The sequence below is a fragment of the Hevea brasiliensis genome, unplaced genomic scaffold (assembly GCF_030052815.1).
Source record: "Hevea brasiliensis isolate MT/VB/25A 57/8 unplaced genomic scaffold, ASM3005281v1 Scaf5, whole genome shotgun sequence".
NCBI lineage: Eukaryota > Viridiplantae > Streptophyta > Magnoliopsida > Malpighiales > Euphorbiaceae > Hevea > Hevea brasiliensis.
In genome coordinates, this window is record NW_026615028.1 from 2,309,526 (window position 1) to 2,441,049 (window position 131,524).

Genomic DNA, 131,524 nt, shown 5'->3' on the forward strand with positions numbered 1-131,524 from the left:
GTAGGAATGAAAGTCACACTAGTAAAATTCAAAATCAAAATTGAAATTATTTTTTACTTTTTTTATAATGATTTTATTTGAAATAAATTATTTAATAAAAAATTTAAAAAAAAATTCTTACATAATTATATATGAACTTTATTTTTTTTTAAATAAATTATTTTTTAAAATTAAAATAATTAAATTTTTTCATTTTAAATGTTAAAATTAATAAAAAAAATTAATTAAATTAAATTTTTATAAAATTATAATTTTCTAACAAGTAGATAAGAAGTTTATGATGTAAGTCCAAGGCTTGATCAATATTTACATCGGACCCAAATCGAAATCGATTTGAGAAGAACTAATTTCGACCCCTCTCCCTTGAATTAGACTGGATTTGAGCAAGCAATTTATTTCGATTAGAATTTTCTTTTTTAAATATATTTTTAGTTTTTTAGTTTGTTAGCTGTTGATATTTTAACTCTACTAAATATACTGACCTAATTAAAAACTATGAGCTAGTCTCCATCAACTCAGTGTTAATTTCAATTGTTAGTCACAATGGCTAATTGCAATTACAATATTAATAATAGACAATTAGCAATTAATTAAAATGTGATTAAAGGTCCAAACACTTAAAACTAGAAACACCAAATAGTAAAATTTTTATATTACACAATGCAGTCAAAGAAACCAAAGCAAACCACAGTTTTATAACGTCATCTTCTTCAAAATCCCTCCCCATTTCAAGCACACACTAGCTTCACTCTTAAATGACATTAAAAGAAGTACAACATTCACAGAGGGAGAGAGAGACAGTAGCATATGCTTGATGACATCTTCATGTTAAGAAACGATCGCAGCTTAAGAAGTTGTCCCATATCAATCTTAAGCTCTCTTTGAGCATGGTGGAGACTGAATCACTTTCTGCTCCTTGTTCCTGAAAATTGGAAAGAAATAAAGCTGTAAATAAAGAAAGGTCTTTATACCAAAATGAAGAAAAGCGAGATTAACTGCAGAGAGAGAGATGTAGCTGTTAACTCCTCAAGGTTCATTGAGAAAATAATAGCATAGGCAACAACATGACATAGACACGTAGAGAATCCTGAAAACCACTGAAGTACATTTCCATTCAATTCGTGAATTAACCGTGTTTTTCTACAGCAAGCAGAACATGGAATTTCCATTCTTTTATCCTTTAATGTATAAATTTCATATCAGCGGCAAGTTCAAGTTTATGTCAAAAAATTTTGTACTGATATTGGCATAATGATCTGTGTGAGACTGTGACTATAGTCTATGGATGCTTATTGTAGAGGAAAGTACAAGTCATGTTGAGACAATTTTCCAATGGAAAATATCTATTACAAACTCTGCCACCAAAGAAGGGGAAAACATATGAATATAGAGTGGTAAAAAAGATGATGTAGAAAGAATATAAAGGATACAGACATGCACACACATAAATTCAAGGAGGTAAAAAAAAAAAGGTGCTTCAGCTAATATCACTGACTAGTTAGGATGTTAGCAGAAAAATTCAACCTTTATGAAGTCAGAGATAAGAATCAAATTATAATTAGATAAAACTATGGAAAAAGCCAAAACCAATAACACTTCGGACACTCTAAAATTATGGGCAATAAATATAAGACTACAAGGTTAGGTAAGCTTCAGAGAACTGTCAAAATGAATGAAAAGAACTCACCTGCAATTCTGAAACTATTCCTTTCAACTTCAGATAAATTTCCCTTGTAACTTCTCCATTTCCAGTCCTCAAATCAAATCGATCGGCATGTCTTACTTTGAGCCTGAGTGATTGACTTCTGAAGGCTTTAGTTACAGTATGCCAAGCCCCAATCACACTGTATCTATTTCCAAAAGATGTCTTCCCAAGAGGCCATCTCAACCCACCCTTCGCATCTGAATCCAAAACTGCAGAAGAAACTAGATCCCTTATGCTTTTCATCTCATCATCCTGCAACAATACATAAAATAAGTCCGATTTATGACAATAAAGGTTGTCCTGTATGAGAGAAGCACAATTAGGAATACGTTTTTAAACTTCTCATCCTACTTGCCAAATTTTTATCCAATGTTGCAATTTCAAGCCCATTTATAGCTAACTTCTCTCCCAGAAAATCATTGTTATTTCACAAAACATAACCCCCAAACAAGTTAATGAGTGTCTACCACCCAGATGGTGCAATAATATTGCCCTTTCAAGTGAGTGATGGAACATTAACTTACAGTAGGAGTACTTAAGATCCTCTTGGTGAATAGCATTAGCCTCAGGTCAAGATTCTTTTCAAGGCACAATACATCTGTGACCATCTGGCGCACTGGGTTTAGTTCAACCTACAAGGACAGTGCTTATATTTTAAGTTTTTAAGGTAAATGTAAACATATTTTGTAATAGCCATATAGGGACAAGACTCTTGTTGCGCTGCAGAAAAACCTGCCTTGTAGAGTAGAAGTTTTTTATCTGCCTTTACACTGCATTTGCATGAAACAGTCGAATCTGGTCGTGTATTATCAGACAACTACGTAGGCAACGAAAAAACAAGACATTCATTGGGGAAAAAAACCATTATCAAGCTGAATCAGAATTATAATAAGAGTGGTGCAAAGAAGAGGCATGTAGTAAAGGAATACCTTTATATGGTAGATGTCCTTTTCCTCTTCAAAATCAACTCCAACTTTTGGGACAACTCCATCTATAATGTTTTCCATATATGAAGAAGGAATATTTGTGTAAATTGATCTTTTAAACTGTCTCAAAATGGTTTCATCAACCTGATTTCTTTCAACACTTCCTAGCCTTACTGAGGGGCTCCTGCATCACAAAAGCAAATATAATGAATATTGCTTATTCATCCGTTAGTATAACCGAGGATGAGACTCACTTTCATGGATAGATTCACTTCATTTTTACCTAGAAAATGTCATCTGAACTGTAATATTCAGGCAAGTCAATGAAATAAAGTAGATTAGCAATAAAGGGAAATCATATTGCTTACCCATGAAAAAGAATTTTACCAAATCTAGCAACCAATGTTGGCTTTACTTTTTCCAACCCTTGGGAGTCCATTTCATTCTTCAAATTCTTGAAAGAGGAGAGTAGATCTGGCTGTACATTTTCTGCTATTGTTACCCATGGACTTCTCACATAATTCTCTTTCAGCTCATTATTCTCTACAACATAAAAATTTTGAGGGGAAAATGAAAAAGGTGAGAGAGAGAGAGAGGGGGGGACTGTGTGCATGGGCATTAATCCCATTAAGTTGCCTGTTCATGATTCAAGCAACAAAACTAGAACATAAAAGATAACAATTCTAAAATGCATAGATTACCAACCTCCAGTCACAAGACTGTTCACGAAGGTAAGGGGTTTTTCCCCTAATCTGCGCTCAAAAGATTCCAAGGAAACTGGCTCAAGACGAATGTAAGAAGGAAACTGATCATTTTGACTCAAACCAACCACAAACCATCTAGATATGGCACGATCTGCATACACAATCTTTCCACTCATGTCTATCTTAGAATCCTGTGATCTCAAACCAACATTTCTCTTGAAGAGAGGAACAAACAACTCTGGAGTTGGTGATGGCCTTCCTTTGTCCTTTGAATGCCGCTTATGTGGAGGAATGTAAGCCATTGAATTCACGGTAATCCTCTGTGAGCAGAATGCCTAAGAAGAGTAATTATTGCTAAAGGAATTCAGCAAGAGAGAATAAAAAATAAATTAAAAATCAAACTTGTAAACACCAGCCTCCACTGAGAGCTTTAAACAACATATAATTTGACATTGATTGTAAAGGATAGGAACAAAAGAATACCGATGAATGATCTTTTCTTTTTCTTTATATAACATGCAATAATCACCTCAAGATTACTGAAAATTAGTTCACGTTTATCGACTTCTATTTCCTATTCACAAATTTCTTTATCCTTTTCATTAACTTCAAAAACTGAATTTTCTTTTACGGCGAAAGAAAATGCAATCCACAGGAATTGCAAAACAAAAATCACTTTCTGTTCGTTAGCGAGAATATGTAATAAAAGAAATTCAGCTAATTCGACAACCCAATATATAGGAAAACAAAAATCACTTTCTTGCTGTGAATAAACACTCCGATTCCAAGAAAATGAAAAACCCAGATAAAAGCATGTCATCTTGTTCCATACTAGCTTGCTTTTCTACAATTGTAACCAATAACCCAGAAATTATAAAGCTTAAATTAGTGAAAGAAAAGCATCATTACCTGAGAATTCAAAATCAGTGTTGGTTATCGGTGGCTTGTCTCTGCACTCTGCACATATAGAAACAGACCAAAGAGGGAGCACATATATATACAAGAAAATCGCAGAACGCCTAAATAAGCTACTTCAATAAGAAGGGGATTCGGTTTCTGCTTCATCAACTTCTTGAAGAATGTTTTGCTAAGAATCTGCACGCGCTCATTTTATGCGACGGGTTGAATATTAAAATTATTTTATAAAAAGGATTGTGAATATTTTTATTAGAATCCCGAATTTAAGCTTTAATTAAAATTAATATAAACTCATAATTTTTAATATAATTGAACTTCATCCGCATATCCTTACACTGTATTTATTCAATTCAATTTCACAAATTAAAATAACTAACCTTTAATAAAGCAGCTTAGCGGGCAAGCTGCAAGCAGCCCTCCCATTACGTTCCATCTTACAAATTTCTGATTTAATTTTTTTTATGAGTAATTTACTATAGTAGTAGGTTTTTTAAACGGGCATTACACGTTTTATGCTTATTATATAAACTCATAATTTAATATTTGTATATATTATTTTTTATTAATTTTTATATGACAATATTGTTATAATATATTATTATTATTATATAATAATTTTTTATTTTCGTAATATATATGTTATATTTGTATTTATTATTTCTAAATTAAGTTAATGAAAATAAAAGTACATCAATGAAAATAAAAAATTTTAGAGGTAAAATTTATAATGAAAAATTTATAATATATTTTTATAATTATAAGTGTTTTATAAATATATAAATTTAACTATTTTTTATTTAATATAACATTCTAAATTTTTAAATAATCATTTTATATTGATACTGATGAATTTATTAATATAATTATTTAGGTGATTAGAATCAGTCTTATTCTTTCGCTTAGCTATCGCAGTGATATCTAGTGGATCTATGAGTAAATATTGATTTTATTTATGATTTCAATATTATTATATATTTAAGGCATACCCATGCATCACTTATAAGTATATGTATAGAGCTATTAATAGGCAAACTTTGTGTTGCATTATTATTTGATGAAATTGTTATGGGTGTCGACATGTTGTCTTAGGGTAATTTGGTGCTGTGTGCATGTGTCGGCGTGCGTGAGGTGTGATACTTGATATGGGTAGGACGGGCAGATCGACTTGAGCTAGCCTCGCTTGGAGTCCGGTTCTTTTTGTGATAAGTCGAGATTAGTATGGTTTTGAGTTAATCTCGCTGACCCCCGCATTTAGATTATTAAGAGAAAGTCTGACTCAAGTTGATTTCGCCAGAAGATGTTGGAATTAAGAGAGCTCTATAGAGGATCAACTCCCATATATATATATGTTTGATTGATGTGACATACGGGTGTGTGAGTGCTCCAAAATATTCTTTGTATGAATATTGTTTGAAATTTGTTGAATGTGTTGGTATATATTGCATTTCATCCTTAATGATGTATTAGTCCTAAATAGTTATAGAAATTATATTTAAAATCAATATTTTACTCTATGAGTCGAACGATCATTCCTGTTTAACTATTTTTTCTCAAGTAACAGAAGAGTTCTTTGAGTTTAACCTGTTTTCTTACTCGCTAGTTTACCAAAAGTAGATTTATTACGTTCTTCTTTCCTTGTTTATATTCTAAAAACTCCGCACATACTATTAGTGTATTAAACTTTCTGAGACAGTGATAACTTATTCCGTTGGATATTGTAAAGGTTATTATATGGTTGTGCTTGGAAGAGGGTGTTGAACTCCCATTGGATTATATGTATTTATTTGAGGATTGTGAAGGTGTGCTAAGCTCTCCAAACTGAGATATTGAGATTACAGTGCGGATGAGCTATTGCTCCCTGTTAGGTAGCCCAATTTATGGCCAAACTCTGTCCATTTATTTTCTTGAAATTAGACTATAATTATGGGCCTTATAGTTGGTTTATAAATAGTTAGATTTATTACGGGCTTTAAAAGCCTTATGCTGAACTTAATTATAGTGCTGGTCTAGCCCTGAATCTGAGTCGTTACATTGTTAGTTCAGAAGCGTTGAATTTATCAAAACTAATTAATTTTTACCATTTTATAATTTTATAAAATATATATAATTAACGTAAAAAAATCTAAATTTTTTCCAACACTATTTAAGAGTAACAGTGAAACAAATTCAATTTGGTATTATTTTATATAATATATTTTTTTTAATTTCTAGTTATTTTCAATTTGATTTTCTAATTTTGTTTAACAAAATTAATTTTGCACACCTATATAAATAAGTATTAATATTATTAATTTTTATTTTATATATAATATTTTACATAATTTTATATTTTTTATAATATAGAGAAAAACTTTAAAAATAATATTGAAAAATATATTAATACTAATAAATTATTTATAAATAATAAATTAATAACTAAAATGTTCTTTTTGGATAAAAAATAAAATATCGATGCCAATAGAATAAAAAAGCACAGATGTTGATATAATAATAATATTATTATTATTAATTGAAATGATTACAGTAAAAAACATATAGACAAATATTTAGTTTACAATAAAATATTTTGTCAAATTAATAACTCTATTGGTCACTTTGAAGATATCTAACTTATTCCTCAAAACAGTCTCTAGATTATTATCTCTAAGCCTAAGTACTACTATTTATCATTGTTTTCTCTCATCAAGCCTATTTAAACTATTACGTTGATCTCTAAGCAACTTACTACTTGTTAATCTCACTTTTCAGTCAAACAAGATAGTTTAGGACACCATTGTACACCTTTTTTTTTTTTCCCCCTCATATTGTCAACAGGCTAAAGAAATTTTACCCCATTACTACCTACTTAGTGCCTGTTTGATATTATGTTTGAAGGTCCAAAACTACTTTTCTAAATAAAATTACCATTTTAGATGTTATTAAAAAAATAAATTAAAAAAAGCTATTTTGTTATTTTAATGTTCTTATGACTAAAACTTCTCAAATTTAATTTTAAATTACTTTTTAATACTCTCTAATTAATATATCTAAAAAAGTGATTTTCTCAATAACAGTTCCAACAGTAATATCAAATAGCCCTTAAATTTAAGAACAAAAAGCAAACAGAGTTTGATCCAATCCTTTAACTCCAAGCTCCACATTTTGTCCCCTTACACTACCTTAGTCACAACTTTTTTCTGAATCCTGTACTTCTGGGTTCTATATGTTGACAATTGTCTTCACTAATGTGGTCATGTACTAGGCTCTTTAGTCTTGCTTTTTTGTCCATCACCCCTTCATCTCACCCAGAATAAAACTTTAACTACTCTATCCCTAGCTCTGCACTTCTTCTTGACCTGTTAGCTATGTTGGATAGTTGTACCCTTCAGTGTTTTTGCCAAGTTATTTACTTGCTTTATTTGATTTAGAATTTGTATTCTAACCACTATGGCTATCATTTTCATTAGCATTTGGGCTATCTCTCCTATTGCATTAGAACCAACTGTCCTAACTTTCATTTTCAGTACTTTCTGTATCAATTAGTATTATGCAATCTATCTTTATTAAGTTACTGCCTCTATCATTTTCTTTGCTTATAGTATACTCTTGTTTTAGGCAGTTTGAAGTTGAGAAGAAACTCAAGAAACAACAACCATGCATTCACTGCATGTTCTATGTTCCTGTTTGTTAGACTACAAATTACCCTCTACCATTTCAATGAGAGGATTTGCATGAATTTTCTTTTCCCATTTCCACTCAATTTGCTAAAACTTAAGGTATTGGGTACCCAAACCTATCATTAACTCAAAACCTTTACATTCACTTATGATTCTTGGAGTGGAACTTATACTTTCTCTCTGAGTATTAGTTTTATAGAGATAGAGATTGGTTAAAAAAATTATTTTTTGCTCTCTCGAGTCGTCAGCTCACTGCTCAAAAAAATTTTTACAGGCCACGGAGAGATTTATTTGGTAAAAGAACTAAATTATTATTTTGGGACACGAACTTAATATGCTATATGCATGTTTGATGGATTGGATGAGGAGCGAGCTTCCATTTATTTTTCATTAACTCAAAAGCTTTACATAGTCTTATCACTTATGATTTCTAGAGTGGAACTTATACTTTCTCTATAATACTTGAGCCAACAACTTTCTATTGCACCCTAGTCCTACATAGGAAGTCATTTCATAGGTCAATATTCAAATTATGATTTCTAATTTTTTTAATATGTATTTACTATTTCCGAAGTTAGAATAACATTATAGTATTAAAAAAGTAAAAAAAAATTATATTTTTTTTATATGTACAGATATTAACCTTTTTAAACTTCTAATAATGTATCATTTTAAAATAAAAAAGTATTATAAATTATAATAATCATATTAATTATATTAATTTTATTATTAAATTAAAATTTAACATAATTTATTAATTATTAATTTTTTAAATTATTTAAATATTTTTTCTCATATATATAATTTATTTTTTTTTATGTTTTATAAGTAATTATATGTATTATTTAAAAATTTTAAATTCATATAATTTTAATATATATTACATATCAATTAAATATTTTTTTATAAATCATTAAATATTTTTTTTGGTGTTGTTGCACGCACGCGTACACACACACATATATATATATATACTTAACAATTAGTAGTATTTACATAAGATTTATAAATTTAATTTTAATTAGAACTAATTTATATATTAATGTAATAATTAAGAATTTTAGAAATATGTCTATAATTAAGAAAAATATAAATTTATTTTATATGAAATATTTTTTTAATGAATTTATAAGAAATTAAATTAAAAAAGTTCAAAAAATATTAATAAAAAATTCACATATTTAACTGATAAAAGTTAATTTTTTTCTTATTTTTCTACTCAAATTCAAGTATAATTGTATTAAAATAATTTTATATAAATAATTATAAGATAGATATAAAAATTTATTAGAATTTATTAAAAAAGTGATTCATATAAATAAAATATTTTTCTATTTTTGTGAATAATATAAATCATAAAATTATTTTTATAAAATTTTTTTAAAATTAAATTATAATAAAAATTTAATTAGGTAAACTTTAAAATTTAATCCCTGATATATTTTTATTTAACAATTTAATTTTCAAAATTTAATTTTATTAACAAACTAGTCACCTCGGCGTAGTCTAAATTACACTGTTTGTCTCTTTTGATAATATATATATATATATGGACTATCTATGGGAACGCCATAACTAAAGCCCAAAATCTAAGTTACAATGACAGCCCAAAAGAGAGAATACACTCTAGAGTGTAGAGCCGACTCTTAGCTTGAAGGGCCCAGAAGTGAACATTGTCGGTGGTCCACGCCCAAGTTGCTAGAGAATAATACTTATCATAATGGATGTTTTTCCACTAAAAATCATGCTATTGAACACACTCCCAAGGCCAAGAGTAATTTTGACTAAAGTTCACATGTCCTTAGTATTTTAATTCTTCTGCCATTGAGCTAGTAGATTAATTATCAAATTCTATATAATGTAGAAATAAAGAATTGCATTAAAGAATTTATATTTGATTGGGTTGAAATTAATACACTTATTAATTAGTTCCCCAATTTCAAGGTGGCAACATGATCACGTGAACAAATCTTCTCCATCCTCATATTTATAAAAAAAATCTACCCTTTTCTGTCTGGTTCGGCTTGGCAAGACAACAGAGACAAGTCCACAGCACCCCTTGACTTCCCTTGGTGTTGCTTCTCTACTGATCAAAGTCCCAATTTGTTTTCTTCCTTCCCTGTTATTTTATTACGAGCCGCGGAGTCGGAGATGGCAACGGGCTCTTGAGGGATTTTGCACACACCCCCCAAAGTCCAAAGAGGTTAATTTTGTATTCTAGGTCAAATTTGTATCGGCACATATCACTCTACGAGGCAAACTACCCACTTCAGTTCTGAATATCCCCAAATGGGAACCCATTTTTAGACCCTTTTCTTGTTTATTCTTTGTGCGCCTTAAGTCTTTTTGTTTTCTCTGGATTTCTTTAAAGAATATGTTGATTATGACCTCATCCTTAGAAAATGTTTGTTTATGTTATTACTACTACTACTTTAATATGATATGGGCCTTTTCTTCTATTTTCTTTTCAACCAATAGAAATTATTCCATTTCATAATTATAAACCCTGAATTAAAACTAAATTCAGGTTGATTCAGATCAAATTCGATATCAAATTGAGTCAATTGTTTTAATTTCTATCATTTTTTCTTAAAATTAAATCGAATTAGTCTGATTTAAATTTTTTTTTCTTTTTTTTCTCAAAATTTGTATTGAATCCCTTTAACATTTTTATATTTAAAATTGAGATTGAATTGAAACAGGAATAAAATTATATCAAATTTGAATAATTTCAACTAGAAGTTAGTCTAAATCAATAATTTCAACTTATTGTTGAGTCTAAAAATAGGCCTAGGAAAGAGATTATTTAAATCAAATACATTAGATCTTGTTTGATTAGAGTAAGTGAATTACGAATTTTTAAATTTTCTAAAATTACACTTTCTAAAAAGTAAAATTCTCAAAAAATAATCGATTTAAATCAAATAAACTCATAAAATATATGCATCATATGCATTTACTAATACTACTTTAATCTGGAAATAATGTTTAATGCTTTATAAACATCAACTTTCCTGTAAGTATATAAATTAAACCCCAACATCATTATTCCTGCTCATCACAAACGTCTCTATTAAGGGTTCATTATGATTTCAACTTTCAAGTTCAAAGTCTTTGCCATTTTTTTTTTCTTGCTTATGACACTCACAATTTACAATCAAATTCTGTTTCCAGTTGGATGCAAAAATCAAATTCCACACAATTTTTCTACATTTTTTAATTTTCAAAACATAAAAAAAAAAAAACTATTCAATTGATTGTTTAATATTATTAAATTAAAGTTTATTAATAATAATTAATAAATTTTTATATAATAAAAATATTTAGAATTACGAAATTATAAAATTAAATTTTAATCAAATTAACTCGGTTAAAAGTACTTGTGCCTTTTCTGACTAACGTAATGGGAGGTTGGAATTATTAAATGAATCAGTGAAGACAGAGAACAGTAGCCATTTGTCTAAAATTCTAAATCCCAGTTGGGTACGGCAGAGCCATTGTTAAGCAATTTCGAGCTTTTTCTTTATTGTTTATTACTTTTTCAGTGGCTTTCACTTTCACTTTTTGTAACAGTTAAAACTCCCATTTCTAGGTAAAAAACCCAGAAATCATGGGACCCTATCTTGAATTTAGCCCAAGAAAGCTAAAAAAAAAAAAAAAAAGGCAAATTACAAATTAATTCTCAAATTTATTAAAAATCACATGGCCGTCTTATTATTATTTATTCATCTAATTTTACTTTTCAATAAAATGATTTATCTGTACAAAATTAAAATAACTTTAATTTTATTTTGAAAATTTAAAATAACTAAGTTTCTCACATTTTCTGTCAACAACAATGATATTCCATTAAAATAAAAATATAAAAATTAATATATAATTTTAGACTAACTTATAATTTACTAAAATATAATGACTTCTCCATAGCTCATGCTATACGTGGGAAATGGGATTAGGGAATTCAACAGAGGACTCTATTTTATAATCTGCAAAAGTTGACAAACTCTACCAGCCTCCTAGAAACAAAACCAAACCCATCTTTCTCTCTACTTTTTGGTACTGTACTACCACTGTGTGCTATAAAGAACTGAAATGTATCTTTCTTTCTAGATTCTCTCTGCAAACCCTGAGCTCTTATATCCCTCCCTATCATGTGAAGGTGTTTTTGAGAATCCCCAAATCTTCTTTTTAAACCCCCTTTGCTGTCTTCCTTTTCAGATAAGAACCTCTTCAATCTCTTTTTTCTTGTTGCCTTTATAATCACTTTTTTTTTGTTCTTTTATTTTTTTTGTGCTCTTCTTGGCTTGCCAAAATCTGCCTCACAACATGGATGTAAGCTTTCTTTTCCCTTTACAAGGCTTCTTTTATCATTTGCTTGGTTTTTCAATCGAATTTCAGGAAACAATTCTTGGCTCTTCTTCAACGGCAGTAACTCTTGAAGAAGCCTTTTTTTTTAATGGAAATTTTGTTGTCTTTCTGTGTGAGCTAAAAATGAATGTTTGTGGTTTAAGGGTGGACAAATTCCAGCATTTGGAGACTGGGAGCACGCAAATGAGTTGCCAATAACTCAATATTTCGAAAGTGCAAGACAAGCAGGCTTGATTCGATACAGTTCTTCTGGAGAATGTGATCAGTACATGCGTGGTGATTTGTATGCTACTGATTTCAAGAAACCTTCTCGTGATCTTGGTCCTCCAAGAAAGGTACGTTGCTGCTCACCATTAGAATTAGATCTATGTTTGATGCTTTCACATTGAGAGGTGATAATTTCATGTGGGTATTGACAAATTTGATGAGGTTGAAAAATGACTACCATAATGATGTTATTAATGATGATTTGGAGTGGAATTCATGGTGGGTTAATCGTGTAACAGACAAGGGTGAAAGAGAGGCGAGTCCCACTCCCACATGTCAAGGAGCAGAAGAAACAAGTCAAAGTTAGTGACGTGACTGAACCGCCAAGAAAACAACAGTGCCAGAAACCCATATCTGTTTACAGTGTGTCAGAAAAGAACAATGGTGTCTCGGTTCACCCACGTCCTAAATTGCCTGTTAGACCTCCTAAACCTGTTGATGAAGACCTCTACAAAATCTCTCCTGAGCTTCTCCGATCTTCCAAGCGGGTCAGTTTCTCTCCCCCATTCCCCTTCCATTTACGCATTATTTAATTTCTTCTGGTGAGTTGTTTCATTGGAGCTCTTAAAAGGTAAGAATAAAATAAAGTGAAGAAAAGAAGATATGGAAGTTCGGTAATATATGGATTAAGTTTTCCAGTGGGTGAGTGAGTCCACGGATTTCAAAATTGAGGTTGAAATGTTAGGTAGGCAGCACTTAGTGGATGCGTTTCAACCAAGGAAATTGAGTCACCTCATCACTGTGTTTATAAATTATAAGGTCTTAATTGCGCACTACCAAATTTCAAATCAATTTTCTAATGATGAGCTGGTTGAGTGATTATCATTGAGTTTCTGGTGTGGAAATATTTCAACTTTGAGTATGAAGATGTCAAGTGTACCATTCGTGAGAGAGAAAAAAAAAGAAAGTGGAAATGTCACTTGAAATTTTGTAGGTAATCATAGGAATCCACAAGGCTAGTTTGGATTTGCGCCAATAGTTCGAGGTTTTTTTCGCGATATTGGAATTGAATGTTGGTAAAATTTTTGATGCAGAAGAAGAAGGTGGCAGGGTTCTTTTCATGCCTTGTGCCTTCCTGTGCTTCATAAATTTTGCAGCAATCCAAGATGAGATCACTGCTTTATGTGAAAAAAGTAAAAGAAGAAGAAGAAGAAGAAGAAAGTGGAAAAGAGATGTATGAACATATTTGTTCACATTATAGTTAATTAGACCAAACCATGAATGAGAATAGATGTGCTTATGCTGTGTTATTTGATTTCTCGTGGCACAAAATTCATATCTCTTTTCAATTATTGTGTGAAACCTACAAATTGATTTCGAATCCCACGAAGATAATAATTTGCATGGATGAATCATGAATCTTTGTGGCTTTCCCAAAAAATTTACATAGATTCAAAGTTCAACTCCCTAGATTGATACACATTTTAATATTAAATTGTCTATAGATACATAAAGTTATAATAATTTTATTTCTATTGAATTGAATAGACATTAAAAGATAAGACATATAGAAGAGGGCCTCAGGGATCCTTTCAATTTTCAAACATGAACCGTGTCTGTTCTTTGGGTCCAATACTAATCATTCTTAAAGTCATGGGCCTGAAGCAGACAGACCAAGGACCAAATAATCTAAGGTAAAACCTTTTTTCTTTTTCTTATTTTTTTTTTTTAATTAGGAGACAAATGTTCAAATATTAAATTATTAATAAAATGCATATTTATATTAAATTATTAGTGAAATATTTTTTTTTTAATTGAAAAAGATGAGAGTTCTTTGATTTTGGTAGTCTTTTAGGTCAATGTTTGAGCTGGTGGTTGATGTTCTTGATTTAAATCAATCCCATAGAATTTAAAATGAGTTTCAAAGTGTTTCGAGTGCAAACAACGTGTAGTCAATCAATCCACATACCAGGAGGAGATCTACCTGTTGATACGGATTCGAACCAAAATTAGATATATCAACATCAAAAGCCTACCACCATGCAACCACATTAGTGAAATAGCATTGCTGCTTAAATGATGTATTTTCAACATCAATCGGTATACCAAAATGAGACCACCATGCAACCACATTAGTGAAATAGCATTGCTGCTTAAATGATGTATTTTCAACATCAATCGGTATACCAAAATGAGGTATTGAATTGGATTTTGACTCTTTATGCATAACTCAACCTTTTTATTGGGTTTAGCTATCAGTATCAGGTGATGGAAACCTAAGTCAATTTAGCTTTTACAGAGGCAATTGATTTGCGTTTAAGCAGGAAATGATATTCAAGTAAAGTCGTCTCAACAATGACAATAACAAAATTTAAACTCTTGATTTTACAGATAAAATTCTTTATTAATTTGCCTGCGGATACAATTTTTTTCATTGATTAATAACCCTGTTCGTGTTTGTCTAAACCCCTTTGATAATCTTGATCCAATATTGTGCTATTGCTTGCCAATCTAAAAAAGAATTGTTCTTCCCAACTCTGCTTTGGACCACTTAACTGAAAGTTAAAACAGTATTATTTACATGACTAGTAGAGTCCAATTGTCCCCCAACAAATCCATTAAAATTGAGAGTGATATCACTTGGTATCTACCAGTAGTCCTCTATAAAGTCACAACAAAATTTAGATTCCTACCTTTAAAATCTAGCTTCCATTGCAATTGCCAAATCTGCATGCGACTCATCGTGGATCAAGTACAATAATGGAGGTTTTCCATGTCTTTAGAACATTGTGGTTGCTATTTTCTTATCATATTACATGTATTTAGAGCTATCATATACATATAAACCAATCAATTCCACTCTGTAGATGATGTAGAAACCATACTGTGGGCACTATGCTTTTTATAATTATTTCTCAAAAATACTTTAAATTCACTTTAATTTTGTTATATACAGAAGTGACCTTGATAGAATATACATTTCAACTGAATATGAGTTCTCATGGCTGTCGGCTGGTGATAGGAGCAATTTCAAACAAGAATTAAAAATGGAACACTTTGGAATCATTGCAATTACCCGTCGAAATTTAAGAAAATAATAATTTATAACATTCGCCACCGACAACAATCTTTAACAATGTCTTAAAAGGCTAGACTAAAAATAATCAATCGATTTATAGCCTCATTAGTAGGTGGGCATAGCGAACGATGGAATAAGGAGTCAGCGCATCTTGGATTGGATATACTGGATATCTATACCAATCTACTTCATTTGCTTTGTATTATTCAAGCTACTGAAGCGTATAGAGCTGTCCAAATTTTGTAAAAATACATACACTAAAAATTATATTTTTTAATACTCAAAACCAGTTGTTGGTAATAAACAAATCATATATATATTGCTATATGGTGCCGACACTCTAAAGTTGAGTTGCTGCCAATCACCATCTTAATCTGTGATAATCATTTCCTATCAGTAGGCCCTGCCGCTGCCGGCTCTGCTAACATGTCAACAATGTCAATGACCATAATAACAATCAATCAATCCAAAACATTAACAATCCTACGTTGGGATTTTTGCAAATATCTTGATGCACAAAACTTCCTGTATTGTGGATTTTAGAAAGGGTTTAGACATGGATATCAAAACTCACCACAATTACTAATTCATGAAACTAGAGGTCAAAATTCAATGCCCTTTGCTTATCTATTAGCCTCAGATGGACCAAAACTTGCCTGTTATGAGAATAGGTGACAATGACATGTACAATTGTGTATGTGAACTTTTTACAGGTAACTGAGCTAGTATTAGTGTTTCCATGGCAGAGTGAAGGATGAAAGAATGTATAGGAAGTAATTGATCATGTCTATGGAGTAAAGATTTCTTTTATCACGCAGTATGGGCAGCTTTCTGCACCTTCTCGAGAATGCTGTTGATCTTTCTCCTGGCTCTTGAAGTACCATTTTCAGCAAGTTTAGAAAGTGTATGATTAGCATTTTCCTCTTCCCTAATCTCCTTCCACGTGGCCCGCTCATCTACACAGACTAAGTATAAGATTGCTGCACAGTTCTCCTTGTTGCGTTCAGAAGTGCCTCCCCTGATAATTCTGAGCAAGCAACCCACAGCACCAAGCTCCACCATTTCCTCAACCGCCTTCTTATGGCTAGCAAGCAAAACAAGAATAGCCAACAGCTCATCAATAAGTACGCTCTCCATCATCTTTTCCAAGATCACCCTAACTGCCCCGTCACAGGCTGCTTTCCCTCTATTCTCGGGGGCTTTGCATAGGTTGAATATTGCACATGCAGCATCCATCATGGCTAATGGATGCCCTTCCTCTAAGAGGTCAATAAGAGGTTTGAGAGCACCTGATTTCCCAATAAGAATCTTGTTTGAATCAAGAGACGATAGGGTAAAGAGAGTTGCAGCAGCATTACTTCTTGTTTCCATGGTTCCATATTTCAGAGATTCAATAAGCAGAGGAATGACAAGTGGATGTTCAGCAACTATTTCCTTATTATTTTCATGAATGGAGACGTTCATAATTGTTGTAATCAAATCCTCTTGGAGATCAGGATGAGAATCAACTCTGCCTGTTAATAGTGGCTTGAGTAAAAGCAAAATGGAATCAGTGCACTGACCAAAAAGGGCCCGATATGATGGCATCTTTTTAGTAAGCAGCCGAAGCTCTTTTGCAGCTTCTTTTTGATCAGAGAGGGAAGAGGACATCTTTTTCAACAGTGAATACAAGTAGTCTTTGTCTGCATCAACAACAACAATTTCCTCAACATCCTCAACAGGCCCGGGGAGCTCAATTCCATGCTCATTGCACCAACGTGAAATCATTTCTCGTACCAAGAGATTAGGGGTAAGGATAGTATGGGAGAGGACTTGCTGAGTTTGAGGACATGTCTGGTGCCCATCATTTAACCATCGCAGGATGAATGACCGATCATACGTCTGCAAATCAAGACACATTTCAGGATAAACCAAAAATGAATGAATACACTATGAGTCTTCAAGATTCAAATCACAGAAAATATTGGAACCAGCTATCATATCAAAGGAATTCAATGGCAAAGCATCAGTAGGTGGACAGAAAAATGGAATATAAATCTTGCTGCTCTGTGAATAGCATATCCTAAATGGCTCCAAAATTGATTCCTCATCCTAGTGTTTATGTCATTATGTGTAAATTGGCAAAACAAATCAGACTGGCATCAATTAATGCACAAGAACATTGGCACTTTATTGGTAACATATTTATTAATGTTCTGAAATCAATGAGGGTCAATTCCTTATCCTTTTTTATAAGGCCGCTATCCAAAATGCAGGTTTCCCATCTGATTACATTATCTCCTACAAGGAAAACAATGGTGAAAGTTTCCAATATAAATAGCCAGGCTGTTTCAGTATTTTAAACTGGACCTATCTTTACTTCTAATCTCAAAATTATTCTTAATTATCAACTGGATTCTTCACCTACGAAATTCTTTGCTTTGGGCCCCACTTCCTCAAGAAAATCAAACTTACTGAAATTGAATTTTTCTGTTCTTGATTCCTATTCTGGTATTACATACAAATGAAGAAATTAAATACAAACACCAAGGAAGAGAGTAAAAGGAGGAGGGGGGGAAGTAATTAACAGTTTCTTTTTTTCTTTTTTCATATTTTAATGATTTTTAATTTCTAAGATTCTTAAGAACCTTGATTCTTGCTAAATTACGCGAGGATGAAGGAATGATCAACTCCAGTATCAAAATCATATAAACCCAAAACCAGAAATCAAGAAGCACAAGCAAAATCCAAGGGAGCAGAAATCTTAAAATCCATTGCAAATGCGTGGCAAAACATTCAAAACAAGAACAAATTCAATTAAAATCCCTCAAGAAAGCGAAATTTATACATGTATGAATATTGACACATAATCTTGACAAAATAATTGAATAAAACCTCAAAAGAAAATCAAAGGAAAAAGAAATTAAAGAGGAGGTTAAACAACAAATGCGATCTCTAACCTGCCCAGTAACCAAAGCGACAGGGTCAATCATGAGCTCTTTTGAAATGGGACATTTAAATTCATCAGGAACAACCGTATTGTCATCAATCAAAGACTTAGATGATTTCTCGAATTTCAATTCCTTCAAAGAAGTCAAAATCCTTAAAACCTCATCAATGATCTCCGAGCTATAATCTTCCTCACCAAGAATTTTGTTAACTTGCCTCTCCAGTTCCTTCTTCAACTCAGTTGAGTTTGGCACAGCAGCAGTACTAGTAGAAGAAGAACTAGCCTCAAGAACCCCAACAGTTTTCGCCATAAAAAGCCACGAAGAGGATTGTGAAAACAAGAAACAAAAAACAAAGAAAAGGAACAAAATGGGTATGCGAGTATTGAGTAAGAACGGCAAGAGAGAATTGTGTTTGTATATTTTGTGTGAATCAGCAGGTTTCTTGATTTAGTATCTTTCCTGAGAGCAGCCTGGTTTACACTTGGCATATATATAGTCCATAATATGACTCCTCTATTGCCAAGGTGTCTGTGCAGTGTAGTCTAGGAAACCAATCATTTCTTGCCATGTAAGCATCATCAAAACCTTTTAAATGTCCAATTGTTTTTTTTCTTTAAAAAAAATGGTGGGAAAACTCCAAATTTTCTTTAAAACCCAACCTTTGAAAGCTTGTGAAGTACTCAAACTTCCATTTTTCAAATGTTTTTAGGTAAAAAGCCCATTTTAGCTCCACAGGTTCAAGTGGGCATGAGATTTTCCTCTAAACTCATTATGCTCTTTAATCTATTTCATAGCATTGTTAGCATTGTTTTTTTTTTTAAATAAAAGATAAAACTTTCTGAATACATAATACATATTTAAAATATAAAATTTCATATTCCTATAATTTAACATAAAAAAATTATGATAAATTATTTATATAAAATATATTAATTTAAAGGAATTGCTCGTGTTAATAAAAAATTTAAATTAATTACTTTATGAGAAAAATATTTTTCTCGATAATAATTTATCATTATTTAATTTTATAATTTTTATATAAATTTTATTTAATAATTATTAAATTTTGATATTTTTATAACAATAAAATATGTACTTCTTATAATTATGCTTCTATTTAAAATAATAAAACAAAATATTAAAATAAATCATTCCAGTGGAGAAAATAAGAGAAATACCAAATCAAGAGGAGAAAACGAATACTCCCAATGGATCATTGCACAACAGAGTAAAAATCAACAACAAAATAGCCAAGCTGGCTAGTGTCTTGCCACCAAATTCCAACGAGAGCACGTCCAGGCAGCTTAGTCAAACTGCACATAAAGTCAAAACTGAACCACCACTTGTCACGCACTAGAGCTTAGTCCAGGCGGCAATCATCGTCATAACCTTAACGAGAGTTTAACTTAAATCTTATTTGGTTTTGAGTTTTAGAACTGTAATTATTTTATTAAATAAAAGTATTATTTTAAATATTATTAAAAAAATAATTTAAAAAATTTATTTTATAATTTTAATATTTTTATTATTAAAATTAATTAAAATTAATTTTTAATTATTTTTTAATATTCTCTAACTAGTGTATTTTAAAAAAGTGATTTTCTTAATTATAATTTCAATAATAATATTATTCAGCCTTGTACTTTGAGTGGTTTGGAATTTGTATAACCTTAGGCCTTTGTTTGGTTAAAATGAATAACCTGTTGAGTCAAAGAATAAGTTATTTCAAATAATTTACTTTTTGAGAAATAGCTTTTTTTCTTTTTAATAAATAAGTATTTATCTTTAATTATTTAATTAAATAAGTTAATTTTTATATTTTTAAAAAATTTAAAATTCCTTAACCCATTTATCTCTATACAAACAAAGTCTTAATTTAGGTAAGTTTGATCTGAATAACTAAGCTTTATTTATTTAAAATTTTAATATGTTAAAATTATTGTTTTATTAAAAGTTAAAATATACATTATTTTAGATTAAAGGAATAAGATTTGATTCTATTGAATGCATGTTGAACTAATATGGTGGCTTTAATTGATGAAATGATCATTAATTGTTGTGGGACTGACACAGAGCTCGTTTGCTAGTGGTTGAGTCATCAATTTACATGCACACCACATGGATCTTAGTAGGCTAATCACACAACTCACTCTTCCATCGCCATTGAGGTCATTTGATTAGGCTCAAGTAACCTAGTTGGATTAAAGGTATATTATTTTATTTGAAAAAATCAATTCTTCTATTAAATAATAATAATTAATTAAAAAATTAATTAATATAAAATTGAAACCCTTTTATTTCAATTTATGTGGATATTTATGTGGGAAATGACAGTGCCCACATTTTCATTGAAATTTGTCGTTTTATTATTATTATTATTTTTTTTTATGGTCAACTTTATTTTTTTTTTTTTTAATTTTTACATATATTAATTACAAGCAAAGGAGACAATAAATTTTTAATAAAATATTTTCACCGGCGGCTCAAAACACGGTGGCAAGTGGAGGTGTCCACGGTTTTTAGAAACATTTGAGCATAACACATTTCCATTTTAACATTTGGGAGATGCTGATTCGGGATGGGCAATGTTTGGTGGTCTTTAAAATGCTGGCAAAATTAGCTGGGTTTAATCTATGGTGAGCAATGGTGGTGATCCGTGCCGTCTTCAAGCTTAGTTTATTCTCTGTGTTTTCCAAGGGTTTTTAGGGAGGGCAAAGTTATTTTGGTGGGTTGGTTAAGAGTGGGTCGATTTGATTTGTTTGAGTTTTGGTTTGGTTATGAAATATTGGATGGGTTTGTGCCATTAGTTTAAATCTCCTTTTCTCTTTTTGTATCTTGATCAAGTTCTAATCTCGCACTTTAATGAACTTTTAATGCGAGTTAGCCTGTTAAAAAAATGTATTAATTATAGTTATAATTATAATAAATTATATCTATAATTATAATTATAATTAATTGATTCCTCATTATCATTTAAATATATAATGCTCTATTCAAATTTTCAAAATTTTTACATAATATTTGGACTAAATAAATATGGAATTCATTTAATTTTTAAATAAATTTCATTTAAATCTTACTTATATATATATATATATATATATAACACCAAGAAAACTTAATGTTTTATTGAAAATATTCTCAAATTAGCTTATACACACTAAATGTTCTCTCCAAAATATTTTAATTACATACTCTCTCATGCATTTAACATTTGTCCTTTCTTTCAGATTCATTAATTTATTTTGTAAATTCTTTTTTTCAATTTATAATTCAAAGTAAACATGAAAAATTTTAAGTATACTATTAAAATTAAATTGTTATCTTAATTTAATGATAACGTTAAACTATTTAAAAATAGGTCTTAAATATACTATATACTATATTTAATAAATATAAGAAAATATGGACTTAATAACATACTATGTCTTTATCATAACTTTGGGAATTGGGGGTGGGAGTATTCCAATCGAAAGCAAAAAAATTAAAAAAAAAAAAATTAATAAAAGAAATCACATCAACAGATGAGTACCAGGCTACTAGCTTCAGTTCTACATCCTAAGTGCAGCCACTAAGATACAAAGGTGAAGCCTTTGGTGAAAAATTCCTATGAATATCATCTTACCATGGTGAGAAATTCTTTCATTTCATTGTCAACCTTCTTTCAACACCATATGGAAATTGGAACTACAAAAACTTCACATGTTCTCTGGAAAACATTCTTTTTGTAATCTACAAGTTGCAATGTGAGCTATAAGCAAATTCAAAATGATAACCCTCTTTTGTATATATACGATTCTGAGAAAATTCAACATAAAAAAATTATGCCAAGTCGTATTTTCAGCTTTCTCCTGCAAGAAAAAGAATTTTAAGCTGGACACCATTCTAATCCCAGCCAAACCTGAAAACCCTGCTGATTGGTTATGTACTGCTTTTGGCAATAAAGTAACTATCAGTCTAACCAATGTAATATTTCCAATGTCTTCATATTGACAAAAACCTTACTAGCATTGCTTTCTATATTTTAATATTGGTTTAGAAAGGTAAAAAGAGAAAATCAAAGGAGTCGCCTCCCTGAACGCAAGGAACCACAAAGGAAAAACAAACAGTCAAGGATACAAGGGAAGATACAGACGTGGATAAAATGTTGAAGCCTGATGATTTCCTACTGCAAAGTTATGTGAAAGAACTGCATTAAGAGCAAAACTATACATATTAACTCATTTTCAAATTACAAAGAAGAATGAAAAGAATGACTTACCCCACATCAGGAAACTAGTTGGAATTCCCCCAGGATAATCATGGCCCATGGAAGTCGTCACAGCCTTTGCAGAACTGCTGCTAGTTTATTCACAGAATTCTTCTGATCATACATACTTGTTGCCAGTGTAGACACCATCTTCATATGTGTCCTGAGATTCTGCGGGGTTGTATCTGTCCTCAAATGCATTTTTGCCAGAACATTTGAACTATGATTCCCATATGAGTTTCTTAGATGTCGATCCCTAACAGCCAATTGCTCATCATTCTTCTGAACACCAGAATTATTAGCAGAATCTGGCAAAGAATGAGATGACTTGTAATTTTGATAGTTGGCCTTGCTAGAAGATCTTTTTTCATGATGTTTAGGAGTGGTCATTTCCACATAATCTCATTTTCTATAGCGGCTACTTTGTTCATGCAACTTGCCATGACTTCTATGTCTTTCTATACTTCCAGAATAGAGTTCCCTACCATGTCTGTCAGGCACTTTTTGGATATTCTGCTTGTTCATGGTGCCTATGATGATCTTGTCCCCATTGAACAGAATATGGATGCAAAGCATTCTTGGAAGTTGTAGATCTGTTGCTATGACCAGAGTGCAATAGTTTTTGGTAACTATTTGGAGTAGATCTTATTGCTTCAGAAGACTGTCTAGCACTTCTACTTCATTAACATCCAAAGCAACATCAGTAGTGGAGGGTGGTCTAGGGGACATCCCTTCTTCTTCAGCTGCCTAGTCAAAACAGCCAATCCCTCCAGCTCGCTTGATTTCCTCCATGTATTCATCTATTATATCCCGCATCACCTATGGGTGAAATTACAGTACTAAAATACGGAGGATAGCTGTTGGTTTGTCAATATGACAACCATGAATATTACAGATGCAAGAAATTATTGTCAAATTTGAGCTCTCCCATTTTGGTTCTCAAACGAAAAGAAAAAAAAAAGTGAAATGCCACCAAATATAAAGAATGTGGTTGGAACTTGATGCATCTAATTCACATACTTCACATGGGTTTTTCTTAATAACAACCCTATAGCATTTATTTGCACCAAGAACAATAAGTAGGAATCTCTTAAAAAACGTTGGACATCTGATCAAAGCCCAAAGCCAGTAGGAGGATTGATTGCCTCCATAAAATTAATGCATGCTTAAATTGATAGAAATTGTTGCAGGTAGTGATGAAGTCTGATGCTGCATGCAATATAAAATATCATAGAATTCATATAACCTGGATGCTCAATTTGGGAATAAAAGCTAAACATTCTTTAGAAGTACGATAATGAATAAATTATATTAAAAATATTTCAATTCAATCCACGTCTTCACAGAAGAATAAGAAAAAGAAACAATCAGTTCACAATTCAGCGATCGGATATGTAGGCATACAATTCTTGCCAAAAGATACTGTAAATCGCAAACATATTTTAACCCAAACATCTAGCCTCTAGGGTTTAATCAACTAATCATGAATAAGGACTCAATAACAATAAAACATTCAAAGTGTACTAATTCAACATGAAAACATCTTCCTACCTGCAAAGTTGTCCTTTTCGACTTCTTCTCATGATATGACATCCTTCGGCGTTTGTAATCCCTTTCTTCGGACAACAACTCCTCTCTAGTCTTAGTCTTGCTTGTTTCCTTCTGCAAATACAAAAGATTCTTAAAATTTACAAGAATAGCAACTTTTATAAATAGGAAGCATTGTCAAGAGAAAATTTAAGGACACTATGCTGGCAAAAACATCACTAAGAGCTTGTTTGGAATAAATGAACTTGATCCTACTAACAGTATAAATAACGCATGCCAATGAATCATGTTGTCCCATGTGCCTGGTTACTTGATTGCCTTGAAGGCAGGCCATCATGCTCAATAATAGCTTTGTAGTTAGAATGTTTCTTACGCTCCTCATCCGCTCTTTTTGAAACATAATCATGCTCAACCATCCTGCAAATACTTGCAGCATTTTTGAGCAATTTTATAATAACTCTTATGCAGACTATGAAGCTATAAAATAAATAAAAACACATGAAATAAGTTACAAGCTACATTGAACATAATGAAACATCTGCTCAAACATGATGTGAAAAATAGAACACTAGGCCAAATTAATTGAGGGAGATGAGAAAAGAAACCCAATTCCTAAAGGCAAATGAATTGATTATTGTTTCCTCATAATCAACAATTACCAACAAACAGAGCATTTTTAGAAAAAAAAACAAGAAAAACTGAAAACTTCACAAATCACAACATTCAGTTCAAAGTTCCACATGTAATGAATAAATGCAATATCTTAACTGAATCAGTCACACAGAACCATATACATCACACCAGTTTCCAGAAGTCTATTAGTAATTGACTCAGGCTGTTCATCTCCTACAAAAACAACAGTTTCCAGGTAACTTGAACATTTTGAGCTTTCTAAATCATTGAAATTAACAACACCTGGGCAATCTTTGTAAAAGAAATTGGAACGGAACTCATTGAAATAACCATCTAAAGCGAAGCAAAGTTCAGCATTGTCGGAGTCCAGAATTGACTGAGCAATGAAATTTTTGTCATTGTTTTTGGTGTTTAAGATTTTTGGGTAATGAAGAAATCAATAAGAGAAGTGGGGCCTTGAAAGAGAGAAGATGGGCAGCGAAGAGAATGAAAAAAGAGTGATTCTGGTGGCATGAGGTGGTGAGGGTTGTACGGGCAGGGCACAAAGTAGAACGTTTTAAGGAGGCAGCTTTAGGCTGGAGGAGATGAGACAGAGAATTGAGGGCTTGATCAGATAGAGAAAGGAGGCCTGACGTCGTGCGCTTTTTCTATTTTCACGGGCATTGATAATTCTAATTGGATTTTTTATTTTTTAAAATAAATTATTTATATTTCATATTTTATTTAAAATTTTAAAATATTATTTTTATTTAATTTATATTTTGAAATATATTTTTTATTAAGATCGTAACTAATTCATTTAAAATTCTAAAAATGCCCATTATATTTTCATTATATCACGTTTAATCAATAAAATTTACTTTATTTTATTTTTAAATTTTGAAATGAATAATTTTGTATTAGATTTTATTTATTTCGCAGCAGGTGTTATCATGTCAGTGATTTCACTCACATTAGATAGCCAACACTGATGGTGGTGATAGTAATTAATCTTGTGAAAGTGATAAGGGATTATCGGCTGTTTTGAGAGTAATTGAAGAGAATCAAAATTCTATAATAGAGATTATGTGACTCTTGCAAAATATTTGCCGCTTATTTGGAGTTCGTAATATTGAAAAGAGAAGCTATAAATTGAATAAAGTCAGGAGAGTTAATCATGGTAAAGTCAACCATGAGTCAATTATGATTCTGTTCTCTTTAATTATAAAAGAACATTTGTTATTAATAATTTATATTGAAGAAGCGGTGTTTGGAAATTATGTACTTCAACAGAAATAAAGAATTTAGAGGTGAAAATAAATTTTATTGAGACATCAAAGGGTGTTGAAGATTTAAACTAAGAACAAAGAATTAATATGCATTAGAAAAACAACTTAAAGTTGAATATCCTAAGTTTAAAGGGTTTGAAATTGAAGAATCTGAAACTTTGATTTTATTGTCATTCGCTGTGGTGAATGACGAAGAGTTTGAAGAAAGTATACTAGAAAATGAAGAACAACAAACTATAGAGATTTCAATGAAACTTGATTAATTTTGTTTGTCCAAATGTTCTAATGAATGCAAAGGACAATGCAAAATTTTTCAATTCAATTTTATTCAACTCAATCTTATTCATATCATTCAAGAAAGAGATATGGTGTGATCTTTCAATTAAATTTTTTTATTCTTTAACACTTTAAATTCGAGGTTAAATTTTTTCGAAAGTGTGGTGAATGATTTTAGTGCGTAAATCTATATCAGACCCGAAGACTTTTATTTTCCAATTTTGGATTCCTAATTCCAATTGGATTATTTATTTTCCTAAATAGGTTTTATTTATACTCTATAGTTTATTTAGGACTATAAAATATTATTTTTATTTAATTTAGGTCTTTAAATATGTTTTCTATTTAGATAAAAACTCTTTAATTTATGCATTGTATTTTCATTATAAACAACTTTTCATATTTACTCAATAAAGTTTTTTTCTTCATAAAGCTATATTTACTTTATTTTATCTTTAGATTTTAGATTTAATCTTATTTATTTTAAGGTTTTAGATTAGATTTTATTTATTTTCAAGTGTTTGATTGTGTGTCGATCTTTATTCCGCGCTACTGCTTTAGAGATTTCACCCTTATTATGATAACCAATACTGGTGGTGGTGAAATTCCTGATGTAGCATGTAGCGAGGAATAAGGATCGACACACAATCAAACACTTAATCCAAGATTTTAAGAAACACAAGATTCAATTTAGAATTTAAGGAAAAAAAAAAGAAGTGAACATAACTTTATAAAAAAGAAAACTTTCACATAATCAAAATACAATGTGTGTATTTCTAGAATTTTAAATCCTAATTTATGTAGAAATTAACTAAAGAGTCATAATCTAAATAGAAAATATATTTAAAAACTTAAATTAAATAAAATAATATTTTAGAGTCCAAAATAAACTAGAAAATATAAATAAAATTTATTTAGAAAAATAAAGAATCTTGTTAGAATTAGAAATTCTTGTGAAAATAGAAAAATAAAATTTTTCAGGTCTGATATTGATTTACGTACTGTATCAAGATCTATTAGAGACGAAAGAATGGCATAGACATCGGAATTCAGAGTGGTGGTGGTCAGAGGAATTTGTGATGATTTGGGGAACAGAGTGGAATAGGAAATTAGGAGCAGGGTTGGGGTTTTGAGGGGTATAAGGGAAGAGGTAGCAATTGGGATTGGGATATGGAGTGGAAGAAGGATTCATGGGAAAGGAACAAGAAGAAGTGTGAATCCAGAAGAATTCTTTTCTTAGAATTCAGATTCTATTGAGCTAAGTGGAAATTGAGGTGGCCAAACTGCAAACGCTATTTGGAAGTTTCTTCTGCGTTTTGTGTTTCTTGTGCTTTTTGAGTCCTTAAAAAAAAAAATCATTTTATAAAGATATTTATTTTCGAAATGGGAAATGCAAAAGAATAACCCTAATAATGCAGCAATAATTTGCATGTAGTTTATTAGGGTTTACTTGTCAAATTATTAAACTCTATTTTATATTAAAATAAATTTAATTATTTAATTTATATAAAATTAATTAATATATATATATAAAATTAAAATAATTAATACATAAACCTTAATATAATTAATAATATTATTAATTTAAAAATGGTTAGACTTATTTGTAAATCATTATTATTTTATAAGAACTCAAAATTAAAGTTTTTTTTAGGACAATTTACAAATTATAATTGCATACATAAAGATCTCGTTATATTTTCATAAAAAAACCTCAAATTCATACTATAAAAAATTATCATTAAGAATCTAATAATAATAAATTACTACCGAGTAGAGTATACTTTTCAAATGACCTATCAACATTATATCAAAATTTTTGATAATTACTGAGCTATTATATTTTTTTATAAGTGTTTTATTTAAATTTTTTTTATATAAAATTATAGCAGTATAAAATTTTACATTTTAAATTTATATTTTATTTTCATTTAATAAAGACTTTATTTTTAATTTTCTTTAAAAAAAAGGTATACCAGTGTAATCGTATTCTTTGATTTTCATATGTGATGAATAGGAAATTAATTAATTTCTCCCAATACTTAGTGATTCTATGCACCTAATTCCCTACCATGCTTTTAAGTATATATGGAGGTGTGCATCTACAGAATTAATTCCCTGATAAAAAATTATGGATTAAGGTATTAATGATATTCCATGATACTACAAAAAGTAGCTTATAGATTATAATCTATTAAAAACATATTGATAAAGTCAGATTTGAATATCTACTTCTTCAATTTTTTTATTAAAAAAATAATATAAGAGAAGAATTATTATTTAGTAATTTTAGAAAACGGAGAGTAATTAATTGAGTTTTAAAAATAAAATGATTGGTTAAAATTAATAAAAATATTTAAAAATTTAGATAGTAATTCTCTTAATATAAAATGATTGGTAAATTTTTTTTAATTCTCTCAATATAAAATGATTGGTAAATTTTTTTTGTTAAGTCAGGTTTTCATTCTATTTTATTTTTCTTAATTAATTAGGTATAAAATCTTAATGCTGCAACGTTCTATACTCAATTCCCTGTGAATAAGATCTATGTGCATGTATTTAGGGGAAAAAAAAATAAGAAGATGATAGATTTGATCTCCTTTTAGGGCGTAACATTCCCTGGATATATATTTCCATTATTTCTTCCTGTTTCCAATATATATATATATATATTATCGGATCCTCTTTCCCATATTGAGTAGGGGAAGATCATTAATCTGATCAGAATTTCCCAATATAATTAAGATTTATTGGCTTCAGCTGCAGCCTCAAAACTAATTAAATACTAGTGTGTCCCTATTATACATGGAAAATGCAATCAATAATATATAGGCAAAGATTGAAGGAAAAACAAGCAAACATTTTAAATGTTGTAGGATTATATATTAATTAATCCGGGTTCGTCTAAACCTAGAATATTATCTCTGATAATGTAGGATTCTAATATTCCTAGTTTATGATCTTGGGATAAATAGTCCATTATCTTTGATAAATATATATTCTATTCACTTAATATGTATAAGCCGACTCGCTTAGTCTAGCTTAATCTAAGAAGTTAAAAGCATAGTAGCCCTAAATTCGCGTCTCCAATAATCTAATTCAGTTACTTGTTAAATTACTTTAAAAAAAAAAAAGAAGAATTATCAATTATTACGTTTTCATTCATTCAATTCAATGCATCTCATGCAAGCATATTTTTATGTAGAATGCACAGATTATATTTCTGATGATTGGCTGAAAGGAGGAATTATTTAGAAATTTTAGAAGGATTACTGTTGAAACTCATATGAGGAAACAGATAACAATTTGTTTCGTGCAGATAGTAGCATGCAATCATTTTCGTGAGGTGAAGCTAAGTAAAATAATAATTTCTGCCTTATAATATTTGGAATTGAAATAAAAAAGAGACAATAATTAGTGAAGATTTTGGGACGTTGTCTTCTGAGTTTTCGAGTAGGGATCAACAACCAGAGATTAGCTTTATGGAAGACATATCTAGCGCATAAATAGCCCTATGTATCATGTAAGATTTCTCATCACCCCCTCACCCAGCAACACCAGTAGTAGACGGAGACTAATGAGTATATAGTGATGGGAGTTGCTAATTTCCTCCTAGTTGCTTTTGTCTTCTTGGCTTTGGCTTTCTCGTTTGCCGATGCCTTTGATCCTGCGCCTCTTCAGGACATCTGTGTAGCAATAAATGACACAAAGTTTGGTGGTAAATGATTTCGTTTTCATCATCTTTAATTTCTTTAACAATCTTGGATGATAATTAATATAATAGTTTCTTCTTCGTGCAGTGTTCGTGAATGGAAAATTCTGCAAAGATCCGGCGAAAGTCACAGCAAATGATTTCTTCTACTCAGGGCTTAATGTTCCTCAAGACACATCAAATCAACTAGGAATATATATCACTCTTTTAACTGTTGATTCGATACCAGGACTTAATACTAATGGATTATCGTTATCACGTATTAACTATGCAGCAAATGGCGGTCTAAACCCTCCACACCACCACCCTCGAGCAGCGGAGATTCTCACAGTTTTGGAGGGGACTCTTTACGCTGGATTTGTGACAGCCAACCCAGATCATATCCTATTCAGCAAAATCCTACACGCTGGAGATGTTTTTGTATTTCCATTTGGGCTAGTTCACTTCCAGTTGAACATAGGTAAAACTCCTGCAGTTGCCATAGCAGCATTGAGCAGCCAAAATCCTGGAGTCAATACAGAAGCAAATGCACTATTTGGATCCAAACCGTCTATTAATCCTGATGTTCTCACCAAGGCATTCCATCTTAACAAAAGTTTGGTGGTCACTCTTCAAAGTGAAAATTGGGTTAATCCATGACATTATTGATGAATTCTCTCATTTTGATCATCATATCTCATGGTTTGTAACATATTAATAAGGAGGATGCTTCCTGTAATTCGCTCCATTTGTTCATGATGAATCATTTGGTAAACTTTCCTCTTTGTGAAAATCTCATGCATGCATGGTTAATTGTAACAAAATAAGGAAAAGGCGTTCCTCTTTCCGACTTGATCTTTCATATATAATATAAATTAAGCACCTCTCCTCTCTTTCTCTTTCCCTCTCTCAATTGATTTTGTTTGTCCATTTAATTTTACTCGAGTGTTCAACTCAAATTTCACAATTTTTTTTTTATAAACAAATTTTATTAATAAATTAAGAAAAATTTACCATATATTAGCCAAACTAAACCAAGTCCAAAAGACCTTCTCTAGTATACCCAATCTAGGCTAACATATAACTCAACTCAACTCAACTAAGCCTTTATCCCAAAAATTTGGGGTCGGCTATATGGATTCGCTTTCTCCACTCTAAACGATTTTGGGTTAAGTCCTCAGAAATGTGTAATGCTTCTAGGTCATGTTGTACTACTCTCCTCCAAGTCAATTTAGGTCTACCCTTTTTTTTCTTTCTATCCTCTAACCTAATGTGCTCTACTTATCTAACTGGAGTCTCCGTATTTCTACGCTTCACATGACCAAACCACCTCAATCTCCCTTCTCTCAACTTATCTTCAATTGGCACCACTCCTACCTTTTCTCTAATACTCTTATTACGGACTTTATCTAGTCTAGTATGGCCACTCATCCACCTTAACATTCTCATTTCTGCAACTCTTATCTTAGACGCATACGACTCTTTCAGTGCCCAACACTCACTACCATATAACATAGTCAGTCGTATGGCTGTACGGTAAAATTTTCCTTTCAACTTATTGGGAATCTTACGATCACATAAAACTCCCGTGGCACGTCTCCACTTCAACCATCCGGCTTTAATCCTATAACTAACATCTTTCCTCATATCCCCCATCTACTTGAAGGACTGAGCCTAAATATTTAAAGTGATTACTTTGGGACAGTACCACTCCATTCAAACTAACTCATTCCCTATCACCAGTTTGGCCTTCACTGAACTTGCAATGCATGTATTCTGTCTTCGTTCTACTTAACTTAAAACCCTTTGACTCTAGAGCACTTCTCCAAAGCTCTAGCTTTCTATTGATTCCTTTTCGTGTCTCATCTATCAGAACAATATCATCCGCCAATATCATGCACCAAGGAATACTCTCCTGTATATGTTTCGCCAATTCATCTAAAACTAATGTAAAAAGGTAAGGGCTTATGGCTGATCCTTGGTGTAATCCAATTGAGATCGAAAAATCTCTTGTGTCCCCTCCCACCATGCGCACAATAGTAGTTGCTCCTTCATACATATCTTTCAACACTTGTATGTACCTAATAGATACCCTCTTTTGTTCTAACACATTCCATAAGACATTTCTTGGAACACTATCATAAGCCTTCTCCAAATCAATAAAAATCAATCTGGGCTAACATATGTTAAGCGAAAAAACCTAAAGCCAAAATAAAGGAATATAAACAAAGCAACAACAAAATATATATAAAAGAAAAAATGCAAACAACAATTGCCTTGTGCCCAATAATCACAAGGATAACTCACAGCAACAAAATCTTAAGATAAAAATTCAGCAGAAGATTAGCACAAAACAGGCTATAAAACACCACAAACCAATGACTAAGCACCAGCAGAGCCACGCTATCACCGCTATCAGCAACAACAATACTCAAGCCCCAATCTTCACCTCAAAATGACTATAAAGATGCCACAGGCTAAAGTACGCAACTGAAGCTCATTGATTCTCTCAATTAATTGCTTAACTAAACATAAAGATTATTGTCTTATTATTATTAGGATAGGAGAATATCATTAGTTCGACGTGTATCCTGAGTACAAGTTAACTTGGTGTTATTAAATTATTAAGCTAATTAAATCATGGAAGATGATTATGATCACTAATCATTATTTTGATGTGAAGATAGTTCAATGACATTAATTAATTAAAATTTTAGTTGTACAAGGTTTTGATGATTATTGGATGGATTAACTTTTAAATGCAATTTTTTAACTAAGACACTTACTCTCTTTCTTTTTTTTAGTTTGTGGAAGCATATAGTGTTGATGAGCAATGTATCATCCCAACATTTAAGAAATCCAAAAAGAAACCTCTCCTATTTATATTGATGATTATTACTTGTTGCCAGACTCCTATAAATAATGCATGATTTAGCTAGACCTAAACCATTTGGTGAAGGCTTCATCATCCATGGTATATCCTTGGTGACATAAGTGGAATAATTTTTTTTATAATTTCAATCAAAATTATTATATACACTCGATATATATGTACTTTTATTCATAAAAAGTGTCTTTTATAATTTTTTAAAATTTAATGCTCAACAATTTTTTTTTTATGTGATGCGTTATTTTTCAGTTAATAATTTTCTTAGATCTAAATTACACTCCCATAATTTTGTGAAATTTATAAATTTTTCAAATTTCAAGTCAGAATGCATTATTTACTCTTGTTATTATGATTATTGACTAATTTACATTTATAATAAATTTTAATTCAATTTACCAATGCACCCTTAACTCTATTTAATTTGCAAATTTAATTGTCCATAAAATTAAAAATTTAACCAGTAATGTAAATGATTTAATTTTAAAATTAATTTAAAAATTAAATAATATTAAAATTTGATTTCATATTTTTTTAATAGTAAATTAGTGACTTAATAAATAACTAAATCAATTCATAATCTGAAATGATGCCATGTAAATTGAAATCTACCTAATCTTATCCACCTATGCTAATTCTCTTAGAGGTTATTTTTCATTTGGATTTTTAGTCTTTCTTTGATAATAGATGACATTTAAAGTGTGTTGCATATATGGTCACATTTGGTCGTTACAAAAGATTGGATTAATTTGTTTTGTTCTTATTAATTAATAGATTTGATAGAACACCAATTTTGAATTTGGATATTAATTAATTATAATTTTGATGCGGGGCGGTCACATAGGACTTTTATCTATGACCCATTCAGTAAACCTAGAAAAATCCTTTTATATATGCACATTGTTTGAAAGTTTAGCTTTGTTTTCAAATGAAAATAAAATCAAAAATGGCGTGTAGAAATAGTTGTGTTGAATTCACCAAAAAATATGTATCGAAATCATCTGCCTGGAATGAAATTATAATTACTATTGTTTATAAGATATGGAAAAAAAGACCAGTTCTTCACCAATACTGTATTACTGCAAATAAGCATATATAATAGGAAAATAAACAAAGATGAAAGTGTGTAGTTATAGTAGAATGGTTCATTGGTGAAATTAAAAACTGAACATAACACCTTCAGACTGGTGAAGTTTGATTATGTCTTTCCAGAGACTAGATCAATGACTCCAATCTATAAATTCATTTGTTTTCCATGCAAGAATTCTCATCCCTGAAAGCACTATAAGCTATAGCAAGCTCGAAACAGCCTAATCAAAATGAAAGGAGTTCATTTACTTGTTGCTTTTCTCCTTCTGGTTTTGTCTTCCTCATATGTCTTTGCCTTTGACCCTAGCCCTCTTCAGGACTTTTGTGTAGCCATCAATGGCAGCAAAGATGGTGGTATGTGCTTAAAAAATGAAGTAAAATATCCATTTCACGATCATTTTCTTCGTTCTTAGTGCTAATATATAAGCCTTTTTTTTTTCTTATGCAGTGTTTGTCAATGGAAAGTTCTGCAGGGACCCAGTGCTTGTAACAGCAGATGATTTCTCATTTTCTGGTCTCAATATTCCTAGAAATACAACAAACCAAGTTGGGTCCAACGTCACTCTCTTAAATGTTGACAAAATACCAGGACTTAACACTCTTGGCATATCCTTAGCTCGTATAGACTTTGCACCATATGGTGGCCTAAACCCACCCCATACTCACCCTCGTGCCACTGAAATCTTGGTAGTCTTGGAAGGCACCCTCTATGTTGGTTTCGTCACATCAAACCCGAATCGCCTCATCACCAAGGTCTTAAATGCAGGAGACGTTTTCGTTTTTCCAATTGGCCTCATTCACTTCCAATTCAATATTGGAAATACTAATGCAGTGGCTTTTGCTGCTTTGAGTAGCCAAAATCCCGGAGTCATCACAATAGCAAATGCAATCTTTGGATCTAATCCACCTATTAATCCAGATGTTCTTGTCAAAGCATTCCAAGTCGATAAGAATGTAGTGAACTATCTTCAGAAACAGTTCTGGGTCAACAATCACTAGAATCATATTCGTATATATGGAATAATCGTGAACCAGTACTAGAATGATTGATATTTTTCTGTAATAAAGTAAGGAGGGGCTTCTGCGTAGCTCTCTCGATGTTGATTTTTATTTTATTAATGAGATAATAATTGTTAAGTGCTCTCTCTCTCTCGCTCTTTCCACTGCTCACATATCCATAGACTTGCTCAATTAAAGGTGTTACAAGAAAATTTAGGATCTTTATCTAATAGCTTTCAAATTATTTTTCTTGAAGGAAAGAACAAAACAATGAAAATTTGTTATTCTAAAGTTTTGAGTTAGGTTGTTTAAGAAAAGAGTTAATAAACAACCAAAACCAACTTGGAAATTTGTAAGAACTAGTAATTAAAAATATTTTCATTGCCTAATCTGATTTGGTCTAGTGATTAAAGGCATATAATTTATCTGGCAAATTCATATTTGAGTCATTTATTTAAAGCATTTGTTTAGGAATTTTTGTGTGCATATCTGTTCTTACCTTTTGTTGTATGATTCTGATACAATTTTGGTAGTTTAGCTTGATTAGGAACCTATTTATTAGCTGTAATTTTTTATATAAATATTTGATTTATGGGGCAATAAACATCAGAATTATTATTCCAAAATTTCTTAGTTCTTTTACATGGTATCAGAGCCATGGCTGATGAAAAGAAAAATGAGAGTTCTGGATCAGGGAAGAAAACTTCTAGTTCTTACACACTGAATTCGAATGACAACCCAGGTAACTTGATTACCCAAGTTCAGTTGAAGGGCGAGAATTACGAAGAATGGGCGAGAGATATGCGGACTGCATTGCGGGCCAAAAAGAAATATGGTTTTATTGATGGATCTGTTAAGCAACCAGCAGATGACTCACTGAAACTCGAAGATTGGTGGACGGTTAACTCTATGCTGGTTTCTTGGGTATTTAACACCATTGAACTGACGCTTCGCTAGACCATCTCTCACATGGAGAACGTAAAGGATCTGTGGGAGGATATTAAACAGAGGTTCTCGATTGGGAATGGTCCACGAATGCAGTAACTGAGATCGGATTTGGCGAATTGTAGGCAGGAAGGTCAATCGATCGTGTCCTATTTCGGAAGACTCAAAACGTTATGGGATGAAATAAACAATTATGATCAGATACCAGTGTGTATCTGTGCAGGCTGCAGATGCAATCTTACCATTGAATTGGAAAGAAAGCGTGAAGAAGAGAGAGTTCATCATTTTTTGATGGGCTTGGATGAAGAAGGATACGGAACAGTGTGCTCTAATATTTTGAGCACTGAACCCTTGCCCAATTTGAATCGTGCCTATGCTATGGTTGTTCAGTAAGAGCGGTTGCGAACTATGACACAAACCAAGGAAGAAAGAGGCAATCCTATGAGTTTTGCAATTCGAGCAGGAAGTCGAAATTCAGGGGGGGATAAAGAAAAATCCTCAATTTGTTCTAATTGCAATCGAGAGGGACATGATGCTGAAAGTTGTTTCCAACTGATAGGTTATCCAGAATGGTGGGGTAATAGACCACGTGGAACTTCTGTTGGACGAGGAGATGGTCAAAAGCGTGGCAATAGAGCAAGACGTAGCAAGGGAGGAGTTGCTCGTGCCAACGCCACACAAGCAACTGGACTTGATGGTGGGCGTGAAATTGTGACAGATTCAGATCAAAAGGGTCTTAGTAGATTAAATGAAGAGCAGTGGGCTGCTTTGCTGGGCATGTTGAATTCTTGTCAGAATGGTGGCAATGAGAGGTTGACAGGTACACAGAGGATATTTTCTTAGATTATTGACACAGGAGCTTCCCATCATATGACAGGAACGTTGGCATTTTTGAGTGAATTGCTTGACATTGTGCCATGCTCAGTCGGGTTACCTAATGGAGAAAAGACCTTAGCGGTGAAAGAAGGAACTGTGTTGCTTGGAGGAGACTTGAAATTGCAACGAGTCCTTTATGTGCCAAATTTGAATTGCAATCTGATCTCTGCATCACAACTACTTAATGATTCAAATTTGGTTATTCAACTCACTAACAAAATTTGTGCTATACAGGACCTAAATTCGAGGAACCTGATTGGAGCGGGTGAGCAACGCGAGGGGCTGTACTTTCTCAAGGGAGTGACATCGGTACAGCTTGTAAGGTAACTGATGTGGGGTCTTTTGAGCTTTGGCATAAGAGAATGGGTCATCCTTCTTATAAGGTGGTAGAGTTAATTCTAGAAGCTGGTAGCATAGTTAGGAAAACTAATAAAACTTGTGAAGTTTGTTTTAGAGCAAAGCAAACAAGAGAGATTTTCTTTTCTAGTGACAATAAAGCTGATGGTTGTTTTGAATTGATACATTGTGATTTGTGGGGACCTTATAGAGTCCCAACTTCTTGTGGAGCAATTTACTTCTTAACAATTGTTGATGATTACTCTCGTGGTATTTGGATATATTTGCTGAATGGAAAATAAGAAGTAGCTTGTGTTCTTAAGAAATTTGTTGTGATGGTTAAACGCCAATTTGAAAAAAATGTGAAAATTGTCAGAAGTGATAACGGAAGTGAATTTATGTGCTTGAAAGAATATTTTGATGAACAAGGGATGTTGCATCAGACTTCCTGTGTAGGAACACCTCAACAAAAATGGCCGAGTGGAAAGAAAACATCGCCATATTCTTAATGTGGCAAGAGCCTTACGTTTCTAAGCAAATTTACCCATAGAATTTTGGGGAGAATGTGTTCTTGCAACCGGGTATTTAATTAATAGGACTCTATCTATGTTATTAAATGGTAAAACCCCATATGAGATGCTCTTTGGGAAAGTACCTTCTTACAAACACGTTCGGGTTTTCGGTTGTTTGTACTATGCGCATAATCTAAATCGGAATAAAGATAAATTTGGTAGTAGAAGTCGTAGGAGTGTTTTTGTTGGGTATCCATTTGAAAAGAAGGGATGGAGATTGTATGATTTGGAAACTAAAGAATACTTTGTATCAAGAGACGTGGTATTCGCTGAAACAGAATTTCCATATGCAAATGAGAAAACAATGGGTGATGAACTCATTAAAAATGGAGTTGAGGAGTTGGGTGATGAAGTTGATGGTTTAGAGAACAACTTGGGAAAGGAGCACGATGAAAGTGTGGGTAGAGAAAGTGAGGTGAATCCTGAAACGGAAGAATTGATCCATGAAAACAGTGAGGGAGTGGATAGAGGTGAAGTTGTTGAAGAGCAACTAGGTAGGGGACAAAGGGCCAAGCAACCTAGTGTTCGTTTGAAGGATTATGTGATAAACGCCATCAAAACAAGCCCCTCGGTATGGTCACCTTCCCAATCTGATTCCTCAGGTACGCCTTACTCTATAGTACATTATGTGGGTTATGATAAATTCTCTGTACAACACCGATGTTTTTTGCAGCCATTACTATAGGACATGAACCAAGCTCTTATGCAGAAGCAGTTAAGGATGAACGGTGTAGAGCCGCTATAAGAAAAGAAATACAGGCTTTGGAGGATAATGGTATATGGACAGTTGAAAATCTGCCATTTGGGAAGAAAGCAATAGGAAGCAAGTGGGTATACAAAATTAAATACAATTCTGATGGAAGTGTTGAACGATACAAGGCGCGGTTAGTGATATTGGGAAATAATCAAGTTGAAGGCATAGATTATCAGGAGACTTTTGCTCCTACAGCAAAAATGGTTACTGTGCGCACCTTTCTTGCTGTTGCGGCTACAAAGAATTGGGAACTCCATCAGATGGATGTCCAAAATGCTTTCTTACACGGTGATTTGGAGGAAGAGGTTTACATGAAGATGCCGCCTGGATTTGCTTCTCAATCACCAGGGAAGGTTTGTAAACTCCAGAAATCTCTATACGGTTTGCGGCAAGCACCTAGATGTTGGTTTGCGAAATTGGCTGCATCTCTGAAAGCTTATGGATTTCAGCAATCATATTCAGATTACTCTTTGTTCACTTTTTGAGCTGGGACTGTTCAATTGAATGTGCTTATTTATGTGGATGACCTTATTATCTCCAGCAATGATGTTTCCGCTGTACAAAAATTCAAGAACTATTTGAGTCATTGCTTTCATATGAAAGACTTGGGGAAGCTGAAATTTTTCTTAGGGATTGAAGTAGCCAGAAACTCGAATGGTATTTTCTTGTGTCAACGTAAGTATGCGTTGGATGTAATTTCAGAAGTTGGATTACTGGGTTGCAAGCCGGCTAAAACTCCTCTTGAACAAAATCACAAGCTGGCCCTTACCGAGAGTGATGATGTGGATGACCCTGCTCAGTATAGGCGTCTGGTGGGACAGCTTATTTATCTAACAATAACTCAGCCGAGTTGTCTTATTGTGTGCATATTCTTGCTCAGTTCATGCAACAACCGAAGAAAGCTCATTGGGAGGCAGCTGTTAGAGTTGTGCATTATTTGAAAGGAAATCCAGGTCAGGGTATACTACTGCATGCCAATTGTGATCTCAAATTCTCTTCTTCGTGATTACGATTGGGCTAATGTCCTTTGTGAAGGTCTTTGACCCATTATTTTGTTCTTTTGGGTGAATCCCCTATCTCGTGGAAGACTAAAAAGCAACAGACAGTTTCTCGCTCATCCGCTGAAGCTGAATATCGGTCTATGAGTACTACAACTCGTGAACTTAAATGGTTGAAAGGATTATTGAATTCTATTGGTGTGGCGCATACTGAACCTATGAATTTGTATTGTGATAGTCAGGCACTCAGTATATAACGCTATCATCTATCATGAACATACCAAGCATATTGAAGTGGACTGTCATTTTATTCTTGATGAGATATTGAATGGTAACATTCGAACAGATTATGTACGTAGTTCAATGCAACCTGCGGATATCTTTACAAAGGCGTTAAGAAAGGATCAATTTGACTTTCTTCTTCGCAAGTTGGGCATTCGAGGTCTCCATGCTCCAACTTGAGGGGAGGTATTGGAAAGGCAGCTGTTAGCTGCCACTTATTTTGCATTTATTTAGGGCATTTATTTAGGAATTTTTATGTGCATATCTGTTCTTACCTTTTGTTGTATGATTCTGATACAATTTTGGTAGTTTAGCTTGATTAGGAATCTATTTGTTAGTCGTAATTTTTTATATATATCTTTGATTTCTGGGGCAATAAACATCGGAATTCTTATTCCAAAATTTCTTAGTTCTTTTACAGAATTCTCACTCCTCTGATTCCTTACCATAGAAAATTTTCAGTTACCAACTACACGTGCAACATATAATTGAAGTAAGCTTGATTCAGTCTAATAAAATGAAACTGAAAATTCAATTGACATGCAAGTTATTAAATATATTTGATGAAATGTAAGCATACATAGAAAGTGCCTAACGTTTGTAATTAATGGCTCATGAATATGTTATTTCACAAAACGAAGAATTCTCCCAAATATTTTAGACTCTTCTATTCTCGAACAAGAAGTTTTTGAGAGAGTTGAGGGAGAGAGAGAGAGAGCAAGGACAGAGGATGGTCACCTGGGACCTTAAATTATTGATAATGCATGTATATATCCATTAGAAAATATTAAGATATATTTCGTAATGTTTAATTTCTTGAAGCCCATCTGTATGGGGATTCCTTTTTAATACATGATAAATTTTTTAAAGAAAATAAATTTATTAAACTTTAAATTTTGATCTCTTACACTATAAAACAGTATTATATGTTGACCCAATGGCCATAGCAGGTTTATTTACACTAGGAGAAGAAGCATCAAAGAATTCAATTTAGTATCCTAACTAGCTTAGCAGCTTAGGATATCCATCACTACTGATGCTTGCTATGGAATCATTCTATTTGAAGATGCTTTCATGAATATGTATCACTGTTTAATGTTCACTAGTAATTAATTAATTTCATAGGATCATTTTCGTAGTATTAATTTATGATATGAGGTCATGTTTGGTAAGATGTAATCAAAATAATTATAATTATATTACACATTTAATTATCATGTTTGATAATAAAAAAATTTAATACAATCAATTATATTTAAAGTAGAATAATGATCATTCATACAAATGAATGTAATTAATGTAATTATAATTACTTATTTTAATTTTTTTTTTATTTATTGTTAACATTATCAACACTATCATCATCACTTATTACCATCACCACTTAATTACTATCACTTCTACTACTACCATCATCTCATCTCCCTACTACAACTACCTAATTATTGCTATTGCCGCCGCCACCACTACTACTTAGCCACCATTGAAAGAGTTAAAGGAGCAACTACAGGAGCTTTTGGACAAGGGTTTCATACGTCCGAGCACTTCACCCTTGGGTGCTCCTGTTCTATTTGTGAGAAAGAAAGATGGGTCCTTAAGGTTGTGTATTGATTATAGACAACTGAACAAGGTGACTATGAAAAACAAGTATCGACTTCCTCAGATCGATGATGTAACACCCCTCGCCCGACTACAATGTAGCCGAGCAAAGCATGCTACATTCGATGCCGGAGCACCCTAACTTATCTTACTTTATTTCTTTAAAAATTTTATTCTCGTTATATTTAATATCGATTATTTTTCAACGGAGAAACTAATAGAGTTTCCCCTATTTTATTTTCATTTGACGTGTTTTACTATTCACCTGTTTGAAAATTCACCAATATTTTCTAAGTATAATCTCATCCACTCATATCATCATTTAAAAAATCATTATGTAATTCAAATCTATACTCATTTGTACAAATTCATTCATGCTCCATTCTTATAGCAAAATTCTCAAATTTGCATTAATTTACATCATTTGCAATAATTAAATAAATCCTTAATTTACATGATATACAAATTAATTACAATTTACTAATTTACATTACAATATAAGAAATAAATAACATACACAAAATACATGGTATGCTTAATGTGAGCCCTATCTACATGCATTGCTGAGAAGGTGACAAACTTTGACACTCTGCTGATCAAAACTCTCAAAATTCCCAGTCAAACGTCCATTGGGTTCTAGCTTCAGTACCTGCGCGAAGGAAACAATTCCATCGCGCTAAGCATTGTTGCTTAGTGGTGCAATAATATAACAAGAAAATAATATACAAATAAAGATAGAAATAAAACATAATTCAAATAATTAAGATTTATTTATACTTCACATGCGGTTTCTAAAATTTAATATGTTTTATCCTAATTTAGTCTTCTTTGAAAGTGTTTATTTCACCAATGTACAGTAATAATATACAAAGAAAAATGATCAGAAAATAATAAATTTATGCTTATATTATTATATAAGTCACATTTGCAATATTTATTTATGTTATAATTTTCTTTGCTAATCATTTAGCATTTTCTCTATACTTGCTAGGATGTCTCAGATTGTTTCATAATAAGTAAATTTTGATATCGGTCCAGTTCATTTCGATTCTTTCTAATAAATAACTATTCTCATTTATTTTAGGTCATCTTACTCATTTATTTAATTTCTAATATTTTTTTTTGTTACTAATATTCTTAACTTATTTCAATAAATTTCACTACTCAAGTAACCTATGATAGGCTGACTAAACTGGACAACGGGTCGTTGACACTGGACACCGCAGTGCCTCGGGCTGTCATACCATGGGACGCGGAACGTCAACCACGTATGCAGTCAGTATGGCTAAAAAGCCATGATAACACATAATCGGGCATAAAAGCCATGAATACAAGCATAAAGCCATGAATACGGGCATAAAGCCATGAATACAGGCATAAAGCCTTTCGCAGTACTGCTAAAACAATATCCTATTGGCATGCCAATCTATCCAATCTGACACACATGTCTAGGCAATACAAGGGCACATAATATCATTAAATATTAATATACTGTGTTTTATGACTTCATTATTTCATGACAAATTCCATAATTTATACATTCATCATAATATTCATACATTCCTTACATCATTCATATTGATCACAATTCACATTCATTTGATCTACCATTCAAATTCAAAACATCTTTCCTTTCTCTCTTGATAGGAACCTGAATCCCAAATGACACTTTTATCACATTTATTCATTCAACAATCTATTCATGTAAGGTACATTTCATACTTCAAGTTGTATTGCTAATAGATTATGAACTCCATTGGTGTTGGGAGTATAAGTCTCAATTACAAAATTTTTGATATTCATTAAGTCATTCAAATTCACCAATTACAATAGATATTTATACCTTACTCATAATGACTTTTTTAATTTCTTTTATTATTTCTTATGTCTTTAAGGTTACTATTCACACATTACTATTCACTCAAATTGTTGACTTTTCATATCTAATAAATTTATTGAACCTAAGTTCTCCAAGATACCACATTTTGCATTCAAAATTTGTTCGTATTGGTTGCCAATACCATTTCCAAGCTTAATGTTAATTGGGCAGAATTTTCAGTTTTCATGCTTTGTTTTACTGTTCTATTTGTCACTTTTGCAGTGGGAATTTGGAAAAATGTTTAACATGAAAGTTGTTCCTTATTTTGTCTAGTTGAATTTCCTTTTTTGAATCACTCCATTTGGAATTTTGTAGCTCAGGTTATGGCCTAAAAACCATGATTGGCCGGATTGGGCAGAACCCAAAATTCTGGGTAAACTTGTTTCTGCCAGATTTGGTAACTCAAGTTTGGTTAGCAATTTGACTAGGTTATAGTCATAATTTGGGTCAGGTTTCTTCATAAAAGTTGTTGGTATATATCTCAACTTGTTGCTGGTAAAATTTCAGATCAATTGGACCTTGCTACATTGAGTTATGGCCAAATGACCAAATACTGTTCATTTGGTCATTTCGCCCAGGCAGATTGCAGGTCACCCGGATTAGGGCAAACTTTTGGTCAAGTTATTTTGGTTTTCTTGGCATGGTTTCTTCACCAAAGTTGTGCCATTATGTGTCTAGTTTCACCTCCAATTTTCCTTATACCAATTGGAGTCACACAACCTCAGTTATAGGTCAAACAATACCCTGGACTCATAGGTCCAAATTTCCTGCATAAGAGAAGCACTCCCAATTTTCAATTTCACTCAACTTCCAAACTTCAATTCACATTTATAACACTTCTAATAGTCAATAATCAACCTCAACATCATCAAATTCAAGTCACAACACAAAATTCCATATTTGAGCAAACCCTAAATCAACTTGCATAAATTTTAAATTCCAAGATAATTTCTAGCACTAACTTTATTCCTTAGCTTCACTCAACTTCAATTCAGCCTTCTAATCAATCAAAAACTTGAAGCTCCTTCTTGGTCCACCTTGGCTGAAATTCCTCTTGCCCCAAACTCAATTTTTTTTTTTTGGTTTTCTTGGGTGCTTTCTACTAATTAGGCTTTAGTTTAGGGTGGGCTATAATTTTTCCAAGAAAAAAATTTGGTTGAGACTTAGGGTTTTAAGGTTTGGATTTTTGGTTTTAATGGAGAATTTTAGAGAAGAAGGGAAGAAGTGGACGGGAAGAAGAAGAGAAAAAATGCAAATTTTTATTCAATAATTAACCTATATAATAATTAAATATTTAATGGCAATATGGTAAATAAGTAGAATGGCAAATTTGAAATTATTTTGAAGTTTATAATCATTATAATTTGACTTTTCAATAATTATTTTTAATTTTCATAATTTCAATTAATTAAATTAATTTAGCTTCATTAAATTAATAATCATCATTTTTTGTCAATATTGGACCCTCAAATTTAATTGACCAAATTTTGCTCTTACCGAGTTGTCGGTTTATCTTTCTTTCTTCTTTCTTTTACTCATTTTTAATTTAATTTTTAGCAATATTTATTCACATTTTGTGTTATAATAAATATTTACTTAACTGGACAAGTCGGCCAAAAATCACCTCTGAAGGCGAAATGACCAAAATGCCCTCCGTTTGGCTTAACAGACTAAAATTGTCTGTATCGATTGAAAAATTTTTCTAAACCTTTTCTTAGCATTCTAATGCCATAAAACCCTCAATGACTCTTCTCTGGAGTCCCAAAAATTATTTTATGAATTTTTCCCCGGGTCTAGGGCTCCTAGTTGCGAGAACAGCAACTTCCCACTAGGTTACCCATCGCTAGGGCACTGGCTCATTTAATTTGGTTGTATTTTATTTCTAAAATTTTTCCTAAATTTTTCTTATTAATATTTGAGTTAATTATAGTTCCTCACTTTAGTTTAAATATTTTTCCGAATGTTCTAACTGTCCGGACCGACACTGGTCACCGAAATAGTAGAATGTGCGGAATTGTTACAGTGAGGGTGTTACAGATGATCTTTTTGATCAGCTCCAAGGGGTTAGATTCTTTTCCAAGATAGACCTACGATCAGGCTACCATCAGTTGAGAATAAGGAATGAGGATGTGTCCAAAACAGCATTCAGGATAAGATATGGTCATTATGAGTTCTTGGTGATGTATTTTGGACTCACTAATACACCAGTAGCCTTCATGGACTTGATGAACAGGGTGTTTAGGCCATTCCTGGATCGTTTTGTCATCGTATTCATAGATGACATTTTGCTATACTCTCGGACTAAGGAAGAACATGTGTGGCACTTGAGGATGGTGTTGCAGACTTTGAGGGAGCACCAGCTATATGCCAAATTTTTAAAATGTGAATTTTGGCTAAAAAGCATCTCATTCTTGGGACACGTGGTTTCTAGTGAAGGCATGCAAGTGGATCCCAAGAAAATTAAAGCTATAACTGATTGGCTTAGGCCTACAACAGTCACTGAAGTGCGAAGTTTTCTAGGCCTAGCTGGTTACTATAGGCGTTTTGTACAGGATTTTTCCAAGATATCAGCTCCCCTAACTAAGTTAACTCGGAAGAATGTTCCATTCATTTGGACAGATGATTGTGAAGAGAGTTTCCCGAAGCTTAAGGAGTGTCTAGCCACCGCTCCTGTGTTGACATTATCGATGAGTGGTGAAGGGTATACCGTGTACTGTGATGCCTCCAAAATTGGCTTAGGGTGTGTTTTGATGCAGAATAAAAAAGTAGTGGCTTATGCTTCAAGGTAGCTAAAGAGGCATGAGCAGAACTATCCTACCCATGATTTGGAAATGGCGGCTATAGTCTTTGCACTAAAGATCTGGAGACACTACCTGTATGGTAAAGTGTGCGAGATATATGTTAGTAGTATGCCCTAGAGCATATCATTTAGTATGTATCTTGTACATATTTTATTAATAAATGGCATTTCCACTTTTCTGTTTATATAATATATTTATGTGTAATAGAAAAGGTCCATTGATATTTTGTTAGAAATATTATTCTTAAGTTGTTAAGAATATGAGTGATAATATTTCTAGCACAAAGTATCGTAAATAAGTTCACAATCGAGGATACTTCATAATAAGGACATGACTTATCCAGAAAGATTGTATTCATGTTTGTTCCCAAGTTATTTATATGAGATATAAATAAGATGGAATGGTGAGTCTCATGTCATATAACAAACATGATAGGCACTTATAAATGATAAGTAGGCTGAACCAGTGACACTTATGACAAGCACATGGAGTTTACTCTTGTCAATGTTTTGTCATAAATCATATCAGTGCATATAATCTTTAGACCTGAGATAGCACAGTTATCTTGTATATAGGTAGTTTGAGTTTGATACTGCTTTCATACTTGTACTGTGTATGGGGATATGGGCATGTGTTGGCTCCTACTAGTTATATATGGAGGTAGGTGTTGATCAAGATGGAATCTATTCCTCTAAGTAAATAGAGATAAAATCTTATGTTAATTGATTAATTAAAAGAGAACATAATATTCATAGCAAATAGAGTTTGACATAAACCATGACTCCAGCTTGAGTTGGGATTTTGTAACAGAGAGATTCTAGTGCATGGTAACATATGATTATAGGTTCATTTAAGGTAAACCTTATTACTAATTGGGTGGCCATGGCATGCTATGCTAGGTGTTAACCATGGTCTATGAGGTTCATAAAATGATTTAGAGAAATCATTTATGGTAAGAAAGAGTTCTGATGATATTAAGAGTTGATATCATGTCTCATTGCCAATTAGTGATGAGCCTAGTAAGTCACACACATACACAAGTTATCACCTATTTAAATATGATTTAATTAATTAATTAAAGAGTTTAATTGATTAATTAAATAGGTTTGGTTTGCAATTAGATTGCAAAGTCCCTAGCATGACTTGAAACCAAATCTAGATTATTGGATGTATAATATAAGTTAAATTTATATTTAAAGTGTTTAAATATGAATTTAATTAATGAGAAATTAATTAATAGAGATTAATTAATTAATTTATATTTGATATAAATTAATTAGAAGAAGAAAATAATTATTTTGGGTTAAGAACTCAAAATTAAGACACAGGGGCATTTTGGTCATTTTGCAGTGTGACACGTGGCACCATGAGATGGTGACACATGGCATAACACATAAGCTTGCCAAATGTTTTTTTAATCATGTAAGATGATTAAAATCAAGATTAAATATAGGTTTGACACTTGGCACAATGTGATTGGGTCACTTAAACCTAGAGCTAATCAAAGGGTGACATGTGGCAAGGGTTTAATGTGTTAACCTAGCTATTTAAGTGTTGTTATGAGAAAATAAAACACAACCAGCAGCCACACTCCTTTGTCACGCCACTTTGAGGGTTTTTATCTCTTCTTCTTCATCTCTTATCAATTCAAAGAGATTAGCCATCAATCTCTTGAATTAAGAACACTAGAAATTGTTTCTAGTATCCTGTTTACATCTTTAATCTCTTAAAAGGCAGAACTTGATTTTCTAATTAATAGAAAAAGCTTTAGAAGCTATTCAAGGGCTGCCATAGGTGTTCTTGGTGTGGACAAGCTAGAGGGACAACATCTGGTGTCCTGAAGACGAATCTCAAAGGCGCAGACACGCTGCAGTGCATCAAGAGGTTAGTGTAATCGTTCTTGATTTAATCTAGGGTTCTAAAATTAATCTGATTAATTTTAAAATCTTAAATGGCAAATACAGATCCAAAAACATATTAAAAGAGTTTTAATATGTTGTTTATCATTGAAATCAAATAGATAAAAATAAATCTTGCATGATGCATGTGACCCTAGGTGAAAATTTTTGAATTCAATGGTATAAACTTGTGTTTTTCACGCTTCTGTTCCTTCAATTGGTATCAGAGCCACTATATTTGCCATTTAGATTGTTGATTATATGATTTAATTGTGTGTTTGATCATGAGATCAAAAGTTCATTGCTGGTTGCAAAGCAAGTTGGCGGCATACTTGAAAAAATACCATCAATGGTGCGCATGGTTTGGCTTTCATGGGTGGTTTAAGGTTTGGCTTTTAATTCTGCAATTGTTGTATGATCTAAGGCCTATTCTTTGACTAATTAAAGTGTTTAATTAGTAGTCTTTATCACACAATTAAATTATGATTCAAATCAGAATTTTAAAAATTGTTTGAATGTGATTCAAATCTGAATTTTAAAAGTTGTTTGAATGTGATTCAAATCTGAATTTTTAAAGTTGTTTGAATCATATTTAAATCTAATTTTTTAAAATTGATTGAATAAAATTCAGATCTGATTTTTAAAAAAATGTTTGAATGTGATTCAAATCTGATTTTTTTAAAAAATGTTTGAATGTGATTCAAATCTGAATTTTTGAAGTTGTTTGAATGTGATTCAAATCTGAATTTTTAAATTTGTTTGAATGAGATTCGAATCTGAATTTTTAAATTTATTTGAATCATATTCAAATCTGGATTTTTAAGTTGAATATGAGATATTCAATTTAATTTAAGTATGTATATTTTATTTAATTGTTAAATAGTGATATGCATGATGGATGATCATGGACTATAAAAGACCAATGTGATTGGATTTATTTCTTTTATGTTTCTTTGGGATTATAAATTAATTAATTTTTTTTAATTTTTTTTTGGGGCATGTATTATTAAGTTTGTAATAATTTTTGGGTTGTAATTTCATTTATTTAAGTTCTTGTAAATTCGCCTTGGTATGCCAAGGATTACTATGTAATATTGGATTGCAAGAAGTTCAAGGAGGTCAAGAGCATTGGTGGGACCAGTGGAAGGAATTCAAGATCAAGTGTTGATTATGTACTCCTTCAGCAACTCTTGTAAAATGAATAAATGAAATGCACCTAGGAATGCCCTGATTCAATTCTTGGTGGCTCAGAATTGAATCCCTTAGAAAGTCCATGATCATACCATATTTACTGCTTATCCATGAATGCATGAGATGTATGGGAATGTATGCAATTATATGATATATGCATGCTAAATGGATAATGTGCAAAGTGAGACCTTAATAGTAAATAGAATGACCATAAAATCTTCCAAACAAATGATTAAGTTGGAAATGCTATAATTAAAGTAATTATAACATAGGCCCTCCATTGGGGCAATTATTTTAAGAGATTTTAAATAGTTGCATAAGATGCAATTTATTTAAGAGATTTTCTTAAGAATAATTGTTAAGCATGAGATGTTGTAAATATGTAAATGGTTTAGTGGCCAATATTGGATGTACCTGAGGACATTAAAATTATTCCTGAAGGTGATTACATATTCCTGAAGGTTTCTCCGATGAAAGGAGTTATGAGATTTGGAAAGAAGGGCAAATTGGCGCCTCAGTATATTGGACCTTTTGAGGTTACTAATAGAGTTGGTGCAGTTGCCTATTGGTTAGAGTTACCACCCATCCTTTCTCATGTTCATCCTGTATTTCACATCTCCATGCTCAGAAAATACATACCTGATCCTTCTCATGTGCTAAAGCTGGATGTAGTAGAGCTGAAAGAAGACTTGACGTTTAAGGAGCAATCTGTAGCCATAGTGGACTACCAAGTGAGGCAGCTAAGATCAAAACAGATCCCTATGGTTAAGATTTTATGGAGGAGCCAGTCAGTGGTAGAGTGCACCTGAGAGTCAGAGCGGGACATGCGTAGCAAGTACCCTTATCTATTCAATGTGTAATTCTATACTTTATTCTGTCTTGTGTAAAAATTCGAAGACAAATTTTCTGTAAGGGGGAAAGAATGTAACACCCCTAATTTTTAAATTTATTATTTTCTAGGTGAATATTAATATTTTATTTTATTTAAATTTTAGGAAATTATTTGAAATTTTTCAGATTTTAGAAATTGGGTTCGATTTTCAGAAAATATAAAAATTTGATGATTTTTAAAAATTAATTTAAAGATCACGTGGCAAAACTAAAAATATATTTAGACGCTATGAATTTTTTTGAGTTTTCTAGAATTTTTTCAGAATTTTTGGGCCTCATTTTTTGTCCAAAGGCAGAGTAAAAATTTAAAATTTTATATCCTGAATCAGACCTGCCGAATCGAACGTGACCGGATCTGACCGGTCGAATCGGACCGGCCTTTTCTTTTTCTTCTTCCTCCTCTCTCGCGTACGCCCGACGTCTCTCCTCTCTCTCCCGTTTTCTCTCTCCTCTCACCTCCTCTCGCCGCACCGTCGCCACCCCAGCCTCCCCACCGCCGGTCGACTCTCCAGGCCGCGGGAAAACGCTCACGAAGTTCCCCCTGTGCTCGTGTTGTTTCGACTTCCCTACCAAAATCCAGCCGATCCGGCCACCGTTTGGGCTGGGTCTTGTGCCAAAACACATCTACACTTCGAGAGCTTTCCATAGACACCAAGAATACCAAAATCCATTGAGCGATTTGCCCAATTTTTATCCGGGAAGTTTTAGCCCATTTTGACTTTTGGGCTAGATTTCTCGCAAACCGTGAACCCCACGAGAAAATTGAGAGTACCAGAATGCTCTACTTGTTGAGAGCTTCGCGGCAATATAAATTTCAAAATTTTTTAACACCGTTTTTCGGTAGATCCCACGAAACTTCGTAGTATTTTTCCGAGCACTAAATGAGCTTAGAAAATTTCATAAAAATTATATACTAACTCCCGTATTGTGGGCTTTGAGTAGGAACCTTCAATTTGTGAAAATTCTATAGTTGCTCGGATTTGCAATTTCGGGGCCGGACAGACAGGCTACCGAAAAAGCCTTTGAATTGGATCGAGCTTTTGGCTACCCCACCGTTGTCAGATGTCCCGAGCGCGTTCTCGGGGTCAAAATCGGCATAGGTAAACCCGAACCTTATTTTTTCTTAATTATCTAGTGCTTGAATGGAATTAAAAATCCATAAAATATTCGTGGTAGCTTAGAAAATTATAATTCCTTATGCTTAATCCTTAGTAATAATGCTAAGGACCGCAGGGCAAAGTTTTAGAATTTTTAGAGCTTATTTAGGTAGTTTTTGCAAAAGGGTCAATTATAAGGACTAAACTGTAATTTTACATATTATGGTTGATGACTGTTTGAATGGGCCCAGGAGGGGCTGTGTGATGTGATTGAGTTGTGGGTGTATAGTTTGTGGATATAGAAGTGCATTTTAAGCCCTTTTGCAGGTTGGGTAGGTCCTAGGTATAGAGGAGACTTTGCCTGATTTTCGACACGCCTTAGGACATCTTTGGTCTTTTCTCAGTTCGTATTGAGTAAAATGTATTAAATAATTATAATAAAATTATCAGGTGAGCCGGGACAGCCTTTCTCCTCTGCCCAGTCGCCACAGTGACTTCATTTGAGTCTGTGAGTAAAATATTAATTTTAATTATAATTTTAATATTATTATGTATTCAGGTATACTCGTGCATCACTTATATGTATATATCTATATAGTTAAACACTAGGCACATTTTATATTGTATTCTAAATTGATGAATTGCCATGGGTGTTATTTTTGATAATTTCGAGCAGTGTGCATGCGTTGACGTTCGTGTGGTATGGTGTTGGATATGGATAGGATGGGTAGACACGGCTTGAGGGATACACGCTAGGACCCGGTCCTTCGGAGTAGATACGGCTTGAGATCTTCACTGGGACCCCGTATTTGGTTTATTAAGCGAAAGTCCTGCTTGAGATCTTCGCTGGCAGAGGTTGGATTAAGAGGGCTGTATAGGAGATCAGCTCTCATATCTGTATTTTTTGACATTATTGGGTGTGTGAGTGCTCTAAATTGCCTTTTTAATGTGATTTGTATGAAATTTATGATGATGTTGCATTTTACTCCACAGGGTGCATTAGCTTTAAATAACTATGGAGATTATGATTAAAATTGTAATTTACTCTTTGAGTTGAACGCTCACTCCTGTTCACCTTATTTTTCCAGGATACAGAGATTTCTTATTGAGTTCTAACATGCCTCTCTCTCCCTCGCAGGTCGTCTATTAATGTCTGTAATATTTGTATAATTCTGTTAACTCCTAGAATTCTGCATGTGTTAGAAATATTTATTTGATTTGGGTCTGTAATATATTTGCCATGTTGGACCTGTAAACTTATTAAAAGCATGTATGTTGGATTGGATGAGGGAGCCGAGCTCCCATTTAGTTTCATTGACTTTTGATTATGTGGAGGGTGAGCTGAGCTCTCCAGATGATTATATATTGTATTTACAGGTCAGGCAAGTCAAAAACTCCCTGTTGTATGGTCCATTTTATAGCCGGACTCTGTCCAGTTGAATTCTTGAAATTGGGCTCAAATGGGCCTTAGAGTTGGGTTGAGGAATAGTTAGGCTTACTACGGGCCTTAGGGGCTTTAGGCTGGCCCAAGTCCTAGTGCCAGTCCGGTCCATAGGTTGGGTCATAACATTCTGGACGTGTCCCCAAGGTCGAAATTGGCATAGGTAAACCCAAACCTTATTTTTTCTTAATTATCTAGTGCTTGATTACGATTAAAAATCTATAAAATATTCGTGGTAGGTTAAAAAATTATAATTCCTTTTGCATTAGCTTAATAATATTGCTAAGGATCGCGGGACAAAATTTTAGAATTTTTAGAGCTCATTTGGGTAGTTTTTGCAAAAGGGTTAATTGTAGGGACTAAATTATAATTTTTTAAATTGTGGCTATTTACTGTTTGGATGGGCCCAGGAGGGGCCATGTAATGTGATTGAGTTGTGGATGTGTGACTTGTGGATGTAGAAGTGTATTTTGAATCCTTTTGCAGGTTGAGTAGGTCCAAGGTATAGGGGAGACTCTGCTGAATTTTTGGCATGACTTAGGGCGTCTTTGGTCCTTTCTAAACTTTTATTGAGTCAAATATATTAAATAATTGCAATGAAATTATCAGTTGAGTCAGGACAGCCTTCCTCCTCCGCTCAGCCCCCGCAGTAACCTCGGTTCAAGTCTGTGAGTAAAATATTAATTTTAATATTATTATATGTTCTGGCATGCCCATGCATCACTTATAAATATGTATCTATGTAGTTAAACATTAGGCATGTTTTATATTGCATTCTTAATTGATGAAGTGCCATGGATGTTGTTTATGGTAATTTAGAGCAGTGTGCGTGTGTTGGCGTACGTGTGGTGTGTGGTATTAGATATGGAGAGGATGGGTAAATGCGACTTGAGAGACACTCACTGAGACCTGATCCTTTATGGATAAGTCGGGGTAGGTATGGCTCGAGATGATCTCACTAGCCCTCGCATTTGGTTTATCGAGAGAAAGTCTGGCTTGAGAGACACTCGCTGGCAGAGGTTGGATTAAGAGAGCTCTATAGGGGATCAACTCCCATATATGTACTGTGTGAACATTATTGGGTGTGTGAGTGCTCCAAATTACCTTTTTTATGTTATGATGTGATGTGTATGAAAAATTCAATAATGTTGCATTCCACTCCTTAGGATGTATTAGCTCTAGGTAGCTATAGAAATTATAGTTAAAATTGGTATTTTACTCTCTAAGTTGAGTGCTTACTCCTGTTCACTTTATTTTTCCTGGCTATAGGAGGATTGCTTGTTGTGAGTAACCTGCTCCTCTTTTTCAGAGGTTAATTAATAATATCTAATGTATTTTGTACAAATTTAGCCAAAATTTTAGATTCCACCTGTGTTAGGAGTATTTTAATCAATTTGGGACTGTAATATAATATTATATTAAATTTGTAAGAAAATTAAATGCATGTATGTGTGAGTGTGATTAGATTGGATGAGGGAGCTGAGCTCCTATTTGATTTATGACATGATGAGTATGTGGTGGGTGAGCTGAGCTCCCTAAATTATTATATATTGTGTTTACAGGTTGGGCAAGTAAAAAACTCCCCGTTGTATAGTCCATATTATAGCCAAACTCTGTCCAGTTGAATTCTTGAAATTAGGCTTAAAATGGGCCTTAGGATTGGGTTAAGGAATAGTTAGGCTTACTATGGGCCTCAGGGACTTTAAGCTCGCCCACGTCCTAGTGCCGATCCGGCCCATAGGTTGGCTCATGACAAATGTTGTATCGGAGCTTAGGCTTCAAATTCATAAGGAATATATGTCTAAAGTTTAGAGAAGAGTCTAATAGGAGTCACATGTGAAGAATAGGGTCCACATTCATCCTTACATTGTCATCCTTGCTTCTAGTTTTTGCTTCATGTAATTGTGTGTAAATATGAGTCTATAGAGCTGTGTAACATGCCGTTTTGAATTTTGTGAGCTAATGCTGCTGAATTTCAAGAAAATGCATAGAAACAGAAGAGCTGCCACTACACCAGAGCGGGATGTGCCAGATAAGGTGTCGGCACAGGATAAAGCACCTGCCCCGAGGAGGCGGGGCAGGAGACCTAGAGCTGCTCAAGTAGAAGAGCAGCTGCCACCAGTTCAGGAACAATCTTTTGTGGCCCAGGGTCCTATGGACCCAATGGCAACTACCCTAGCCGGATTGCAGAGAACCATCGATATGATGGCACAATATATGGTCCACCATCCACAACAGCAGCAGCCTACAGCATTAAGAGGGGAACCTTACAAACAAATAATTATTTTTAAGAAGTTGGTGCCTGGTATCTATGATGTAACTGATGGTGCTTACTGGTTTTTAGACTTTGGCAAACAGGCAGGGGTGGAACTGCAGTTAACTAACAGAAGATTGGTAGAGTGTGTAGAGCATGTATTAGGGCCAGTGTCAAGGCAGGGGATGACAGACTACGTACTACCTCGTATTGAGGGATTATCTTGGACCCATTTTGTGGAACTGTTCGTCAACAGGTTTGTATTAAAAAGCTTCAGAGACCAAAAGCAGTGGGCCTTTGAGGCCTTAAGGCAGAATTGCAGATCCGCAGATGAATATGCTACAGAATTTTTAGAACTGAGTAGGTATGCCCCTATAGTAGTGGCTATAGAAAGTATGAAGGTAAAGAGGTTCCTAAAGAGGCTGGACAGGAAGTATGCAAACCTAGCCATGATGTCTGATCAGTCTTTTGATATGGTAGTTGATCGAGCTCGACAGATTGAAATCAGCTATACAGGAGATGACAGTGGAAGGGCAAAGACAAATAGCGTAGAGGGTTCTTCAGGTGTTCTCTACATGGGTACCATGGATAGTGGAGGCCAAAGTCATTATAGAGGAAGAAGTGGAAATAACAAGAAGGGTGGTTTTAAACACAGATCTCGAGGATTCAGACCAAGGTGCGAATCCAGCAGTGGTCACAGTTCGGGTTACAGCAGTTTTGAGTCTGGTTCAGGATCCTCCTTGGCACCTTGCATGTAGTGTAGAAGAGGACATTCAGGACCTTGTATGATGGGTTCAGGAGTATGTTTCCAGTGTGGCCAGCAGGGTCACTTTGCTAAAGAATATCCCATGTTCACCGAGCCACATATGGGTTCACAGGATTCTGTTGTAAATGTTCCTCGTCAATTGTGTCTTGGTACTTCCAGCATGACAGACAGTTAGTTCAGTGGCCAATAAGGTCGAGGACAAGGAGGACGTGGATTTGGAGGCAGGTTAGGAGGTAGAAGTCAACTTTAGGGTTCTGCAATGTAGGGTAGGTATCAAGCTCGAGTTTTCACCTTGACCCACCAGGATGCTCAGGCTTTCAATGCAGTTGTTGTAGGTATTCTTTTAGTCTGTTCCTATGGGGCTCATGTTTTGATAGATCCGGGTGCTACGCACTCATTTGTCTCCCCCATTTTTACCATGAGATTGGGTAGGAGCCTTACAACTTTAGAATGCCCCTTGTCTATAGCTACCCCTCTTAGTGACAACATATATGTAGAAATGGTTTTTTTTCGGATAGCCCCATGGTGGTGGATGGAAGAATCCTCCCAGCAAACTTCTTTCCTTCATCGGTAATGGATTTTGATGTAATTTTGGGCATGGATTAGCTGGTAATTCATTATGCCACTTTAGACTGCAGGAACAAAAAGGTGTATTTTCATATACCTAGTGTGGAAGAGTTTAACTTTGATGGTGACAGGAGCGTAGCTCCATATAACCTGTTGTTAGTAATTAGTGCTAGAAAGATGTTGAGGCGTGGGTGACAGAGGTATTTGGCATTAGTGAGAGATACATCTGTAGAAGGTGTTGACATTGAGAATGTTCATGTTGTTAGAGAATTTATGGATGTCTTACCTGAGGAGCTTCCAGGGTTACCACCAAGAAGGGAAATAGAGTTCTACATTGACATTGTGCTGGGTACAAACCTCATATCAATGCCGCCTTACAGGATGGCCCCAGCAGAATTGAAGGAATTGAAGGAGCAACTACAAGAGCTTTTGGACAAGGGTTTTATCCATCCATGTACCTCCCCTTGGGGCACTCCTGTTCTATTTGTGAGGAAGAAAGATGGGTCTGAAGGAGTGGAAGCATGAAAAAAGGGCATTAGAACCTTGAATTTCAAAAATTATTTCTAAGGTTACATGCACCATACCAAGTGTCTTATGATCCTAATTAATTTCCAATGCCTAATTGCATACCAAAACATATTTTAGCATGCATTAAAATTTCATTTGCCATTAAAAACTGTGAATTAACATTTAATTCAATTAAACCCTAACTAAAAGAGAGATTTTTAGGTACTAACCTCTTGATGTACAATTGAAGCCTCTTAGGATGTATTTAGGACCCCAAATGTTGTCCCTCTAGTTTGTCCACCACAAGTACACAAAAAAGTTACAATGGCAGCCCCTAGATTGGCTTCTCAAGCCTTGTTAACCAATTTTGAGATGGGGTTTATGCTTTGTGGAGGTTGTATGAATGTATTGGGTGTTAGAAACACTTTCCAATATTTTAATTCAAGAGGAAATCTAAGTTTTTCCATTTGAATCAATTGAGAAATTGAAGAGGAGAAGAGAACTCTATGTTACCGTCCCACATAAGAGAGAAGAGAGGAGTGGCTGATTTTTTTTTAAACTTTTCTTTATATACTTAGGTCAAACCCTAACTCCCTTGCCACATGTCATCACAAGATCCCATCTTATTATTATTTGATTTAATCCTATGAAGCCAAGTGTCAAGCTCCATTTTAAATCATGATATGTAGTCTTCCATCATAGGAAAACAAGTGGCAAGAACATATGGTGCCATGTGTCACCATCTCATGTGGTGCCATGTGTCACCATCTCATGGAGCCATGTGTCACCATCTCATGGTGCCATGTGTCACCATCTCATGGTGCCACATGTCACCATGTAAAAAGACCAATTTGCCCTTACTTTTTAATTTGAATTCTCAACCCAAAATTATAATTTCTCCTCTTATATCAAATATAAATTAATTAATTAATCTCCATTAATTAATTTCTTATAATTAAATTCATATTTAATCAAATTAAATACAAATTTAATTTATACTATACATCTAATAACCTAGATTTGGTTTCAAGTCATGCTAGGGACTTTGCAATCTTATTACAAACCAAACCTCTTTAATTAATTAATTAAACTCTTTAATTAATTAATTAAACTCTTTAATTAATCAATTAAATCACATTTTAAATGGTGATTAGTTTGTGTAGATGTGTGACTTACTAGGCTCATTACTTATTGGCAATGAGAAATGATATTAACTCTTAATATCATTAGAACTCTTTCTTACCGTAAATGATTTCTCTAAATCTTTTCAAGCATCTCATAGACCATGGTTGACACCTAGCAGAGTATGCCATGGCCGCCCAATCAGTAATACGGAATACTTTAAATGAACCTTTAATTATATGTTACCATGCACTAGAATCTCTTCGTTACAAAATCCCAATTCGAGCTGGAGTCATGGTTAATGTCAAACCCCATTTGCTGTGGACATTATGTTCTCTTTTAATTTTAGTTCTTGATTAATTAGATTTTCTTATCAGAAACTCTTTTCTGACTAAATCTGTCTGTCTTGGCCAGGAACTTGAAATATCAAGAACAACTAAATGAACATAGGATTTTATCCCTATTTACTTAGGGTAACGGATTCCATCTTGATCAATACCTATCTCAATATATAACTAGTAGGAGCCAACACATGCCCATATACCCATACACAGTACAAGTATGAAAGTAGTATCAAACTCAAACCACCTATCACTACAAGAAAAAAGGAGATTTGAAACCGAATATTCGGTTTCAAATCAGTGAAAATCGGTTTCTAAATACATTTAGAAACCGATTTGAAACCGAAATATTCAGTTTTAAATCCGCAAGTTTCTAAATAAATTTGAAACGGAAAATGGCGTCCGTTTCAAATTCTGAATCTATTTTCAAACCACTATTCCGTTTCAAATTTAGAAACCACATATATTCGGTTTCAAATTCCATTTTAATTTAAAAACTGATATTTCGGTTTCAATTTTTTTGAAACAGAAATTCCGTTTCAAATCGGTTTCTAAATTCTGAAACCGATCCTTGTGTTATTGGATTAGAAACGGAAAAATTCGTTTTTAATCCGTTTCAAATTACTAGTAGAAAATTTTTATTTTTTATTTAATATATTATTTCCTGTATTGAAGCATATAATATAATATTAATTTTAAATGCTCAATATCATAATATTTATAATATCAGGCTATCAAATATCAAATATCAGTCAATATTATATATAAATATGACAGTGAAGGGTTATGACAATAATATACTGTATGGAAAAATAAAATATCATAATAACAAAAAAACAAGCTACTTGTCATCAACAAGATAATCACTCATCAACACTATCAGCCTCTCTACCATCATTTTGATGAGTCGCATGTGGAGTTGGGGTCAGAATCTGCGTACTGCATCATTTGTGCCATCATGTTTTGCATCATTTGTTGCATGCGCTCCTCCGATGTCCGCCACGTTGTCTATATCTCTCCTCGAGCATCAACTCGCGTTGTCGATCTCTCTCCTCCATTGCAACCAAACTATCCTTGAGCGTTGCAATAGTCTGATGCAATTGTTGAATCTCTTACTCCATTGCCTCTGACTGAGCACAATAGGATGCAGTAGAAGATTATCCATGTGATGAGCTAGTGTAAAAAATTCAAGCTTGAGATCCATTGCCTTAACCCCTGTTCTTCTTCTCCCCCCGAACAACTTGATTATATAGTGCGACCTCATCTACAATAGGAGGGTCACTGCAGACCTCTTGTGGTTGAGACGACTGCTCCTTAAGCGCCAAAAATGCATCCTGCATAAGTCAATGCACATATTTTAAATTTATTTTTCTTGGCAATTGAATAAACAAACTCACTTATTCATTTTTTTCATATAATTGAAAGACATAAAATACTTGTTCTCTTACCTTAATTGATTGCGCTCGTGAATCGACCATATCGGAGGTGCCTTTCCTAGTGTGGGTCTTATGGAAAAGTTCATAAGGAAAAGGTCTTCGCCAAGTCGGGCTTCTAAAAGATATAATGATTTTAGTGATGTTTATAATAATGTTCGATTATTTGCTACTAATATGTAGACAGACAATAACAAAACTAGTAAATATGAAATCATTACCATCCTATAGTAAATATGAAATCATTACCATTCTATCTGCGTGAGTAGCATGTGAACTGAACCCCTGTGTGTCTAGAGATGCCTCGCCCCAACTCCCCTATCTCACTACAACCAGTTAGCGTGAATTGATGGCTCTTGGCTTTAAACTCTGGGCTACTCCATGCCTCCTTCCATTTTTGCATTGTACTATTAGGCACGATGACCTTGGATTTTCCTTTCCTGACATTGCACATTAGGGCCTTATAGCGCTCTGCAGCCTTACGCCTCCAAGCTTCCTTTACTAGTGGAGTCACCTCTTGCCAATCAAAGTATTTCTAGTATAAAATAAATAAAAATTAAGAGTTGTATTAGTATGATAATATTTTAGAAAAAATTGACAAAGATTTCCCTGACTTTTGGACAATCCAACCTAGTTATTAGGTATTAATTGCACCTGTTAAAAACACTTCATATATTCTCAACAATAAATAACATCCACCCCAACTACAACAACTCACAACAATATATATTTTCAATATCACACAAGCTGTACATATAGATCATTTAAGCATTAATATACTTCAATTGTGTTCTTTTACATTAATTCACAAATTCTCATCACTTAAATGATATTTGTTCATAACATTCTTTTTTGAGGTTTCATAAACTATGCAAATTAGTTATCTGATAGCTAATATTTAAATATTTATTTTATTACTTGAAATTCATCCCAAGAAACTCTTTTGTTTCAAGCGTGATAGTTTTCCAATAATGGCCCTCTGGGTCCATCCTCTCCTTGAAGATATTCTTCATCTTCTTAGCACATTCCTCAGATGGATGTAACCTGTACAAAAGAAAGACAAAGAAATATATTGATTTTATGTAAATGTAGAAACACAAGACTTCAATTCCCAATGATATGTAATACCAAATCATAGATAAAGTTAATTAATTTTAAATACTTACGTGCCATGAATGAGCTTTATTCTTTTCTTTCTTCCAAATGTAGTGAGTGATAGGCCATCCATCGATGATATTGGTGATGCCCCAACTGAATGACTTTCATGACCAGAGGTTGATCCAATTGCGTGCTCGTAAGATGGGGTAATAGGTGGTGGCGGTGGAGGTGGAGGTGTAGCTCGATCTCGTGTTGAAGCGAAGACCCTCTCGATCCGTGCCGACCTCCCGTGGATCGTGAAGGAACCCGAGGTGACCTGTGTAGATTGGTCTAGTTGATCATTGGGCTCATCTCGCATGTAATCGCCTTGACCGTGAATGACCCAACAAACCTCCCCGCGATCGTTGCCTCGCATCCTGCATAAATAATTGTATTAATTAGTTAGCTTCATTCAACTTATGATACATAATACGATGAAATTAGTTAGAGTTTATACTTCAAGTTTAGAAATATAAATTCATTAAGAGAAATACCTAATTCTAATTAGTATCACTATCATATACATCATCGCATTCCTCATCACTTTCTGAGTCCAATTCAAGCTCTTCTTCATCTTCAACATCCTCTTCATTAATTTCAACTAGTACACCCTTTTGATCATTCAAGTATTGTTGTTTATCATCATCATCGTCAATTTGAATCAAATGGACTTACATTTCATCTTCTTGAAAGGGTTCTTCCTGCGCGTGGGGTTGTGACATTCACTTGCTCAGAAGATCAATAATGATCTCGCTTTGATTTTGAACACAGCCCACCAATCATCCTTGTCACGTTTTAAAGCTTGGATATATGGAATAATTCACCTGAGCAACTTGGATAGCAAGAACAAATGGTTCATACCTATTGAAGGATCTTTTATGATTAATATCCACAAGTTTATATTTTGGATGAATCTTTGTTCCCACATTTGGTGTTGGATCAAACCAATCACATTTAAACAATACAGTTCTTTTGATTGGTAATCCAGGGTACTCCAATCGTAGCACTTCAATTAATTGTCCATAGTAGTCACTTTCATTAGTACTGTAATTAGTCCCCTTGATACATACCCCATCGCTCATCGCGTTGCCCTATGCGAACCATAACCTTTAGTGTGAAATTTATAACCATTAACTACATAACTATTGTAGCACATAACACTTCTTAATGGACCCTTTGATAGATCCTTTAAAAACTGGCTTGATATATTGTTGGAGGGATTGTGAACATATTTATTGAACCACTTATCAAATTCACGCTCTAGTTTCTCATCAACTTGTTTATCATTGATATTTGGATTGGCCATGTGTAACTCATTAACAAAAATGCTGCACACAATGAAAATAGTTAATTACATGTTTGGAATCAATAATGGCATTGCAACAATTATAATAATTGAATATTAGAAAAACTTACTCAATGTACGGTTTTACTTCTATACAATTCAACAAGATGTACATTTGTGCTGCTTGAAATTCTTGTTCTGTGAGATATCTAACCTTTCCTTTTCCCAGTGGCCTACCGGAATGAGTGAAAATTGATAGATTCCCTAGATGTTCATCCATATGTTCGACTGTATCATCATTGCGTGGAACCTTTCGATGCCTTGTGTTGACATGGGGTTCAAAATAATGAGCTCAGAATGACGATGCTTCTTCAACTAAATATGCATTGCATATGGAACCTTCCACTTTGGCTTTATTTTTCACATTATTTTTTAACTTCCTAAGGTACCTGTACCATTTACTATTTAGTCACAACAAATTTTCATTTTTCCATGTAATGATAGTATACAACAATACATTAAACTAGTTACCTCTCAAATGGATACATCCACCGATATTGCACAGGACCAGCAATCCATGCTTCATAAGCCAAATGCACTGGGAGGTGTTCCATGGAGTCAAAGAAACTAGGAGGAATATACGCTCTAGTTTACATAATATAATAGGAATCTCTTCATTGAGCTGTAACATGGCTTCTTCTCTAAGTGTTGTTGAAGTTAACTCTCTAAAGAAATTGCTCAATTCGGTCAATGCTTGCCACACATTTTTTGGAAGCAATTCCCTAAATGCTATTGGGAGTAATCTTTGCATAAAGACATGACAATCATGGCTTTTCATCCCAAACAACTTTAGTTTTCGCATGTCTATACACCTACCCATGTTTGACACATAACCATCTGGGAATCTAAGATTTTTAAGCCATTCACACAACACTGCTTTTGATTGTTTGTCTAATGTGTAACATGCTTTAGGATACTTTCCTGTTGCCATATCCCTCTCTAACTCAGGTCTGTGACAAAACTCTTTCAAATCTTCCCTTGATTTTGCATTGTCCTTCGTCTTCCCTTCAACATTCATCACAGTATTAAAAATATTTTCAAATACATTTTTCTCTATATGCATGACATCCAGGTTGTGGCGAAGCATGTTAGTACTCCAATATGGCAAATCCCAAAAAATGCTCCGTCTCTTCCAACCCGTGTTTTTTGCTTTGCAACTGTTATTCTCATCTGCACCCATATCTGTGACACACATTAATCCTAGATGTTCTATTTGTTCTAAAATTTCCTCACTAGATAGAATGGGGGGAGCACTTTTTGTAACTGTCTTGTTCTTTCTAAAAGCAATTTTATTCCGTCTGAAAGGATGGTTAGCTGGTAAGAATTTACGGTGATTGTCAAACCATGATTGTTTACCACCCTTTGTCAATGTGAATGCATCTGAATCGTCCCTACAATATGGACAAGCGCCTTGCTCGTGCTCCAACCGGATAACATTGAATATGCAGGGAAATCACTTATTGTCCATAATAACGCAACCCTCATATTAAAATTATTCTTCTTTGATGCATCATATGTCTCAACTCCAACTTCCCACAATTGTTTCAACTCTGCAATAAGGGGCTGTAAGTACACATCCAATTTGTCTTTTGGGTTTCTCGGACCAGGAACTATTACCGTTAGGAACATATACTCTTCCTTCATACATAACCAAGGAGGCAAATTGTAAGGAGTGACAATGACTGGCCAAGATGAATATTGTTGTCCAGACTGACCGAATGGTTGAAACCCATCGGTGCACAGTCCTAGCCTTACATTCCGAACCTCAGCAGCAAATGAAGGATGTGTTTTATTAAAATGCTTCCATGTAGTTGCATCTGAACAATGACACATTACCCCATCTTCATGGTCATGCTCAGCATGCCATCTCATTTCTTTTGCTGTTGCATTCGAAGCATATAATCTTTGCAATCTCTGTGTGAGAGGAAAGTAGTACATTTTCTTATGTGGCACATTGGTTTGAAAATTAGAAGAGCCTCGACTATGTCGTTTGAACCGTGGATGGTCACAAAATTTGCAATTCGTTAACTCACTATCTTCAGCCCAATATAACATACATCCATTAGTACAACAATGAATCTTCTCAACAGGTAGGCCCAATGCTTGAACCAACTTCTTCGTACTGTAAAAGTTTTCAGTCATTAAATTTTCATCCGGTAACACCTCTTTCATAAGTTGACAAATGTCATCAAAACACCTTTCTGACAAATGATGTTCTGCCTTGATGTTCAACATCCTTGCAACAACTGAGAGCTGCGAATGGCTTTCACAACCTGGCCACACCTCTTGATTAGCAGCTTGTAACATGTCATACAATTTTTGAGCTGATGGATTTGGAGGCTCCTCCATTACATCCTGAAAGAAATCAGGACCTGCTGCATCCATTACCATTTGCTCATAGGTATTGCTTGTGCTATTATCAACCTCTTGAACAGACTCCGCTATCATAACATTTATGTTTTGACTATCAATATTACTTGTGCGGGGTTCCCCATGTAGAATCCATTTATAATAATATGGCACAAATCCATGCTTCATCAAATGTAACCGAATTGTATTCTCATCAGCATAATTACGATTCTGACACTTTCGATGATTACATGGACACTTCAGTTTATCCCCATCCATCCACTCTGGATGTTGCTTAGCAAATGTTATGAATTGTTCAATACCTTCTATGAATTCTGAGGTCAATAGACCATCTTTTAACCTAGCATACATCCATCTCCGATCTGATCCCATTTTGCTAATAGCTGTGTAATAATTAAGTGAATATTAGTAATGATATGTCATATATCAGAATTACATCATATCCCCAATCATGCGTTGAAAGGTAAGGCCCTAACCCAATTAGAATTGTATCATCTCTACCAATAACAGACAGATAATGACATGTCATATATTTGTAAAAATTCCAGCAGGATCTCCCATTAGTTCTCCAAGTGCACAACATAAAATTTGCACCCAGAGAACAATGAGAGATGTTACAAAATTTCTACAAATAGAAAAAATTATCACCTCAAAAATTGATATGCATGCATCTACAAATTAAAACGCCATATTAAAATATTACTTACCTGTGTGATACTGAAAGCAACGGACAAAATAACGAGAGATAGTGACCAAAAGAGAATGAGACAGACTGTAGTTCCAAAAAAAAAAAAAAAGAAATTCTGTCAGTAAATTCTTGTATAAAATTTAACACCTCAAAGTAAATAAATAAATAAATATAGTGTAATTATAAATATAGTGTAATTTACAATCACATGGACGACTCACGTGTAAGCTAAGATCCCTGAGAGAGGCCGGACCTAATAATTTTCACCCTCTGTTGTTTACTTAGCTGGGCACCACACCAATGCAGTTAGGATATCTAATCTAATCAATTGCCACCTTGTCTATCAATTAAGTAATTCATATTTAAGAGTATTTTCATTATTTTTCAGATAATTAATAATAAATTAAATTAAACATATAGATCATCAGTTTGATGGAGTCAAAACAAAACAATTTATGGTATATATGTTAATTTTGACATAATTTAAGAATGAAAAGTAATTTTTTTTATAATTAAATTTAATTAAAATTTAAATTAAGATATAAATTTAGAGACAGCTCTATTATTATAAAATTAAATTTCATTGATAAAATATTTATTATATATTTTATTTCATATATATAATAGGAATCTATCCAAGTCGTTTATCATTAATTAATTCCCTTCTAGTTTATTAGATTAATGTAAATAATGAATTGATTCTCACAAATGTTGAATATATATATATGTATATATATATATATTTCCATGTTAATTACCCACATAGACATAGAATATGCAAAAAGGGTGGGATACAGGACATCAAGAAAAGATTGAAAAGAATGGTGAGAGAATCTACAATTCCAATCTTAGTGAGAGTAATAAAATGGTTAAATAAGACTAGCATGCACATTTGCTCATGTCCTTCGTGCTTTATGCAAAGGATATGAAGACCAAAAAAAAAAGAAAAAACCTAATTTAACCTACCTAAATCCAAAGTACTCCATAATCTCTGTTTTCTGTTTTAAAGAAAATTATATTTTTTATTTTTTTATATGATTTGTATATTTAATTTTTTTTTATTTTTAAAATATACAAAAAAAAAGAAATTTTTGAATTTAAAATATAATAAAAAATAATATTTTTATTCATTTAACTTAATTAAAATTAAAATTTCATAAATTTAGAAATGACCTCAATACTATCAAATTAAAATTTATTAATAATATGAGCATATCAATTTTTATGGAGGAAAGAAAATTCATTACTTGCTGTTAAATATTGTTTGCTGTGTTAAAATGTCATGTAGAGCTTATTTTGAGATCCTTTGTTTTCACCCGCTTTGTTACCATTTCTTGTTCAAGAACTTACCATTAGGACATCCCTGCATGAAGCCAAAGTAACATTGGTAGTCCTAATTTACTGCCAATAGCCTTATCTAACATAGGAGCATCCCTTCCTTGGCTTCATGGTTCACAAAAGGAAGCTACTAAATACAAGATGTATGGTGTGACCCACATGTTTGTTATATATGAGTCTTTATGTTTGTATTTTGGGTCCATGATGGACCGAGTTTTACATTAGTCTCACATGTTTATATGAGCCTTCTTTCCTGTGTTATCTTCTTTCCTGTGTTCATGAGTCTCGCATGGTTTTGGCGAGAATTGCTATTTTTTAAGATTTTTCCACCTAATTTTCACCAAAAACTCATCAACTCCAACAAAATTCCAAAAGAACAGTTGTTCAGAAGCAACAAATTCAACATCATAAATGAATCAAATGACTGAGGTAAAGTACCAAACTATTTTAAATGAAGCGTTTTGTTTGATTTACTATTGAGAAGCGCATGTGGGAAACTTAGATTTACCTCCATGTGAAGATACTGATTCATTGCAAACTATGCAAACAAATACAATGCCACGAATTGTTTGTTAGCAAGGGAAGATATTATCTTGGAACTATTAAAAATTGCATCTTCATAAGCTTTTACTTTGTAAGCAAGAGTGGAGATAATAAAATGCTTCTCACTTGACAATTTATAACTGAGAATGTAGTGCTTTTTCAGATTAATAACAACTGAGGTTCAATTTTAGGTTTGGGTGCAGCTTGGAATGTTGCTGATATAGCTGAAGGATCAACCGTAGTCATTTTTGGTCTTGGAACTGTAGGCCTTTCTGTAAGTATAGCATATAGAATCAGTTTTACAAAATTTTACCTGCATTATTATAATTTTTGACTTGTTTGATATTTTGAGATTAGGTTGCACAAGGTGCTAAACTCAGAGGGGCATCTCAAATAATTGGTGTTGACACTAACCCTGAAAAGCATGAGAAAGGTTTGATTGGCATTCACTTTAATCAAAATTTTAAATTGTGTTAATAAGGTAAAGTAATGTCTATGGATCCTAATGGCGCTTCATTGTGTGTGCAGCAAAGGTTTTTGGAATAACACATTTTATTAACCCAAATGACTTTAAGGAACCTATTCAACAGGTATCATTAAACAAAACACTTGCAATTAGGACATTGTAGAGCTATTACATTATAGACATACTTTTAGATTGATATAAGGACATTTAAAAGACAGCATAATTAGAGCATTGTGGACATTGGGAGGGGAAAGCAAATACTAGTGCAGCTATTGATCAACATATTGCCTCTGACATACGCAATGGGAAAGCGTGAACATCAAAAGCAACGTTCATGTCATGTAGAATTCTAAGTTCTCTCTCAGCTAAAATAAATCAACACAATGAAAAGCATATTATAAAATAGGAAATTGCTAAATTACACTGAAAAACTACATAAATTTACTCATTTAAATTTCCTACTAATAGAATGCTTAAAGGAAGAATAACAATAGCAAATAGGTTACTCTCTCCAAGAGGGGCCTGGAACAAGATTAGAACTTGGGTCTATGCCTAGAGGGAGGTATATACACTGTTTCACTATCATCCCATTATCTAAATTTTAATTTGTTTTCCGTGATCTTGAATTTTTCAGGTTGTTAAGAGTATTACAAATGGAGGGGCAGATTACTCATTTGAATGTATTGGTGACACTGGAATGATTACAACAGCCTTACAATCTTGCTGTGATGTAAATGCTCTCTATTCGATGCTTGTATATATATATATATGAAGAAGTGGTTGTCTGACTTAAATTTTTTTTGTCTTTCCTTGTGTCTGTTAGGGGTGTGGATTAACGGTAACACTTGGTGTACCAAAACTGAAACCTGAAATATCTGCTCACTATGGTGTAATAGTGCAATGAATTTGCTATTTTTTAAGATTAGTTTTTGAACATCTACTAATCAACCCACATGCCTCTTCTTTTATTTTAGCTCTCCTTCCATACTTCACCCTATTTCTTTAATTTTTGGATGCGTGTATTTTAATCCTAGTCTTGTAACAATTTAAATTTTTTTTTTTCTGTTTAAATAATAATTTGGGATTTTTTAAAATTAAATATAGGGAAATAAAATAAAAACCTTAAAAATTATAATATTGAGGAGAACATGCCTAGCATGGACATAGAATTAAGATGGCCATAATCAATAAATTTTCTCTAAAAGCAGGATAGGTTCTATTCATTAAAAGATCTAACTCTATAACCAGCACACATAGAATTAAGATGGCCATAATCAATAACCTGACCATCAAATTATAATTATGAGTAGGGCGGTAGCTCTTACCAAGAACATGTAGCAAGAACTACTCCAGTTATTAAAAAATGGAAAAGCAACACGGAAATAACTACAAAAACAGCATGTGCAGCATTGTGGTCGCACTGAAATAAAAAGAAGAGACGAGGGAAAGATTTAATCGAAGAAACACTTAAACTCATGGACTGATACAAATGGATAAAAGAGTAATATAACAGTTAAATATAACATATATAATAATATAAATTAAAAAAAAAAAAAAAAAAAAAGAAAATACAATTTTTTTACAGCTAAAGAAGCAGAATTCTGGTTCTTGAAAGCAAGGAGACATAAGGGAAGAAAATGCAGCAACCTGGTCACAATGGGTTTCCTGATTCCCATCCCAACCATCCTTGGTGTCATTTTCTTTGCATTTTCCCTCTTGTTTCTGCCTACTCAAAACGCTACGATCTAACACTACCTTATCTCACCTTTACGGTGCAAATAATGAGGTGAGAGACCTACCCACTTTACAAAATCACACTCAAAATAAAGTCGATTCTGTTAAACCCCGGTTTTGGAAGCAAATCACCCAAAGAATGGTTCAATTGTCGAAGGTGCCATACATCGCAAATAATCACACTCAAAATATGCAGAATTCTAATAAAGATCATGCATTGAAGCCAAATCAAACCACAATTTCAGCTCCAATAAGTACTCAGCCTGCAAATCAGAGTGCAAATTCATCCACGATTACAGTCTCACCTGTGTCGGCAAATCAGAATCCACAATCGTCCCCGAACTCTGTCTCTTCCGTGAAAGGAAATTCTGGGAAGCAAGAGAAAGGAGTTGCAGTGAAGAACGAAGCATCAAATAACACTGCTTCTCTGTTAAATAAGCGAGTAATGGGTCCAAATGTAAGAATAGAACTAATTCGGAGGCATCGTGCAAGGGGATCGAGAGCTTGTTGAATTGTGATTAATCAAAGACCAAAACTGGATCTAAGATGAAACAGCCGAAACCAAATCAAGAAAAACAAACCTGACTGTTTCCAACTAAAAAAATTGTGATTTTTGCCCTAGTTTCCTTCATATATGATGAGATAACATTACATATCAACTAAAAGAAACAAAATGACCATCAAATTAAATGGCAAACCTTAAGAGCAGATCCCACTCGTGCTTCAATCCACCGAATTGAGGAGATTTGTTCTAGAGAGCAAAGAAAGCTATTTGGGTCTTTGGGAGAACAAGCATCTAAGAATCGAGTGATATTAGATGAGAGTTTTTTTTCTTAAATAAATAAATGGCAATCGTAAATCGACTAAAATCGGTTTCTAATCCAAGAGTTTTTGAAACCGAAAAATATTTGGTTTCTAAATATACATAAGTATACATAAACTTTTGAAACCGCACAAATCGGTTTCTAATTATAACAAAATAAATTAGAAACCGATAAAACTCGGTTTCTAATTCCTTTTAAAATTTTAATAAATAAAATAAATAATAGATTAATTTTGAAACCAAAATTAATCGTTTTCAAAATATAAATACAAGAATTATAAAATTATATTAATCAGTTTCTAATTTGATTAAATTTGAAATCGAAAATAATTGATTTCTAAATAAAATTAAATAACACTTTAATTTTTGAAACCGAAAATAATCAGTTTCTAAAATTAACCAAAAGAATTAGAAACCGATGTGAATCGGTTCCTAATTTGACTTTAAATTTAATCGATTAGTTTGAAACCGAAAATAATCGGTTTCTAAATATTACTGGAAATAGAAACCGATAAAAATCGGTTTCTAAGTTGACTTTAAATATATTAAATAAAATACACAATTAGATAAATTTTGAAACAGAAAAATATCGGTTTCTAAATTTCAAAAAAGAAAATTAGAAACCGATAAAAATCGGTTTCTATTTTGACATTAAAATTCATAAAAAAGTAGAAATAATATTAATTTTGAAACCAACAAAATCGGTTTCTAAATATACCTAATAGAAATAGAAACCGAAACAAATCGGTTTCTAAATTAACTTTAAAATTTATTAAATAAAATATACAATAAATAAATTTTGAAACTGAAAGTTATCGGTTTCTACAATAAACTAGAAATCGAAAATAATCGATTTTTATTTTCACTTTAAAATTTAATAAATAGAATAGAAATTATATTAATTTTGAAACCGATAAAAATCGGTTTCTAAATATAAATAGAAAATATATTCATTGTGGAAACCGAATTCAATCGGTTTCTAAATTAAATTCAATGAATTAGAAACCGACGTTATTTGGTTTCTAATATGACCTAATACAATAGAACTAATTTTGAGCCTCCAAATTAGAAACAAAAATATGTCAGTTTTAGATTTCGATTTCTAATCGGTTTCTAAACTGATGCTAATTTAGCATTTTGAAACCGATGTTTTTCTGTTTCAAATTTCGGTTTCAAATCCGTTTCTAATCGGTTTTTGATAAATTTAACTAGTTGTACTCAATTTCCGTTGCAAAAGCCGTTTTAAATTATAAACCGATATAAATCCGTTTCTAAAGTCGGTTTCTGTTTCGATATTTTCTTGTAGTGTATATACAAGATAACTTTGTTGTCTCAGGTCTAAAGATTATATGCATTGATATGATATATGACAATACATTGACAAGAGTAAATTCCATGTGTTTGTCATAAGCGTCACTGGTTTGGCCTACTTATCATGTATAAGTGCCTATCATATTTGTTATGTGGCATGAGACTCACCGCTCAATCTTATTTATATCTCATATAAATACCTTGGGAACAAACATGATTATAATCTTTCTAGATAAGTCATGTCCTTTGTGAAGTATCCTCGATTGTGAACCAATTTATGATACTTTGTGCTAGAAATACTGTCACTCATATTCTTAACAACTTATGAATAGAATTTCTAACAATATATCAATGGACATTTTCTATTGCACATAGATATATTATATAAACGGAAAAGTAAAATTGCATTTTATTAATAAGATATGTACAAGATACATACAAAATGATATGCTCTAGGGTATATTACTAATAGGGTCCTTAAGGTTATGTATTGATTATAAACAGTTGAACAAGGTGACTATAATCCATTTCCTCGGATCGATGATCTGTTTGATTAGCTCCAAAGGGCTAGACTCTTTTCCAAAATAGATCTACGGTCAGGCTACTATCAGTTGAGAATTAGGAATGCGAATGTGCCCAAGACGGCATTCAGGACAAGATATGGTCATTATGATTTCTTGGTGATGTCTTTTGGACTCACTAATGCACAAGCGGCCTTCATGGACTTGATGAACAGGGTGTTCAGGCCATTCTTGGACCATTTTATCATCGTATTCATAAACGCCATTTTGGTATACTCTCGGACCGAGGAAGAACATGTGTGACATTTGAGGATGGTGTTGCAGACTTTGAGGGAGCACCAACTATATGCCAAATTTTCAAAATGTGAATTTTAGCTAGAAAGCATCTCATTCTTAGGATACGTGGTTTCTAGTGAAGGCATTCAAGTGGATTCCAAGAAAATTGAGGTGGTAACTGATTGGCTTAGGCCTACAACAGTTACTGAGGTGCAAAGTTTTCTGGGCCTAGCTGGCTACTATAGGCATTTTGTACAGAATTTATCCAGGATAGCTGCTCCCCTAACTAAGTTAACTCGGAAGAATGTTCTATTCATTTGCACAGATGATTGTGAGGAGAGCTTCCAGAAGCTTAAGGAATGTCTAACTACAGCCCCTGTGTTGACATTATCAATGAGTGGTGAAGGATATATCATGTACTGTGATGCCTCTAGAGTTGGTTTGAGGTGTTTTTTGATGTAGCATGGGAAAGTAGTGGCTTATGCTTCAAGGCAGCTAAAGAGGCATGAGCAGAACTTCTCCACCCATGACTTGAAAATAGTGGTTGTAGTCTTTGCATTAAAGATCTAGAGACACTACCTATATGATGAAGTGTGTGAGATATACACTGACCACAAGAATTTGAAGTACATCTTCTAATAGAGGGATTTAAACTTGAGGCAAAAGAGATGGATGGAACTTCTGAAGGACTATGATTGTACCTGTAACACCCCTCACCGGACTATAGTGTAGCCGAGCAAAGTATGTCACACTTGGTGCCAGAGTACCCTATTTTATCTTACTTTATTCCTTTAAAAATTTTGTTCTCTTATATTTTAATATCAATTATTTTTCTATGGAGAAATCAGCGGAGTTTCCGCTATTTTTATTATCATTTAGCGTATTTCACTATTCACCTGCTTAAAATTTCAACAATATTTTCACAATAAAATCTTATCCATACTAATCATAATTATCTCAACAATTCAAATATTCTCTATATAATTTAATTTCACATTCATTTCTATACATTATTATTCATGCTCCATTCATATATCAAAATTCTCATATTTCCATTAATTTACATAATTTACATACTAATTGAATAAATTCATAATTTACATAATATACAAATTAATTACATATGAACTAATCAATTTATTAATTTACATCACATAATTATTACTTACAAATTCTTAGTTTACATTACAACATACGAAATATTTATAATATACAAAATACATAAAATGACTAATGTGAGCCCTATCTACATGCATTGCTGAGGAGGTGATAACCTTGATAACTTCTAACACTTCTGCAGATTTGGACTTCAAAAATCCCTCTCAAATGTCCACTGGGTTTTAGCTTCAGTACCTACGCGAAGGAAACAAATCCATCGCGCTAAGCATTTCTCCTTAGTGGTACAATAATATAACAAAAAAAATAATATATACAAATAAAGATAAATTGAAGTATAATTCTAAAGTATAATTTAGATCCTCGAGTATCAACTAAATTTTTATATGATATTTCTAATATCAACTATCTTATATTCTATTTTGTCCTTCTTTAGAAGTGCTGAATTTGTACAGTAATAATATTCGATAAATAGATTAATTCTAGGAGTATTTTATTTTCGGTTCCTACAGTTCTGAAAATTTCATTGTATTACTTGATTTAATTATGTTTCTATTGCTAATCTTTTTTCTCATTTCATTTAACACTTTCTAATATTTTTAATTACTAATATTCTTAAATAATTTCAATAATTTACACTGCCCAGGTAACCTATGATAGGCTGACTAAACTAGATAATGGGTCGTTGGCACTAGACACTGCGGTGCCTCGGGCCGTCATATTATGGGACATGGAACGTCAATCACGTATGCAGTCAGTATGGCTAAAAAGCCATGATAACATATAATCGGGCATAAAAGTCATAAGTGCGAGCATAAAGCCATGAATACAAGCATAAAGCTTTACGCAGTATTACTAAACAATACCTTATTTGCATGCCAATCTATCCATTCTGACACACATGTCTAGACGATACATGAACACAGAAGTACTATTAAGTGTTAATATGTATTAGTATATCATTAATTCGTTATAAGTTTTAATTACAATTTATATCACTTAATTCTGTTCCCAGTGGGAACATAAATTTTCTGAATCACAATTATACATAATTTATGCATTTCTCAAAATTTATACATTCATTTTATCCTTCGTTTTGATCACAATTCACAATAATGGTTCTTATGTACCATTGTACTCAAAATATTCTTTTTGTTTCTCATATGCCATTAATTATGTAAGGTATTAATTTCTAGTTACAAAAGAGGCATAAGCCCTAGTGATAATTTCGCCTCATTTTCACCTTTAACAGTCTATATATATATAATTCACATTTTATATTTCCAGTTGTATTATGAATATATTATGAGGTCTAGAACTGAAAATAAACTTTTTTCTAGCAATGTAGTTGAGATACAAACTTATTTATGTATTAATTTTAATTTCTCTTTTTCCTTATGATGAGAATAAGTATTCATAATTCACCTTAATTTCTCTCATGTACCACTTATTGGGTAGAATATTATTATTGTTCTAATTACAATGAAACATAATTCCTCATGTTGACTTCATTTCATTTATACATTTGATAGTTCACTTATGCTAATTACAATTTCATATTTCCAATTGTATTACTAATGTATCATGTATTCTATTTGTAATGGGCATATAAGCCCTAACTATCTATTCCTCATGATTTAGGTGAATTATCATTCATATTTCAAGTAATCCATGAATATTTCATAGATTTCAAATTTACCTAAATATTCCTTAAATCCTTGTGTTACTCAAATTCACCATTCACAATTTTCCTACCACATCCTATATTAATAACTACAATGTTTCTTATAATTTGATTTTCTACTTCACATAATTTAGTGGTTACTATTCATTTAACCATTTCCATTCAAAGGTTGACTTTTTGATTTATAATAAATTTGTTGAGCCTAAATTCACTAAGATACCACATTTTACATTTTATTTTTGTTGGCAGTGATTGCTAAACTCAATTCCTAGCCTCCTTAGTTTTATTTTAATTTTTCAGAATTTGAGGTCCAAGTTTACTGTTCCATTGGACCTTGCTACAGTAGAATTTTGATAAAACTTTCTTAATGAAAGTTGTTCCTTTATGTGTCTTCTTTAATTCCCTTTTTAAATCACTCCATTTAGAATTTTGTAACTCAAGTTATGACCTAAATACCATAACTGACCGGATTGGTCTTGTCTAAAAATTCTTAGCAAAATTTGGTTCTGCTAGATTTAGTGTCCTAATTTGGGCTAAAAATTTCAATTGGTTAGATTCAAAATTTAAGTTTGTGTTCTTCATGAAAGTTGTTCTAAATTGTCTAATCTTTCTATTGATATAAATTTCAGGTCAATTGGACATTTCTACAGTGAGTTATGACCAAATGAACAAACACTGTTTATTTGGTCATTTTCTATGGACAGCTTGTTGGTCACCCGGATTGGGGCAATTTCTAGGTCATTATAACTTGGTTTTCTGGGCAGAATTTCTTCATGAAAGTTGTGTCATTATGTGTCTAGTTTCATCTTCAATTAGCCTTGCACCAATTGGACTTGCACAATTCTACTTATGGCCTAAAAACCACACTGGACTCAAGGTCCAGAAAATCCTACATAAACACAACACCACACTCCATTAACTCATTTGGTATCTTCTCAACATATTTCAACAATTATACATCCCAATAGCAATAATATTTGCTTAATTGCAAAAAATAAGACATAGATAATAAAATTCCCAAATGTATCAAACCCTAACCAAATTTATAAAACTTCAAAATTAAATGAAGTTCATAGCACTAACCTTGTGTGCTAGCTTCAATCAACCTTCAAGCACCATTCCCTCCAATCAAACTTCAATTCCCCCTGGTAAACCCTTCTTGGTAGAATTTCTTGATTTCTTGAGTGCTCTCTTCTTTTCAAGGCTAAGTTTTGTGGTTTCTATTGATTTCCTAAAGAAATCATGTGAGAAACCTAGGAATTCAAGCTTTATTTTGGGTGTTAATGGAGGAAAATGTAAGAAAGAGAGAGAGAGAGAGAGAGCAAGGATGGATGGGAAACATGAAGAAGGTGCCAGAATTTTCTGCCCAAAAAGTGATTTATATATTAATTAAATATTCAATGGCAAATTTGTAAATAAGTGGAATGACAATTTTGTAATTACCTTGAATTTCCTAATTATTTTAGTTTGACTATTTATTTAATTATATTTAATTTTTATAATCTCCATTAATTAAACTAATTTAGCTTTATGACTTAAAAAATTTTATTCCTGGTCAATGTGGGACTTCAAAATTTTATTGACCGAATTTGCACTCTTATCGAGTTTTCAGTTTGCATTTTTCTTTAGTACCCGATAAGTCTTTATTTTACTCATTTTTAATTAATTTCTCACCAATATTAATTCATATTTTATGTCATATAATTCACTTACTTAATTAAACAAGTTGGTCAAAAATCATCTCTGAAGACGAAATGACTAAAATGCCCTCCGTTTGGCTTAAGGAGCCAAAATTGTCTGTACTGATCTTAAAAATTCTCCTAACCTTTTCTTGGCATTCTAATGCTACCTAGGGCACCGTAACTCTTCTCTGGCATCCCAGAAATTATTTCACGGGATTCCCCTCGGGTTTAGGGTTACTAGCTATGAAGACAGCAACTTCCCGTTAGGGTTATCCATCACTAGGGCACTGGCTCATTTAACTTCATTGTATTTCATTTTTAAAATTTTTCCTTAATTTTTCTTACTATTATTTGGTCTATTTATGACTCCTCACTCTAGTTTAATTATAGTTCCAGACATTCTAACTGTCCAAACAGATATTAGTCATCGGAACAGTCGAATGCACAAACTAGCTAAAGTAAGGATGTTACAGTACCATCCAGTATCATCCTAGGAAGGCTAATGTAGTAGCAGATGCTTTGAGCAGAAAATCTTATGGTATCTTGGCGTACATATTAGTGGTGAGAAGACCGTTAATTCAGGAAGTACACGAGTTGATGGATCAATGTCTGATCTTGGATATTTCATATGAGGGGGTATTATTAGCCCATTTTTTGGTAAGACCAGACCTGAGAGATAAAATCAGAGTTTCTCAGCACAGGAACCCACAATTAATGAAGATTATAGAAAGAGTACAGCAGGGTGAAGGTTGTGAATTTGGATTTGCTAGTGATGGTGCTCTTATGCAATGTTCCAGGATATATGTGCTCGACGTGGATAACCTCACGAATGAGATCATGCAAGAGGCACACTATACACCCTACAGTGTCCACCCAGGCTCCACCAAGATGTACCATGATGTGAAAGATAGCTACTGGTCAAATGGCATGAAGAGAGACATAGCAGACTTTGTGTCCAAGTGCTTGACTTTTTAAAAGGTGAAGTTTGAGCACTAGAGGCAGTCAGGGAAGCTGCAAGAGCTCCCTATCCTGGAATAGAAGTGGAAAATGATCATGATGGATTTTGTAACTGGGTTGCCTCATACTACATGGGGATATGATTCGATATGGGTAATTATAGATCATCTGACTAAAACAGCTCATTTCTTGCCTGTGCGAACCACCTATCCTGTTGCACAATACGCCAGGCTCTATGTTCGAGAAATAGTCAGATTGCATGGAGTTTCTACTTCCATAATATCTAACAGAGGGCCCTAGTTCACTTCTAGGTTTTGGAGAAAACTACAAGAGGCACTTGGCATGCAGTTAAACTTTAGTACCGCCTTCCACCCATGGATAGATGAGTAGTCCGAAGGGACAATTCAGACACTGGAGGATATTCTTTGTATGTGTGTCTTGGATTTCAGAGGTCAATGGGATGATCAGCTACCCTTGGTGGAGTTTACCTACAACAACAGTTATCATTCCAGTATCGGGATGACACCTTATGAGGCACTGTATGACAAAAAGTGTAGGTCTCCTCTATGTTGGATGGAAATGGGAGAAGCAAAGGTGCATGATGTAGACCTAGTGCAATACACTTCTGAGATGGTTCCTTTAATCAGGGAATGATTGAAAACGGCTTTCAGCAGGCAAAAGAGCTATGCAGATCCCAGACGGAGGGATGTAGAGTTTGTAGTAGGCGATTACATATTCTTGAAAGTTTCTCCGATGAAGAGAGTTATGAGATTTGGAAAGAAGGGCAAGTTGGCACCTCGGTATATTGGACCTTTTGAGATTACTGACAGAATCGGAGCAGTTGCCTATCAGTTGGAGTTACCACCCAGCTTTTCTCATGTTCACCCTATGTTTCACATCTCCATGCTCAGGAAATACATACCTTATCCTTCTCATGTGCTTCATCCAGATACAGTAGAGCTGAAAGAAGACTTGACATTTGAGAAGCAGCCAGTAGCCATAGTGGACTACCAAGTGAGGCAACTAAGATCAAAACATATCCCTATGGTTAAAGTTTTGTGGAGGAGCCAGTCAGTGGAAGAATGCACTTAGGAGTCAGAGTGAGACATGCGTAGCAAGTATCCTTATTTGTTTAATGTGTAATTCTATTCTTTTATTCTGCCTTGTGTAAAAATTCGAAGACGAATTTTCTATAAGGGGGAAAGAATGTAACACCCCTAATTTTTTAAATTAATTATTTTATGGGTAAATATGAATATTTTATTTTATTTAAATTTTGAAAAATTATTTGAAATTTTTCAGATTTTAGAAATCGGGTTCGATTTTTCAAAAATGTGAAACTTTGATGATTTTTAAAAATTAATTTAAATACCACGTGGCAAAACTAAAAATATATTTAGACTCTACAGATTTTTTTAAGCTTTTTGAAATTTTTTCGGAATTTTTGGGCCTCGTTTTTTGTCCCAGGGCAGAGTAAAAATTCAATTTCAAGTATCCTAAATCGAACTAGTCGAATCGAACCAGACCTCTTCTTTTTTCCTTTCCTTCTCCCTCGCACGTCCCAACTCCTTCTTTTAAAGTGATTACTTTGGAGCAATACTGTTCCATCCAAATCTCTTGTGTCCCCTCCTACAGTGCGTATAATAGTAGTTGCTCCTTCATACATATCTTTCAACATTTGTATGTACCTAATAGATGTCCTCTTTTATTCTAACACTCTTCATAAGACATCTCTTGGAATACTATCATAAGCCTTCTCCAAATCGATAAAAACCATGTGTAGATTTTTCTTCATATCTCTATATTTCTTCATCAAGCTTCTAATGAGAAAGATCGCTTCCATAGTTGAACTACCGGGCATGTTCCATAACTCTCTCCCACAATTTTATAGTATGGCTCATGAGTTTAATTCCCCTATAGTTTGAGCAACTCTATGTGTCTCCCTTATTTTTAAAAATAGGTACTAAAATACTCTTCCTCCATTCATCAGGCATTTTCTTTGAGTTTAGAATCTTATTAAACAATTTAGTTAACCATGCCACTCCCATATCACCCAAATACTTTCACACTTTAATTAGTATTCCATTGGGTCCACAGGCTTTATCCACTTTTATTCTCTTAAGTGCTTCCTTTACTTCTGAAGATCTAATTCTTTTAGTATAATTCACATTCTTTTCTATTGCTTTGTAGTCTATATTCATGCTATTATTATTATGACTATTATTAAAAAGATCATCAAAATAATTTCTCCATCTTTCTTTAATGTCCTTATCTTTCACCAACACTTTTCCTTTTTTATCCCTAATGCACCTAACTTGATTGAGATCTTGATATTTCTTTTCTCTCCTCCTTGCTACTCTGTAAATATCTTTTTCCTATTCTTTAGTTTCAAGTTTCTCATATAACTTTTCAAAAGCCTGCGCTTTTGCTTCTCTAACTGCCTTTTTTACCTCTTTCTTTGCTATCTTGTACTGTTCATACGCCTCATTATTATCACACTTAGGTAATTTTTTATACCATTTACTCTTTCTCTTCACTGCCTTTTGTACTTCCTCATTCCACCACCATCTCTCTTTTGAGGGTGGTCCAAGTCCTCTAGACTCTCCAAGTACATTTCTAGCTACTTCTCTAATCTTTGATGCCATCTGTATTCACATATCATTGGCCTCCACATCCAGCTTCCATTCTTCGGACTCGAGAAGCTCATTTTTAAACACTTGCTTTACTCATTTAAAATTCCACTACTTTGTTTGAGCTACAATATTTCTTCTAGCCTTACTTGAATTATTCCTAAACTTGACATCCAAGACCACTACCCGATGTTGACTTGTTAAAACTTCTCTCGAAATGACCTTGCAATCCTTGCATAGGGCTCTATTTGTCTTTCTAGTTAAGAGGAAGTCAATTTGGCTTCTATGTTGCCTACTATTGAAAGTCACTAAATGTGACTCCCTTTTTATAAAGCAGGTTGTAACACCCTCTCGGTAACCACTCCGTACATCCTACTGTTCCGGTGACCGGTGTCGGTCCGGATAGCTAGAACGTCCGGAAAAATATTTAAACTAAAGTCAGGAACCATAATTAACTCAAATATTAATAAGAAACACTTAGTAAAAATTTTAGAAATAAAATACAACCAAGCAAAATGAGCCGGTGCCCAAGCGATGGGTAACCGGAGGGAAGTTGCGGTTCTCGCAACGAGGAGCCCTAGACCCGGGGAAAAATTATAAAATAATTTTTGGGACTCCAGAGAAGGGTAATTGAGGTTCCCATGGCATTAGAATGCCAAGAAAATACCTAGAAAAATTTTTCAATCGGTACAGACGATTTTGACCCGTTAAGCCAAACGGAGGGCATTTTGGTCATTTTGCCTTCCGAGGTGATTTTTGGCCGACTTCTCCAGTTGAGTAAATAATTAATATAACGTAAAATATGAATAAACATTACTAGAAATTAAATTGAAAATGAGTAGTAGAGGAAAGAAAAGAAAATGAGGAAAAAAGGTATTTATGACATCATGGTGATGTCATTAAGAAAACAATGACCAATCAAAATTAAACTATTATTTGACTAACTATTAAAAGAGATAAGAGAAGACCAAATTGGCAAAAATTGCAGCAGTCATCCTCCCCAAAACAAACCAGCCGAAACACACTAGAACCCTCCTCCATTGATGTTCACTTCAAACCTTCAATTCCCTCCTTCATTTCACCCTAAAACCCTAGTTTCCTTTCACTAAAATTTGTCCTAGCACCTTGCATAATCTTTTGGCAGCCAAGAAGAAGAAAGAAAGTGAAGCTTTCTCAAGCTTGGATTGGCATACAACAAGGTTAGTGCATATATACACTTAAAACTTTTAATTTCTATGTTAAGGACTTGAAACCAACAAGTATTTGTGAATGAAATGAACCAAACTCATGTGTATGTCCAATATAGAATTCGGCACCCCTATTGAATGTATATTAATAAGTGTTTTGTTTGTCTTAAAGTGGACTAAAAATGATGTTGAGGATATATATATATATATATATATATATATATATATATATATATAGGTGATGAATTGGTATGCTAACTAAGGCACCTTGTAGAAATTATATTGTGAAGCTAGGGTTTTGGGAAGTAAAAATTAGCTTGGGTTATGAGATTGTTAAAGTACATCCTAATGGTCAATTAGTGACCATTTGAAGGAATTTGACCTTAATTGGGACTGGAATGAAGCATGGCAAAGGGAAGGTGTGTGCTGCCTAGAGGGTGCAGAATGGTGACTGAAAATTCAGTCCAATTACACAGCCATAACTTTGGTTGTGTTAGTCCAATTGGTGTTTGGCCAATTGGACATGAAACTAGGTTTATAATGGCACATTTTTGCTGAAGAAACCATGCCCAAAGGACCAAAGCAAGAGGACCAAAACTTGGCCCCAATCCGGAACCCTGAAACTGATTCTGCAGAATTGGCCAAATGAACAGGCTAGATTTTGTCAATTGACCTGAAATTTTTACAGCAACAAGTTAAGACATAGACAAACAACTTTCATGAAGGAACCTACCCCAAATTATGGCCAGAACCCATCCAACCAAGTGACTCTAGTTACTGTTCATGCACTATAGATATGGTAATTTTCTGCAAAATGCACATTCAGCCAGCTTGGGTCTTTGGACCATATCTAGAGTTACAAAACTCCAAATGGAGTGATTCAAAAAAGGAAATTCAACTAGACAAAATAAGGAACAACTTTCATGTTTTACATTTCTTCAAATTCCTACAGTAACAGTGTCCAATGGAACAGTGAAGTTGACTCACCAAAACTGAAAATTCTGCTTGTGTTGAGTTACACTTTGGAATGGTATTAACACTTAATGCCAACAAGTTTTAAACACCAAATGTGGTATGTTGGGAGTGCCAAAGTCAATGTACACATTTTTATTCTAAAAGTCAACATTTTTGTTGACCAATGATGAATAGTGACACCAAAAATTTGAAATTCACAAATTGAAGAATTTAAAAGTTTCAAATGCCCTAGTATACCTAACAAGATTGGTTTGGATAGTTTGGCATTCCTATAGTGTTCAGTTAGCAGTACTGCAGATGGATAATATGCCATTCTGTGATTTCTTGGCTTTTAGCCATTCTGACTTTGCATTGAGACTTGGCCTTGTGCTCGAGATTATTCTGACTTGGTAGGCGTTACATTTGCCTGCCGGGTGATGCATATGCGATCGATGGTGTGGCGGCGAGGTACTAGATACCCGTGCGGTTACCCGTTATCCAATCCAGTCGTCTAGTGTAGGTTACTTGGGCAACCAAATGAATGAAAATGAGCAATGTAGAAGAAATAAATGAATGGATATACAAGTACATGACAAACAAAACATGTACATGCAATACATATTTATATCTGTTATTTCTTGTTATTTTATTATTGCACCACTAAGCATTATTGCTTAGCGCGTTGCTTTTGCCACGCGTAGGTACTGGAGATCCTAATCGTGAGCCCAGTAGACCACAGACTGGGTGAGTCCATCCTGCAGTTCTGCGCAGTGTCCGTGTCACCTCACTACCTGCAGTGCATTGGTAGGGCACTAGGTGTCATTTTGTCATTTTGATATTTTGTAGCAGATTTTTACTTTTTCATATGTATTTGAACTCATGTAATATATTTTGATGTCCATGTAAATAATGAAAGTTATGACTATGAATGCAAAATTTGAGCATGTATTTATCGCTTGTATATGAGAAATGGATGTTTGTGAAATGAAAAGATTATTGAGAATTTGCTATTGAGAAATATTATTGAGATTTTGGATATTGGAGTTTGAGATGATGGAATAAAAATATTGGAAGTGTTTTTAACAGTTAGAAGAGCAGTTTTCTCCATTTTTAGCGGTACTCATGGATTTTATTTAAAATATTCGGAACCTAAAATGAATGATACTTTAGATAAATGGTATAAATAAAATGAATTTAATAAATTATATGCAAAAGCATGATATAAATTAAGTGAGGAATATTAGAGTGTGCTTGGTAATCGTGTGGCATTACTTACTCGGGTATACTGTACACGGGTAAGGGGTGTCACATTTAGTGGTATCAGAGCACGGTTTAGGCGTTTCTGGGCCTAGATTGAGTCCATACCATGCATTGCATTTGTAAGAGTCGAGGTGACACTAACGCAGATCTGTTTATCCTTCTTATTTTGAATAGGATATGGACCCTTCATCTCAGAGAGCCGTTGAGGAGGAAGTGGAGAGTCATGCTCCACCTGCAGCAGCTGAGACTGGGGGCATGAGAGAATCTGCTCCGCCAGCTCAAGCAGAGCCTGCTCAGCCTCCACAGGCCATGTTTCAGCAAATGGCCGACTTCTTTAGACAAATGGCCGGGGTAATGCCACCACCACCACCACCACCAGCTCCACAGAAATCACACCTGGAAAGGCTAAGGAAGTTTGGAGCTGTGGACTTCTATGGCAAGAGAGAAGATGACTCTGTTGCAGCCGAGAATTGGTTGAACAGAACAGGCAGAGTACTAAAACAACTTCACTGCACTCCAGAGCAAAACCTGGAAGCTGCCATCTCTTTACTGCAAGACGATGCTTATGAGTGGTGGGACACTGTGTCCAGTGAAGTGCAGCCAGAAGCTGTAACTTGGGACTTCTTCCTCTCTGAATTCAAGAAGAAATATGTGGGTACTGTATACCTGGAAGAGAGAAGAAGAGAATTTATTAACCTGAGGCAGAGGACAGGTTGTCGATGAATATGAGAAGGAATTCGTCCGATTGAGCCGTTATGGAAGGGAGATAGTCCCTAATGAAGCTGAAAGATGCAAGAGATTTGAAGAGGGACTAAATGATAACATCAAGATCTAGCTCACTGCTTTGGGAATCACAGAATTTACCAAGTTAGTGGAAGCTGCAATAAAGGTGGAAAAAGTAAGAATCAGTGAGCAGACCAGAAGGGATAGACAGCAGAAGAGGGGACCAGGTCAGTCTAGTTCCGCTCCTGGATTTGGGAAGAAGTTTAAGGGTCCTCTTGCACAAAGTTCGGTCACCACGGGGCCGTGGTCGGACTCGGGGCCCAGCCGATTCACCCCTAGGAGAGGTCGGTCCACACCATCGGTGGGCGCTCTCCGGGGATGGGGTTGAGGACCAGCCCGGCATCTTCTGCGTGTCCACACCGTCGAGAAATGGCATAAGGGAGTGTTGGAGAGTGGCGGTGCTTGCTTGAGGTGTGGGTCAGCAGAACATCGGTTGAGAAACGTCCACGCAGAATTACTCTGTTGCTCCAACACAAGCTGCAGACACTGCTCCGCACCACAGAGGTAGAAAATCGGCAAGTCCGAGGTCATTGGACCATCACGAGGCTGCATCGAGCTAGCGAGAGGCCTGACAAGAGACCACCGATAAGGGCTTATGCTATTAGAGCTCGGGAGGAGCAAGATGCCCGGGCGTCATAAGTGGGTACGTTCTTCCTCTACACTACACTGTGCATGCATTGGTGGATCCAGATCCACTCATTCCTACATTTGCATCAACCTACCGTAGAAAGGGGATATCGATAGGGAGAGTGACCAAGACATTCGGTCACTAATCCATTGGGCCACAGTGTAGTGGTGAACAAAGTATACAAGGGTTGCGTTAAGGATTCAGGTATGAATTCTTGGCGCACTGATTGAGTTGCCTTTCCATGAGTTTGACGTGATTTTGGGAATGGAGTTGTCACGTCATCAGCAATAGTTGATTGCAAATCGAAGAGGATTTCTCTAAATACTCCAGGGTAATGAAATTACATTGTGGGTGAAAGGATGATTTCTTGTCCAATGTCATCTCGACCCATTTGCAAGAAGAATGATGAGAAAAGGTTGTGAAGCCTACCTAGCACATGTGGTGGGTACTAGGCAGGTTAAGCCAAACTTGAGTGACATACCCACAGTGAGAGACTTCCCAGAAGTATTTCCTGAAGAGTTGCCTGGTTTGCCACCAGAAAGGGAAGTCGAATTTGCTATTGAGACAACTGCTGCACAAAGACCCATCTCCATTGCTCCTTATAGGATGGCACCTACTGAATTGAGGGAGTTGAAAACTCAGTTGCAAGAGTTGCTGGATAAGGGGTTCATACGCCCCAGTGTGTCACCATGGGGAGCTCCAGTGCTGTTTGTAAAGAAGAAGGATGGGACTTTGAGGCTATGTATTGATTACCGGCAGTTGAATAAAGTGACTGTGAAGAACAAATATCCGTTACCTAGAATTGATGATCTGTTTGATCAGTTGAAGGAGCAGAGTATTTTCTAAGATTGATCTCGCATCAAGGTATCATCGATTGAGGTGAAGGATGCAGATGTGCCAAAGACTGCATTCAGGACCCCATATAGGCATTATGAGTTCCTAGTAATGCCCTTTGGCCTAACAAATGCACCAGCAGCATTCATGGACCTTATGAACCGTATCTTCCATCCATACTTAGATCGGTTCGTAGTGGTCTTTATTGATGATATTTTGGTGTATTCCAAGACCAGGGAAGAACATGATGAGCATTTGAGGATTGTTCTGCAAACCCTGAAAGAAAAGAAGCTGTATGCTAAGTTGTCCAAATGTGACTTTTGGCTGAATGAGATTGCATTCCTTGGACACATAGTGTCAGCTGATGGGATTAGGGTGGATCCCAAGAAAATAGAAGCAGTGATGGAATGGAAGCCTCCCAGAAACACAACTGAGGTCAGAAGCTTCTTGGGGCTAGCTGGGTATTACAGAAGATTTGTGAAGGGATTTTCCCTAATAGCTGCTCCAATGACCAAGTTGTTACACAAGAATGTCAGATTTGACTGGAATGACAAATGTCAGACCAGTTTTGAGAGGTTGAAGGCTATGTTGACAGAGGCACCAGTGTTAACACAGCCAGTGTCAGGAAAGGACTTTGTGGTCTACAGTGATGCCTCTCATAATGGGTTAGGGTGTGTATTGATGCAAGAGGGGAAGGTGGTCGCCTATGCCTCCAGGCAGTTGAGGCCACATGAACAGAACTACCCTACCCATGATCTAGAGCTTGCAGCAATTATCTTCGCACTGAAGATATGGAGGCATTACTTGTATGGTGAAAAGTGCTACATTTACACAGACCACAAGAGTCTAAAATATTTGCCAACTCAGAGGAGCTCAACCTTAGGCGAAGTGATGGATTGAGTTCCTGAAGGATTATGACTGTGTAATTGACTACCATCCTGGGAAGGCAAATGTAGTTGCTGATGCTTTGAGCAGAAAATCCATGACAGCCTTGAGATCATTGAATGCCCGTCTATCTTTGGTTCGTGATGGAGCTATCTTGGCTGAGTTGCAAGTGAGGCCAAACCTGCTACAACAGATTTTAGATGGGCAGAAGGTAGATGAGAAGCTAATGGCTATTATGAGCAAAATCCCAGAGGGAAAAGCAACTGACTATGAGGTGAAAGCAGATGGGTGTCTGTATTACAAAGGAAGACTGTGTGTACCAGATAATGGGGAATTGAAAGCCAGTATTCTAAAAGAGGCACACACCAGTGTATATGCTATGCACCCAGGAAGTACAAAGATGTATCATGACACGAAGCTTGATATTGGTGGCACAGTATGAAAAAGGACATAGTGACTATGTGACTAAATGCTTGACATGTCGAAGTCAAGGCAGAACACCAAGTTCCATCAGGTTTGCTACAGCCTATACGCATACCTGAATGGAAATGGGATCGGGTCACCATGGATTTTGTAAGTGGTCTACCTCTCACCCAAAAGAAACATGATGCAGCATGGGTGATAGTTGATAGATTGACAAAGTCAGCACACTTTCTGCCAGTTAGGACTAACTACTCACTAGAGAGGTTAGCAGAATTGTATATTAGTGAGATAGTTAGACTGCATGGAATTCCACTTTCCATCATATCTGATCGAGACCCAAGGTTTACATTGAGATTTTGGAAGAAGTTACATGAGTCCTTGGGTACACAACTCCATTTCAGCACAGCTTTCCATCCTCAGACGGATGGGCAATCAGAAAGAGTAATCCAGGTAAACAATTGAAACCCATGAAATTGATACAAATATAGAACTGAAATGATAATAATAACATGAAATATTTGTCAGGTCCTTGAGGATATGCTGAGGAGTTGTGTCATTGAGTTTGAGGGAAGTTGGGATAGATACCTCCCACTGGCAGAGTTTGCATACAACAATAGCTACCAAGCTAGCATTCAAATGGCCCCATATGAAGCACTATATGGGAGAAAATGTAGAACTCCAGTGTGCTGGACTGAATTGGGCGAAGATAAGCTGGTAGGGCCAGACCTGGTGAAACAGACTGAGGAGAAAGTGAAACTAATCAAAGCAAATCTGAAGGTTGCCTCAGACAGACAGAAATCTTATGCCGACCTGAAGAGAAAAGAAATAGAATATGTGGTTGGCGATAAGGTGTTCCTCAAGGTGTCACCATGGAAGAAAGTATTGAGGTTTGGAAGGAAAGGTAAGTTAAGCCCTAGGTTCATTGGCCCATATGAAGTTATTGAACGTGTGGGTCCAGTGGCCTATAGGCTAGCTTTACCACCAGAGCTGGACAAGATCCACAATGTGTTCCACGTGTCCATGCTCAGAAGATACCGCTCAGATCCTTCGCATGTCATCTCCAGAGAAGAAATTGAAATACAGCCAGATTTGACATATGAAGAAGAACCTCTACGGATCCTAGCTCGGGAAGTGAAAGAGTTGAGGAACAAACAGATTCCATTGGTGAAAGTGCTTTGGAGGCACCACAACACCGAGGAGGCAACTTGGGAAAGTGAAGAAACGATGAGGCAACAGTTCCCTCAACTGTTTGCATCAGGTAAATTTCGAGGACGAAATTTAAATTAGAGGGGAAGAGTTGTAACACCCTCCAGTAACCACTCGTACATCCCATCGTTAGGTGACCTGTCGGTCCAGATAGCTAGAACGTCCGGAAAAATATTTAAACTAAAGTCAGGAACCATAATTAACTCAAATATTAATAAGAAACACTTAGTAAAAATTTTAGAAATAAAATACATCCAAGCAAAATGAGTCGATGCCCAAGCAATGGGTAACCGGAGGGAAGTTGCGGTTCTCGCAACGAGGAGCCCTAGACCCGGGGGAAAAATTATAAAATAATTTTTGGGACTCCAGAGAAGGGTAATTGAGATTCCCATGGCATTAGAATGCCAAGAAAATACCTAGAAAAATTTTTCAATCGGTACAGACGATTTTGACCCATTAAGCCAAACGGAGGGCATTTTGGTCATTTCGCCTTCCGAGGTGATTTTTGGCCGACTTGTCCAGTTGAGTAAATAATTAATATAACGTAAAATATGAATAAAAATTACTAGAAATTAAATTGAAAATGAGTAGTGGAGGAAAGAAAAGAAAATGAGGAAAAAATGTATTTATGACATCATGGTGATGTCATTAAGAAAACAATGACTAATCAAAATTAAACTATTATTTGACTAACTATTAAAAGAGATAAGAGAAGACCAAATTGGCAAAAATTGCAGCAGTCATCCTCCCCAAAACAAACCAGCCGAAACACACTAGAACCCTCCTCCATTGATGTTCACTTCAAACCTTCAATTCCCTCCTTCATTTCACCCTAAAACCCTAGTTTCCTTTCACTAAAATTTGTCCTAGCACCTTGCATAATCTTTTGGCAGCCAAGAAGAAGAAAGAAAGTGAAGCTTTCTCAAGCTTGGATTGGCATACAACAAGGTTAGTGCATATATACACTTAAAACTTTTAATTTCTATGTTAAGGACTTAAAACCAACAAGTATTTGTGAATGAAATGAACCAAACTCATATGTATGTCCAATATAGAATTCGGCAGCCCTATTGAAGGTATAGGAATAAGTGTTTTGTTGGTCTTAAAGTGGACTAAAAATGATGTTGAGGATATATATATATATATATATATATATAGGTGATGAATTGGTATGCTAACTAAGGCACCTTGTAGAAATTATATTGTGAAGCTAGGGTTTTGGGAAGTAAAAATTAGCCTGGCTTATGAGATTGTTAAAGTACATCCTAATGGTCAATTAGTGACCATTTGAAGGAATTTGACCTTAATTGGGACTGGAATGAAGCATGGCAAAGGGAAGGTGTGTGCTGCCTAGAGGGTGCAGAATGGTGACTGAAAATTCAGTCCAATTACACAGCCATAACTTTGGCTGTGTTAGTCCAATTGGTGTTTGGCCAATTGGACATGAAACTAGGTTTATAATGGCACATTTTTGCTGAAGAAACCATGCCCAAAGGACCAAAGCAAGAGGACCAAAACTTGGCCCCAATCCGGAACCCTGAAACTGATTCTGCAGAATTGGCCAAATGAACAGTAACTGTTCATTTGGCTAGATTTGGTCAATTGACCTGAAATTTTTACAGCAACAAGTTAAGACATAGAAAAACAACTTTCATGAAGGAACTTACCCCAAATTATGGCCAGAACCCATCCAACCAAGTGACTCTAGTTACTGTTCATGCACTGTAGATATGGTAATTTTCTGCAGAATGCACATTCGGCCAGCTTGGGTCTTTGGACCATATCTAGAGTTACAAAACTCCAAATAGAGTGATTCAAAAAAGGAAATTCAACTAGACAAAATAAGGAACAACTTTCATGTTTTACATTTCTTCAAATTCCTACAGTAACAGTGTCCAATGGAACAGTGAAGTTGACTCACCAAAACTGAAAATTCTGCTTGTGTTGAGTTACACTTTGGAATGGTATTAACACTTAATGCCAACAAGTTTTAAACACCAAATGTGGTATGTTGGGAGTGCCAAAGTCAATGTACACATTTTTATTCTAAAAGTCAACATTTTTGTTGACCAATGATGAATAGTGACACCAAAAATTTGAAATTCACAAATTGAAGAATTTAAAAGTTTCAAATGCCCTAGTATACCTAACAAGATTGGTTTGGATAGTTTGGCATGCCAATAGGGTTCGATTAGCGATCGCACATGGCAAAAATGCCATTCTGTGATTTCATGGCTTTTAGCCATTCTGACTTTGCATTGAGACTTGGCCTTGTGCCTGAGATTATTTACAGCTTGGTAGCTGTTCTGTTGCACACCGGGTGATGCATATGCGACCGATGGTGTGACGGCCCAAGGTACTAGATACCCAGTGCCAGTTTACCCGTTATCCAGTCCAGTCGTCTAGTGTAGGTTACTTGGGCAACCAAATGAATGAAAATGAGCAATGTAGAAGAAATAAATGAATGGATATACAAGTACATGACAAACAAAACATGTATATGCAATACATATTTATATCTGTTATTTCTTGTTATTTTATTATTGCACCACTAAGCATTATTGCTTAGCGCGTTGCTTTTGCCACGCGTAGGTACTGGAGATCCTAATCGTGAGCCCAGTAGACCACAGACTGGGTGAGTCCATCCTGCAGTTCTGCGCAGTGTCCGTGTCACCTCACTACCTGCAGTGCATTGGTAGGGCACTAGGTGTCATTTTGTCATTTTGATATTTTGTAGCAGATTTTTACTTTTTCATATGTATTTGAACTCATGTAATATATTTTGATGTCCATGTAAATAATGAAAGTTATGACTATGAATGCAAAATTTGAGCATGTATTTATCGCTTGTATATGAGAAATGGATGTTTGTGAAATGAAAAGATTATTGAGAATTTGCTATTGAGAAATATTGTTGAGATTTTGGATATTGGATTTGAGATGATGGAATAAAAATATTGGAAGTGTTTTTAACAGGTTCCGAAGAACGGTTTTCTCCATTTTTAGTCGGTACTCCGCCGGATTTTATTTAAAATTTTCGGAACCTTAAATGAATGATACTTTTGATAAATGGTTTAAATAAATTGTATTTCATAAATTATATGCAAAAGCATGATATAAATTAAGTGAGGAATATTAGAGTGTGCCGGTACACCGTGTGGCATTACTTACTCGGGTATACTGTACACGGGTAAGGGGTGTCACACAGGTATTTGCTAGTATTAGATCGTAGGCATAGCAAAATCCATGATACTTTTCCCCTCCTCATTTCGGCTACCAAAACCAAAACCTACATGAACATTCTCATAACCTTTCCTACATGTCCATTCAAATCTCCACCGATGAAAACATTCACTTCATTTAGTATGCTTTGCATTAGATCATCCATATATTTCCAAAACATTTTTTTACTCTCACTATCTAGTCCTATTTATGAGGCATAAGGACTAACTATATTTATTATTTCTCCTTCTAGTACTAGTTTTACTAGTATAATTCTATCTCCTACTCTTTTTACATCTATTACGGCATCTTTCAATGTCCTATCTATAATTATACCCACTCTATTCTTATTCTTCTCCTTTTTGATAAACCACGATATGCTATAAATAATCACAAGTTTTTTACATTTAACATATTGATTTTTAAATTGAGTGTATCTAAACGATCTATTAACTGGATATATAAATAAAAACGATCATATTAAGTTTTTTTTAATTATTAATATAATAATTTCATTTTTAATAAAAAAAAAAAAACGAAAAATTGTGCCATAGCTTGAAGAAGATAACCAAACGAAACCACTTCTTGGAAATGCATAAGAAGTTGCATTTTTAAATAAGATTAATTATTTTCTGTTATATACCTACTGCAGATTATTATCATTAAAATAAGGATTTAGGTGCTGTCACAAGCACAGAAGTCAAGCAGCCAAAAATACGACACTAACGAACCACTCCAAAACGAAATTGAAAATTTATTAGCGAATGGAAATAAGACTAAAAAGTAAAAGATAGCCATGAAATTGTGTGAAAATTTTTGAAAAATTTGGGGCAGTTGAAAAGAAAACAAGCCAAGGTAGGACTTTTAAGTGAAATTTTAATTTTATAATTTATAATCCTAAATTAAGTTAAATTCTATTTATTATAGTTAAATAATTTATTTTTATAATAATTTTAAAGTGTACAACTTAAGAAAAGCATTAGAAAAAAGTTATTTTTTTAAATTAGAAAATAGTCACTTTTTTTTTAATTAGAAAATAGTTACATTTAATTTTAAACACATTTACTTTAATTATATTTAATATTTAATTGATGATAATTTGACAACTTCAAAATGTTTAATTTTAAAATTCAATGAATATTAATTAGGTTTAATTTTTTTAAAAATATATGTTTTAAATTAGAATAAAAAATCAGAAAATATTTGAATTTTTGTAAAAAATTAATGATTAAATTGTTTTTAAAATGATGTCTAATTATTAAAGGTAATGTCTATCCACTAATTTTTAATTTTTTTAAAGAAAAGTCAACATTAAATTTTTTTCTTTATTTTCTAAATTATTGTAATATACAATTATTAAATAATTTAATTTTTTTAAATACAATCTTTAATTAATTTGATCTTTCAAATTTAAATAATGAAAAAATATTAATTACTTATTATTTAATTATTACAAACACCTGAAAAAGCTCAATTTAAATAGAGATAGGAAATACTAAGAATTAATTAGATTAATTTATTAATTATATCTAATAAATATATATGCTAATTTTATATATGTTCTATTTTTACTTTCTAATAAAAAGGTGATCTATACTTTTATAAAAAAAATTAAGAGAAGATAGGATTTAAATATATTACATTTATGCCAAGTGATAATTTTTAATTAAATTTATTGCTAGCAATTTGTTTGTATTTCCTAAATAGTTATAATATATAATTATTATAAAATTTAATTTTTTAAATACAATACTTAATCAATTTGATTTTTTAAATTTAAATGATGAAAAAAATATTAATTACTAAATATAATTATCACTCATTATGAGATTTCTTAATTTTTAATTTGAAAATATTAATGACAATAAAATCAAGGCTTCATATTACTTTAAAAGAAAATCAAAACCATTTAATAAAATATTTTAAACACATTTAATGTAATTAAATTTAATATTTAATTATTAAAAATTTATCAATTAAAGACGTTTAGTTTCAAAATTTAATGAATATTATTATAATTGTCCAATTATTTTCATAACTAAAAATTTAATTTTTTTAAAAATATCTACACTAAATTAAAATTAAGCAGATATTTAAATTTTTATAAGAAATTAATGATTAAATTTTCTTTTAAATATGTTTAATTATTAAAAGTAATGCAAATACATTAATTTTTAAAATTTTTTTAAAAATAAAAGTCAACATTAATTTTTTTTGTAGTTATATAATTACTAAATATAGTTATCACACACATTATCATGTTTCCTAATTTTTTATAGCTAAATCAAATTTTGAACGAAAATCAATATTTAAAAGTTTTCTTTCTTCCTTTTTATATATTTAATAAATTTTAATTTATTTGAATATTATTTTATTTTTATTATTTTAAAATAATTTATTATTATTATGATGATTATTATTATTAAAGAAGAACTTATGGCCATTTAAAAAACTTATAAAAATATATCAGATTAATAAAAAAGAATTTACACTTAGATATAGTATTTTTAAAAAATAATATAATAGAATTTTATTTTTCTTTAATAATAATGTTATAAATTTTTATTTTTATTAAAATTAAATAATTCAATTCATTATTAGTAATTTAATTTTTTATTATATTAATAATAAAAAATATTATATCTATATATTTTTAAAATAATGTTATTTTCTCATTAATTTAATATATTTTTTATAATTTATAAAAAATAAATATTGATTTACATTAATTATGAGATAAAATATAAAAATTTCATAAAATTTAAATTCTTTTTGAATAAAATATTTTATTACATTTTAAATTAAATAATCATGGAAATCAGTATTTATATATGTATAAAAAGAATTAAATAGATATTATTGCTAATGTTTTAGAGTTTTAATATTTTAAATAACAATCTTAAAATTTTTTTAATTAAAGAATAATATTTTTTTTAATTAATGATGATTTAATGACCTAATTAAATCTGATATAAATTTTTTTATCCCTCTTTTGATATATATATATATATATATATATATATATATATAAAAAGTGTAAAGATATCACCATTGTGCTACCAGTGGCATTTTCTATTAAATTTTTTCTATTTTAATTAATTAATTATTTAATTATTTTACATTATAATTAAATTATTAATTCCGCAAGTGTATATGTAACTCATATGTTATTTAATAATTATACTCTTAATAATATAATAAGTAACCATTATTATAAGGGAAATTATATATATATATATATATAGTGAAATCTTTATTAAAAAGTTAAAGAGATAAAAATAATAAAAATAAATTAGAAAATAATTAATAAAATTTAAGACATTATATTATTTTTATATATTAAAATTTTAAAAATATATAAATTAAAATTATTAATAGTTACGTGCATTAGCACGGATAATTTTCTTGTTATATAATATAATCAATTATATTTAAAGTAACATAATGATCATTCTACATTATTAATACTGTCATCACTATTTATTAATACCACCATTTAATTACTGTTATTACTGTTTAGTTATTGTCACCTCTACAACAATTACTATCATATGTTCCTACCATCATTAACTAATTAATGCAGTTGCTGCCATCACTTAGCCATCATTATCATCACAGGATTACCAAGTACTACTTATAATACATAAACATTAAGAATATAGAAAACAGTTGCTACAATAAATTAATTATGTGCACTTATCTGCATTTCGTATTTTGTTAATTTAATATAATATTTTTTTTTCTTGTTTAACTAGATTATGACTGAATTTAAACTTGAAAATCTTACGAATTATTCAAACTAAAAAATCTTAATTATTACTATCTGAGGCTTGCAATTACATATAATTAAATTAGCAGAGAAGGTCATCTGCTGTCTCTCCATGGTCACCCTTATTGGAGGTAAAATCTAAATCTTTTCATTTTTTGTGTTTTAATTTAATAGTTTTAATTTCTTTAATCTTTAAAGGGTTAGTTAATTGGATCAAAATTAAAATCATTAAATTAAAGGGTAAAAAGTAAAAAAAAAAAAAATTAAATTTTTAATGTGAGTATATCATAAATAATCACAAGTCTTTTACATTTAGCATGTTGATTTTTAAATTAAGTGTATCTAAACTATGTATTAATTGGATATATATAGAAACGATGGTACTAAGTTTTTCCTAAGTTATTAGTAAAATAATTTCATTGTTAATAAAAAAAAAAAGAAAAATTGTGCCATAGCTTGAAGAAGATAACCAAACGAAACCACTTCTTGGAAATGTATAAGAAGTTGCAATTTTAAATAAGATTAATTATTTTCTGTTATATACCTACTGCAGATTATTATCATTAAAATAAGGATTTAAACTCAGAAGTCAAGCAGCCAAAAATACTACACTAACGAACCACTTGAAAACGAACTTGAAAATTTACTAGCGAATGGAAATAAGACTAAAAAGTATAAGATAGCCATGAAATTGGAGTAAAAATTTTGAAACATTTGGGGCAGGTGAAAAAAAAACAACCCAAGGAAGGACTTTTTTACAGAGTTCAGCTTTCCGTGACATTAAGATGTAGGCTGCACCTAATTCATTTTAATAATGGCCATAGCTTTGAAGAACATGACCAACCAAAACCACTCTTTGAAAAAACATCATTATTTTCCTTTTTTACATACCTAATACTAATTAACATTTTATCATTATTTATTAGAGATTAGAAAATGATTTAGTAGCCTCATAATTATGCCACCAAAATATTGCATTATCCTCTAGTTCAGTTGCAAGACTATATTTGTTGAGTTGTTAATACAGATACTTAAAATTTCCAAATTATTTATTTCTAATATAGCAATTAAAATTCCTTTTAAACAATTTAGACATATGAATGTACATGTAAAACAGGAAATACATATATGACTACTTCCATGTGATACAAGCACTAACATAGAACTGTACAATTGAATTCATCTATAAATAGAAATGCAATCATGAAGCATTTCTCACACCAAAATTAAAGCTATAGCAAGCTAGAGACAGCCTGATCAAATGCAGAGCGTTCATATCTTTTTAGCCTTGGCGCTTTTGGCTTTCATTTTCTCATATGCCTCTGCCTATGACCCAAGCCCTCTCCAGGACTTCTGTGTGGCAATAAATAACCCCTTCAATGCTGGTATAATCTCATTTAAGTTCTTCTGTGTCATTCAAAGTTTCTGTCATAATTTATTCTTTTTTGCAGTCTTTATTTTGGTTTACATGTAATGGTGATAGTAAACAAAACATTTCTTTCATGCAGTGTTTGTGAATGGAAAATTTTGCAAGAATCCAAACCTTACTGTAGCCAATGATTTCTCTTTTTCGGGACTCAACATTCCTAGAAACACAGGGAATCAAGTTGGATCAAATGTAACCCTCTTAAACGTTGACCAAATACCAGGGGTTAACACTCTTGCTATCTCACTTGCTCGTATAGACTATGCAGCAAATGGTGGTTTAAATCCTCCCCACATTCATCCTCGTGCCTCAGAAATCCTTCTGGTCCTTGAGGGCAACCTTTACGTTGGTTTTGTCACATCCAACCCCAACCGCCTTATCAGCAAAGTATTAAACCCAGGAGACGTTTTCGTGTTTCCAATTGGCCTCATTCACTTTCAGTTCAATATTGCAAAGACCAATGGAGTTGCTATTGCTAGTTTAAACAGCCAAAATCCTGGAGTTATCACTGTAGCAAATGCAACATTCGGAACTAATCCACCTATTAATCCTGATGTCCTCGCTAAGGCCTTCCAGCTAGACGAGAAAGTAGTGGAAAATCTTCAGAAAAAGTTTGGTGGGAGCAACAACTAGGCAGACATGCATAAAACCACCAGTGAACCAGTAACCTTCTATGGTAATCAATGTCGTCCAATATTCCTTGTAGTAGAATAAAACAAAGAGTGATTTCCTATTACATGCCATTGTCTATGTTCATTTTGGTTGCAGTATGAAACATTCGAATTTTTGTCAAATAAGCTCCCTCTCCTCCTATTTCAGCAGCTCAGTTAGCAAGTAGACTAAAATTTTAATTTCTATCTACAGTTATTTGACTAAAGTACTTAAAAGTGTCAATTCTGATCAGAAATTTCCTAAACAAAACGTAACTAGCTTAGCTACCCTTCTGTTTTGACCCTTTTAACTTTGATACAGCTATATATAATAAACAAATAAAGTAAAAAGAAGTTTTCTTCACTCTCTCGAAATTGAACATTCCGTTTGCCATCATCCTGACCTGCGAAAGAAAAGGCATTACTTCGAGGTGTTGTTTTTGCAAAATCTTCAATGCTTCACTATACATCGTTGGATTAAATTTGAAGAGGAAGCTTACTACCTGCTAGGCTTCTGGGTTTAAATCAGTCTACTGTTATGTTTTTCTTTCTTTGTGAAAAAAAAAAAAGTCCTTCCGCAACATAGCACAGTGACAAGACTAATTGGAAGATGGGCGGTCGTTTAATCTAAGGAAACACGATGCTTGAACTAAAGAAAACAAGGTTTTTCATATTTCCTCCCTGGTTTCTCCAGTGTTTGAGTGGATTATTGAATTTTAATTGCTGCCAGGATTTCTCCTCTTTTTTTTTTTTTTTTTTTAAAAAAAATCAGTTATTTTTACTAGCATTTTCATGTAAAAATTTAGTCTATGCGTTCTTGATACCAATGCGTCCTCATTTTATATCCAGATTCCAGAGCCGGGTGTCAAGAAGCAGAAACTCCGTCCCCCTAAAGAATCTGAAACCATACAGTCATCGTTAGTTCGTTACACTAAAGGGAGATTCCTAACTGGGGTTGTCTAGTGGATTTGGTACTTCTATTGCTCTTAATCCTACAGCATGACAATAACGTAAAAAAGACAGATAGGGATGCTGCCCCTGCATTTAGGAAACGAAGATGAGCACATGTAAATAACGATTTGAAAGGGAAAGAGAAAAGGTTCAAGAATGTACAAACTGATGTGAAGACCAACAACACATCACATATTCTGCTGAGGAAAGTGGTTTCCTTTACCATCTTCTCATCTTTGTTCTAAATTATTATTTATGCTTAACCTTCAACACACTCCTCTCCAAAACAGATCACTGTATAAACATGAGTCTGGATTATACATCTACAGAATCCATCACTTCATCTAGACTTTACAAAAGGATCTCTAACTCCTGCTCGATGCCCGCTTCTGTGCCAACGTGTAAAACTCCTCCTGTTGCTCTCTTTTCTCCAGTTCAGATCAAATCCCCAATTTTCTCAACTGCTGCAGAAAAGAGAGCAATTGTAACAAACGAGTGAGAACAATTTTGACACACATCATTCAGAGAGATCCCACGAAATAATCTGCCAGCAATTTACTCTATCTTCTCCTGCTATGAAAAGAATGCACTGGATAGGCTCTGAAGGCTGAGCAACCACTGATAACCAATAACTGTAGGAACTGGAAGAACAAAATAACAAAAATAAAAACTCGGCTATTTTTCTTAATTTGACAGTGCAAACGGTGGCAATCACCAATCTTTTGCCAAGGCATACAACACAATTATATAATTTTCTAAACAATTAAATTAGATTCCAAAATTCTAGATAACACTAATCTAGGAAACAAATTGGAAGGAAAAGATCAATGACAGTCCAATCAATGACTTTGTTAAATTTGGAGTGTTAGTCAAATTACATAATAATTCATTTCAATTCGGGCTTATATAATAATTAGATTATCTTACATATCAAAATGACTAGCTAAGTCAATATTGCAATCTAACCACTTATATTTACCTCATTTTTATATTTTCTCGATATAGGATTTATAATCCTAACACTACCCCTCAAGTGCAACCACATGGTTGTCACTTAACAATTAGTTTGTATTTGTAACCCAATACGAGCCCAATTATGCATCCTTATGGGCGACTGAAACATACAATACAGTCCGGATTCTAATACCATGTTAAATTTGGAGTGTTCATCAAATTACAATTTAATTTATTTTAATTGGAGTTTATATAAGTAATCAGATTGCTTTACATAACAAAATAACTAGTCAAATTAATGTTGTAATCTAACCACTTATATTAAACCCTTTCATTTTTATACTTTTCTAACGTAGGATTTACAATCCCAACAGACTTCAATATGTTAGAGATAGGAGAGAATGACCATTGATCATTACTCATCACAACAATAGCTTATCCAACAAAAGGCCAGAAACAGGATTAGGACAACTAAACTTTAAAAACTATGTACATCAAGATTAGGGAGAAACAAAACTTTAAGATGATCTAAAGAGGATTAGGACAACTAACACTATCCCATACAATAGAACACAGTATTTGAACTGAAGACTTGAATTACAGATAATGATCACTAGAAATTTTTCATTTCAATCAACTCCAAATTCTACATGCCAACATCAAACACACTGGAGATGTACTTCCAACTCCTCAATAAAGATTAACAAGGACAAGCCTTCTACGAGGTAAAACAAGTTCGCAAATTTAATCATGAATATTTTACCCAAATGAAGAGTTGTCGAATATAGATATGGCAATCATAATAAAGAAATTAATCTTGCAAAGCACACTGCAAAAATAGCACAAAGAGATTTTGAGCTTTAGAGATTGGAATTGGAATTTAATAGAAATAATGAGTTCAGGAAGAAGAAGACTCGAGTTCTAATTGGGACTGAATTATATACATAAAAAGACAGGTCAACTTAAACTAAGACTAATATTTGAGCATTTCTAAATGGTGAATTAAGAACTAAAGGACATTCAAGTGCAAAATTTGGGAATAATAGATAGGTATCTACCTGTTCGAAGTCAGGCAGCTTTCATATTCAGCAGAACTTCTATCATCCATGAGCTCAATGTTGTACATTTCTACCAAAATCCATCCTCAATGCATAAATTGTTGTCATCAATCGCCACAATCAGACACTGCAAAGAGACACTTCCAGCTGTTCTATCCTCTTAGCCAGATCATGCTTCCCACAATTCTTCAACCCATCAGTAACCATATCGAAGCACCTTGAAATTGGCGTCAAACCCATCTCAGTCATCTCAACCAAATAATTGGCTGCTTCCACATATCTCCCTCCACGTCCACACATAGTTATCAACATTGTATATACCGGCCTATTTGGAGGGTGTCCTTTCACCTTCATTTCACTAAAGAAACAAAAGGCATCATCAAATTGCCCTCTCCTGAACATCCCCTTGATTATCGGTGCATACAAACTAGGAAATGGCCTATGGCCATCCTCAATAAGATTGTGCAATAACCGAAAAGCCTCATCAATCCTGCCCACCTTTGAAACAGCAGGAATCAAAATCTTATAAGTGTTTATATCAGGACAAAGGCCCAACTTGCAAACACCATGATAAATATCAACACAAAAATCAACCTCCCCTGCTTTACAAATAGCTTCTATCAAAGAATTAAACGTATTAACATCCGGCACAAAGCCCACTTTAGTCATCTTCGTAACCATTTGCTTGGCAGACTCCAAATATCCAGCATTCAACAACCCTTCAATCAACATATCTCTCCCTCTCACAGGAGGATTAAACCCCATCTTACTCATTTCGTCTAAAAACACCCGTGCCTCCCTCAACTTCCCACTGGAGCACCACCCATTAACAAGAACAGCATAAGTCCACTTATCAGGAACCAAACCCTTCCTAATCATCCTCCTAATCAAAGCATAAGCTCCATGGAACATTTTCACTTCACAAAGAGCATAAAGCAAAGCATTGTAAACATCAACGCATTGTGAACAATTTAAACTATTGCACTTGTTAAAAACCTCAACGGCCTGATCGATGAGTCCATGTTTCCCATACTCTTGGATAATAGAACAAACCGTATCACTGGAAATGCTGAATTTGGGGTTTTCGACCTTCATTTGGGTAATGAGTTTCCACATGGAAGCATATCGCTTTGCGCGAGCAAGGGTTTTGACGAGTTCTTCGTATTCGACGGAGGTAGGGGAATAATGGGCGCGGGCCCATGTGAAGAAACGGAAGGATTCAGAAGGAGAGTGAGAGCAGGCGCGTAGAACGCGGAAGACGAGATCCGAGTTGACGGGAAGGTTGAGTCTGTTGAGAGTGCGTTCAGGGTAGATGTCGCGGCGGACTATGTTGGTTATGTGGTGTATCAAAGCAAAGTAGGCGTCCTTGTTGGTGGTGCTGGAGGAGGGAGTCAGGGAATTGAGGTGGCGAAGGGTTTGGAGGTTGGTGATGGTTCTGGGGAGGAGTTTAGTGGAGCTCAGCATTTCGATTGAGTTCGACTGTTCGACAAGGCGTGCGACGAACGAACCACCGAGTGATGGAGCGGAGATAGGCATAGGCCCAATCGGAAATCCGCATGCACCATGTGGATTCGGGGGTGAAACAAACGTTTATGATTTGTTTATTCGGTGCATAAGTTGAATTTTACGTTTAATAATTATTAAATTAAATATTTATATTAAAATTTTTATAAAATTAATAATATGAGTAGCAAAAAATTTTATATCTCTTAAATAAGATTGAGTGTTTAATTATTATAAAATATAATAGATATTATTATTTATATAATACTTGATTATTGAATTTAATCTAAATCAAGTTAGGTGCATTAAGGATAAAGAAGGAAAAGTGTTAATGAAATATGAGGACATTAAAGAAAGATGAATGAATTATTTTAATGATCTCTTTAATAATAGTCAAAATAGTAATAGTGTGAATATAGATTATAGAACAATAGAAAAAAAATGTTAATTATACTACAAGGATTAGATTTTTAGACGTAAAGCAAGCACTTAAGAGAATGAAAATGTGTAAAGCCTTTGGATCCGATGGAATATCAATTGAAGTTTGGAAGTGTTTGAGAAATATGAGAGTGGGCTAGTTAACTAAATTATTTAATAAGATTCTAAACTCAAAGAAAATGCCTGATGAACGAAGGAGAAATATTTTAGTTCCTATTTTTAAAAATAAGAAAGACATAAAGAGTTGCTCAAACTATAAGGGAATTAAACTCATGAACCATACTATGAAGTTGTGGGAGAGAGTTGTGGAGTATCGACTACGTCATGATATTTCTATCTCTCTCAATCAATTTGGCTTCATGTCCGATCGTTCAACTATAGAAGTGATCTTTCTCATTAGAAGCTTGATGGAGAAATATAGAAATATGAAGAGAGATCTACACATGATTTTTATTGATTTAGAGAAGGCTTATGACAGTGTTCTAAGAGATGTCTTATGGAGTATGTTAGAATAAAAAATGATATCTATTAAGTATATACAAGTGTTGAAAGATATGTATAAAGGAGCAACTACTATTGTGCGCACAGTGAGAGGGGACACAATTGGATTACACCAAGATCAGCTATAGGCCCTTACCTTTTTACATTAGTTTTAGATGAATTGACAAAACATATACAAGAGATTATTCCTTGGTGCATGATGTTTGCGGATGATATTGTTCTGATAGATGAGACGCGAGAAGGAGTCAATAGAAAGCTAGAGTTTTGGAGAAGTACTCTAGAGTCAAAGGGCTTTAAATTAAGTAGAACGAAGACAGAATACATGCATTGCAAGTTCAGTGAATGTCCAACTGGTAATAGGGAAGGAGCTAGTTTAGATGGAGTGGTACTGTCCTAAAGTAATCACTTTAAATATCTCAGCTCAATCCTTCAAGTAGATGGGGGATGTGAGTAGAATGTTAGTCATAGGATTAAAGCCGGATGGTTGAAGTGGAGACGTGCCATGAGAGTTTTATGTGATTGCAAGATTCCTCATAAGTTGAAAGGAAAATTTTACTGTATAACTATACGACCGACTATGTTATATGGTAGTGAGTGTTGGGCACTGAAGGAGTCGTATGCGTTTAAGATAAGAGTTGCATAGATGAGAATGTTAAGGTAGATGAGTGGTCATACTAGATTAGATAAAGTCTGTAATAAGAATATTAGATAAAAGGTAGGAGTGGTGCTAATTGAGGATAAGTTGAGAGAAGGGAGATTGAGGTGGTTTGGTCATGTGAAGGGTAGATATACGGAGGCTCCAATTAGACAAGTAGAGCATATTAGATTAGAGGATAAAAAGAAAAAAAATGGTAGACCTAAATTAACTTGGAGGAGAGTAGTACAATATGACCTAAAAGCATTACACATTTCTGAGGATTTAACCCAAAACCGTTTGGAGTGGAGAAACGAATCCATATAGCCGACTCCAAATTTTTGAGATAAAGGCATAGTTGAGTTGAGTTGAGTTGAGTTAATTATTGAATTGCCATTTTACGTCAAACCTGAAATTACAATGATGCTATATAAATATTATCTATAGATTTTAATTTTTTTTTCTAAACAATTATTATTTACCTCCTTTGAAATTTTTAAATTTAAAATTTTATCTGCAAAATTTGGTTTATTTTTTTAAAAATTAATATTTATCTCTCTAATATTTTTATTTTAATTTAAACAATTACATTTCTATGTAAATATTATTCATATTTTTCTATTATTTAAATTAAAATTTTTAATATTTTTATATTTTTATTTTAATTTTTATATTTTTATTAAAATTTTATTTAATTTTTATTAATATTTATCTTGTTTTCAAAAATTAATTTCTAGTTCAGCCCTGCTGTTGGTAAGTTTTGTTTTTAATTTTTTTTATTTTTAAACTAAAACAATTGCAATGATATATTATCAACGTCAAAAATGGAAAACATCAAACAAGAATGATGGCCATCCAAATCAGACGCAGAAACAATAACTTAGCCAAAGCATGGGCTGTCTGATTCACTTATTTACGAATAAAAGAAACATAAACAAAAGATAGTTAATCCAAAAGAGCTTTTACATCAGCAAGAGCAAACTACCAAAATAAGATTCACCCATAGTTGCACCGTTGATAGCTTGAAGAAAAGAAAGGCAATCAGTTTCAACTTGAACATGGGAGAAGCTCTGTTCCTTGAGCCAACTAGGGCCCCTCTCTTACCGCATAAACTTCTGCAAGCCGTGGAGTTGCTTTGTAGCATATAAAAAGTGACACTCCGCATCCCTTAGTACCCATCCATACCCGTTCTCCCATTGCAAAGGTCAACAGCCCCATCCAAATTGCACTTAATCGTGCCATGCGGTGGAGGTTACCATTGACTGGCTGGTTGAACAGGTTGCATAAAGAGCCAAAGTACTTGAGCCCCTTGCCACTTATCAAGAGCAGATTTGGCTAGCGTCATCACCCTGTGCTGTGGCTAGTTGCCCCTGGCGCCAAACCACTCCATTTCTATCATAGCACAGGCCCAAAAGAGCACAAGAGCCAATTCACTTCAATGCATGTCATCGCGCTAATCAAGCGCCTCAATCAATTGCCCAAAGACATCCTCCGACCCAGCCCACTCAGCAACCATACTTCCTTTGCAGCATCACATTCCACCAGTGCATAAAGAGTAGTCAGCTCAATGACAGCACAAACTGGGCAAACAGGCATACAGTCAACACGTCACTTGACCTTCCAAAACCACCACACCTTCGGCAAATAAGTAACAGATTGGTGGGACAAAGTACAGTTAAATTGCACTCTGTATCCACTTCGCACTCTTGGTAAATTACAATTATTTTTTAATAAAAATTTGGATGAAAGAACTTCCAAACCCAGAGTTTACCATTACTTTAATTGCAAAATTACGGTTGCCCAAAGAAAAGACGACTGGTCAATTATTATTAGTAGAGTGTGTTACTAGCAGACATCACTTGCGTCGCCTGAAATTTCCCTGAACACCAAAAAAACTAGACTTCGAACTGAATCTGAACCACAGAATGGAATTGCGTGAATTTTGATTTGGTTAAATAAAGTGGTACAAACTCAATTTTGTATAATCCACACACATCACCATTGCATCATCTCAATAATCTTACCAATATCATTATCCTAAATACGCTTTTTTTTTTTTCTCTTGCTCTTATCTACAATGCCGTCCATTCACTCTCCCCTCATCCATCACAAGGGAACTCTGAATCATTCTCCAGCACTTTGAAGTGCTGGGGCTGCTTCCCCGAGCAATGTATATTCCACATTTTGAAATATGCCCTCTCCAAATTTCGAACCTGCATAATTATTACCATAAGAAAATCATAACCAGCTGTCTCTCATTTACGCCAAAAAAGAAAAATGCAGTAAGGAAAACTTTAGTAGGCTTACCCAGCGTGTCGTGTCAAACAGAGGGCAAGTCATACGGACTGCCTTCAGTTTATTGGTAAGAGCCTGTAGTTTTGGCGGATTCAAAGCCAGAGAAACTGCTCTCTTCTCATATTCCTTCATACTGTCACAAGGTAAATCGGCAAGTTAATACAGTTCAGACCAATTTTAACAGGAACCAACCGGAGAAAAAATAGGAACATGGCCCTATACTGCCATAGATTCTAGCTTGAGTAAATCATGAATGAACTATCTTATCTAGAAGTTATCATGATGCTCCATGCATGAACTGTTTGATCAATATTTCATAATGCTGAGCAACCAGAAAATCCAACACAGTAGTTAATGTTTTTGAAATACAGCCCCACTTAAGAGCATTCCACCTGTGCATGCACATAGAAAATTAAAATCCTACCTGCTAACAATCATCTCATCCCCAAGTCCAGTGGCAAGACACAATGATCCAGCAACTCTTGTAGCCATTTTCTCAAGGGGCAGTGTTACCATAGGTAAACCAGCCCACAAAATATCTGTCCCTGTTGTATGTGCATTACATAATGGCCTAAAGAGAGATCCAACCATTAGCTTCCAGACACCCAGCAATAAAATTGACTGCCTTCAGAACATAAATGAAACACATATACACACATATAAAGAGAGAGTAATTACGTGTCCAGGAATAGATCTGCTAAAGCACTGCGTCTGATATGTTCTTGTTTCATGGCAACATCAGTGAAAATGATTTGCTCTGGCTGCACCCCTTGTGCAACAGCATCTGAAAACAATCGCAGTATTTGACACCAGACAACAAAGTGAATATGCTAAATAAGCATTTTCTGCTGCAAATTTATTCACAATTTCTTTCTTTGGCAATAGAACAAGATACTTGACAATTCTACAGAGGGGGTTATTTATAAAAAGTCCAACAAATCCCTGAAAATATGTGGATTCTACAAGTAAACAAAACAAGTTCACCTACATGAACGAAGTTTCATTTCGCCTGCAGCTGGGAACCTAAGGAGCCAGAGGGCACTGTTGGGCACACGTTTGAGAATGTTGCACCTAAAATGATCAAAACATATAGAGAAAACAGTAAGACACCAGAAAGTGATACGTCGCATAGTATAAAATGAACTCAGGGCCAGCTTTACAGTACCAAGTATTAAAGATTTCAGGATCCATCTTGTACAATTGGTTGAAACATGCAAATATAAATTTATCTTCAGGAAGACCATAATCTGATCGCTTGTGTTGGCATGTTGGATCCAAAACATCCAAATTTTTCTGAATAACAATAATTGCAGTTCCAGAGACTAATTTCCAAAATTGAAACACCAATAAAAGATAGTTCAAAGCACACAACTAAAATCCTCTTCTATAAGGATTTTACTAAAGACTTGCCTGTTTATAATCATTCACAAAGTAGCAATGTGGCATGTGAACAAGCTTTTCAGAATAAATATGCGCGTAACGTGTGGGTGAAACAAACTGAGAGCAAAGAGCATACATATCAGAAAAATATGAAAACAAGATAACAAGTGTGATTTAAGTTTACGAACAGATTTGAGGCTAATCTCCCACCTCATCAGTGACTAAATAATCAATGTATGTTGCTCCGGTGGTCCCAGGAAATCCCATATATGACACCTGTATGGGCGCAGGCTGCATAGCAAATATTTCATTTCTGGCACCCTGAATGATATAGAAGGAATATATATTAGGAGGAATGATGATATACTCTTTAACAGAAAGTTTACACCACTGAAATACTCATTGAAGAATAAAATTACACTATTGTAACCATCAAAAAAATACATTTGAAACTTCAATCCTGATTAACGCAAATTGCTACAAAAATTGTTTAGTCCTTGCTCCAAAGGATAATTACAACCAACACTCACTTTAGGGATTTTTACATATCAAATCTCATGCTTTAAAACGTTACAGTTTCAACCCAGAAGTTTACAAACAAATGCAATTGAAAACAACACTAAAAATTTCTTTCCGAAGTTCTCATCACTTCTCCAGGGGCTCTTAGAAGTCTAAGATCAGGACAGAGTTACCAAGTAGAAAAGGTTTGTATTCAATTTTACATGCAACGATAGTCAACATACAAATAATAATTAAAGAGTCAACCTTGTGTCTAAAACATCTTTGTAAGATTTCTCGCTCAATACTTGACTATTTGCATAATCATATGTCAAATTAAAATTTTAGTCTGCAGGTAATTAAAACCCTAAAGCAATTTCATCAAACAAAGTGGGTCAAGAGGAGTTTCAAAGAGACAATTAAGGGAGAGTAGATACTGTAATCCAAACTGAAATAGGGTTTAACACTAATACTTTAAAACATGGGATTCAATTTTGGATGTAATTATCCCAAAAATTAAAGACCTTACCTTGGTATAACCATTGAGATTAACGAGGATCTGTATTTTATCCTCATTAATCAGTTTGGCAATCATGTCTGACGACATGGCAGAAACATCTACAAAATGCCCAGCTTCGGACTGGATACGCTGCCTCCATTCTGTACCATCATTTGGGCTCAAAGCATAGCAGAAAACCTGCCCAGATTTTGTTAGTTCTAACAAAATATTACAAAAAGGCAAATGCATGTTAAAGTCCCTTCAGCTAAAAAAAAGAGAGAATTCCAAATTTTCAAACCTCAACATTCTCTCTGTTGTGCATGCCAAAGACGGATCCCATAAGGTGTGACAAGGGATGATTACCAAAGTCGCTGCTCACATAACCAATCCTAAGTCTCTCGCCACGATCACGCTTTATAGGAATTGGTGGAGGATGATTGAAAGGAGGAAGTCCAAAACGCGATGCAATCATGGAGCAATGAGCTGCATACTTGCGGCTTCAAGATAGAAAAGGAAGAATGAGAATGCAAAGCCTTAAGTCACACAGGTTGATTGCAAAAATTAGCCTCTCCTACCTGATATCAAGTGCCAGCATTGGATCAATGGGATACGCGATAGCATGAAAAGGCTGCACGCTAGGAAGGACGGACATCTGAAATGATACAATTGTTGCAGAAAATAGATTAGCTTCACATGACAATATTTTTAAGCTGTGAACAAACCAGAGAATCTATTGATAAGCATTAGCAAACATCACAACTCTTACAGTAATTTGCCTCCGTATAATCCCTTCAACTTCAGTGAACATCTTAGCGCGATCCTCCCAACTGCAGACGCACTGAGACAAGTATCCTCAAATACATTAATTTACAAAAATCTTCTGCATGAGAAATATAAAAGATTCCTCCAAAATTCCTATTCAGAACAGCTTCAACAAGCTGAAGTGACAAAATTTATGAACAAAACCACACACATATAGAGAAGGACAAAACAAAAAATTTAGATATGCAGAATATTTCATTTTCATTGTACCTGTAATTTATGCAGCCAGTGCCAAAATTTATGAACAAACCACATACATATATTAAAAGAAGAAACAAAAATTTTAGTTATGCAGCATATTTCATTTGGTTATACCTGTAATGTATGCAGAAGGTTGCAAGTCGCTTCAGGAAAGTCTGGTCGAAGAAGCAAAGCCTGCTTATAGCTCTTTACAGCAGCCTCCACGTGACCACTGCATAGCATATAAATTAATACTTCCATTGCTGAAAAAAGCAATATTCTATAGCCCAACAGCAACAGCATTCAAATCATTGGTTTAATTCTAACCTTATTCTTTCCCTACAATCTGGGATTAAATATGAACAGTTTTAAGCTATACCAAGGAAAAAGGGGAAAAAAGAAAAAGAAGGGGAGGGAGAAGGAGAGAAGGGGAAAAATAAAAAAAGAGGAGGGAGAAAGGTGGGGGGTGGGGGGTGGGGGTGGTGGCAGCAATATAAAATTGGACATTCACAAAAATTTTGGATGTACCATCCAACACAATACCTGTCCTTATAAGCTGAAGCCAAATTTGCATGAGCTTCAGCCATATTTGGTCGGATAGTGATAGCACGTATGTAGTCCTGAATTGCTTCACTCACTCTACCAATCTCCTTATAAGTGTTGCCCCTGTTTACGAGTCCATCGGCTGCCAAGGGATCAATGCGAAGAACCTCATTGTAGCAAGATATGGCATCTGCATAATTTCCCTGCCATGAGTAGGAAAGAAAAAAGTGTAGTCAGAACCATCACAAGAGAATTCAGCAAGACCTAGAAGGTAGAAGGCTGATATTCAATTTGTTTGATACACAAAAGAAGTTAACATCTAACTAGCAAGCTGAAAATCCTCCAACCGTCATTACCTGTTGTTTATAGATTACAGCAAGATTGTTGAAAGGAGCAGACAGTCCTGTTGTAACAGCCAATGTAGCCTTATAATATGAAGCAGCAGTTGATGCCATATTCCTGGATGTTCAGAAAATCACCCACATAAATTTCGATTAATGCCAAAAAGTCATATCTACATTAACATAAATGAAAAAATCATGAAGACATAAGAAATTAAATGCCATATACCATTCCATATATATGTTCCCAAGGTTGGTGAGTGCTTGTGGGTGGGTCGGTTGTAATGCAAGGCATTGCTACACCGAGACAGAGAGGCGAGAAAAGTTTACGAATATACAAATGCAAGTCAATCAGAAATAAGGAATGAATTTAAAAAGGGGAATAAAATGCGAACTTACATTATAGCATTGGATTGCTTCATCCACTCTACCCACATCTTTCAGTGCATTACCCTTTTAGTTGGAGAATATATTGAGAAGTTAGTTACTCATATAATTAAAAATTGAAAAATTCCCAGACAACAGAAAAGCACAAATCAGAGAAAGAAAAAGAAGAGAGAGAAGGGGGGTGGGGGCCAACCAAATTATTGTAAGCCTCCAAAAACCTTCCATCACAGGCTATGGCTTGCTTATAATGAAGAATTGCCAAATCCAGTTGGCCTCGTTCATAATAAGTGCTGGCCAAATTTCCTGCACCATGTAATGTAATAGATCATATGGTCAACCAAAGTTTACATGCATGCACAGCCTTTAACCCAAAATCTAATAAAAGAAATAAAATAAATGCTCAGTGCTTCAAGAAATCAAAATTGACAACGTATAGCAGTCTGCTGAGCCAATAGTTCAATATTAGGCAAAGAAGGCATTGACCAAAGTAATGATCTTAAAAAGCCTTTAACAGCAATCACCAACTCGCTTAAAAGATATTAGTAAAATATTACTAATTGCTTTAAAGACAACAAGGAGCACACAGTTACAGTCAATGATAGGTCCACCTCAACAAGACAAAGCATATTTGGGATACAAAAGGAAATTGCAGCACCATCTACTAACCAGGAACAAATTATATGAACATCAGTAAACTGCCATTAGAAGAGATTTCAAGGTCCAATAATAACTTACCATAAGCGACTGAATAGTTCGGCCGTGTCTGAACAGCTTGCTGGTAGCACACAATAGCCTCTTGGGGCATTCCCAAGGCCTGGAAAAGGCAAAAGAAACATCTTGTTTTCCTCTGATAAAGCAATATTAATCCAGGCACACGCAGCTAGCCTACCTTATGAACACAAAGCCACAACTTACCCTATAAACATTTCCAAGATTTAGATAGGCATCAGGAAACATGGGCTTGAGTTTTACAGCTTCCTGGAGTACACATTGTAAAATGAAATTCAGTATATGTTGCCAACAAAGTAATTGGAATGTGCAAACATTTAAAAATGTTGACTACCAAAGAACTTCAATATAAACTCCAACAACAAATAAAACTAGCATGCTAGTGTTGACAATCCAAGCAGTAGTAAAAAAGGAACCCAAAAAAATAAAAGCAAAATGACTAGAACCGATCATTTTCCCATCACTGACTTTAATTTATTAAAAAAAAACAAACACTAAAAGCAATTGTTTGAATGTTTTGATATGATGACCACATAAAACATTTGATATGATAATTAGCAACAAAAATAACCACAGTTTGCTTGAAAGTGATTTGAGGCAGACAGTGAATCTAAAAACCCAAAAAGGAGAGGGCAAGAAAGCAAAATTTGATACAAACATGCATTATCAAGCCTAGTAGGGAAATATAAAAGCAGAAAAGCAATGGCATAAGCAAAATCAAGCGTACCTTATAATATTGAAGGGCTCTATTAAGATCACCAGACTCCAAAAAGAGACCAGCAAGATTTGACCACGCAATAGCAAATGTTGGTTGTATGCGTAAAGCCTCAAGGTAGCAACTGTATGCCTGCACAAAACATTAGATTCTGACAATTTGGAGTCTTGCACATGGAAGTTACAACAAGACCAACCATCATCTGAGCCCTGGCCTGAAGATAACAACTTGATATCTGTATCGAACTGTGATTTAAGACACAGTTCCACACATGAAGTATGTAAATCAGTAACTTCACTGGAAAAGGAGAGATGCACACTACAAAAATCTAAATATGGAAAGGGTGTCTTCCTTCCATGAGGTCAGAAAGGGTAAGAATTTGGGGCCACGCGAGTCCAGTAGTGGATTAACTCAGACTGGGATGCCAGGTTGCCAATGGACCACTTCCCCCCACTGCGATCGGATGGGGAAGTGATCAGTAAGTATCCTAACACTAGCATTGGGCATGGTAGCTGAAGATCAACACTGAAAATAACCAAAATCCTATAGCCCAGAAAATTTAAGTACAGCTAACTGTTATGAAGAACAAGTTAAAAGGAACTAGACAACTTTCAGCATTCATTTATTGATATACTTACTTCTTGCACCAACCCTTGTGCCTTCATTAGATTCCCAAGGTTGCTATGAGCATCAACCTACATTCCAATTGTTGGGGAAGTCATTAGGGATTCTCATTCAAACCATGCAACTAACAAGAAAAATAGAATCCCGAATTTTCTGATCATTTGAGCCATCCAAGTGATAACTAACTAGAGCATCAATAGATGATCATAATAATATCATTATGGCACAATAGAGATGATCATTATCTAACAGGAAAAAATATACCAATAGAGGATTCAATGCAAGCGCTTGGCGACAACACTGTGCTGCCTCATTAAGCCTTCCTTTTCGCATGTATGCACTAGCCAAGTTTGACCAAGCATCAGCAAAGTTGGGTCGCAGCTGCCATAAAAATGAACCAAGGCAGTATTATTAAAAATACTAATAAAGAAAATGGCACAAAGTGCAAGTACAGGGGCAAATGAGGGTGAGAAAGGTTCTTAAATCAGACAGTGGAGCTTGCACACCAATTTTACAACATGAATCACATTATAGGAGACTCTGAAGGTGAACCTCCTACTTTACATTTATCATTTGAGGATCCATTAAGCTTTAAATTTTAACCCACAAATTTAGAGGTGGTTATTGGCCCAAAAGTTGAGCCCCACATAGCCACCCAATCCCTGCTCATTTCAAAGTGATTCTGTAACAAGGTTTCGCCCAACCAGCAGGAAACAAATTAGCCCCAAATGAGATACAAACACACCACCCAATTCATTTTTACCTGTCCTAACATTAAATGATCGTTGACAATAAGGAGTTTCCAATGTTTATTAATCACTATAGAAATGCGAACACTAAACAAAGTATCAAAGTCCTTCAGTACCATAACTTCCTAGATAACTCTTAAAGTTCTGAACGTGCATACAAACCTCAATGGCAACCAAATAGTAACGAATTGCAAGATCAATATCACCCTTTTCCTGTATTAAAAAAAAAAAGCCACCATAAGTACCAACAAAAATTTAAATGCCCAAAAAGGTTAATTGCTTCATCATGGCTCAAAATCATTTATATAGATAGTGATACCTTCCAAGCATTTGCCATGTTTCCATAACACTCAGCAAAACGTGGCTCAAGTCGAAGAGCTTCCTCATTTTTTGCAATGCACATATCATAATCATGCAACTGCAGAGGAATAAACATGAAAGTTTAAGATCAGAGAATTTATGGTTCCCCAAACAGTTAAAATTGACAATTATCTAAAAAGTGAAAACACATACTGATAGTGCCCAACAACAGCTACATTTAAAACAAAGCAAACCTGATAATAAATAGCACCCAAAAGAAGAAGATTATCAGTCCGCAGGGGACTTCTCTCATAAACAGTATTGCTATGCTCTAATGCCTGTTTATAGTTGCCAGCCTTGTACATCTGATGAGCAAGGGCCAGGTGCATGTCTTCATCAACTGCATTAAAAAAGAAAAAGTTCATAAATTAAAAATAATAATAATAATAATAAAGTATCAAAATAATTAATTTTAGTAATAAACACATGATGACTGACCACATCAACATTAAGTAGCCTAAAACTCTCTAGCTTAGAATTGTTAAACCACTAGCATCACTAACTATAAAACTCTCTAGCTTAGAATTTTGAAACCACTAGCATCACTAACAAATCCATCTTTCATACAGTGAAAAAACTCTCTTCTAGAAGAACAAAACTAGAACCCCTTCCAGTCACATAATTTTCACCAATCAACAGTGAGAAAACTGCCTAATATTCTTCCAGCACCAGAATGAGATACCGTCTCATGAAGTACATAGACATTCTTTGTACCAAAAACAAATTGGAAAGGAAATTTATTTGGAAAGGAAATTTATTTGGAAAAGAAGTTACAAACAAAATAGAATCAATAGCTGTATCATTCAAAATAAATTGGAAACCCAAATTATCCACACACACACACACACACACACACACACACACACACACACACACACACACACGAGCCCGGAGGCGTGTGCCACACACACACACCCGCGCGCACGTGCGTGTGCGTAAAACTAACGAACCCACACCCCACCAACCCCCCCCCCCACACACACAAGTTTAAGTCTTTTTTTATTTCAGTTCCCCGTCTCCTCCCAAAAGGAAGAAGGGGAGGGAATAGGGAGAGATAGCTCTTATTATTCCCATGACAAGCCAAAGGAAAATGCAAGCCGATAACAACTGTGAAATTGATTCCCATCATTCTAAACTAACGAACCCACCCCCCCCCACCTGCAACCCCGAAAAAAAAAAATTTATTTTTATTATTATTATTATTATTATACACAACTGGAACATTGAACAAATAGGAATTTTGAAACGGGAAAAAAAGTATATAGAAATCCTTAAACTTTCTAAATCCAACAAAATGTTATACGCAGAAAAAAAAACAAATAAACAAATAAAACAACAACAAAATAAAGCCAATTACACACAATTTATCCATAAATTAAAAATAAATAGATAAACAACAGAATGACCAACTGCTAACTCACCTTCGTGATGAGAATCACGGCCCTTAAAAGGCACAAGACTCAGCGAAGACGAAGATGGCTCAAGCTTCACCTGGAAGCTAGCATCATCGCGAGCAGAGCCGCCGAGCGAAGCCCGAGGACCGGTCTGCAACGAAATCATCCTGATCTCCTAAAACCAAAACTCCAGAAAAATAAAAATCAACCACTCCCGCTACAAAATCCAACCATCAAAAAACACACGATTCCAGATCAGATCTAAACTCCAAAAGATACCACGCTGAAATTTCCAACGAACAAAGAAGAAGCAGGGAACTCGATTAAGAAAAACCCTAGCGTGCGCAAACTGCTAGAATTGGGGTTTTTTCGAGCTTTTTGCTTCTCCGAATTTTACCCTTTTTTTTGGCTAAAGCGAATGGAACTATCAATTTTTTCTATCGTTTTGCTAGAGAAGAGAGAGAGCATATAAATAAGGAGGTGGATGGTGAGGATAAATCTGGACCGTTGAAGTGTACGGCGATGATACGATACATTTGCTGTTGCTTTTGTATTGGGAGATTCGGTTTCATTCTGACACGTATCTATGTAGCTTCTTGATGAGCTGGTCCTTTTTGTCTTTATATGGTAATAAAAATTCCCTAATCCTACCTTACTATCACCTTAGTTAAAAAAACGCTGATCAACCATATTTATATTAATTTTTAAAAATTAAAAAATAATTTTAAAAGCTCATTTTAAATAATATTAATAATATTATATTATTATTTTTATATTTAATAATTAATTTAATATTTTTTTATTAAATATTATAATTTTTATTTTAATAATTAAATATGCATTAAGATTAAAAAGTTAAGAATTAAGTATTAATCTTATAAAATTTAAGAAAATAATTATTAAGGGGATAAAAGATATTTAATGATATAATAATTAATGATGTTTAATATAAAATTAAAAAAATTAAGTTCACATGAAAATTTATAAATATTTATTTTTTATATTTTAATAATAAATATCAAAATTATTTTTTATTTTATTTTTGGTAATATTATTTTTTATTTATACATAATTTAATTTAAAAATTTTATTTTATATATATATATAGGGATGCCCATATATTTTGATTGATATAATAAAAAAAATTTATCAATTTATAAATTATATATACAGATTATTTTATGTCATAGCAAATAAAGGAAATTTAAATACATATATATATAATTTTTTTCAACTCATAATAAAATAAACAAGATAGAAATTAATATTTTTTACACACAAAAAATTTATAGTCTCGCTCATGTGATTGAAAAAAAAAATTGTACATTCTTATTGTTGTAGGAGAGGAAGAGTTTTTGAAAATGAATGGACCAAAAAATAAAACAAGTTTAGAAGAAATGGAAAAAAGATATATAAATATCGTGTTTACCTTATATTAACTTACTCATCCCAAATTTAATATTTAAACCATAAAAGAAGTAAATTATTAATGAGGTTAAAAATTAACCTGCTCACTTTAAAGCATCCAAACAGCATTAAAAATTATAAAGTTAATTATTAAATTTTATTAACATCATACTAAACACACCTTAATTATTAATAATTAATATTTATGTCACGACCCAACCTATGGGCCGAACCGATACTAGGACCTGGGCCAGCCTAAAGCCCCCGAGGCCCGTAATAAGCCTAACTATTCACTAACCCAACTCTAAGGCCCATTTGGGCCCAATTTCAAGAATTCAACCGGACAGAGTCCGATCATAAAATGGACCTTTCAATAGGAAGTTTTTGACTCACCCGACCTGTAAACACAATATATATCAATTGGGGAGCTCAGCTCACCCTCTACATACTCGTAACAACATAAATAAATGGGAGCTCTGCTCCCTCATCCAGTCCATCAACATGCATAGAATAATAAGTTTACAGGTCCAAAATAACAATTTATATTACAGACCCAATTCAAATGAATATTTCTAACACAAGCGGAAATTCTAGAAGTTTATAAAATTACACAAACATAAATAGATGACCTGCGAGGGAGAAAAGCAGGTTAACCTAAAAAATATCCTCCTGTGGCCTGAAAAAATATTGAACAGGAGTGAGCGTTCGACTCAGAGAGTAAAATATCAATTTTAACCATAATCTCTATAACTATCTAAAGCTAATGCATCATATAAAGTGAAATGCAACATCAACAATAAATTCACATCATAACAGCAAAGAGGTAATTTTGAGCACTCACGCACCCAGTAATATCAATCATAATATATGAGAGCTGATCCCCTATACAGCTTTCTTAAATCCAACATGTGCCAGCGAAGAACCCAGCTCGGACTTCCACTTAATAACCAAATAGGGGTCCCAGCGAAGAACTCAAGCCGTGTCTACCCCGAAGGACCGGGTCCCAGCGAAGATCTCAAGCCGTGTCTACCCGTCCTATCCATAGTCCACACCACATCACACGCACGCCAACACACGCACACTGCTCCAAATTACCACAACAACATCCATGGCACTTTAACAGTTGTGAATGCAACATAAAACGTGCCTAGAGTTTAACTACATAATTATATACATATAAGTGATGCATGGGCATGCTTGAACATATAATAATATCGAAATTACAATTAAAATTAATATTTTACTCACAGACTTGACAGCGATTATTGTGGCGGCTGGGCGGGGGAAGAAGGCTGTCCCGGCTCACCTGACAATTATATTACAATTATTTAACACAATTGACTCAATATAAATCATGAAAATACCAAATACATCCTAAGTCATGCCGAAAATCCGGCAGAGTCTCCTCTATACCTAGGACCTACCCAACCTGCAAAAGGACTCAAAACACACTTCTATATTCACAATCCATATATCCACAACTCAATCACATCACACAGCCCCTCCTGAGCCCATCAAATCAGTCATCCATCACAATATGTAAAATTTCAATTTAGTCCTTATAATTGATCATTTTTGCAAAAACTGCCCAAATAAGCTAAAAATTCTAAAACTTTGCCCCGCGGTCCTTAGAAATATTACTAGGCTATTGCAAAAAGAATCATAATTTTCTAAGCTACCACGAATATTTTATGAATTTTTAATCCTATTTAAGCACTAGAAAATTACGAAAAAAAACAAGGTTCGGGTTTACCTTTGCCGATTCCGACTTCGGGAACGCGCTCGGGATGTCTGACAATGGTGCGGTAGCCAAAACCTCAATCCAATTCGGAGACTTTTTGTGGCGGAGTGCATGCGTGGAAATTCACAGACCCGGACAACTGTCGAATTTCAGTGAATTGAGGATACCTACACGAAGCCCACAATACGGGGGTTAGTATAAAATTTTTACGGAATTTTCTAAACTCATTTAATGCTCAGAAAAACACTGCGAAGTTCCGTGGGACCCATCGAAAAACGGTGTCGAAAAATTTTGAAATTTATATCCCCACGAAGCTCTCGACGAGTGGAGCGCTCTGGTACTCTCGGTTTTCTCGTGGGGTTTACAGTTTGTGAGAAATCTAGCTCAAAAATCAAAATGGGCTAAAACTTCCCAGGCAAAAATTGGACAAACCGCTCAATGGATTTCGGTGTTCTTAGTGTCTATGGAAAGCTCTCGACAAATAGATGAGTTTAGACACAAGACCCGGTCCGATTGGTGGCCGGATTGATCGAAAAGACGAAGCGGCGCGCTTGCGCGTCGCGTCGCTTCGGGAGCCTTTTTCCGGCGTTCCAGGCGGCGGCCGGTGGGCTGGGACGGCTGGGGATGGGCGCCGGTGGGCTCGGGTGGCAGGGGAGGTGGCGGCGCGGCAAGGGGAGGAGGGAGGAGAGAGAAAACGAGAGAGAAAGAGAGGGAGGAGGAAACGCGCGCGGGAGAAAAAGAGAAGAAGAAGAAGGGGCTGGTCCGATTCGAACGGTCCGATCTGGTCCGGTTCGATTCGGGATACAAAATTTTAAATTTTTACTCTGCCTTGGGATTGAAAACGAGGCCCAAAAATTTCGAAAAAATTTTAGAAAACTCAAAAAAATTCGTAGACTCCAAATATATTTTTAGTTTTGCCACGTGGTCTTTAAATTAATTTTTAAAAATCATCAAAGTTTATATTTTTAGAAAATCGAACCCGATTTTTAAAATCTGAAAAATCTCAAATAATTTTCTTAAAATTTAAATAATTAAAATATCAATATTACTCATAAAATAATAAATTTAAAATTTTTGGGGTGTTACAATTTAATTATTATTAATTAATTAAATAATTATTAATTATTAAAATAGCTAAACTACTAAAACGATTAACATTATTATTTAATATTATCAGTGTTTACAAAAAAATACAAATCCAAATACTGGTTCGCGTGTTTAGAGAGGCCTACATTTCCAGCTGATAAACTTGCATCTAGGGGTGGCCACGGTTCAGGAATGTAACACCCCAAAAATTTTAAATTTATGAGCATTTTTTGTATTTTAATTTTATTTAAATTTTAGGAATTTTTTTGAGATTTTTCGGATTTTAAAAATCGGGTTCGATTTTCCGAAAATATAAACTTTGATGATTTTTAAAAATTAATTTAAAGACCACGTGGCAAAACTAAAAATATAATTGGAGTCTATGTATTTTTCTGAGTTTTCTGGAATTTTTTTCGGAATTTTTGGACCTCGTTTTCGGTCCCGATGCAGAGTAAAAATTCAAAATTTTGTATCTTGAATCGGACCAGCCGAATCGAACCGGACCGAATCGGACCGGCCTTTTCCTTCTTCTTCTTTCCTTCCCCGCGCACGTCGACCTCCTCCCCTTCTCTCTCTCTTTTCTCTCCTCCGCCCCGGCCGCCACACCTCCCCGCCACCCACCCCACGCGCCACCCGACTTCCCGACCGGGTACCGCCCCAAACGGCCGGAAATCGCGCGTGAATTCCCTATCTCGCGCGCGCGGCGTTTCGGCTTCCCCGGCCAAAATCCGGCCGATCCGACCACCAATTGGACCGGGTCTTGTGTCTAAAATCATCTACTCGGCGAGAGCTTTCCATAGACACCAAGAACGCCGAAATCCATCAAGCGGTTTGTCCAATTTTTGCTCGGGAAGTTTTTAGCCCATTTCGACTTTTAGGCTAGATTTCTCAAAAACCGTGAATCCCACGAGAAAACCGAGGGTACCAGCACGCTCCACTCATCGAGAGCTTCGCGGCGACATAAATTTCAAATTTTTCCGACACCGTTTTTCGGTGGGTCCTACGGAACTTCGCAGTGTTTTTTCGAGCATTTAATGAGCTTAGAAAATTCTGAAAAATTTATGTACTAACCCCCGTGTTATGGGCTTCGTGCAGGTATCCTCGATTCGCGGAAATTCGACGATTGACTGGTTCATAAATTCCGACGATGCACTGCATCAAAAAAGTTCCGAATTTCACCGAGGTTTTGGCTAGCCCCATTGTCGACGTCGGCGCGTTCGAAGTCGGAATCGGCAAAGGTAAAACCGAACCTTACTTTTTCGTAATTTTCTAGTGCTTAAATAAGATTAAAAATCCATAAAATATTTGTGGTAGCTTAGAAAATTATGATTCTTTGCAATCGCTAGTAATATTGCTAAGGACATGGCAAAGTTTTAGAATTTTTAGAGCTGATTTGGATAGTTTTTGCAAAAATAGTCAATTATAAGGACTAAATTGAAATTTTACATATTATGATGGATGATTGATTTGATGGGCCCAGGAGGGGCTGTGTGATGGGATTGAGTTGTGGACATATGGATTGTGAATATAGAAGTGTGTTTTGAGCCCTTTGCAGTTGGGTAGGTCCTAGGTATAGGAAGATCACGGATTTTCGCACGACTTAGGACGTATTGGTCTTTTTCTATGTATGTATTGAGTCAAATTTATTAAATGATTGTAATAAAATTGTCGTGAGCCGAGACCTTTCTTCCTACGCCACCGCCTCAATGACCATCGTCAAGTCTGTGAGTAAAATATTAATTTTAATTGTAATTTCGATATTATTATATGTTCAAGCATGTCCATGCATCACTTATATGCATATATCTATGTAGATAAATTCTAGGCACGATTTATGTTGCATTCATAACTGTGAAAGTGCCATGGATGTTGTTGTGGTAATTTGGAGCAGTGTGCGTGCGTTGGCGTGCGTGTGATGTGGTGTGGACTATGTATAGGGCGGTAGACACGGCTTGAGATCTTTGCTGAGACCTGGTCCTTCGGGGTAGACACGGCTTGAGTTCTTCGCTGGGACCCCGATTTGGTTATTAAGTGGAAGTCCGAGCTGAGTTCTTCGCTGGCACCAGGTTGGATTTAAGAGAGCTGTATAGGGGATCAGCTCCCATATATTATGATTGATGTTACAGAGTGCGTGAGTGCTCCAAATTACCTTTTTGCTGTTATGATGTGAAAATATTGTTGCTGTTGCATTTCACTCCACAGGTTGCATTAGTTCTAGATAGTTATAGAGATTATGGTTAAAATTAATATTTTACTCTCTGAGTCGAACGCTCACTCCTGTTCAATATTTTTTCAGGCTACAGGAGGATTTTATTGTGGTTAACCTGCTTTTATTCTTCACAGGTTATTATTCAATATTTGTGTAATTTTATTTACTCCTAGATTTTCCGCATGTGTTAGAAATATTTAAATGATTCGGGTCTATAATATAATTGTTATGTGGACCTGTAAAAATATTCTATGCATGATTGATGGATTGGATGAGGGAGCTGAGCTCCCATTTATTTTTATGATGATGAGTATGTGGAGGGTGAGCTGAGCTCCCCAATTGATGTTAAAATTTGTTTACAGGTCGGGTAAGTCAAAAACTCCCCATTGAAAGGTCCACTTTATGGCCGGACTCTGTCCGGTTGGTTTCCCCCAATGGGCCTTAGAGTTGGGTAAATGAATAGTTAAGGCTTACTACGGGCCTCGGGGGCTTTAGGCTGGCCCAGGTCCTAGTGCCGGTCCGGCCCATAGGTTGGGTCATGACAAATGCGGTATCAGAGCTAAGGCTCCAAATTCTTAGGAATTTATTGTCTAAAGTGTTGGGAAGAGTCTACTAGGGGTCACATGCGGAAAAATAGGGTCCACATTCGTCTTGCATTGTCATCTTTGCTTCTAGTTTCTGCTTCAAATAATTATGTATAAATATGAGTCCATAGAGCTGCGTAACATGTTATTTTGAATTTTGTGGGCTAATGCTGCTGAATTTCAGGAAAATGCGTAGAAGGTGAGAGCGCCATCGCACGAGCCGGATGTGCTCGACGAGGTGTCGACAGATGAGGCGCCCGCCAGGAGGCGGGTAGGAAGCCTAGAGCCGCTCAAGTAGAAGAGCGGTGCCACGCTCAGAAACGATCTTTCATGGCACAGGGTCCCATGGACCCCATGGCAGCTACTCTAGCTGGGTTGCAAAGGACCATCAATATGATGGCGCAGTATATGGTCCACCCTCCACAGCAGCGGCAGTCCACCGCACCAAGAGGAGAACCTTACAAACATATAATCAATTTCAAGAAGTTGGTGCCTGGTACTTATGATGTGTCAGACGATGCATATCGATTTTTGGATTCTGCAGCGGCAGAGCAATTACGATTGGTGATAGAAGACTGATAGAGTGTATGCAGCATGTCATGGGGCCTATGCCTAGACAATGGATGAATGACTACGTGTTACCTCGGATGGAGGGTTTGTCATGGGCTCAGTTTGTGGAACTTTTCATCAATCGGTTTGTGCCAGAAAGCTTCAGAGATCAGAAACAGTGGGCCTTTGAGGCCTTAAGACAGAATGGCAGGTCTGTAGATGAATATGCTACAGAATTTCTGGAATTGAGCAGATATGCCCCTACAGCAGTATCTACAGAGACTATGAAGGTGAAAAGATTCCTAAAGGGGCTTGACAGGAGGTATGCGAACCTGGCCATGATGTCTGATCAGTCTTTTGATGTGGTGGTTGATCGAGCCAGACAGATTGAGATTAGCTATGCTGTGGATGACAGCGGAAGAGCAAAGAAAAACAGAGCAGAGGGTTCTTCAGGTGTTCCCCACATGGGTACTACGGATAGTGGTGGCCAAACTACTTACAGAGGAAGAAGCAGGAATAAGAGGAGTGGTTTTAGACACAAATCCCGAGGGTTCAGACCAGGGTACGGATCCAGCAAAGCAGGTGAGAATGCAGCGTAGCCTGGTGCAGTTCAGGATCCTCCTTGGCACCTTGTGCACAGTGTAGAAGAGGACATTCAGGACCTTGTTTGATGGGTTCAGGAGTATGCTTCAGGTGTGGCCAACCAGGTCACTTTGCTAGGGAATGCCCCGTGTTCAGCAAGCCACAGATGGGGTCACAGGGTTCTGTTGCAAATGTTCCTCGCTTGATTGTATCCGGTACTTCCAACATGGCGATCGATTCGATGGCCAACAGGGCCGAGGACAAGGGGACGTGGATTTGGAGGCGGTCGAGGTAGAAGTCGATGTCGAGGTTACGCCACTCAGGGTAGGGGTCAAGCTCGGGTTTTCACCACGACCCACGGGATGCTCAAGCTTCAAATGCGGTTGTGGCGGTATTCTTACGTCTGTTCCTATGAGGCTCGTGTTTTGATAGATCCGGGTGCTACGCACTCATTTGTCTCCCCTGTGTTTGCCATGAGGTTGGGTAGAAACCCTACAACTTTAGAATGCCCTTTGTCGGTAACTACCCCACTTAGTGACAACATAGATGTAGATATGGTTTTTCCGAGTAGCCTAGTGGTAGTGGATGGAAAGATCCTCCCAGCAGACTTGGTTCCTCTACCAGTAATGGATTTTGATGTAATCACGGGATCGATTGGTTGTCAACTCACTATGCCACTTTAGACTGCAGGAACAAAAAGGTGTATTTCCACATACCTGGTGTGGAAGAGTTTAGCTTTGATGATGACAGGAGCGTGGCTCCATATAATTTGGTGTCAGCAATTAGTGCTAGAAAAATGTTGAGGCGTGGATGCCAAGGGTATTTGGCATTGGTGAGAGATACATCTGTAGAAGGTGTCAGCATGGAAAATGTTCCTGTTGTCAGAGAATTTATGGATGTCTTCCCAGAGGAGCTTCCAGGGTTGCCACCAGGAAGGGAAATAGAGTTTTGTATTGATGTTGTGCCGGGTACAAACCCCATATCCATGCCACCTTACAGGATGGCACCAGCAGAATTGAAAGAGCTGAAGGAGCAACTACAGGAGCTTTTGGACAAGGGTTTCATACGTTCGAGCACTTCACCCTGGGGTGCTCCTGTTCTATTTGTTAGAAAGAAGGATGGGTCATTGAGGTTGTGCATTGACTATAGACAGCTGAACAAGGTGACTGTGAAGAATAAGTATCCACTCCCTCGGATCGATGATCTGTTTGATCAGCTCCAAGGGGCTAGATTCTTTTCCAAAATAGACCTGCGATCAGGCTACCATCAATTGAGAATCAGGAATGAGGACGTGTCCAAAACGGCTTTCAGGACAAGATATGGTCATTATGAGTTCTTGGTGATGTCTTTTGGACTCACTAATGCACCAGCAGCCTTCATGGACTTGATGAACAGGGTGTTCAAGCCATTTTTGGACCGTTTTGTCATCGTATTCATAGATGACATTCTGGTATACTCTCGGACCGAGGAAGAACACGTGTGGCACTTGAGGATGGTGTTGCAGACGTTGAGGGAGCACCAGCTATATGCCAAATTTTCAAAATGTGAATTTTGGCTAGAAAGCATCTCATTCTTGGGACATGTGGTTTCTAGTGACGGTATTTAAGTAGATCCCAAGAAAATTGAAGTCAGAATCGATTGGCTTAGGCCTACAGATCCACCGAGGTGCGAAGTTTTCTGGTTTAGGCTACTATAGGCGTTTTGTACAAGATTTCTCCAGGGATAGCGACTCCCTAACTAAGTTGACCGGGAAGAATGTTCCATTCATTTGGACAGATGTGAGGTGAGTTTCGAAGCTTAAGGAGTGTCTAACCACTACCTGTGTTGACACTACTGTGAGTGGTGAAGGATACACCGTGTATTGTAGCGCCTCGAGAGTTGGCCTAGGGTGTGTTTTGATGCGAGAATGGAAAGGTAGTGGCTTATGCTTCAAGGCGGTTGAAGAGGCATGAGCGTAACTACCCCACCCATGATTTGGAAATGGCGGCTGTAATCTTTGCACTAAAGATCTGGAGACACTATCTGTATGGTGAAGTGTGCGAGATATACAACGACCACAAGAGATTGAAGTAAATCTTCCAACAGAGTGATTTAAACTTGAGACAGAGTAGATGGATTGATCTTCTGAAATACTATGATTGCACCATCAAGTACCACCCTGGAAAGTACAATGTTATGGAAGATGACTTGAGCGAGAAAATCTTACGCGATTTGGCGCACATTTCAGTAGAGAAGAGACCATTGATTCAGGAGGTACATGAGTTGATGGATCAAGGTTTAATCCTAGATCTTTCAGATGAGGGTTATTGTTGGCTCACTTTCGGTGAGGCGGACTTGAGGGACAGAGTTAGAGTTTCCCAAACACGAGACCAACAATTGATGAAGATTATAGAAAGAGTACAAAGAAGGTGAAGGTGGTGAGTTTGGATTTGCCAATGATGGCGCCCTAATGCAAGGTTCTAGGATATGTGTGCCCGATGTGGACAACCTCAGGAATGAAATCATGTGAGAGGCACACTACACACTGTACAGTGTCCACCCAGGTTCCACCAAGATGTACCATGATGTGAAAGATAGCTATTGGTGGAATGGCATGAAGAGAGACATAGACTTTGTGTCCAAGTGCTTGACTTGTCGAAGGTGAAGTTTGAACACCAGAGACCGTCAGGGAAGCTGCAAGAGCTCCCTATCCCAGAATGGAAGTGGGAAATGATCACTATGGATTTTGTGACTGGGTTGCCTCGTACCACACGAGGATATGATTCGATATGGGTAATTGTAGACCGCTTGACCAAATCAGCTCACTTCTTGCCTGTGAAGACTACATATTCTGTGGCACAGTACGCCCGACTCTACATTCAAGAAATAGTCAGATTGCATGGAGTTCCGGCTTCCATAATATCTGATGAGGGGCCCTAATTCACTTCTCGGTTTTGGAGAAAGTTGCAGGAGGCACTTGGCACACAATTGAACTTCAGTACAGCCTTCCACCCTCAGACAGACGGACAGTCCGAAAGGACAATCCAAACACTGGAAGACATGCTTCGCATGAGTGTCTTGGATTTTGGAGGTCAATGGGATGAGCAGCTAGCTTTGGTGGAGTTTGCCTACAACAACAGTTACCACTCCAGCATAGGGATGGCACCCTATGAGGCATTATATGGAAGAAAGTGTAGGTCTCCTCTGTGTTGGACAGAAATGGGGGAAGCGAAGGTGTATGATGTAGACCTAGTGCAGTACACTTCAGAGGTAGTTCCTTTAATCAGGGAACGATTGAAGCTTGACTTTCGATGGCGAGAAGAGTTATGCAGACCCCAGACGGAGGGATGTGGAATTTGCAGTAGGCGACTATGTATTCCTGAAGGTTTCTCCAATGAAGGGAGTCATGAGATTTGGAAAGAAGGGCAAGTTGGCACCTCGGTATATCGGACCTTTTGAGGTTACGGATAGAGTTGGAGCAGTTGCCTACCGGTTGGAGCTACCACCCAATCTTTCTCACGTTCATCCCGTGTTTCACATCTCCATGCTCAGGAAATACATTCCAGATCCTTCTCATGTACTACAGCCGGATGTGATAGAGCTAAAAGAGAACTTGACATTTGAGGAGCAGCCTGTAGCCATAGTGGACTACCAAGTGAGACAGCTGAGATCCAAACAGATCCCTATGGTTAAGGTTTTGTGGAGGAGTCAGTCAGTGAAAGAGTGCACCTGGGAGTCAGAACGGGACATGCGTAGCAAGTACTCTTATTTGTTCAATGTATAATCATGTGCTTTATTCTGCCTTGTGTAAAAATTCGATGACGAATTTTCTGTAAGGGGGGAAGAATGTAACACCCCAAAAATTTTAAATTTATGAGCATTTTTGTTATTTTAATTTTATTTAAATTTTAGGAATTTTTTTGAGATTTTTCGGATTTTAAAAATCGGGTTCGATTTTCTGAAAATATAAACTTTGATGATTTTTAAAAATTAATTTAAAGACCACGTGGCAAAATTAAAAATATAATTGGAGTCTACGTATTTTTCTGAGTTTTCTGAAATTTTTTTCGGAATTTTTGGACCTCGTTTTTGGTCCCGAGGCAGAGTAAAAATTCAAAATTTTGTATCTTGAATCGGACCTACCCAATCGAACCGGACCGGATCGGACCGATCGAATCGGACCGGCCTTTTCCTTCTTCTTCTTTCCTTCCCCGCGCGCGTCGACCTCCTCCCCTTCTCTCTCTTTCTCTCCTCTCCTCCCCTGCGCCACGACCCTCCCCTTGCCACCCGGCCGGCCGCGCGCCACCCTGACCTCCCGGCCAGTGTGTCGCCTAAACGTGGAAGCGCGCGAATTCCCTCTCTCGCGCGCGAATTCCCTATCTCGCGCGCGCGGCGTTTCGGTTTCCCTGTCCAAAATCCGGTCGATCCGGCCACCAATTGGATCGGGTTTTGTGTCTAAAATCATCTATTCGGCGAGAGCTTTCCATAGACACCAAGAACGCCGAAATCCATCTAGCGGTTTGTCCAATTTTTACTCGGGAAGTTTTTAGCCCATTTCGACTTTTGGACTAGATTTCTCGAAAATCGTGAATCCCACGAGAAAACCGAGGGTACCAACACGCTCCACTCGTCGAGAGCTTCGCGGCGACATAAATTTCAAATTTTTCCGACACCGTTTTTCGGTGGGTCCCACGGAACTTCGCAGTGTTTTTCCGAGCATTTAATGAGCTTAAAAAATTCTGAAAAATTTTATGTACTAACCCCCATGTTATGGGCTTCGTGTAGGTATCCTCGATTCGAGGAAATTCGACAGTTGACCAGGTCTGCGAAATTCCGGCCAGACAGACCCGTTACCGGAAAAGTCTCCGAATTGCACCGAGGTTTTGGCTAGCCCCCCATTGTCAGACGTCCCGAACGCGTTTCAGAAGTCGGAATTGGCAAAGGTAAACCCGAACCTTACTTTTTCGTAATTTTCTAGTGCTTAAATAGGATTAAAAATCCATAAAATATTCGTGGTAGCTTAGAAAATTATGATTCTTTTTGCAATCGCTTAGTAATATTGCTAAGGACCGCGGGGCAAAGTTTTAGAATTTTTAGAGCTGATTTGGGCAGTTTTTGCAAAAATGGTCAATTATAAGGACTAAATTGAAATTTTACATATTGTGATGGATGATTGATTTGATGGGCCCAGGAGGGGCTGTGTGATGGGATTGAGTTGTGGACATATGGATTTTGAATATAGAAGTGTGTTTTGAGCCCTTTTGCAAAGTTGGGTAGGTCCTAGGTATAGGGAGACTCACGGATTTTCGCACGACTTAGGGCGTATTGGTCTTTTCTTTGTTTGTATTGAGTCAAATTTATTAAATGATTGTAATAAAATTGTCGGGTGAGTCGGAGATGACCTTCTTCCTCCGCCCTCGGTGACCATCGTCAAGTCGATGAGTAAAATATTAATTTTAATTGTAATTTCGATATTATTATATGTTCAAGCATGCCCATGCATCACTTATATGCATATATCTATGTAGATAAATTCTAGGCACGATTTATGTTGCATTCATAACTGTGAAAGTGCCATAGATGTTGTTGTGGTAATTTGGAGCAGTGTGCGTGCGTTGGCGTGCGTGTGATGTGGTGTGGACTATGGATAGGACGGGTAGACACGGCTTGAGATCTTCATTGGGACCGGTCCTTGGGTAGACACGGCTTGAGTTCTTCATTTGGGACCCCGATTTGGTTATTAAGTGGAAGTCCGAGTGAGTTCTTCATGGCACGAGTTGGATTTAAGAGAGCTGTATAAGGGATCAGCTCCCATATATTATGATTGATGTTACAGAGTGCGTGAGTGCTCCAAATTACCTTTTTGCTGTTATGATGTGAAAATATTGTTGCTGTTACATTTCACTCCACAGGTTGCATTAGTTCTAGATAGTTATAGAGATTATGGTTAAAATTGATATTTTACTCTCTGAGTCGAACGCTCACTCCTGTTCAATATTTTTTCAGGCTACAGGAGGATTTTATTGTGGTTAACCTGCTTTTATTCTTCGCAAGTTGTTATTCAATATTTGTGTAATTTTATTTACTCCTAGATTTTCCGCATGTGTTAGAAATATTTAAATGATTCGGGTCTGTAATATAATTGTTATGTGGACCTGTAAAAATATTCTATGCATGATTGATGGATTGGATGAGGGAGCTGAGCTCCCATTTATTTTTATGATGATGAGTATGTGGAGGGTGAGCTGAGCTCCCCAATTGATGTTAAAATTTGTTTACAGGTCGGGTGAGTCAAAAACTCCCCGTTGAAAGGTCCACTTTATGGTCGGACTCTGTCCGGTTGGTTTCTTGAAATTGGGCCCAAATGGGCCTTAGAGTTGGGTAAATGAATAGTTAAGGCTTACTACGGGCCTCGGGGGCTTTAGGCTGGCCCAGGTCCTAGTGCCGGTCCGGCCCATAGGTTGGGTCGTGACAAGGAACTGCCGGTTACGGTTTCTAAACTGTCGGTTTAGGTTTAATGAAATCATGAACCTGAACCAAACCATCAGGGGACAGTTTGGAAGACGGTTCCTGAACCACCGATTCTGGTTTGAGCCCCGGTTTAAAACGGCTTGAAAGGCGGTTCGAAAAAGAACGGTTCAAAATAATTTGGGGGACGATCTGGAGGTGGTTTAGGGATGTTTTAAGGGTAGCTTAAACAAAAAAAATTAGAGAAAAATTTTTATTGGTTCAAAATTTAAGTTATATTTGTAAAAATATTTTAATTTTTCTTAGAAATCTTTCAATCAAAATAAAATAAGAAAAAAAAGAAAATAATTTATCATTAAGAAAAATTCAATAAAAAAAGACTTGACACTGATTAAAAAACTAGAGATGAAATTAATTTTTTTTAAAGAAATTAGCAAAAAGTGTATGAACTTAATTTTGCTTATATATCCATTTAGGATTTAGAAGAATAAAAATTTCTAGTTCTATTACTTGCCTTTTTTTAAAAATTATATAATAATTGATAATTAAAAATTATAAAAGTGAAAAAAAAATTAAAATAGAGGGTATTGGAAATTTTATTGAGGATTTAAAATAATAACAAAGTAATTGAGATAGTATTAAAAATTTTAGTAAGTATATAAAATAATAAAGTAGGAAAATTGAGAGAGTATTGGAAATTAAAATGAGTGTAGAAAATAATTATTTAGAAAATTTGAGAAAAATTGAAAAAATATTAAGAATTGATGAAAATGCAGAGAATAATTGTGTAGAAAATTAATGATATATATAAATGAATTAGGAGTGACGTAACATATTTATTGAATTTTTTTATATTTAAATCGCCGGTTTAATCCGGTTCGAAATCATCAGTTCAATCAGGTTCGGAACCGCCGATTCACAGTTCTTAAAAAATATGAACCTGAACCAAACCGTATAAGGACAGTTTCGGTCTGATTCGAAGCCAATTTTGATTTTGACCTATTTTGATCCGATTTTGACCGAGCCAATTCTGGTTCGATTTCAATTTAAAACAGGACCGTGGCCACCCTTACTTGCATCTCATGCCATTCCTTTCCCTCTTGACATTCATGATTTACAGTCCCTCGCTTCTTCATTATAAACGTGAATAGTTTTACAGTCAGTAAATAAGAAAACTCAAATTTGAAACTTTCTTTCTCATTGCGTTTTAAAAGCGGGAAAAAAAAAATGTTAGACTAACTTTAATTAGTGAAAGAAACCAATTTAGGTTAAATATTAATATCTAAATATCATTAATATTCAAATTTTATTTTGTAAATGTTAAAAAAAGATATCTTTTTTTTTTTAATTTGTATCATGAGCTATTTTTTTAGATTATTGATTTTTTTAATATCATACTGACATCCTAAATCCATATTTATACATCAAATAAGTTTATCTTTCTAGAAAATAAATTATTTATATCTCAAAACTCAAATAATAATTATCCATTTCCAAATTTAAGTATCCTTGCGAATATTGACAAACTTTATTAAGGATTTGCATATAATTCAACCTTAAATTTGTTATATGAATAATATACAATTACTTGTGATTATTGTATTTGATATGGAAAAATAAAGGGGCTCAAAGAATTAAAGGCTTGTGGGCTAACGAGCTAGCCCACATAATCAGCCCATTGTTGACATGGGAAACAAATGAACAATTGAACGCCTCTCATCTCTGATCTCTCTCTGACAAGTCACATGAAACGACCTGTCAGTCATTGCAACAACAAGAAGGACTCCATGTGTAGATCCAAGGAAATCAAAAACATATGGGCTTGAGGCTATG

At 34.6% G+C, this 131,524-nt stretch overlaps 11 protein-coding genes and 1 pseudogene across 13 annotated transcripts; 5 read left to right on the forward strand and 7 right to left on the reverse strand.

The window, feature by feature from the left end:
* Positions 1 to 624: 624 nt before the first annotated feature.
* Positions 625 to 4,481, reverse strand: LOC131168780 (uncharacterized). 2 transcript variants are annotated; one of them, XM_058142485.1, is made up of 8 exons: positions 4,245 to 4,481; positions 3,337 to 3,655; positions 3,000 to 3,174; positions 2,635 to 2,815; positions 2,442 to 2,522; positions 2,230 to 2,337; positions 1,688 to 1,957; positions 625 to 922 (listed from the first exon to the last, which is right to left on the reverse strand). In XM_058142485.1, exons 2-8 carry the CDS (start codon positions 3,635 to 3,637, stop codon positions 824 to 826), a joined length of 1,215 nt encoding a protein of 404 aa, XP_057998468.1. In that variant the 5' UTR covers positions 3,638 to 3,655; positions 4,245 to 4,481; the 3' UTR covers positions 625 to 823. The 2 variants fall into 2 exon arrangements, with proteins under 2 accessions (XP_057998468.1, XP_057998467.1); XM_058142484.1 differs by having other exon boundaries at positions 3,337 to 3,670; positions 4,245 to 4,475.
* Positions 4,482 to 11,886: 7,405 nt separating this feature from the next.
* On the forward strand, positions 11,887 to 13,799 carry LOC110643378 (uncharacterized). Its single transcript, XM_021795732.2, has 4 exons — positions 11,887 to 12,241; positions 12,421 to 12,612; positions 12,784 to 13,032; positions 13,579 to 13,799. Exons 1-4 carry the CDS (start codon positions 12,236 to 12,238, stop codon positions 13,630 to 13,632), a joined length of 501 nt encoding a protein of 166 aa, XP_021651424.1. The 5' UTR covers positions 11,887 to 12,235; the 3' UTR covers positions 13,633 to 13,799.
* Positions 13,800 to 16,165: 2,366 nt separating this feature from the next.
* Positions 16,166 to 18,948, reverse strand: LOC131177474 (U-box domain-containing protein 9-like). The gene is made up of 2 exons (XM_058142488.1): positions 18,503 to 18,948; positions 16,166 to 17,444 (listed from the first exon to the last, which is right to left on the reverse strand). The coding sequence occupies exons 1-2, from the start codon at positions 18,800 to 18,802 to the stop codon at positions 16,374 to 16,376; spliced, it is 1,371 nt and encodes a 456-aa protein (XP_057998471.1). The 5' UTR covers positions 18,803 to 18,948; the 3' UTR covers positions 16,166 to 16,373.
* Positions 18,949 to 22,839: 3,891 nt separating this feature from the next.
* On the reverse strand, positions 22,840 to 25,197 carry LOC131177479 (U11/U12 small nuclear ribonucleoprotein 48 kDa protein-like; annotated as a pseudogene).
* Positions 25,198 to 30,044: 4,847 nt separating this feature from the next.
* On the forward strand, positions 30,045 to 30,818 carry LOC110643391 (germin-like protein subfamily 1 member 20). The gene is made up of 2 exons (XM_021795749.2): positions 30,045 to 30,185; positions 30,268 to 30,818. Exons 1-2 carry the CDS (start codon positions 30,059 to 30,061, stop codon positions 30,816 to 30,818), a joined length of 678 nt encoding a protein of 225 aa, XP_021651441.1. The 5' UTR covers positions 30,045 to 30,058.
* A 3,505-nt stretch (positions 30,819 to 34,323) lies between these two features.
* Positions 34,324 to 35,295, forward strand: LOC110643389 (germin-like protein subfamily 1 member 7). Its single transcript, XM_021795746.2, has 2 exons — positions 34,324 to 34,488; positions 34,583 to 35,295. The coding sequence occupies exons 1-2, from the start codon at positions 34,365 to 34,367 to the stop codon at positions 35,131 to 35,133; spliced, it is 675 nt and encodes a 224-aa protein (XP_021651438.1). The 5' UTR covers positions 34,324 to 34,364; the 3' UTR covers positions 35,134 to 35,295.
* Positions 35,296 to 61,320: 26,025 nt separating this feature from the next.
* On the reverse strand, positions 61,321 to 62,470 carry LOC131177484 (uncharacterized). The gene is made up of 3 exons (XM_058142504.1): positions 62,237 to 62,470; positions 61,911 to 62,148; positions 61,321 to 61,431 (listed from the first exon to the last, which is right to left on the reverse strand). The coding sequence occupies exons 1-3, from the start codon at positions 62,383 to 62,385 to the stop codon at positions 61,321 to 61,323; spliced, it is 498 nt and encodes a 165-aa protein (XP_057998487.1). The 5' UTR covers positions 62,386 to 62,470.
* A 1,060-nt stretch (positions 62,471 to 63,530) lies between these two features.
* Positions 63,531 to 64,907, reverse strand: LOC131177485 (uncharacterized). Its single transcript, XM_058142505.1, has one exon. It carries the CDS (start codon positions 64,905 to 64,907, stop codon positions 63,531 to 63,533), a length of 1,377 nt encoding a protein of 458 aa, XP_057998488.1.
* Positions 64,908 to 65,998: 1,091 nt separating this feature from the next.
* Positions 65,999 to 68,611, forward strand: LOC110673519 (alcohol dehydrogenase-like 6). The gene is made up of 6 exons (XM_058142506.1): positions 65,999 to 66,080; positions 67,296 to 67,378; positions 67,462 to 67,537; positions 67,633 to 67,694; positions 68,205 to 68,300; positions 68,394 to 68,611. Exons 1-6 carry the CDS (start codon positions 65,999 to 66,001, stop codon positions 68,472 to 68,474), a joined length of 480 nt encoding a protein of 159 aa, XP_057998489.1. The 3' UTR covers positions 68,475 to 68,611.
* A 28,048-nt stretch (positions 68,612 to 96,659) lies between these two features.
* LOC110665122 (germin-like protein subfamily 1 member 16) lies at positions 96,660 to 97,617 on the forward strand. The gene is made up of 2 exons (XM_021825116.2): positions 96,660 to 96,840; positions 96,964 to 97,617. Exons 1-2 carry the CDS (start codon positions 96,717 to 96,719, stop codon positions 97,512 to 97,514), a joined length of 675 nt encoding a protein of 224 aa, XP_021680808.1. The 5' UTR covers positions 96,660 to 96,716; the 3' UTR covers positions 97,515 to 97,617.
* A 957-nt stretch (positions 97,618 to 98,574) lies between these two features.
* Positions 98,575 to 102,108, reverse strand: LOC110665109 (pentatricopeptide repeat-containing protein At5g18390, mitochondrial). Of its 2 annotated transcripts, none has more exons than XM_021825104.2 (2): positions 100,495 to 102,108; positions 98,575 to 98,946 (listed from the first exon to the last, which is right to left on the reverse strand). In XM_021825104.2, exon 1 carries the CDS (start codon positions 102,028 to 102,030, stop codon positions 100,615 to 100,617), a length of 1,416 nt encoding a protein of 471 aa, XP_021680796.1. In that variant the 5' UTR covers positions 102,031 to 102,108; the 3' UTR covers positions 98,575 to 98,946; positions 100,495 to 100,614. The 2 variants fall into 2 exon arrangements, with proteins under 2 accessions (XP_021680796.1, XP_021680790.1); XM_021825098.2 differs by having other exon boundaries at positions 98,575 to 99,123.
* A 3,370-nt stretch (positions 102,109 to 105,478) lies between these two features.
* LOC110665098 (probable UDP-N-acetylglucosamine--peptide N-acetylglucosaminyltransferase SEC) lies at positions 105,479 to 115,535 on the reverse strand. Its single transcript, XM_021825093.1, has 27 exons — positions 115,114 to 115,535; positions 113,887 to 114,032; positions 113,652 to 113,750; positions 113,495 to 113,545; positions 112,848 to 112,964; positions 112,598 to 112,654; positions 111,972 to 112,091; positions 111,431 to 111,493; positions 111,251 to 111,329; positions 110,709 to 110,818; positions 110,528 to 110,581; positions 110,358 to 110,425; positions 110,144 to 110,246; positions 109,788 to 109,990; positions 109,380 to 109,476; positions 109,009 to 109,080; positions 108,818 to 108,894; positions 108,541 to 108,739; positions 108,273 to 108,440; positions 107,456 to 107,566; positions 107,276 to 107,362; positions 107,031 to 107,158; positions 106,854 to 106,936; positions 106,544 to 106,649; positions 106,290 to 106,436; positions 105,878 to 105,998; positions 105,479 to 105,783 (listed from the first exon to the last, which is right to left on the reverse strand). Exons 1-27 carry the CDS (start codon positions 115,250 to 115,252, stop codon positions 105,670 to 105,672), a joined length of 2,919 nt encoding a protein of 972 aa, XP_021680785.1. The 5' UTR covers positions 115,253 to 115,535; the 3' UTR covers positions 105,479 to 105,669.
* Positions 115,536 to 131,524: the final 15,989 nt, after the last annotated feature.

Bases quoted from the DNA above. Each gene is read 5' to 3' on its own strand.
- LOC131168780 (XM_058142485.1), bottom strand. From the start codon at position 3,637: ATGGCTTACATTCCTCCACATAAGCGGCATTCAAAGGACAAAGGAAGG. The intron at 3,175-3,336 runs GTTGGTAATCTA...TTTATGTTGTAG, and splicing joins GAACAGTCTTGTGACTGGAG to AGAATAATGAGCTGAAAGAG. The intron at 2,338-2,441 runs GCAGGTTTTTCT...CTGTCCTTGTAG, and splicing joins AAAAACTTCTACTCTACAAG to GTTGAACTAAACCCAGTGCG.
- LOC110643378 (XM_021795732.2), top strand. The intron at 12,613-12,783 runs GTACGTTGCTGC...ATCGTGTAACAG, and splicing joins ATCTTGGTCCTCCAAGAAAG to ACAAGGGTGAAAGAGAGGCG. The intron at 13,033-13,578 runs GTCAGTTTCTCT...TTTTTGATGCAG, and splicing joins TTCTCCGATCTTCCAAGCGG to AAGAAGAAGGTGGCAGGGTT.
- LOC131177474 (XM_058142488.1), bottom strand. From the start codon at position 18,802: ATGGCGAAAACTGTTGGGGTTCTTGAGGCTAGTTCTTCTTCTACTAGT. The intron at 17,445-18,502 runs GTTAGAGATCGC...CTTGATTTGCAG, and splicing joins TCGCTTTGGTTACTGGGCAG to ACGTATGATCGGTCATTCAT.
- LOC110643391 (XM_021795749.2), top strand. From the start codon at position 30,059: ATGGGAGTTGCTAATTTCCTCCTAGTTGCTTTTGTCTTCTTGGCTTTG. The intron at 30,186-30,267 runs GTAAATGATTTC...TTCTTCGTGCAG, and splicing joins AAATGACACAAAGTTTGGTG to TGTTCGTGAATGGAAAATTC.
- LOC110643389 (XM_021795746.2), top strand. From the start codon at position 34,365: ATGAAAGGAGTTCATTTACTTGTTGCTTTTCTCCTTCTGGTTTTGTCT. The intron at 34,489-34,582 runs GTATGTGCTTAA...TTTCTTATGCAG, and splicing joins CAATGGCAGCAAAGATGGTG to TGTTTGTCAATGGAAAGTTC.
- LOC131177484 (XM_058142504.1), bottom strand. From the start codon at position 62,385: ATGGATGAACATCTAGGGAATCTATCAATTTTCACTCATTCCGGTAGG. The intron at 62,149-62,236 runs GTAAGTTTTTCT...CATTGTGTGCAG, and splicing joins GAAGTAAAACCGTACATTGA to CATTTTTGTTAATGAGTTAC. The intron at 61,432-61,910 runs GCAACGCGATGA...AATGATCAAAAG, and splicing joins AAGGTTATGGTTCGCATAGG to GGTGTACTAGTTGAAATTAA.
- LOC131177485 (XM_058142505.1), bottom strand. From the start codon at position 64,907: ATGGGATCAGATCGGAGATGGATGTATGCTAGGTTAAAAGATGGTCTA.
- LOC110673519 (XM_058142506.1), top strand. From the start codon at position 65,999: ATGCAAAAAGGGTGGGATACAGGACATCAAGAAAAGATTGAAAAGAAT. The intron at 66,081-67,295 runs GTAATAAAATGG...GTTCAATTTTAG, and splicing joins CAATTCCAATCTTAGTGAGA to GTTTGGGTGCAGCTTGGAAT. The intron at 67,695-68,204 runs GTATCATTAAAC...TGAATTTTTCAG, and splicing joins TTAAGGAACCTATTCAACAG to GTTGTTAAGAGTATTACAAA.
- LOC110665122 (XM_021825116.2), top strand. From the start codon at position 96,717: ATGCAGAGCGTTCATATCTTTTTAGCCTTGGCGCTTTTGGCTTTCATT. The intron at 96,841-96,963 runs GTATAATCTCAT...TCTTTCATGCAG, and splicing joins AAATAACCCCTTCAATGCTG to TGTTTGTGAATGGAAAATTT.
- LOC110665109 (XM_021825104.2), bottom strand. From the start codon at position 102,030: ATGCCTATCTCCGCTCCATCACTCGGTGGTTCGTTCGTCGCACGCCTT.
- LOC110665098 (XM_021825093.1), bottom strand. From the start codon at position 115,252: ATGATTTCGTTGCAGACCGGTCCTCGGGCTTCGCTCGGCGGCTCTGCT. The intron at 110,426-110,527 runs GTAAGTTCGCAT...GTCTCGGTGTAG, and splicing joins AAGCAATCCAATGCTATAAT to CAATGCCTTGCATTACAACC. The intron at 107,363-107,455 runs GTGGGAGATTAG...CTTTGCTCTCAG, and splicing joins ATTATTTAGTCACTGATGAG to TTTGTTTCACCCACACGTTA.